Genomic DNA, 101,810 nt, shown 5'->3' on the forward strand with positions numbered 1-101,810 from the left:
TGGACCTTGTAGGGTGGTGGGTAGCTCATGATCCAAGAAGATTAGTAGGGACCCCTCATGAAAAAGGCCAAAAATAAATATTTTTCTTATATCCTCATCGTCCCTCACCTTTAATCATTTATAACCCCTCCATTATTTGTTAAATTATTTTGGTACTACACCTTTTCAAATTAAAATTTTGTGTTCATCAATTGTACATTTCATGTCCTTCTAAATGTTTCAATCCACTACTGTCCTTTTGGTTTACTTCTCAAAAATTTGTTGAGATTATGTTGTTTGTATGTAGGCTTTAACCAATTGTACTACTTCCATTTAATATAATATTGGAATGTAAAAGTACTTCTAATAATAATCTTTTTCTTTTTCTTTTTCCTTTTTTCTATCATAACAATTAAAAAGAAAACACATTTAACTCTAACAAACTTTCAAGTCAAAAGTTAATAATTTTGAAATTTTGTGCTAAAAAAACTAGAGTTAGGTGGCTTGTTAAAGCCTAAGAGAAGTACTTTTCTTCTTTCAAGTGCTTCAATGAGTTTAAATATAATTTTTTTTTCCAAATTTTGCATGTTAATTTTTAAAATGTATGCAAATGTGAAAATAATTAGAGAATTTTTTATATGGAAATAAAAATAATAATTAGAGATTGATATAGTATATACGAAGAACTACACATTACGTACTTGAAAAGATAATCAAATATTATATGTCATTTTATTTTTAAGAAAATGGTTAAAAGCAAATAAGTTTATTCATAATATTAATTTTTAATCATCGAATTTTGAATTTTATTTCAATTTAGTCTTTAATTGTTACATACTTCAAAATCCAGGCTCTTAAAATCTATTGTTTCCACTAAATAGTATTTTTCTCTTCAGTACCAATGTCTATTGCATAATTTAAAAAGAACTATTTTTTCCATCACTATTAAAATTAATTTTAAAATTTCACTTTATAATCATTTTCAATCCATTAATAAACATTAACATAAATACTAATATTGAAAATGAAAATTTATTGAAAAATGAAGACTAAGGGTCGTACCCCACTCCACATTTGACCCACGAATTAACCCTAATTCAAATATTAAGGTTATTTACAAAATAACCCTAATCTCCAACACTTTTCACTCCTCCCAAATCTTGATTGAACTGTTCATGTCCATTCTCTCTCCCTCGTCACTATGTTCACTACTCCCCTTCTCTCCTTTTCATACTCCTCCCTTCTCCGAAGCTATTATCCTTCCCTCTCCCTTCATTTTCCCTTCTCTGAATCCCTCAATCTCCCTCATTACTCCTTTTGTGTCGATTTGCTTCTTCGAATACCCTTCGTTTCTGTCTTCCTCCTCGATTTGTAGTGTCAAAATTTTCTCTCTCCCTCTCCCTCTCCCTCTCCTACTTCCTTCTTTGTTTTGGTTTGTCAAGTCCTTGTGTTGATTCCCTTCTCTAAAACCCTCCATCTTCGTCTCCCTCCTTTGTTTTGTAGCGTCGAAACGTCCTGTCTCCCTTCTCCAAAACCAATCGTCTCTGTCTCCCTCATCGACGCATCTTTTCATACTTCCTTCACCTTCTTTCTGTGTCAATTCGACTTTTCACCCTCTTGCATGTTCGATTTCTTTGGATTTTAGGGTTTTGTCATTTTTTCCTTTGCCGCTCTTTAAATCTCCTTGTCCTAGTCCCTTCTCCTTGTCGCTCGAACTTTCCCTTACCACTCATACTTCCCCCTTGCCACTCATACTTCCCACTTGCCACTCCAATGGAAACCCTAAAATGACATAATATCTTTTTCAATCCATTCAGTTGATGTTGACACCATGGTATATCCAATAGCTTTTGGTTTGGAGAATGGTAAGGTTTCGGGTTTGTGTGAGCAAGGTTGGGGGAAGAGAGCATGGTAGGGATGCTTACCTCTTCACTTCTCAGTTTGTATTGCTTGTCAAAGATGAGGTTCATAATTTCTGAAAACTTTTATATTACTCATTTTTTTTCCTGTTTTGTGATTTCTGTATCATTCTTCATTGATGCCAATGATGAGTTCAAACATAATGTTTGTTGAAGGAATAAAATGTTTATGTCATTTTTCCGTTTAATTTTGTGATATGTGATTCATATTACTTTGAGTTAAGTCTTTGTTCTATTTAAATTTCTGATTTTTTTTATCTGTGATTCGTATTACTTTGATTCATGATTTGTATTCTATGATCTATTATTCATATTACTTTTAGTTATGTCTTTCTAATTCTATGATATGGGATCGATTATTACTTAAACTTGGTCTCTTATTTTTTTCCTCATGATATGTGACCCGCACTATTGTCTTTTATTTGTATATCTTATCTTTCTAATTTTTTATCATGATCTGTGACCCAATGTAGTTATTACTTATTCTATCTTTATAGGCATTGACCTTTTCTTATTTGCCATTGTCTTTGGTTTCTACCATTACCATATCCCTTATCTCTGTATAGAGTCTTTATTAGTCCATCTTTGACTGTCATATCCCTTCTTTTTAGGATTCTTTTATGCTCTATTGTTTTCTATACTTCCTTTAGGCAACTATTATATACTTCTTCTATGCTCAACTATTTCCCGTACTTCCTTTAGGCAATTGTTATATACATCCTTTATGCTTTACTGTCTTAGAGACTTCCTTTAGGCAACTGTTATATACTTCTTCTATGCTGTACTGTTTTCTATACTTCATTTAGGCAACATATTTACTTTTTATTTTTGGTAGTTCATTGTCAATATCAACATGTTTCTTTACCCATGTATTATATATAGTCCTATTTGAACTAAATCTTCATTCAAGTTTATCCAATCATTGTAAATCGTTCATTCTTTGGTATGTTACTTTATCCATTGTCTACCTTTGACATTTTAATTGTTTTGCATTCCAAGATTTTCTTTTCATTTTTCCTTTTTATTTTTCTTAATTCACTCTTTTATCTTTTCTGTCCTCTTTGTTTACTATTTTTGTTATATACTACTCTCTATAACAAACGAAATTAAAGTATCAAAATCTCTTAAGTTTGATAAGAAGTAGGTCACAAGTTAGAACTACAATAGGTTTTTTTTCTTTTTTATGTTAAATTTTATGTGATTTGTGGATTTGAAATAAGCAATTTTGGTTGGAAAAATAGTCATATTAATAAAGTTAGAAAATGTAGTAAATTGACTCAGTTTGACTAAATTTTTTTTGTAAGTTTAGGATCCTTGTAATCATGGTATTGCCCCTCCAAAATTCACGCTTGACAAATTTTAGATGTTATCAAGTTGGGAGATACTTAACTTGGAACATTGAGTTCAAAGTTGAATAAGTAAGAGTAGGTTCAAAATCCCTCCTCAAATAATCCACAACGTTTGAGTTATAAAATAGAGTCCAAATAGTTAAAAGCTAAATTATTTTTATAAAATATTTTTATATCTTTTAAAAAATGGTAAAATATTACTCGTCAAGCTTAAAAAACATTTCAAAACTAGTTTTTAATCAAATTTTGAGTAGAAATAAAAAATACAACCAAGGTAGGAAATTATACTCCAATGATAGTTTTTAAATATTTATAAAAGTTTATTACAAACGTTTAAAAGAATCAATATATTTTTTAAACAAATATGATAAAGTTCAAGAAATTTTTTTAATAATCTAATCATTTGTTAATGATATGATAATAAAATTTTTCTTTTAAACAAAATCAATATTGTTGAATAAGAAATTTTGGAACCGATTACAAATTGCTACATCATTTTCTAAAATGATTATATTTGGGATTAACTAAAAATTGACATGTGTCCCAAATTAAATTTAAAGACAAATTGGACAATTCTAATGATGTCACATGTCTTTATCATGATAATTAGAATTAAATATTATTTACTTGGGCTAAAATTCAATTGAGCTAAAAAATAAGCTTAATTTAGCCCAAAATTCAATATGACCCAAATCCATGTGATTGAGCCATGGGTATGGTCCATGGACCTGACCATGCCCAACTCCATAAAAACCCACCAGGGAACTCTATAAATAGAGGAGTTCTCTTCATTTGTGGAAGAAATTTTTTACTTCAGAAGGTCTAGAGAGAATTCTTTCAAAAGCTAGAAGACTCTCAACTCCCGAAGTCGACCACTCTCGAAGATTGAAGCTCCTTTCTCGAAGATTGAAGCTCCTTTGAAGATACAAGCTTTTTTCCAAGACTCTAACTTCAAGAAAATCACGTGCTTCGCTTCTTCAAATCAAGCGTAAGCATCCGATTGAGAGAGAATCAGATGATCAAATTTTAGAGATCGAAGCACATCGTATCAAATCAACATAAATACAACATCAACACAAGTTCAACTCTATGAATCAAATTTCTCCGAAAATCTCATGTGAACAAATAGGCACGCCCAGTGGGATCTCTCTACCTCTCATCTCTCTCTCGTCATCCAATCTACAAGAAAATCAATGGCATCAAAGAAGGCTACATCTAAATCTTCTGTTGCAAGCGACGCTTACACATGACCCATCACCCACTTTCGTTCTAAGGGAATCACTTAAAAGCAGGATCAAGGTTCTGACGTCGCTTAGAGCATTTTTAAGCAATTGATGGAGTCTCCTAAAGCTGAGATTGTCCTTAAAGAAAATCCTTTGTATGATAATTCTAATTTTGCCTCTAGCAAGTCAAAGAAGGAAGCACACCCTTACGTGATGTATGTCATGATGGCTGATATAACGGTCGAGGCTGCCATGGTAGAGATGGAGAGGAAAGTTAACTTCCTGATGAAGATTGTGGAGGAATGAGACTGAAATCACAGCTTTGAGAGAGCAGATGCGGACTCGTGAAACTGCTGAGTCAAGTCAAACTCCTGTTGTCAAAGCTACTGATAAAGGGAAGAATGTGGTGCAGGAAAACCAATCACAACAATAATCAGTCTCTGTTGCTTCTCTCTTAGTTCAACAGCTACAGGATATGATCGCGAATTCCATTAGAGCTCAGTATGGAGGACCGCAGCAAACTTCTTTCATGTACTCTAAGCCGTACACCAAGAGAATCGATAACTTCAAAATGTCGCTTGAGTACCAACCTCCAAAATTCTAGCAATTCGATGGAAAGAGCAACCCAAAGCACCATATCACCCACTTCGTCGAAACATGTGAGAATGCAGGATCAAGAGGAGATCAGCTTGTCAGGCAGGTCGTTCAAAGCTTGAAAGGAAATTCTTTCGAGTGGTACACCAATCTAGAGTCGGAAGTCATTGACAGCTGGGAATAGTTAGAAAAGGAGTTCCTCAACCATTTCTATAGCACCGGACGTATAAGAAAGAGACGAAGGGTGTTCAAAAGGTAATGAAGAGCACTGAAGGAATCTATGGTCGTAAACGCGACTCCACTAAAGTTCTCTAAAAGAAAGAAAGGGAGAACTGAAAAGAAGGATGATGGAAGCGAGAGACGACGTCTGAATTTAAAAGAAAGATAGGAAAAAGTTTACCTATTTCTTGATTCAGATATTGCTGATATGCTAGAGCAACTACTGGAGAAGCAGCTGATCCAGCTGTCGGAATGTAAGCGACCTGAGCAAGCAAGAAAGGTGGATGATCTCAACTACTGCAAGTATCATCGGGTCATCGGTCACCTAGTAGAGAAATGTTTTGTGTTGAAAGAGCTAATTCTAAGATTAGCTCGTAAGAAAAAGATTGAGCTAGACCTAGAGGAGGTAGCTCAAACAAACCATGTTGCAGTAACGATAATGTCAGAGGCTCTTTCGCCAAGATTAATTTTTGAGCAAAGGGAAAGCTTGGTCCAGTTCGGGACCTTCGAGCCTACAATGGTTCAATTCCATCAGGAAGTTGCACCTGAGGATTCTCAAGAAAAAGAAAGATCGATCGAAGAAGACGATGAAGGGTGGATCGTTGTGACCCGTCGAAAGAAAAGAAAGTCGACTTCAACCCAAAAAGAGTCTCGCTTCTACAGAAATTATAGAAGAGGAAATAAGGCTCAAAAGAATAAGAAAAAGAAGAAGACTCGAAAGCCTAAGCTCGTGCACGAGGAAGACAAGGATTTACCTCGACCTCAGCCTTTAGTAACCTTGGCAGACTTCTTTCCAACAAAATTCCTTTGTGATCATCAGGATGAAAACCCAGGAGCTGTTGCATGTCATGCTATTGACACAACGGAGGAAGAAAGCATCCTGCCAAGATCACTAGAGGAGGGAGTGTCAAAAGACCTATCGAGGTTCAATGTGGATGATTTTATCACTTCCTCAAGAAACCAAAACCATCCTTATTAATGTATTGTTGAATTCAGCAGCATCAAGTTCGAGTGCTCCAACTGCAACATGCGAGAGTACTCCTTATTGCATGTCTATAGACTTCTCAGATGAGTATTTGCTGTTGGGATCTAAACTTCATAATAGACCTTTGTATGTTTCTGGATATGTTCGAGAACAGAGAGTCGACTGAATTCTCATCGATAATGGATCAGTTGTCAACATAATGTCAAAGTCGACTATGAGGCAATTAGACATCTTAATGGATGAACTCTCAAATAGTAAACTGGTAATTCAAGGTTTCAACCAAGGCAGCGAAAGAGTAATAGGTATGATACACTTAGAACTCATAATTGGTGACCTAAAGGCTAGTGCATTGTTTCATGTTATAGACTCGAGGACCACTTATAAGTTGTTGCTCGGTCATCCTTGGATTCATGGAAATGGAGTAGTAACTTCGACACTGCATCAGTGCTTTAAATTTTATTAAGACGATGTAAAGAAGGTTGAGGCCGACTCTAACCCATTCTTAGAGGCTTAGTCTCACTTTATAGATGCAAAGTTTTATTTGAAGAATGACAATAGCCTAGAAGTCGTGCCTGTAGAAATTCCTCTTGTAAATAGAGAAGATAATTTACACCTGAAATTACTTGCAAGCAGGAAACCACATAAAAGTCCATGAACCTTTAACTCGGGAAAGGGTGAAATATCAACGAGCACCACAAAAAATATGATCTTGATAGATGAAAAGACTTAAAACCTACCGATTTTGTGCTCTGTTCCTTTGTCGAGACGCAAGAAAGGTGAATCACCATTTGTAGAGTCCCAACAAGGCTTGAAAGTTGGTGACATTGAAGTCTTAAAAGAAAGCTTCACTACACCGCTTACCAAAATAACTAAGCAAGAAATAAAGATAGACCTAACAGAAGCAAGCTTGCCTCAAAGGCAGACGAAAGACGGGTTCGACCCTAAGGCTTACAAATTGATATGGCGTAAACAGGTTATAACTTCACAACTCACATCGAGTTTAAAAGCTTGAAAATTCACGAACAATCTGAGCTCTCCTCAATCGAAAAGAAGCTGTTATGGGAAGGACATGTTATACCCGTGTCAAGAAAAGGACTCGGATACAAGTTGCCAGAGCCAATCCGTATAACTAGAAAGGGAAAGGAAAAAGTGGTTGAAAGCAATCATATAATTGTAGAGGAGGTTGATAGTATGGAAGAAAAAGAAGGTGGCAGTTAGAGAACCTCAACATTTGACCAAATTAGACCGCATATTGCATGCGCCCCAATATTTGAAAGACTAAGCATGACAGAGACAGAAAGAAAAGGTCACCAATCAACATCTAGCCTTAACCAACGATCGACTCTTTAAAGGCTAATTACAACCTTTAAAAATGAGAAAGGCACATGTCAGGCCTTGACGGCTACAAGACCATCAGCCTTTGAAAGGCTAAGCGTGACTACAAAGAAAAATGTACAAATACCCCGTGCTCCAATTTTTAATTGTATTAGGGATGGAAGCCCACATGTCAAGGCTGGTTCTAGCATATATACAAAGAAGAAGGAACTAACATCTCGTGTGTCAGCTTGGTACCAAATTAAGCATACAAACGTTAAGAATTACCATGATAAGGAACTTCCTTGTGAGGTAAAGGGAGAGAGAAATTCGTAGCAATGTTCCTTCCCAAATGAAAAGAAAAACTTTTGTTACTCTCAATACAAGTCAAGGTTCCTTGAGGGTGAAAAGACATAATGTTATATTAACTAATCCTGAAAAGAAAGACTCAGAACAAGGAGAAGGTGAAACCTTATGTCATCACATCACCATTCTTAAGAAATTAGAGATTGAAACCCCTGAATAAGACGCGAAAGATGCTCCATAGAGTTTAGAGGATGGTGGCCAATCTACCATAGATGAGCTGAAAGAGGTAAACCTTGGTACAATGAAGGAACTGCGCCTAACTTTCATTAGTGCATCTCTCTCTAGTGAAGAGGAGGGTAAGTACATGAGTTTACTCACAGAGTATAAAGACATGTTTGCTTGGTCATACAAGGAGATGCTAGGACTTGACTAAAAGTAGCAGTCCACCATCTCGCAATTAAACCAGGGTATCGACCGATTAAGCAAGTGCAACGACGTCTTTTACCAGAGTTTATTCTCAAGTTGAGGTTGACGTCAACAAGTTGATTGAAGAAGGATTCATTCGCAAAGTCAAATATCCAACATGGATAGCAAACATTATCCCTGTTAGAAAAAAGAACGTGCAGCTTCGCGTTTGTGTAGACTTTCATGACTTGAATAATGCATGCCCTAAAGATGATTTTCCTTTACCCATCACAAAAATCATGGTTGATATAACTACTGGACATGAGGCACTGTCCTTTATGGATGGGTCGTTCAGATATAACCAAATATGAAAGTGTTTGATGATATGCTACATAAGTATGTTGAGTGTTATGTTGATGACCTCGTGGTCAAATCCAAGAGACGGCAAGACCATTTGAAGGATCTAAAAGTTGTGTTCGACTGCTGTCAAAATATCAGCTGAGGATGAACCCTCTCAAATGCGCGTTCGGTGTGACTTCAGGAAAGTTTCTCAACTTCATTGTAAGGCACCGAGGGATTGAGATTGACCAGTCCAAGATTGATGTCATTTAGAAGATGCCAAGGCCAATGAGTTTGCATGACCTAAGAAGTCTTCAGAGACGATTGACTTACATTCGAAGGTTCATTTCCAACCTGGCCAATCGCTGTCAACCTTTTCAAAAGTTGATGAGAAAAGGAGAAAATTTTGTGTGGGATGAGGCTTGTTAGAATGCTTTTGATAGTATAAAGAAATACTTGCTTAATTCCCCAGTATTAGGAGCTCAAGTACTTGGCAAGCCAGTAATACTGTACATTACTGCATAGGAAAGGTCTCTAGGCACATTGTTGGCGCAAGAGGAGGAGAAGGGAAAGGAACGTGCTCTTTACTATCTAAGCAGAACCTTAGTTGGGGCCGAAGTTAACTATTCTCTCATTGAGAAAATGTGTCTTGCACTTTTCTTTGCTATTGATAAGTTGAGGCATTATATGCAGGCGTTCACAGTTCATCTAGTAGCAAAGACGGATCCTATAAAGTATGTTCTATCTAGGCCAATTATCTCTGGATGCTTAGCCAAATGGACGGTTCTACTCCAGCAATATGACATTGTCTATATTCTCCAAAAGGCGATAAAAGGGCAAACATTGGCAGACTTTCTAACAGACCACCCAATTCCTTCAGATTAAAAATTATGTGAAGACTTGCTAGACAATGAAGTTTTCTTCATGGAAGTTATGGAACCTTGGACTATGTATTTTGATGGCGCAGCGCGAAGAAGTGGCGCGGGGCAGGCATCGTCCTCATTTATCCTGAGAAACATATGTTACCTTATAATTTTGCACTTGTTGAACTGTGCTCAAACAATGTGGCTCAATATCAGGCCTTGATAATTGGCCTTCAAATGGCATTGGACATCGGAGTATCATTAATAGAAATTTATGGTGATTCAAAGTTGATAATTGATCAGCTCTCGCTTCAGTATGATATGAAACATTAAGACTTGAAGCCATACTTCGCTTATGCTCAATAATTGATGGAAATGTTTGACAGTGTGATGCTGAAACATGTCCCTAAAACAGAAAATAAGAGAGCAGACGCATTGGCAAATTTGACCACTGCCTTGACAATGTCGGATGACGTAGCTCTGAATATACCACTTTGTCAACAAAGGATTATGCCTCCAATTTTCTCTGAATGTCAAGAAGCGAACGTAACAACATCCCATTTGATTGACGAAGAAAATTGACGTCAACCTATCATAGAGTATCTTGAACATGGAATGCTTCCAAAGGACTCTCGTCATAAAACTGAGGTACGAAGAAAGGCTGCACATTTCATTTATTTCAAGGAAACCTTATATCGTCGTTCTCTTGAAGAGATCTTCCTTTGATGTCTTGGAAAGGAAGAGTCGATAAAAGCTCTAAAGGAAGTACATGCAGGCATCTGTGGAGCACATCAATCGGGACCAAAGCTTCAATTTCAGTTGAGAAGAATGAGCTATTATTGGCATAAGATGGTTCAAGATTCAATGGACTATGCAAAGAAGTGTGAAGCTTGTCAATACCATGCAAACTTCATACATCAACCTCCAAAGCCTCTACATTCAACTGTGGCATCTTGGCCGTTCGAGGCTTGGGAACTTGATCTGGTTGGCCCTATGACACCAAAATCATCAGCAGGACATTCTTATATCCTTGCAGCAACAGATTATTTCTCAAAGTGGGTTGAGACCATTCCCTTGAGAGAGGCCAAGAAAGAAAACGTGGCAAACTTTATTCGTACCCATATTATCTATCGATATGGTATTCCTCACCGAATCGTGACAAATAATGGAAGGCAATTCTCCAATAGCATGAAAGACAAATTATGTGAAAAATTCAAGTTCAAGCAATACAAGTCATTCTATGTACAACGCAACTGTGAATGGCCTAGTGAAGCATTCAATAAAACTTTGTGCAATCTTCTAAAGAAAATTGTCTCCAAGTTAAAGAGGGATTGGCAAGAAAGAATCGGTGAAGCATTGTGGGCTTATTGAACCACTCATCGCACTCCTACAGGGGTACACCATATTCGCTTGTTTATGGTGTAGAGGTTGTCCTTCCCTTCGAAAGAGAAATTCCATCGTTAAGAATGGCAGTGCAAGAGGGGTTGACTATCGATGACAATGTCAAGTTACGTCTTCAAGAGTTAGAAGCGCTTGATGAAGAACGATTAGAAGATCAGCAAGCATTGGAATGTTACCAAACAAGAATGTCTAAAGCTTGTGATAAGCACGTTAAACCTCGCTCCTTTCAGGTTGGTGATCTAGTACTTACTGTAAGAAGACTGATCATTACAACGAGGCATATGGGAAATAAGTTCACACCTAAATGGGATGGACCTTACATTGTCAAAGAAGTTTACACAAATGGCGCACACAAGATTGTTGATTGAGGTGGATTAAAAATTGGCCCAATCAACGGCAAGTTTCTCAAAAAATTTTATGCTTAATGTCCTTGTCCAGTAAAAAAAAATCAATTGAATTACATTATGGCTTGATCCCTATATTATAAAGGGTATGTAGGTTGCTTAAGAAAAACTTTAAGTTCAGTCACACGTAAAAAAAGTCATGTTTCATTCTCATCTCATATGTAAGAATTGCCAAATAAATGTGAATGTAGCCACACTAGAATAAAAAAAACAAAATTTTCTTTTGCATTATCATTCAACAATTTTTTTTTACATTTACAAGGATTGCAATAAAATAAAAGGGGGCAAAGGGTGCATAAATCAAAGCTTCCACTTGAAGTTCTTAAATTCTTCTCGTGCAGCTTCCATGCTCTTGCGTACTGTAGCCAGGGCCTCAATCGCTTCTTCAGTAATAGTAGGGGTGCTTTCAAGAGTGTTAACTTCATCCTGGAGCTTGGAAACTTCTAGTTCTTGCTGGTCTATGGTGTCTACTTTCTTACAAGATAAAATCAAAATTTGTTCAGACTCAACATTTATGCTCTGAAGTCTCCTCTTCAGTTTCTTCTTTACTAAAGATAACTGCATGGTTTTTTTCTGAATAACGTTGGTATCCCCTCATAGTTGTTCCATCAAAGTTAGAGCTTCCTTGATGGCAGATGTCTTTTCATCTAATTGACGAGCTTTATCTGTTGACAACAATTGTGTAGAATATGAAGATTGCACATTTTTGAATTTGTCTACCCTCTTAAGAGAGCTATTTAGATACTCTTCAAGAGGAGTCAAGCCATCTGCATGGATCTTCTCAATCTTCGAGTGAACCGTTGCTATTTCTGGCCTAAGTCTTGGGATAGATTCAAAAGGAGTTCACATGATCTTATCTTGAATATCCTCCCACATACATAAGGCTATTTTCTTGAAGAAGTTTGAAGCCACATTTTCACCAACCCACTAAGGAAGCTTAGGGTTTCTCGTAGTCTGTCTATTAGAAGTGTCTAAAGGCGATTTAAAAAACTTAAGGGAAGCATGTGTCAAGCTGACCTTCTATAAGGGTGCTTTAAGGCAGACATTTCCTTTGGATGGAGGACTCCCAATGTCATCTTACCTCGACGAATCTCCTCGAGAAGAGCAAATGGACGTAAGGACTATTCAGCTGGTTTAGAGACAAAAGTCTTCGAGGTACCAACTTCCTCAATGGTCGAATCAACTGCATGAGGTCCCATCAAAGATTCATCGTTGCTTAGATCTATAAGGCCTTCAAGATGATCGTTCAAAGGTGACTGTAGAAGTAAACAATTAATAAGTCATTTCTGAAAAAGATGAACAAAAAAAAATTAAGAAAGGAAAATGTGCAAACCAATGGTGGAACATCAGGGACTTCCAAAGCACTTGAGTCCCTTCCATCGGGATCATCACTTGATACCTTTTCTTTCTTCAAAACTCTCTTCCAATGACGATCACTTTTGCTGCTATCGCTCTCATGTTTATGCTCCTTTATCTCCTCCTCGAGAGTAGCAGCCATCGCCTCAACCAAGCGAATTTTTTTACCACCCAGGTTGATCCATCGGTTCTTAGGTAGTTTGGGCTGTGAAGGGGGAGGAATGACACTACTCACCAAATGATGTCTGCTATCCTTAAAATAGGCCCATACCTCGTGGCCCACCAGTTTGTAAATTGCTACATCACATGCTTGCAAGGCTCTAACGAACAGACGGGCAAGTATAACTCAGATAAAGTGTTACGCCTCGTACATATTCTCTATTGATCCACTATTGAACAATTGGTTTAAGATCCAACCTATAAACCAGAATCCTTCTCGGGCCAATGAGAAGGTGGGGCCTCTTGTTCAAGACTTGGATTCAGTCCTTAAGGGAACAACCTATCTACTATCCCAGAAGTGGGAAGAACTGAATTCCATCTTGCACCCTGTGTCCCTAGCTATCCACTCGGTCTTACCCCTGAAATGGAAGACTTATTGGGTCAGGGATGTTGAGCTGCCCTCACCTATGCAGATTTAAGGATACTACCGAATGAACAGAAGTTCATAGTTATCTCGGGATTAAGATCAAGTTACTTAGGCCATCATAAATGAAATAGTCAGTTTATAGTTTACAGTGTTATAACTAAAAGTGACTACTTCGTGGTTCTAGTCTTATGCAAACCATTTACATAGGATGCCCCCACTCCTATGTCTCTACATGAACGATTCAGGATTACATCGTTTGTACTAACTACGGAACGGGCCGCATCCATAGTGTTTATCCAAAATGAGGCGCTCAACCTTATTCATACACTATACACCATTTGGGCTATTAACTTCAACTTAATCCATGTTTATGTCTCCCCATAAAGTTCAAGTTTATATGACAAACTAGTAAATAGCCTCAGAACCTTAAAAAATGTTGGTTTTAAGATTATAGCATTCGATAATAAATTTCATTGAATCAAATAACAAAGTATGAGTTTTAGGACACAAATTCCAACAAACTCCCACTTGGACTAAAACTCCAAGTAAGTTAGAATTTTATAATGAGAGAAAAATATATATACATGAGTACAATAAACATATATATAAACTAGGGCATAATCCCAATAAGTCTCCCACTTATCCTAGTTTACAAACCGCGTAGATCTAAACCATGTAGGTGGCTCTTAAACACTTTAGCCGTGAGAGTTTTTGTAAACGGATCAGCCATGTTTTTCTTAGAGGAGATTTTTGTTACTAAACGTCTCCTCAATGTACGATTTCCCTGATAAGATAGTAATTTTATTCAATGTGCTTTCCACGTTTATGACTTCTAGGTTCTCGTGAGTTTGCAACTGCACCACTGTTGTCACAATACAAGGTGATTGGCAGATGCATATTTGGAATGACTTCCAAATCTGTTAAGAACTTTTTAAGCCATACTGCTTATTTTTTTGCTTCACAGGCAGCTACATATTCAACTTCCATAGTGGAGTCGGCAATACAAGATTGTTTTATGCTTCTCCATACTACTGCTCCTCCGTTCAAAGTGAAAATCGATCTTGATGTAGACTTTCTAGCAACTTTATCAGTTTGAAAATTGGAGTCAGTGTATCCAGTAAGGATCAGACCCTTAGAACCATACACAAGAATGTAGTCTTTTGTTCTTCTAAGATATTTTAGAATATTCTTAACGGCTGTCCAATGATCACGTCCAAGATTAGACTGATATCTACTAACAATCCCCATTGAATAGCAAATGTCAGGTCTAGTACATAACATTGCATACATCAGGCTTCTAACAGTAGAAGTATAGGGAATGTTACTCATATCCTCAACTTCTTAAGGTGTCTTTGGACATTGTTCTTTTGACAAATGAATTCCATATTTGTACGGCAGCAGACCCTTTTTGGAATTCTGCATCTTATATCTTGACAACATTTTGTCTATATAAGATGTTTAAAACATGGTTAGAGTTTTGTTCTTTCGGTTCCGAACTATTTGGATACCAAGAACATATTGTGCATTTCCCAAATCTTTTATTTGGAATTGCGTAGCTAACCATTCCTTAATATCAGTTAGATGACCTATATCATTCCCAATTAGTAGAATGTCATCTACATACAGAACTAAGAATGCTACAGTAGAATTGATGATCCTTTTGTAGACACAAGGTTCATCAACATTCTGTTCAAAATTATAAGATTTGATCGCAATATCAAACCTTATATTCCAGGATCTAGAAGCTTGTTTTAATCCATAAATAGATTTTTGAAGCTTACAAACTTTTTGTTCTTGATCCTTTTGAATATATCCCTTTGGTTGGACCATATAAATACTCTCTTCAAGATTACCATTCAAAAAGGCTATCTTGACATCCATCTGCCAAATTTCATAATCATAAAAAGTGGCAATGGACAAGAGTATTTGTATTGACTTTATCATGACAACAGGAGAGAAAGTTTCTTCATAATCTATTTCCTCCTTTTGTGTGTAACCTTTTGCCACTAGTCGAGCTTTGAAAGTCTGTACTTTACCAGCTTGGTCTCGTTTTCTCTTATAGATCCATTTACAACCAATAGGTCTTACCTCACTTGGTTGATCTACTAGAGTCCAGACTGAATTTGAATACATAGATTCCATTTCGAGGTCCATGGCTTTGATCAATTGATCACTGTCCACATCATTCATTGCTTGTTTATAGGTTAATGGATCCTTTATGGCATCATCAGGTATAATGATTTGAGCTTCACTTAAACCAAAATAGCGATTAGGCTGTCGTACAACCCTCCCACTACGACGAGGTTCTCCCAACTCTTGAGAAGGATGTGTTTGACCAATATTCCTAGTTTTATCTACTACTTTAGTAGATGAACTAGGTCTATTTGTAGTATTCTTGGAAATTTCTTCTAATACTAGTTTACTGCGAGTTTGATGATTTCTTATGTGGTCTTCCTCTAAGAACGTAGCATTTGTCGATACAAATACTTTATTTTCTTGAGAATCATTAAATAAACCACCTCTTGATTCTTTTGAATAACCTACAAAAAGGCATTTTGAACGATGTTCCAATTTTTTAGGGTTTTGCACCAACACGTGTACTGGACATCTCCAAATCCTAAAGTGACATAAACTTTCTTTATGCCCTTTCCATAGCTCATAAGGTGTTTCAGAAACACTTTTAGAGAGAACGTTGTTCAAAATATAGATAGTTGTCTCTAAAGCATATCCTCAAAAAGAATCTGGCAACTGATCAAAACTCTCATAGAGCGAACCATGTCTAACAAGGTTCGGTTTCTTCTTTCTGATACACATTTCTGCTGAGGCGTATTAGGTGCAGAGAGTTGTGATTGGATTTCATGTTCTATCAAATAGTCTTGGAATCACAAATCCATATACTCTCCACCTCGATCTGATCGAAGTGTCTTTATTGTTCTACCTGATTCATTTTCAACTTCAGCCTTTTATTTTTTGAACTTTTCAAAAGAATCAGACTTGTTCTGAATTAGGTAAACATGACCATACCTAGAATAATCATCAATAAAGCTGATGAATATTTGTATCCTCCTCGAGCCTTGACATTCATTGGTCCACAAAGGTCTGAACGTACGAGCTCTAAAGGGGTTTTGGCTCTAAGATCTTTTCCAATAAAAAATCTTTTGGTCATCTTTCCTTCAAGACAGGAATCACATGGAGGTAAAGAGTTATCTTCTAGCTGATTTAGAAGTCCACTCTTAACCAATCTTCCAATCCTATTGAGATTTATGTGACCAAGTCTTAAGTGCCATAAGAAGGCATTAGAAGAAACTTTTTATCTTTTATTCTGAGTTTCAGCTGTTCTAAACATCTCCGTGTTCAGGACAAAATTTGCTCGTGTTGGTCTTAACTTATATAAGTTGTTTTCAAGTATAGCAGAACAAATGTGAATATCTTTTCTTAAAATGAACGCTTCATTAATTTCAAAATATATTTTATACATATGTTCTATTAAACAAGAGATAGATATCAAATTCCTCTTCATTTGAGGTGCATACAAGATGTTATTGAGTAAGATATATCTATCATTAAAAAACAACTTCAAATCTCCCACTGCTTTGGCTGAGACCATTTCTCTAGTTCCAACTTTGAGAGTGATCTCGCCCTTAGAGAGTCTTTTCCAAGAACTAGTTTCCTGAAATGAGAAACAAATATGATTAGTAGCTCCTGAATCTAATATCTATGTAGAATTTTCATTTTCCACTAAACATGTTTCATGAACAAGTAAATCATATTTACCTTTTGCTTATTTCTCTGCTTTTTTCTGAGCAAGGTATTTTGGGCAGTTTCTCAGCTAGTGCCCAATTTCACCACAGTGGTAACATTTATTTTTTTATGTAGTCTTCTTACCCTTGGTCTGCTTGGGAGTCTTCCCCTTTCCCTTCTTTTCAATCTTTCTAATAGATTTTGAGGGCCCAACTTTGGATTTAAAGGACGATCCTCTTTTAAATTTTCCTTTTGTAGTAGCAACATTTGCTTCTACTTCTTTTCCCTTACCCTTGGTAAGATTCTAAAAACGCTGAAGCTTATTCAGAAGGATTGTCAGGTTAAATTCTATCTTATTCAGGGACGCATTTGTTTGGAATGGTATGAAGCTCTTCGGAAGAGACGCTAAGATAAAACTAACTTGATTAGCCTCATCGATGACACCTCCATTTACTTCAGCAATATTGAAGTGCATCATCATGTCCAGGACATGTTCTCTAACAGAGGTCCCCGCCTTCATACGCTTAATGTAAATGTATTTGATTGTCTCGTGTCTTAGGGACCATTCTAGTTGCCCAAACATTCCTTTTACTGATTCCATAATCTCTGTAGTCGTGGCTAAGGATTCATGTTTCTTTGCTAAAACATATGACATGCTAGCAAGAATGTAGACACAGACTTTCTCATTTGCTTTTATCCATCAATCATATCTACTATCCCAGAAGTGGGTAGAAGTGAATTCCATCTTGCACCCTATGTCCCTAGCTATCCACTCGGTCTAACCTCTGAAATGGGAGGCTTATTGGGCTAGCGATGTTGACTCAGGATTAAGATCAAGTTACCTAGGCCATCATAAATGAAAGTCAGTATATAGTTTACGGTGTTATAACTAAAAGTGACTACTTCATGGTTCCAGTCTTATGCAAACCATTTACATAGGATGCCCACACTCCTATGTCTCTACATGAACGATTCAGGATTACATTGTTTGTACTAACTACGGAGCGGGCCGCATCCATAGTGTTTATCCAGAATAAGGCGCCCAACCTTAGTTATACACTATAGATAATTTGGGCTATTAACTTGAACTTAATCCATGTTTATGTCTCCACATAAAGTTCAAGTTTATACGACAAACTAGTAAATAGCCTTGGGACCTTAAAAATTATTGGTTTTAAGATTATAGCATTCAATAATAAATTTCATTGAATCAAATAACAAAGTATGAGTTTTAGGACGCAAGTTCCAACATGTCTATCATGAACAAACCCTAAGAAGCAGCAGGGCATCATGATAGAGTTGCATCGTCTATCATGAACAAACCCTAAAAAGCAGCAGGGCATCATGATAAAGTTGCATCGTCTATCATTAACAAATCCCAGAAGCTAACAGACAAAGAAGCAGGACGTCGAAGAGACTGTAACCTCATATATACTTACGTGGGACCTTCAAAGCCTTGCAAAAAAAAAAACCTTAATCTTTGATAGAGCTTCAAGTTGGTGCAACAAATTAACAGCTACTAAACTTGAAGATAAAAAAAGAATTAAGTTAAAAGTTAAAAAAAAGAAAAGGAGAAAAGAAGAAAAAAGAACGAGGGAGGAGAGAAGTTTTTTTTCTCTCTCATACATTTGTTCTGCTTGATGAGATCAAGGTATAGGTTTATTTATAAGGCTAACAAGTCAAATTACTAAGAGAATTGAGAATGATTAAATAATAAAATAAAATTAAAATTGAATTATCTTATGTTATTTTATTTTGGAATCAAATCTCATATTTCACTTTTGAGATATATAAACATATTTTAATAATTTCTTTTTTTTTCATTCAATTATCTTATCTTATTTTACTTTGGAATAAAATATTAGATTTCACTTTTGAGATATTTAAACATATTTTAATTTTTAAATTTTTTTAAATAAACTTAAAATTCAATTATCTTATGTTATTTTATTTTGAAATAAAATCTCGAATTCCACTTTTTGATAACTAAACATATTAAAATATTTCAAAATTTAGATTTTACCCCCAAATTAAAATTAAAATTTAGATTTTACCCCATTTTTATCTCAAATTTAAATTAGAGTCATAAATCTAGCTTTATCCTAAGATTGAGATCTCGTATTTATCTCAAAATTAAAATTTGTCATTCCAAATTCTTGTGCATCTATGGACAAATTAGGATATGCTAGAAACCTCATCTTCGTCTCAATTTAAAATATAGTTCCAAATTTTATAAAAAGAAATCATCAAATTTTTATCCTCAAATCAAAGTAAGTTGAGGATAAAACCTTAAACTTTTCTCAAATTAAGGATGGACAATATTCCAACCTTTATTTCAAATTTAAATCAAACTCATGTATTAGATTCATAGTTTGATTAATTCGATATGTCAAATTGAGCAAAAAAATGTTCGTATTTAGACTTTAAATTTATCTTTTCGAGATTCACCCACCCATACATGTGCATAAATCTCGAAAAGGTGCATTTGTTAAATAAGAAACTTTGGAACCAATTACAAATTGTCAGGTCATTTCCTAAAATAATTGTATTTGAGATTAACTAAAAATCAGCATGTGTCCCAAATTAAATTTAAATACAAATTGGACAATTCTAATGATGTCATATGTCTTTATCATGAGAATTAGATCAAATTAATTATTTTGGTTCAATTAAATATTATTTACTTGAGCTAAAATTCAATTGAGCCAAAAATGAGCTTAATTTATCCCAAAATTAAATATGACCCAAATCTATGTGATTGAGCCCACGGGTATGATCTATGGACCAGACCAGGCCCAAGTTCATAAAAACCCCACCAGGAAACTCTATAAATAGAGGAGTTCTCTTCATTTGTGGGAGAAAATTTTTTACTCCAGAAGGTCTAGAGAGAATTCTCCCAAAAGCTAGAAGACTAAGTCGACCACTCTCGAAGATTGAAACTCCTTTGAAGATACAAGCTTTCTTCTAAGACTCCAACTTTAAAAACATCATGTGCTCTGCTTCCTCAAATCAAGTATAAGCATCCAGCCGAGAGAGAATCAAAGGATCAAATTCTAGAGATCGAACCACATTGCATCAAATCAACATGAATACAACATCAACACAAGTTCAACTCCAGGAATCAAATTTCTCCGAAAATCTCATGTGAAAAAATATCATTTGAAAAGAAATAAGATTAATGGTTATTTTTTCTTTAAAAAATAGAGATATCCACACATAATGGATCATTCTACCAAACAGTGCCTATTGTATTCCTTCCACAATATTCATGAATTTTATCTTTCCTTAATTACTGCTCAATTGTGTTTTTGTTATCTTATATTTGTTTAAATTAAATTAGCTTCACAATATTCATTCATTTTATGATTACTTACATTTTAAACAAGAGGTTTTTTAAAAATTATAACAAACCGACAAAATATTTACGCTGTATAGAACAATTTTGAAAACGAAAAAAGCCACAAGCCCACAATGTAAAATACCAAAATTCTCTAATCAACACGCGATAAATCAGCTACTCAGGCGGGATATACGATTGTGTGGATTTTGATACACGATCTCGGGCATACCATACCCCGAGAAGAAAAACAATCCTTTAGTTATTAGATCTCAGGCCTTAGTGGCATCGAGATAGCCCGGGATGAAAGAATTCTGCCTTTATTTTATTCGATATCAGGCTAAAATGCTTCAAGATGTTCAGGATGAAAGACTTCTACCTTTAGTTATCTAATCTTGGGCATACAATGCATCGAGATGGCTTGAGATGAAAGACAAAAGTGTAGATCTACACGATCATGTACTTCATTTTAAACGATTGTTTCAAATTTAAACAATTGTGTAGATCATGATACACGATCTCGGGTCTTAGTTGCACCGAGATGTCCTGAGATGAAAGAATTCTACATTTAATTCATTCCATCTCAGGTACACAATACCCCAAGATGTCCTAGAAAGAAAGAATTCTCCCTTTAGTTATTGGATCTTGGGCCTTAGTGGCACTGAATGGCCCGGGATCAAATAATTCTACCTTTATTTTATTTAATCTCGGACATACATTACCTTGAGATACCTCGGGATGAAAAACTTCTGCATTTAGCTATTTGATCTTGGACCTTAATTGCACCGAGATGACCCGAAATTAATAAATCGCAAAGAAGATATAAATCGCAAGGGCATATATGGAAATTTATGAAAAAATGATCGCATGTCATGAACTTTTCTTATTTTGTAATAAGAGTCGTAAATATTTTAGATTTTGTTACATTTATGTAAATTAACTTTTAAACAAAGAGATTATGAGTTAATTTCGGTGATTAAGTATATTGAGACAAAGTTTATCGCAATATGATTAATAAAATTAGATTCAATTTTGCTTTCATCATTATTATTATCCATCTTTTTATTATTTTCATATCTTATCAAATTTTAGATTTCAATCTTATTTTTCCCAAAAGAAAGGAAAAAAAACTCTTTCTTTTTTAATTGTTCTTCTTATGTTTTTAATTCAGTTTTAAAAAATCACATTTGGTAGAAGTAGACGTTCAGTTTTTGACTAAAATCAACAACTATTAATTACACTTGCTCCTAAAAACAAAGGAGGTTTGTTATAAATGATGGAAAAAAATGGAACTATTCCATAACAACAAACAAGTTTTTTATTTGTTTGTCGTTTTGTGATCTACCTTTCATGAACAGATCATCAATACTCATCACGAAATGGATCCATAAGAGCTAGTCACGATACTAACAATATTTACAACTTCACAATGTTAGTTACTTATGAAATTAGAGTTATTACTAAATGACCACAAGAGGATAGAACATACATCATTTAACAGTAAACATCGTATTAAACAACTAGCGTACTTTCAACTAATCCATGAGTCCAACCTATGTAGTCGTCAAAGTACAAGAATGGATAGTAGATGTTTCGTCATTCTATGCCATTTACTTAGGACGACTGCTGGATTAGTCGAAACAGAAGTTATAGATGTTGAGGAGATAGTTACCATGTTTCTGCACATATTAGCGCATGATGTGAAGAATTGAATGATTCAAAGAGAATTCGTACGGTTTGGTGAGGCTATTTCTAGACATTTCAACATCGTCTTCTTGGCAATTTTATGCTTGCATGATGTGTAACGCCCCAAAGTAAGTAATCTTTAAGTTTAAGTATTCTAAGTTTAATTTGACAATTTGTAATTTCGAGTGTTATTTGGTTAATTGGTTGAATTATTTGATTTGTTATTTGGAAGAAATTTGGTTAATTATATAAATGATTGTATAATTAATTGATTTTGAAGTTGGATTAATGATATATTTTGTAAGGAAAAATATTTATTTTGGGAAAGATAAAAGTGAATTGATTGGAGTGAGGGAGAATATTTGATTTTAAAAGAGGGGATTTGTTGGGTTTTAAATGAGGTGAGAGAAGATTTTGATAGGTTTAATTAGGGAAAGAAGGAAAAGAAAGAGGATAGTTTAAAATATAATAATAATAATATTATTATTATTATTGTTTAAATGTGGCATGGGGAGTTGTGCCATTTTCTTCCTTGGAAAAAAAAGGAGAAAGAAAAGAGAAAGGAAAAACCCTAACCCTAGCTCCTACATTCGTCGCCGCCGTCACCGCCTCCACCTCCGTCCGCCGCTCTCCTCTGTCGTCAGCCGTTGCCCTACCCGATACACAAGATCCACGTCGTGCAGCCACAACCCGAGTCGATCCTCCGTCTTCGACCGTCTCCTACTACACTGTTTCACCCCGCAGTCGTCGACGAGCCTCATCGGTTGTCAATCGCCGGCCAAGTCGAACACTCGAGCACCGTAAGTCAATTCGTCTACCATCACATTGTCCCCGTCAACCGTCGTATCGCTTTCGTTAGCCATCGCCTCTTTCCGTCAATCGAGCGTTGTTGACAGTCGAGTCGTCGCGAGTCGTCTCTGTCAGCGCGAGCCGTCGTCGTCAGCAATCCACGCACGTGAAGTCTGGACCCCGCGCACGCACTTGTGCGAAGCTGCCGAGCCAGCGTCCGAGCTGCGCAACCCCAGTCGAGCCACCCCTGCGCGTGTGAGCCGCCTACCAGAGTCGATTTTCTCTGCCTTAGTCGAGCCGATCCTTGTCTTCCAAGCCGTTTTTGAGCCACCTAGCTTATTCTTTGGTTTTTTCACCTATTTTAGTAAGTCTCGATTGAGTTTTGGATTAGTGCTCGACAAATATTGAATTTGGACTCTAGTTAATGAAATTTTGATTGTGGATTAAATTGGTTAGATTTAACTGGAAATAGAGTTGGGAATTTGTCCAACTAAGTGTAAATCGAATTTGGCCTCGATTTTTGGGTAAGTTAAACCAACTGGACTTTTGGATCCTTAATCATCTGCGAGTTAATTATTAAACTTAGTATTTTAGCTTACTATTTAGGATTATTCCTTGGAAGCTTGACCTTGTTGTTAGGATTACCTTCGGTTTTAACTAATCTCCAGGTAAGAGATTCTACTACTAGACCCTCGAAATGAATTTAAGTGACCGTATGTACTTATAGTTATACATTTGGTTACACATTAGTGATAGCTAAAATGTATAACTGGATGCTATTGATAATGACTGTCATTGTATGGGTGATTGATGATGATAGCTGTTAACATATTTATTACTGGTAGTATAATGATGATGACGACTGTGTTATGTCTTTAATGACAATGTTTGATTAGAAATGTTATGACCGATACTTATTCCATGTTTATGATGATGTATGTTATGTTACATGCTATGGTTTGGTTGTGCTGTTAACTTTAGCTATTAGAGTCGTACCCGCATGGGTGTCCTTCAGGATCACCACTTTTTATGACTATGTAGTTCGACGGGGCCACCAGTCCAGTATGACATAGACATAGACATGATTATGAGTGATTCGACGGGATCACCCACAGCCCGATTGTCTTAGTGTTTCCTTCGAATACACTAAAGACCAGTTGTCCTAAGTGTTCCTTTGGGTTCACCGAAGACCAGATATGTTCCTACAGGATCACAGATTGCACGTGTTCGGGAACGTGCCAGATTCAGGGTACCACCTTACAGGACTCTAATAGGAACTTAACAGACACCTAACGGGACTAGTAGTGGGTCCCTTATTGAGTACATTTTTATACTCACTCTTTCTTGTTTAATTTTACAGGCAAAGGTAGAGTTAAGGGTAGAGGGAAACTGACGAATGACAAGAAGTGACCGTGGCGAGCCATAGGGATTGTTTTTGCTTCCGCCTTATGTCATTTGATTAGATGCATTTCTTTTATTTTATTCATTTTTCTTTGAAACTAGATAGGGCCCGAGTTAGGATTTTATTTAATTTTGTCCTTACATACATTCGTTTATGATTTTAATGAGTATTTGAGGTTTTGTTTTATTTACTATTTTTAATTTAAGAAATTTTATTTATTTTTTAATTAGTAATGACTTCGGTTTAGTATAAGGAGTTGGGTCATTACATGATGAGTTGTTGAAAAAACCTCAGCCAGTACCAAAGTCATGCACAGATCCATGATGGAAATGGTTTAAGGTAAGTACCAATTGTATGGATGTTAGTTGCACGTGTCTACATATGCATATGAATAATTATATTTTTACTATACTGCAAAATTGTTTAGGTGCTTTAGATGGCACATCCATCGAGGTAAATGTTAGTGGAACTGATCGTCCAAGGTATAGGATACGGAAAGGCAAAGTTGTGACAAACGTACTAGCTATTTAGCAAAATGAAGGCGATTTTATGTTTGTTTTATCTGGGTGGAAAGGATCAGCGACCGATTCTTGAGTCCTTAGAGATACAATATCAAGGCCTAATGGACTAAAGGTTCTGAAAGATAAATAGCTAGACATATTTTGTCTACATACTGTTTATATTCGTACAATGAGATTTGAAATAGTCGAGTTCTGAAAAGTGTACTACTACCTATATGATGTTGGGTACCCAAATCCTGAAAGGGTTTCTTGGTCCCATATAGAGAAGAAAGATATCATCTTTCAGAGTAGCGTGGTAGAGGTAATGCACCAAGAACAGCACGAGAGTTCTTCAACATGAAACATTCTTACACACGAAATGTCATGGAAAGAGCATTTGCATTGTTAAAGGGTCGATGGCCAGTTCTAAGAGGAAAGTCAAACTATCGATCCAAATCCAATGTCAAACTATAATGATTCGTTATCTTCTACACAATCCTATCAATAGAGAGATAACTAACAATGAAATCCCCAACCATTTGGATGAAGGTGATGCAACCTACACTACAACTGGAGGTGGCAAGATTAATTACATTGAGACCTAAAACGAATGGAGTCAATAGAGGGATGAATTGACTCATCAGATGTTCAGTGAATGGGAGTTACGTAATCAATAGTGCCCTTATAGTTATTTAACTATTGTAAACGCATAGGGTATTTTGTCATTTGTTTTGAATTACTACTTTTTTGTGGAATGTCTAAACTAGTAATGCAATACATGTTTGTTCATGTCATGATGTCCACTAAAAGCTAAATTTGACTGCATACAATTTATTATGTTAGATACTGACACCTCTTGTTTCATTTTATTAAATTGTGTATGTATATACGTTAGAATGACAAATTTTTCAAGAGCACCCAAACACACATGGACTAAAGAGGAAGAAGTGAAACTGGTAGAGTGCTTGGTGGAATTGGTTTCATCTAGAGGATGAATATCATCAAATAATGGGACCTTTTAACCTGGGTACTTGGTACAACTGCAACAGATGATGGCAGAAAAATTGACCAGCACTAATATCTCAGGATCGTCGACTATAGATTGTTGTGTGAAATCCTAGAAAAAAAAACCAAGCAATTGCAAAAATGAGAGGGCCATTGTGTAGTTTAGATGGAACAAAGAATATTAATGTATTATCACAAAACGAGAGTTCATTAGAGAATTTGCGTATAATTTCATAGGAAGTGACCCTCACTTCCACATCCACGAAGGTAAATCTATCAAGAGTACTCATGTAGCTAGGTACCACACTTGATATCAAGTATAGAATTCATTAAGAACAAAGTTCAGCCTTTTCATACAATTCTTGTCATATTACTTGTGATCAGTTATTACTCATTAAACTTGTTTCTTGGGATCTCTAGTCTTTCAAGTTGGGTTTACCTCACAAGTAATTCAGTTTTCAATAGGCTTGAGTCTCATTCTTTCTGTGGTTTTAAAAATCTTCTTTCTTGCTAGTACTTTCATCAAAGAATTAGCTAAGTTGTTATCAGACCATACATAATCCACTATCACTGAACCAGTAGTGAGAAATTCTCTAATGGTACTATGCTTACAATGTATCTGTCATCTCTTAACATTGTAATAACGGTTCTGAACTTTTGTGATAACTGCAGTACTATCATAATGGATTAGTATGGTTGGTACCGATCTTTCCCACGTGGGAATATCTGATAGCAAGCTTCGAAGTCAGCTTGCTTCTTCATTAGCAATAGCTAGTGCAATTATCTCTGACTCCATCGTTAACTGAGTTAAGATTATTTATTTCTTGGATTTCCAAACAACAGCTAGCTCCCTCCTACTATATTAAAAATATAGCCATTTGTAGCCTTTGAGTCATCTGAGAGGGAGTTCCAATCAGCATCGCGGTAAATTTCAAGTACAACATAAAACTTTTGATAATGTGATCATAGGTTTTGAGTTTTCTTAAGATATTTCATTACTCTTTATACAACATTCCAATGTTCTAGACTAAGTCAGCTAGTAAACCTACAGTAGAAGCTATGTCTAGTCTAGTGCAGTCAGCAGCATATCTCAGACTTTCTATGATGTTCATATATTCGAACTAATTAACACTGTCGCCAATGTTTTTGAAGAACTTAATACTAGAATCATAGGGTGTACAAGCTGGTTTTCTTTCAAAATAGTTGTACTTCTTTAGGATCTTTTCTATGTAATGAGATAGTTCTAAGAAAATTATATTTTCAGTTCTAGTAATTTTGATGCCTAGGATTACATTAGCTTCTCCTAATCCTTTCATGTAAAAGTTTGCACTAAGCATTGATTTTACATCGTTTATGATGGGCAGTTTGACCCAAAAATTAATATGCATCTATATATAAGCATATGATAGTACATAACCTATCTTCAAGTTTATAGTAGATACGTTTGTCACTCTTATTTACTTTGAATATCCTTCGGACATGATTAGGTTGTAAAACTTTTTGTGTCATTGATTAAGAGCTTGTTTTAGGCCATAGAGGAATTTATCTAATTTACAAACTTTAGATTCTTGATCATGAACTATGAAACCTTCAGGTTGTTCCATATAGATCCTTTCTTCTAAATCACTATTTAGAAAGGCACTCTTAACATATATATATGATATATTAAGAGATTGTTCAAGGAAGCTATAAAAATCAACATTCTAATTGAGGTGATTCTAGTAACTGATCCATCGAGTTTGAGTTTCTTCCTCAAAACCCATTTACAACCTATAGCTTTGCAGTTAGAGGGTAGGTCAACTACGTGCCAAGTCCTATTAGATTCATGAGAGTCCATTTCATCATTGTTAACTTCTTGCCATAACCTGACAATGGAATCTACTGAGGATAAGGCTTTTGTTAGACTTTTTGATCTTCTACATTGTACATTTTGAAGTCTTCTCCAAAGTCTTTTGTGGTTCACACTCTCTTGCTTCTTCTAGGTTCATGATCTACTTTCTAATCTTGGGTTTGGATCCTAACTGAAGGTAGACCAATTGAACTTGAGCTCCACTAGTTTGACTATTTAAGCCCCCACTATTTCTAGATTTAAAAGGAAATCTATCCTCGAAAAAATCTACATTGTTTGATTCTATGATTACCTTATTTTCTAAGTTATATAACCTATAGGCTTTACTGTTTTCAGCGTATCCTATGAAGACACATTCGTAGGCTCTATTGGCTAGTTTTCTTCTTTTAGGATTAGGTATTCTAACATAGGTTTGACAATTCCAAGTTCTAAGATAAGATAGGTTTTGTGTTTTATTCTTAAGGACTTCATATAGTGAAGTTTTACTATTTGATTTAGGAATCCTATTAAGGACATAATTAACAGTATTTATTATTTCACCCCACTAAGATGGTGTTGTTCCTGAATCAAGCAAGATAGCAACTACTAACTTAGTTAGAGTTCTATTTTTTCTTTCAGCTTTTCCATTCATTTCAAGAGAATAAGGTGCAGTTGTTTCGTGCATTATTCCTTTTGAGTTATAAAACTCATTGAAAGCAACTGAATCATATTCAGTTCCTCCATCACTACGAAGTCTCTTAATTCTTTTGTTAAACTGATTCTTTATTTCAGTTACAAACACCTTGAATATGTCAAAGGGGCATCACTTTTATTTTTAAGCAGGTACATAAAAGTAAAGTCAGAACAATCATCTATAAAGGTTATAAAATGTCTTTTACTGTTACTTGTTAACATGTCATTAAATTTACATAAATCATAATGAATTAATTCTAGAGGTTCAGTAATCCTAGTTACAGATTTATGCGAAGTTTTAGTTATCTTAGCTTGACTACAACATGCACATTTTCAAATTCATGCAAAGATAACTTAGGAATAAAATTCAATCTACTCGTGTTGCTAATTAATCTTTTATTAACATGACAAAGTTTAGCATGCCAAATATTAAAAATAGACTACATGTAAGCAGAAGACATTTTCTTATTCATTTTAAAATTTTACTTAAATATGTCATCAGTTGCATAACCCTTTCCCACAAATACATTATTTTTTGTTAAAGTAAAGAGATTTGATCCTATTATTTGCATGAAGCCGACTTTTTTGAGAAGATATCCTGAGACCAGATTCTTTCGAATTTCATAAGCTTCCTTCAGCACAAGTGTTTTTCCAGATGTAAATTTCAGTTCTTCTTCTCCAATGCGGCCACCTTAGTTGTGTGATGATCTCTTAGAAGAATACTCTTATCCTTAGTCTCATTATAATTTCTAAATAAGCTAAGGTCGTGACAGACATAGTGAGATGTATCGATGTCTAGCCACCAACCTTCAAACCCCCCAATTACATTAACCTCTGTGATCATAGTGACTAAATCATCTTCTACTAAGTTCGCCTACGCAACAAGACAATTCTTGTTTCTATAATGTCTAGCTAAGTGTCTAGGCTTATTACACTTATAACAAACAATTTGTATCATACTTCTGGATTGGGGATTCTAAGTGTTCTTCTGTTTGTTGAAACCTCGTTTCATTTTGCTCCCTTTCAACTTCAGGTTTGGTTTCAGAATTGAGGTAGACTGCTTTCTAAAAATTGCATTCACGTCCTCCTTTTGATCTTATCTTCTCGCTTCCTCTTCTATCCTTAAACGCGTGATGAGGCTTTCCAGCGAGAACTCCTTTGTTTTACACCTTAGAGTTTCTTGAAGTCTTTCAACAAAGGAGGTAACTTATCAATAATAACAGAAACCTGAAATTGATCATCAAGTGGCATACCTTCGCTAATAATTTCATATCAATCTTATATATCTCGTGTGATTGAGCCTCCACAGATATGTCATCAGTCATTTGATACTGGAAGTATCAGCTTATCGCATACTTCTTGGATCTAGCTTCCTCAATATCATATTTCTTCTGTAACGTGTCTCAGACCTTTTTTGCGATTGACATAGTGTTGTAATAATCATACAACTCATCAGTAAGACCATTTAGAAATAAGTTTCTTATAGATGAAGTTTGTTTATGTCCATGCGGTAAGACTATTGATTTACTCATCTGTTGGATTGGTTTTTGGTACTTCTGGTTTTTTAGTGGAACATGTGGTGGCAACCTTCTTCAACGTAAGAAAGAACAATATTTTTTTTCTTCCACCTCTTAAAGTGTGCTCCTTCAACGTTGAGTTTAGAAGACATCAAATCACCTTGAAATGGTCCGACCATTGCAATAAAATGGAAACATCTTAAAATTGTTGTTGCAAATTACCTAGGAGGAGTGATGCGTTGAGAAGCGCTTTAACGCATAGACATATTGTCTAGATAGAACACGTGCTTCCTTGTCTTGTATCTCACGTAATGTGTTGGTATCTCACCTAGTCAGAACACCTTCTCTAGTCAGCTCGTATATTGGTTAAATCGCCAAATGATCACCTCGCCAACTGGTCAAAATGTCAACTGATCAACTCGCCTACTGGTCAAAACGCCTAGTGATCACCTCGCCTGCCGCCTAGTCAAAATGTGTACTACAAAACAGAAACAAGTTAGAAGAAAGTCTGAGTTGCAGATCTCGCGGCTCTGCTCTTTTGGTGCAAATAGATTTGTGTTGCCTCGTCATCCCTAGGATAAAACAACCATGTTCTTCAATTAGTATTGCACTAAAACTAACCAGAATCTCAACACTCAAATAGACACATTGATGCTCGGTATACTAAAAATGAGAGAACTTTTAAGAGAAAGAAATCGTTGGGTTGTTGTTCTGTGTTAGTAAGAAGAAAAGAATGAGACCCATATACATAGTAAGCGGGGAGAGTGGCTCCAATGGTCATAATAATAATGACAAAAGAAAAATTGCTGATTTAATTTTCATTCAATTTGAAACGGTTTCGGTTTTGAAATTTTAATTTACAAAACGTTTATACATAAAAAACGGTTTTGAAAATCAAAAATAGTTTTAGCTAAAATATAATATATTATTATTGCTCTCCTTGCCATGCCCAACCAACGTCGGCGCGCGAGAAGATATCGGCAAACTTACTTTTGCATATCCCCTCTCCCCTTCCAAAACTTGGGTGTCCTTAGGGCCCAAATCCATGAATGAATGTATGAGTTTATAAAGGAGACTTCCACATTGCTATGTGCTATCTAAGAAAACTAGGAATGCATGATTAGAATAAAATAATAATAAATATTTGCTAAGTCAAAATTTTCATTTAACATATAGACTATAATACTCTACGGTCTAAATACATATTATTATAACCCACTTTGCGCCATAAACACCCTCTAAAAGTATAAATATTGAAACATAAAAATGAAATCAAACAAAACTCAAAAGTTAAAAGACTAGCTAGAGAATTGTTTGTTAACTACTTCTTGCCCATCCTTCTTTTTCGTGTTTGATTTGGTGTTAACTATTTCTTACTTGTATTAAAATAATTAGCATAAAAAACACAAACTATTATAAATTAACTAAACTAACATAGTTTGCATGCCAAATAAAAATTATAATAGCCGAACTTAACTCTAAATAAATGTTAAGAGATAAAATAGAAACTAGTCTAAAAAATTGAAAATTAAAATGTATTTTTCTTTCCAAAGAAAATCTTAGGTAAGTTAATTAAAAAGAAAAATTACTTTAAAAAATGAATCATAAAAAGAAAATAAAAATAATTTTTATAAATAGATAATAAAGGAAGAAAGAAAATATCGTTATCGTAATGAAGGCAAAGTTCATCAACAATAATGCTCGTAAACATATAAATATATATGTGTGTGTGTGTAAGTATCTATCATGTACAAAAGTGTTTGGAAAAAAGTGATGAAATTGTTGGGTTTTGATGTGAGTTTGAAGAGAAAAATTGATGAGAGTGTCATTTTCCCAAAAATAATTATCGCTAGAAAACAATATCTACAAAATGGGCTTCTCTCTTATAAATCTATGGTCATGAAAGGTGCAGTGAACATGTTTTATTTCTCTACCTCTATCATTTACAATTCCTATTATCCTAATTCATCTTCTACTATTTATATTTTTTTTTCTAACAAAATTTGTTTAGTATATAAGTTTTATTTGATTAATTCCATAACCGGAGATAAAGAGTTGAACATTTTTGTAGACCTAAGTAGGGGGAAATTAAACCAATAAATTTTGTGATTTATTACATTTAAAGTTAAAGATATATAGTTTTATTAAAGATAGATGGTAAAAAGGGGCATGTGAAGACTACTAAGACTATATAGTGGTATATGTTGCTTTCGATGTGGGACTTTGACACATAATCAAATGTCCTTTTACACTAATATCTCTAAAATAATTAAAACTCCTCAATTCCTTCCCCCTTCTTCCCTAACATTTTCACATTTCTTTTCCCTTCCCTTCCCTTCCCCTCAATATATTACCTATCATTTTTTATATTAAAATGAAAAAAAAAAAAAGAAATATATCCTATCGTTAGAGTGGATTATTTTTGATGTCGCTATCTTAACCGACATTTCTAAGATTTGACAATTCATAGTCAAATATATGATACACTCTAAAACTTACCTTGTATATCATACATTTAACATTTTACCACGTAGGTAGATGGTTGAAATCTAGTAACTTTTAACAAAGACTTAAGGATTGGATATAATGGTAAATATTTGTTAGAGGACAAGCTGTTGGGCTATAAATCAAAAGAAGAATCAACATCCTTATATTATAGTATATAGTAAAGTGGAGTATAGTGTATGGACAAATTTCCATTAACATCCCCTCACTTTTTCTTAATAATAAGAAAAACCTTGAAAATTGCAGGGCTCCAACTTCTGATTTGTAAGTATTAAGAAAAAGACTCTCCTAAAAGACTTTAAACTATCAATATCACATTTTTCTTTTTCTTTTTTTGTTTTCCCTAAATAAAAAGTAAGAGGTGGGGTATACATTTGAACTTCATTTTTTCAATACCTTAATTATTAATTTTTCTGTGTTTTACTAAAATTATTAAATTGGGTAATATACTTCCTTTGGGCCGGGGCTTTGGGTATTATGGGATCAACACTAATTGGTTCCGTTTGAATTCTTGTTTAGTTTTATCTATCCCAAATTTTCAAATATTTACGGTTCCAACTCTCTATCTTTTAAATATTTTAAACTTATCATTCCTTTCTTTTTCTCTTCCTCTCTATTTTTTATTTTCCTCCTTTTTTTTTTATTTGGTTATTCAAATCGTATACTAAATATAAAAAACTTGAAAAAAAATATCGAAAATCTAAACGATCGAGTACAAAAAATAGTCAAAATTAAACCTCATGTACATAAAAAAATAAACGAAAATGTAGACAATATCTTGTATCAAAAAAAATTTTAAAAAAATTATTTCCCAAATCTAAATGATAGTATACCAAATCTTGAAAAAAATCGTTTAGATTTGGCTATCCAAATTTAAACGACCAAATATAAACGAGTAACCAAATCTAAACGATCATGTAACAAATTAAATAAACGAGAATTGAAAAAATAAATCGTTAAATTTTGTTATCCAAATTTACACAATAGTATATCAAACAATAGCCAAATCTAAATGATTGTATACCAAATATATTAGGCACGTTGTTGACAACGTGTTAACAGGGTACTTTTTGTATTTTTCATTGTGCACCTGTGAACTTTTTCCATTTTCGTAATTATTTTATATAGTATGAATATTTTGCCGCTTTATTATATTTTCTTTTAAAGATCCCTTTATCTATCAAATTTATTTATGTACGTCCTATCTCTTCTAATTTATAGTTGAACAACACAAGGTAAGAATTCAAACTCGTTGGTTAGAATTTTTTTTAAATAATATATTTTTTAAAATATATGTAAAAAATAGGGTAGGAAGAAAAAAATATGGTAATTTGGGCGCTCTGTACACGACTTTGCTTGAGCTGGCACGTGGATCCCACACCTTTTTCTTTTTTTCATTATTATATATACATATATATTAAATTTAATATTCAAATTTCCCGTTTCCAATTTCTAAAAATATTTTTACTTATTAAATATCTTTCCAAATTTTAAATTTCAATTTTCAAAAATATATTTCTTTATTTAATATCTTTCTAAATTTTAAATTTTAATCTCCAATTTTCTAAAAAAGATACATATATTAACAAAATATGTTATTAAAAAATATATTAGATAAACACTTGCACTCCATTGATATTAACAAAATAATTTATTGCCATAACTCTTTTCATTTTGATTCTAAAAGAAAATGAGATATTGTACAATAGAATTAGATATTTTGATTCAAAAAAATTAGACATTCTAATTTCTATACAATAGAATTATTCTTACAACTTTTTTCATTTTGATTATAAAAAAGATTATATATTTTATTAATATCGATGGATTGTAAATATTTATTTAATATATTTTCTACTATCATGTTTTATTAATATATATCTTTTTTAAAAGAATTGGAGATTAAAATTTGGAATTTGAAAAAAAAAATTGGAGATTGAAATTTAAAGATTTAAATATTTAATATATATTAAATAATGTAAAAAAAAAAAGTGTGGGGTCCACGTGCAATTTTATTGAAATCGTGTATTCCGTAAGCAAAGTCGTGTACCCCTTACATGATTTCGCCCAAACTTACCATATTTTTGTCAATATTTTTCTTCGTACTCTATTTTTGACATAAAAACATATTATTTAAAAAAAAAAGAACATTCCATTGATTAAACCATTGGTTTTTAATTTTAATTTTTTTAAAAATAAAAAGCGTATTAACAACTCTAAATTTGGTTTGTTATCTAATTTCTAAATTAAAATTTGAGATTAAAGGTTGTTTATTGAGATGCCACTTACAATTGCTATTTACTATCAATGTCAGTCAAGTCTTACTTTAAAATGAGATTCCACGTCAAATCAATGACCTATATTTCATCATATTAGCAGTTGTTCCATGATTAATTGAAATATATATATATATATTTTTTTTAAATGATAAGATAGATTCTTGTATGTGTTTATTTGTTATATTTTGTAAATATTTTGATTAATTTTACTATATTTTAAAAATATAATTTAAATTCAAACATATGTTTTAGTAATGTGTTTTCCTTTGAATGTTAGAGTCGAGGGAAGATTCTCACCTAAAACTTTTTAAATTAGCAAAAGTATGTAAAAAATAATGAGTTTTTTCAAATATATAACAAACCAATAAAATATTTATACTATATAAAACAATTTTAAAAACGAAAAAACTCCACGGGGTCACAATATGAAATACCAAAAATATCTCAATCAACATGTAATTAATCGGTCACACGCGCACGTGAGTAATTTTCTTATAAACGATCATGTGTACTACAGTTTAAATGAATGATTTACAATCATTTAGGTCATAATACACGATCGTGTAGCTCTTTTTAATAATGAGAAAAAAACTTCAATTTTGTTGTGTAGCTCATTTTAACAATAAAAAAAAGTTCCAATTTTAAACGATTGTATTAACTATGATACGTGATCGTTTATATCATATCCACATGATCGTATAGTTTTTTTTAAAATGAACGGAAAAGGGTTTCAAATCTAAACGATCGTGTTGATCATGCTATACAATTGTGTTAACTATGGTAAGCGATTATTTATATCATATTCATACGATCGTATGATTCTTTTTAAACGATGAGAAAAGGGTTTCAAATATAAACAATTGTATCGACCATGCTTAACGATCAAATTGACTATGGTAAGTGATCGTTTAGATCATATCAATACGATCGTGCAATTTTTTTAAACGATGGAAAAAGAACTTCAAATTTAAACGATCTTATTAATATTGACCATAGTAAACGATCATGTTAATAATAGTAAACAATCGTTTAGATAATGTAAAAATGATATTTAAACGATTTTGATATTCTCTAATATGAGAAAGACGAAATAGTTTGAGAGATGTGATGTAGCTTCAAAGAATCTTGTCGAAAATAATGAAATAAGAAATTTAAATGGAATAATAAATTATTTAAAAATAGAAGAAATAAATCATTTAAAAATAGAAGAAATAAAATCTGAAATAGGAGAAGAATAAATTTGAAAGAGAAAACGAGTAAATTGCAAGAAAAAGAAAAAAAAAAAGTGATGAATTGATGTGAAATTTGTAAAAATATTACACCGAACTCATTGACTTTTACTTTTTATTAGTTCATGTGTTTTTGTTCCACTTATCTAAATTAATCTAAAAAGAACATATAGGTTTTTAATCTTTTTCGCATCTCCGGTGGTACTCAATTTTCACTTGTTGGAAAATTAAATTTAGCAAAAAGCAACCTAAAAATTGGTGTAAACTCACCCATTTCAATTATATAACAACCTTTTAAAATTTAAAAATAATTTTGTTTTTAACAAAAACTTGTGTGGAGGGAACATTTTTTTTTTTTCACTTTTGGTTTTAAGGAAATTACATTCACAATTTAGAAATAAATTTTGTATTTTTTATCATTTAAAAAAAAAAAAAAAAAAACCTAAACATAAAGAAAGAGATAGTAAGAAGGCCACTCGCGGTTTCCGCGCGTGTAAGTCGGTCTCGGCCACCACTTCTGCGTTTCACAGTGAACAATGGAAGTCCGAAGTAGGAAGTAAGGAGCTAAACCATGAGCTTCGTCAATCCATTCAACAACTTTTCGAATTCATCTTTAATTCACTCTACCATTTCTTTAATTTCTTTGCATATTCCAACGAACCCCTAAATATATATATATTTTTTTTTAATTTTTCCCCACTATGATCGTCAACCATAAACCCTAGTTTTTTCTATTGTTTGGTTTTCGATTCAACATCCTCCAGCTGCATCGATCCTGCTTTGAACTTGTAAGCAATCATGATTTTTACGGATTTTTCTGTACCCCTAGTTCTAGTTCCATTTGATTTTCTTCTCTTTTTGACATTCTCGAAAATCTTGGGTTTTATCATCGTGGCAGATTACATGAATGGCTTCAGTGCTGCAAGGTGGTGGTGATGCGGGAGGGAATCCCAGAAAGACGGATAATGACAAGTTTAATGCCGGAAAGCAACAGAAACTGAGTAAAATTCCTAAACACGTAGCTCGTAATTCCCTTCAGACTCCCACTGTCGCGGCCACCAATGGCGGTGCTAATCCGTCTTCTCCTTCTCATAATCCGATCGATGCTTTGGTCACGTCTAGGTTTCATTCGGGTCAAAATCACTGCAGTGAACCGGTTAATGCCGAGGAAGTGCCTGTATATACGAGGTTTGAGAACCGAGTTAGGATTAATTTGAATTCAAGATCGAGGTCTGGGATTAAAGAACTTACAACGAAGCTGAAGGGTGAGCTCGATCAGGTTAGGAGCCTCGTGAAGAAGTTTGAAACTCAGGAGTTGCAGCTTAGTGGTTATGGTGGTGATGTTGGACATAGTCAATCACAGTTTTCAGCTAATAATTTGGTAGAGAGGGTGGGTACTGTTAGTACAATTAAGGTTAATTCCGAGGTGGGTTCTGCAGATGTGCCTGCTTCGAGGCTTGTTCGATGTGTTTCAGTGGCAGAAAACTTTGGGGAGTTTGCAGAGAAAGAGGTGAGCAAACATAAAACTTCAAAATATGCTTCTACAGAGGAGTTTCCGATGTCAGACTGTAATTTGAATGGAGGTAAGATTGGTCCAGTGCTTAAAAGCTGTAATAATTTGTTGGAAAGATTGATGAAACATAAATTTGGTTGGGTATTTAATGTGCCTGTTGATGCAAAGCGTTTGGGGCTTCATGATTATCATAAGATCATAACGAAGCCAATGGATTTGGGTACCATAAAGATGAGACTAAATAAGAATTGGTACAAATCATCAAGAGAGTTTGCTGAGGATGTGAGACTAACATTTAGCAATGCCATTACATATAATCCAAAAGGGGAGGATGTTCATATAATGGCTGAGCAGTTGTCTAAGATATTCGAAGAGAAGTGGAAGGCAATTGAAGGTAAACAAATTGCTGGTAAGGGATTTCAGGTGGATGATGGCTCAGTTTTACCGACACCCACCTATAGGAAATCTCCAGCTCTTGCCACTCGTCCAGTGGAATCAAGAACTTTCAGTAGATCGGATTCTACGACGAAGCATCTGCCTACCCCCAATCCCAAACAGACCCCCACAGATGTTGCTACTCCTGATAAGAAACCAAAAGCAAAGAATCACGAAATCAGAGATATGACTTATGAAGAAAAACAGAAACTGAGCACGGACCTTCAGGATTTACCATCAGATAAGTTGAATAATGTTGTCAGGATTATCAAGAAAAGAAACCAGGGACTCTTCCAAAACGACGATGAAATTGAGTTGGATATTGGCAGTGTGGATTCTGAAACCCTCTGGGAACTTGAGAGGTTTGTAGCAAATTACAAAAAAAGTTTGATCAAGAATAAGAGAAAAGCTGATGCCAATCTTCAATCTGGAGAAAAATTGTCTCACTACTCGATCAATGATACTGTAAGGCTTGCATTAAATTAGTTACAGTTTCAACTTCTTTCTTACGATAAAAGGTCAGCAGGGTAATATATTGTAATGATGCAGGATCTTCTTGCAGTGGCTAAAGCTGGAGGAAAACATGTAGGTCGCAATGCAGGTGAAGTTATTGAAATTTTTTGTAACGTTTCTTTAATGCTTTTCATTCTAAGAATAACTAGACTTTAGATAACATAGAAAAGGAATAAATAAATAAATAACAAAAGGAAAGCATAGCAAAACAATAAACCACTTGATACTAGGTTATTGTCTGGTTTAATATAAAGTTGTTGGCAACCCATCTGCACCATGTTGACGAAAGCTTTGTAGAATGTATAATTGTTAGGGTCATTCCAAATTACCAATTTTCTGTGCATGTGAATAAATTCGTGGCTTTAGCAGTGACTTGTAAAGCTAAATGATTATATAATCTATGAACTATTTTCTAAAACTTCATCCATTTGCTTCTTTGTTGTACCAGACTCTGAAAATGATAGTTTCTCGGCATGTGGGGATGGAAATCAGTCTTCTTCAGGTTGAATTGACTAAGGTAAGGTAAGAAGTCAAAGTCTAGTAGTTAACCCAGTTGCTTGCTTTGAATTCTTGTTGGCTTGGGAGTTCCACATATGAAGGATATTTTGTCATATGTGATTTTTGGCTGAATCAACAAGCTTAAAACTGGCTAACGGTTGGTGTGATAGATATGGGGAGTTTTTGTGGTACTCTTTGTTCTTTCCCAATATTTAACGACTTGCAAACTAAGAAAATGTCTAGAGAGTTGGTAGTTATTTTCTGGGGCGTCCTCATTTTTTTTCAGTTTATTCATTAATCTTCCAGTGATCAATGCATGATTCCTTTTTCTAACCGATTTTACTGAAATAATCCTGTACGAACAATCATATGTTTTGTTCTTTTTGCCATTTTATTTGAAGATATTTTCCTTCTAGGCCTCTAACCTAATGGTTGTGTCCGTGCTTGCATTTTACCCCAAGATATTGTACCCTGATATCCAATTCCATTATTTATGGTCCTTACTATTTTGTTGCATTTCCCTTTTTCATCATGATAAATTTTCTTGTAGCTTTTCTCAAAGAACCTCAAAACCTTTACCCTTCTTTCTTACGCAAAATTACAAAAAAAGAAAGAAAAAAATCCTTGTACTTTTCCCTTTTTGTAAATAAAGATCCCTGTTCTTTCAAAAGCTATGATATTATCCGGCCATTTGTAAATGTTTCAAATCCACTCTCGTACAATCCGTTAGAATTTACGTATGATAGTGTTCTTGTCCCAACTCCCATTTTCCATTCCAGCTCACTGATGCAACGTTCGAGGCCTCAATTTTTATTTTCTTCTAACAATCTAACAGGTTCATATTTCTACTACAAGGGTAATATTTGAATTAAGTGGCTACGTTTAAAGGGTTTTTTTTTTCCTAATGCAGTGTCGTTTTACTACTAGTTTTTAATCGAGGCTTGCAATTCACCAAAAGAGTAACAAGTCATGTTGCGAAGGAAAGCATTTTCTTATGATAGATGAAACTAAATGTGAAATCCGAAATTGATGAGCTTCTTTCTCTGGAACAGGATGAAATAGTTTGGTGACTTAAGAGCAATCTCACTTCCCAAGCAAATTCAGGTTCAGAGGGAAGAGATCAAAAGTAGTGTTTGATAATTTTAGATGATGGATTCAGAAATCTCATTCATGGTTTCCTTTGCAAATTAATCAAATAGCCATTTCCTTCCCTCATTTCCTCTTTTGACAATTTGTAACTCCATATTTTTGTAAAATAAATTTTAGAAGATGGCATAAGGCATAAGTCAATTAATTCCCCCTTCACATTCTAGGATTGATCATGTTCCCAAACTTGTTTAAATCCTTGTAACATTTTTATGTTGCAAATAACATTTGTATATATCAAAGCATCCACTTCCCCAAAGATTCGAATTTATGTTTACACTTTGGAAATGAATGTTATGGATGGAACTCAACCCTGAGAAATTTAACATTTTTCTTAGGTGGAGTATGAGAATTTGAACCTTCAAACAATGAAACAAACAAAGAAACCATTCGAGGACAAAGGCATCTCCACAAAATACAATGAAGGCCTAGACAGCCAAAACCTTGAAATTAAACTACACAAAGTACATCATTCAAATATTTTACAAATGCTTAACTATGTGTAGTGAGAGCTGCCTTGCCCTACCATACCAATTGGATTTGTGAAAACTTGTGAAACTCACCAGCCCACAAATTTTATAATATATTGTACAACACAAATAAATAATATGCTTAAAAATTACAACACAATCCACTACGAATATAGAAACAAATTTTCCTTAAACCCCTTCAGAACTCAACTGAATACATAGCCATTTATTTTTCTCCAGAATTCAAACGAAGATACTTTTTGCTGATGATTATATAATAGGGAGCAAATTGCAAATGAACCGCTAGTATGGCAACCCAAAAAAAAATGTTAAAACCTATTTAGGACCCTCTAAGTGTTATATAGCACTTCTTTCACATAAAAGTCATTACAAGAGTTGAAAACCGAACAAACTTCAAATCAACCCCATAATAAACCAATAAATCAAGCACTGTTCCACTCCAAATGGTTGGACGATTCTCAATATTAAAAATTGAAGATTCTAATGAAGTATCACGGATACAAGGCTAACCAACCACAAATCCCTCAAAAACATGCCATGGGGAATTATTGATAAAATTTATACGAGAGAAAATGATCTACCCTAACAAAAAACAGTAAAGCCGATTGCGCGTAAGCAGCATCATCAGTTACAATTGGGTTGGGAAAAGCAAAAATGGATTGAGTTTTATGGTAATGCGGGCAGCAGATATACCTGTCCCGACTGTAAATAATACAAACGTCTTCTAATTTGCATTTGCAAACTGGATTCCTTTCTCGATGGAAGCTTTGAGCTCGGGCTTGAGCTTTTCCAAACCTTCTTTCTCAAAGTCTGAGAGAGGACCCAAATCCAAAACAGACTCTACTCCATTCTTTCCAAGCTTCACCTGTTAGTAAAGGAAAATCGAAGTGAAACAAAATTCATGCTGCAGGAGGATTTCAATTATAAAGAAACACCAACAGTTCAGCTTCAGATGTTGCATGTCTACAGTCAAACAATATTGTCCAAGGAAAAAGTAGTCAAAAAAGAACATGACCAACCTTTGAAGCAAAGAATGGAAGTTCAGTGACGGTTGATTGAACAAACGAACATTCCACAACATCGGGAACTCCATTCAATCCCTTAAGACAAGCATCGGCAAAAAGCGCTCCAGCATACCTGCCAGATACAGTAAAACGTAAGAAGTATACTCACATAACTGACATGGCAAGGAAAATAAGAACAGACTACGAGGAAAGATAAACTGGTCAACTTCCACACCCATATGGCCATATTCAACGGACCAAAGGTTAGTTTGAAAAACACATAATATGTAATTGCAGAGAATTATGGAGAAGCAAAGAAATGAGTTTCTAATGCTAGTGCAAAGAACTCAAAGAAAAGAATTGTTCACCGAGTAATATTCACATCATGACGGTATGACAAGAACACAGCTCAAAAGCCCCAGCTATAAAGTTGAGAAAATAAACTTCTGATAAATAATAATCCAGCAGCAAGAAGAAAAAGTCTTACGCCATGGATAATGTAGCAGAACCCTTTCCTGCCTTTGCTTCCACTACTTCCGTTCCTCCGTCTTGTGTTCGCTTGGTGAGAGCAACAATAGTGTCATCTGTCAAATTAGCTTTGGGGGTAGCCTGTGACAATCATAGATACCGTTTAAAATCAGACACCTCTATTTCATAACATCCGATGCAATCCACTATATGTCTAGTAATTGTAAAACAGAAAGAAAGCTGAATTAGAACAAAGGAAAAGTACCTGAGAAAATAGGGGAAGGATGGTAATGCCAGCATGGCCACCAATAACAGGAACATTAACCTCTGTAACAGTATTACAATAGTCAGGCAATAACGTTCGACATTTCTCCAATGTGCACAAAAGTAATTAGCAAACTTCTTTTCATCACTGTAGTGCAAATTACAGAGAGCATGGAATTATACCGGCTACTGGAACATTTGCTTTCCCAGCGTAGAAGGTCTTAGCTCTGACAACATCAAGAGTTGTAACACCAAACAACTTCTTCTCATCATACGTATTAGCTTTCTTGAAAACCTCAGCAGCAATTGGGACAGTTGAGTTAACGGGGTTACTGATCATGTTAACAAGTGCCTGCAAAACCGTATTTTGGTTACAAAATGAACCCAGACAACAACTTATTCTTTTCTAAAAAATGGATCTCGGAACGAGGGATGTGGATTACAGACGTTGGGGCAGTACTTCGCAATGGCGGTGCAAAGTGATTTAACAATGCCAGCATTAATGTTGAAGAGATCATCACGGGTCATGCCCGGCTTTCTTGGAACACCAGCAGGAATGATGACAACATCAGATCCCTCCAAAGCTTTTCCGAGTTGCTCCTCACCCACGTAGCCAGTAACCTACAAGTTGCAAAAGGAATAAGAATAAGCATGCAATGAACCCTAATTTATATAGAAAACGCAAAAAAAAAAAAAAAAAAAAATGAAATGAACAAATTAGCTCAAAATTGATTGAACACCAAACAGATAGAACAAAAGATAACTCCAGAAACATGTAGATACGCGAGTTTCAAGAATCACAAGACAAATAGACTTAAATTTGTTATTTGGAGCAGAAAACAAGACATGCACATCCAAAGACAAAATAGCATAAAAATTGATATCAACCAGATCGATTCCATTTCTAACAGTAGCACCGATGGATGAAAACTCGTAGCCGTGAAAAAAAAGTGAAAAAGTTACAAGATTTACCTCGGATCTAGTGTTAACATGACCGACATCGGCAGCAACACCAGGGGTACCGGCAATATCGTAGAGAGCAAGCTTAGAGACAAGTGGGTTAAGCTTCATCAGAAGCGCCAATGGCTGCCCAATCCCACCGGCAGCACCGAGAACGGCGACTTTCCTTTCCGGGACGGATTCAGTGGCAAAGGTACGGGTCAACAGACGGTTAGAGGATGAGGATCTGGAAACGGCGGAACGAACGGATCTGAGAATAGAGGCCTTCATTGTTGAACGTTAGAAAGAAGAGCGACGAAGGCGATGAAGAAAGGGTTTTTGTGGAAATGAAGGGATCTTCTTCTTCTTCTTCAGATCGTAGCTTTGTGGTTTTGATTTTATTCTCAACCCCAAGGGGTCTAATGGTAATTTTAATTTTCTTTTCCTTTTCGGTTTCATTTTGTTTTGTGATTTATTTATTTATTTTGATTATGTTTTGAAGCTGAAAAAACCAAATCTCTCCTCCAAAGTTCAAATCCACATATCTCAATTAATAATAAAATGAAGTTAGAGATTGAATAGCTTTTTTGTTTTTTTATGTTTGTAGTTAAAAGGTGAATGATATATATACATAATACACATATCTTTTCCAACTTCAATTTCCCACCTCAATTGGCAATTGTTGTACCAAATGAATATTGTGCATTGTCCAATTACATATTTATTTCCTCCAAACAAAACAGGCGGACACATTGGAGTTATCATCCTTAAGAAAAACAATTACAATGTCTTTTGCATTCTTTACTCAACCAAAATTATATATGGTGAAATATTCAAAGTTCTTCTCTAATTCACAATAATTAGTAATTGCTAATTGCATCGCTAATTTCAAACATTAACACAATTTACGGTCTCTTTTACAACAAATTTCCACTTCTAAGTCAATAACTTATACTTTAAACCTTTAATTTTATCAAGTTTAGAGTTATGTTTTTACATTTTATTTAATATATCTATTCGAAAAAAATCGTAAATTAAAAGAAAATAAAGTTAAAGAACTTAATCTCATAAATAGAACAAAAAAACTACAAAATTTACGGCTCTAACAAAATCAAAAAGCTCTCAAAACCGGCTATTTTTCAAAAATTCTATGCTTGACCTTGTCGTTTTTTAATTTCGCGTTCTTCACTTTCTCTTTCTTCCTCTTATTCTATTGTTATTCTTTTATATTTTTTTTAAAATCATGGTCATGGTTCTACCATTACTATTATTCTTTTTCATTATAGTTTTGCTATTAATATCTTTGTTTTCAATCAATCATCAATCTTGTGTTATTTTTTTTTTCAAAGTGTTATTTGGTTCGAAAGTGTGTACCAAACATTAAAAATCTTAGCACACGATTTTAAACAAAAATCATTTAGATCTTGATACACGACCGTGTACAAATATCTAAACGATATTGGTACAACATCATATACCAAATATAACTTTCGGTACATGATCTTCAAGATCGTTTAAATTTGGTATGCAATCAAGTATCATTTCCTACATGATCTGTGTCATAATCATTTAGAAAAAGAACTACATGCACGCGTATGACCAATCAATCGCATGTTGACCGAGACATTTTTTATATTTCCCATTTATAAGTTTATAAACTTTTTTCGTTTTCAAAATTGTTTAAATATTTTATCGGTTTATTATATTTGTTAAAAAGAACTCTTAAATAAATGCATAATCAATCAACAACTCCAACATTCATACATTACAACTCAAATCAAATCAATATCTACTATTTGCATTATGAGACGCTCTATCATAAATATTAATCTATATCTGTCAATGGTACCCAATCATGGATAGATTATGACATTTTCTTATAGCTGCAACTATTATCAAAAGTTGTCATTCAAACTAATTAGGTTAAAAATATAATTTTAGTGTATCTACTTCCAAAAGTTCCTTTTTTTTAGTACAAATACCAATTTTAATATCTATACTTTTGACAAATATTAAATTTAATCAAAATGGGTTAGAAAATAATAATAGCTTTTGCTCAATGAGAATATGTTTCCAAATTTTACCCTTGAACAATGTAAAAAGAGGGGAAGAAAAAACATTGGATAAGTTCATAGCTGATAAAAATATTGCAAAACTAAAAATGACATCAACTGTAACAATTCAATTTAGTAACAATTCAATCTTTGTATTTCCAATTTTTACTCTAACTTGATTATATAACAATTTGTTACATCCCATCCTTTTTCAAGTAATCATAAGTAGATCAATACATTTTTATTAGAGATTAACTGTGATTATAAATTACATAGTCATATAATAGAAAATAATAATTTTAATTAAAATTTGCATCGTATAATTATAAATTCAAAAACTAAATTTTATAAATTAAAAAAAAATGCAGGGACCAAGTCTAAAATATATGTACCAAAAACGATCAACAATCTTTCTTTTCTTTTTTAAAATGACAAGAAACAAGTATTAACAGAACTTTCTAGAGTATGAAAAGTGAACTCAAGCACATGAAAATGCAAAATAAATTTACAATCATGGTAGGCAAAAATAAACTTTTTTCTTTGCTCTTATCAGCAAGGAAGATGATGCCCTTTCCATGAGGCCAACTTGTCATCTTTTTATAGGAATGTGTGCAACTTTAACATGTTACAAGCTCTAGATTATCCCTAGCACTTTATGGAACATTCCTATTTTTTCATAGAATAAAAACTCCAGTCTCAATCGACATCCAACCCCAAAAATAAAAATAAATAATCAGGCAGACTGTTTCATAGGTTCCAATTGCAGAATCTGTCTTTTTATCGATGAATTTACACTAAGACAATATATAAATACCCGAAAATAAATTATACCAAATCCAAAAATAAGGCATACTGACCACTTCCAAAACTGAATGGTCATCATTTTTGGCATCTGGTAAGTAGAGAATAGCCATCATTGCAAATGAACACTCACTGCTAAACTAATGCACAACTCTTATGAAATCTGCTGCAGAGAAATCCAAGGATCAGAGAGATTTTAACCCAAGCAAAAGCTGAAAAACCATATATATTCTATACTCTTAGGGAATAAAGTGAATCACCTATAAAGAAATTTTGGAAAGTATGATTCCTTCACAAAAAAGTGAAAAATGGGGTCGAAATCGAACTCATTCAAGCAACAGGAAAATCTTGGTAAACGCTTTGAGTTCTTCCAATCCAGTCCAAAACATCAGCACAATCTTGACGTCTAACAAAATACCTATGAGTTGGCGATTGGGGATTGGGGGGGTGTTGAAGAAGGTATAATTAGCTCATTTCTGGATTTGATATAATTCCCAATTAATTTACTATAAGTAGTACCTATTTCTCGTTTGATAACTCTTCATCTCAGAAGCTTTTCGGCGACTGGAAACATCACTTTCCATTCTAAGTGAATCTGGAACAGAGATATTTCCACTTCCATTGTGGTAAGCATCATAAATAAAGTTGAGTGCGTTTTCCTGCAGGTGTTTTTGTCTCACATTGATCAACATAACTTGACAATATCACTATATATTTGTGGATATAAACATGTATGTACAGTAATTTAAACACCATTATCAGCCCAACTCATAAAGTATGCACCCTCCACCAAAAGGTCCTTAATCCCCCATGTTCATAATTTAAATCACTCTTGATGCATTGTTATAATGGACTGTCCTTACAATTCAATCAATAACATGATTATTATGGATTATCCATGTAAGATTCAAATACTCCCGTGCTCAATAGACAGCGAGTCACCAAACTATTAAGGCTTTGCTTTACACATGCATATTTTCTAAAAAGAAAGCATCAATGGTTCAGTAATGGGTTGAATGCATGCTAACTATTGGATGATACTACTCAAACGATATCTTGAAGAAGATTCATACAAGAAGAAAGCAGCATGTCACCAACTTTGAAGTAAATCAGTGAGACTGAACTTGACATAAACGGACTGTAAAATGAACAACCATGCTGAAGGGAAAATTTTCAATAACTAGAGTCAAGAAATACTAGTTTCCTTTCTTCGTATAAGATACTTTCTCAACAACTTCAAAGTCATCATGGGTTCATAGACGCACTAGAGGAATTAGAGGTATAAAATGGTATAAAATCCCTGAGATAAATAGAATAGTTACATGGTAAAGATAAGCAATACGTACTAGTGTTACTAGCTCATAGAAATTTACAATGACTAGTATCAGATACAGATGCATTGTAAAAGTCAATTAAAGCAGAAAACAGAAACAAGAATAACCAAAACATTGGCGATCAGCTTTTAGATTAGAGAACAAAGATTGTGAACTGGCAGTGATATATGGAGAAGAATAAAACTGGCAGCACTACTTTTCCAAGTGTGAAATTTATGTAGTTTGAACAGGGAAAAATATATACAACCAACACTCAAAATGCCATACCAGGGGTTTGGATGCATCAAGCCAGTGATATATTCGCTCATTCCGGAACCAAGTCAATTGCCTTTTTGCAAAATTTCTGCACGGTGATTTTTCAGTTTTTGATTTGAAGTCCAACAAAACGCAAAAGCATAAGGAATATATTAGAAAGATAAGGGCCAAGGAAAGTATTTAGCACCATAAGTATGGTTTTCTACTCAAAGAATTTCCCCCACAAGGAATCCGACACATACCATTGGGCAAGGCAATAAAATAAAAAGCTAATCCTAGTACTACATTCTTAGATCAAACAGCCTGTAACTGCATACAAAATTCTCAACAGAAATCATACCCAGGAGTAATCTGGTCATAAAACGATTCCGAGAGCAATGGACTCAACCTCTGTTCTGCCGTTTTTATCATTCCAATCAAATTTATTTCTAGGGTTAACAGGATATTGTTTATATCAACTCCCATGTGTTTTGGAAGGTCTAAACCCTGTTGGAAGGTCTAAACCCTCGGAAATATACTGTAGGCCAAAACTCTAAATGTATCCCCTGATTAGTGTTGTATTTGCACGAAACAGGATATTGTTTATATCAACTCCCATGTGTTTTGGAAACAAAAGAGCGTTCTAATCCACCTCATTACATGGTCTTTTAATTTGAAAATAATCATGCAATTCTATTTTTTCTCTCTTTTTTTCAAAAATAAATCATACAATTTAATGGGAACACAATTGGAAACTTCAATTGAACCTGATCAACTGTCCACTGCACAAATGTCCTCGAAATCTAGCACAAATTAGATACAAAGCTTTCCCAAAACTAAAACCCTTTTTGCGAGCACATGCAGTGGAAATTACCTAGATGCTTTCTGAAATTCAGAGAGGAAGGCATAGAACTCTTCTGGAGAACTCCTTCCACCTTGCTGCCTACACCTTAATAGGTACTCCATAGCCTGAAGTTCATGATTCACAATAAATTAGTGAATGTAATCCGGCCTATACTGAAGAGTGAAATTTATATATTTTTTTAAAATCAACAGTAAAATAAATTGTAAAAACGGTAACAGTTGCACAATGTAATTCGGCATTGCATTTTATCAAGTACTCATAGGAGATAAGAAAAAAAAGTTATAGAGATCATTAAAGAAAATTATGACAGGCTTTTGTTAGGATTAGTGGGCTTGACCTAAGGAAAGATTTACCCTGATTGTCTTTCCTTTTTTACCATTAGCTTGTTGTCTATTTAATTTTTCCCTCTGTATCTTTTGTGAATAAGAGCAGAAAGTTAGATTGTGGTTTTTCTCCCAGTACTTGGGTCTCATGAAACGCAGTGTCTATTTTTACAACTTTTAATATGGTATCAGAGCTGGGCAAAGATGAAACCCTAGACACTGAACTTGACGAAACCCAAACTAACCACAAGGCAGGTGCTGGAATCAACGCCATCGTCGCCACCGCCATGGAAAAACTACTCCAACAGCTTTAGAAGCTGCCGGTGAGTAGTTTCGTTTTACCCTTGGAACCAGCTGCACCGCCTAGTGGAGGGAACCAGCTGCACACTTTTGGAAGTGTCACAAGGCGGTCGTGCGGCACTTGTTCCCGCTCAAGAACTAGTCAACCAATCCGAATTCAAATAGCCGGTGGCACAATGGATCTCTTTCGCAACCTCCACCCCCTATTTGAGAAAAGGTTTTAGAAAACGGATTTAGAGGAAAAGGTTTTCGCAAATGTTTGAACGTATGTTTGAGAAAAGAGATGACAATAGAAAGCTATAAACAATAAGGGACAAGAACAACTTTATATCTTATAACTCGAGGATATGAAAGTACGATGATAAGTCTTACCTCCATATAGTACATTTTGAACAAAAAGGGAACTAGCAGGCTCGCATATGCTAATATGTGAGATGACATACTTAATAAAAATATTCGGAAAAATAAGAAGACAATAAGAGGTGTTGAAGTGGTCATGCGGCCACGGGCAGCACACCTTGGACAAGCATGACCATGACATTCTCCTCCACTTAATTAGTTGCCCAAACTCAGCTGTTTCTTGAACAACTGACTCGGGATCCTTGCGAACTCTCCACTTGACTTTTCTAACCTTGAGGCTTTTCCACTTCTCTTTGGGGAACTCCCATTTGTCGATTCGAAGCCCCTCCTTGGTTGTCGCTCCTTGGGGTCTTTCGGCGACTCCTTTCTCAACGTCCCTCAGCCATATATCAAATTCAATCATCGACTGTGGGGCGACTCATAGCTTCATATCTAAAAAATTAGTAACTTCCTTGAATCTGCCAACTAAAGAAACTACGAACTATGGTGTGATTCTGGGTTCAAAAACAGCAATTAAGGGAAAAGGAATATGTGGGAAGGTGGAATTGTTCGATGGGGATTGGAAGGTAGTAGATAGTTTCCTACCTTTGGAGCTCGAGGGAGTTGATATATCCTAGGAATGCAGTGGCTCATTCCTTAGGTGTGACAAAAAGTTGACTCGCGAAATTTGAGCATGACTTTCCAGCACGAAGGGAAGAAGATAGCTATAAGGGGGGATCCAAGCCTCACAAAAACCCAGGTCAACTTGAAAAACATGATGAAATACTGGGGCATAGAGGACCAAGGATTCTTGATTGAATGCAGAGCTATGGAAGGGAGTCTGTCGATTGAAGAAATGTATGATGAAATAATGCCGACGATAAATGAATCCATTCCAGCCCCTATTAAATAAGTATGAAGATGTTTTTAATTGGTTAGAAGAGCTTCCACCAAAATGGGGAATAGAACATCATATACATTTGAAGAAAGGCAACAACCCTGTGAATGTCCGACCTTATAGATATGCACATCATCAGTAATAGAAGAGTTGTTTGATGAGCTAAATGGTGCAAATATGTTTTCAAAAATTGATTTGAAGGCCGGTTACCACCAAATAAGAATGAATGCAAGAGATATCGAGAAGACGGCCTTCGGAACTCATGAAGGTCATTACGAATTCCTAGTTTTGCCCTTTAACAAAGACTTAGAAGAACATTTGCAACATCTTGAAACTGTTGAAAGTGTAACGTGAAAATGAATTATATGCAAACATGGGGAAGTGTAACTTTGCAAAGACAAGAGTGGGGTACTTGAGGCATATCATCTCAGGCAAAGGAATTGAAGTAGACCCATAAAAGATAAGAGCAATTGAGGAATGGCCCGTACCTACCAATGTACGAGAGGTGAGAGGATTCTTAGGCCTAACTGATTACCACTGAAGGTTTGTACAGAATTATGGTTGTGTTCCAGCTCCTCTTACGCAATTACTGAAGTTAGGAGCTTTTAAATGGAACGAAAAAGCACAACTAGCCTTTAACAAGCTGAAAATGGCTATGATGACACTACCTGTTTTAGCTATGCCCGATTTTAACCTACCTTTTGAAATTGAGACAGACACCTCAGGATATGGATTTGGGGCAGTGTTAGTACAAGCAAAGAGGCCAATAGCATACTTTAGCCACACACTCTCAAGGAGGGACCAAGCCAAACCTGTTTACAAGAGGGAACTTATAGCAGTAGTGCTGGCAGTGCAAAGATGGAGACCCTATCTTCTGGGTAGAAAATTTATAGTGAAAACTGACCAACGATGGTTGAAATTTTTGTTGGAGCAACATGTGATACAACCTCTACCAGAAGTGGATAGCCAAACTCCTAGGCTACTCATTTGAGGTATTATATAAACCAGGACTTGAGAATAAGGTAGCGGATGCTTTATCCAAGGTACCTCCAGAAGCCCATCTAAGCCATATCTCAACCCCTGCTTTATTGGATATAGCCATCATTCAAGCTGAAATGGAGAAAGATCAGCAATTGCAGGAAATCAAAACTAAATTAGCAGAACAGAGGAATGAAGCTTCTGTTTTTTCATTACAGCAAGGTATATTGAAGTATAAGGGAAGACAGTTCTATCAAAGACGTCAACATTGATACCTACTATACTGTACCTATTGAGACTCGGTATTTGGGGGCATTTCGGTTTCCTAAAAACATATAAGCAATTGACTGGAGAGTTGTATCGGGAAGGCATGAAGAATGATGTGAAGAAATATTGTGAGGAGTGTTTGATCTGTCAAAGAAACAAGACCTTAGCTTTATCACCGGCGGGATTACTAATGCCTCTGGAAATTCTTGATGCTATATAGAATGATATTTCCATGAATTTCATAGAAGGACTACTGAAGGCTAGGCTGGGAGGTGATCATGGTGGTGGTTGATCGTATGAGCAAGTATGCACATTTCATAGCTCTAAAGCACCCTTATACTGCAAGATCCATTGCTGAAGTGTTTGTGAAGGAGATAGTCAAACTACACCCACGCTCTATTGTTTCAAACCGTGATAGGGTGTTTATTAGTCATTTCTAGAATGAGATGTTTAGATAGGCAGGAACGAAATTGCATCGTAGCTCGACCTACCATCCACAATCAGACGGACAAACAGAGGTGGTGAACAGGGTTGTTGAATCATACTTAAGGTGTTATTGTGGAGAAAAACCAAAATAATGGATTAATTGGCTACATTAGGCAGAGTATTGGTACAACACAACTTATCACAGCTCCATTGGAATAACACCCTTCCAGGTGGTTTATGGACGTTTACCTCCCCCTCTGATGTATTATGGAGACATGGAAATTCCGAATTCCACACTTGAGCAACAATTAAAAGAAAGAGACCTAGCATTGGAGACATTGAAAGAACACCTCAAGCTGGCACAAGACAAGATGAAGAAGTGTGCTGATCTGAAAAGAAGAGAACTGAATTCCAAGCTGGAGAGATGGTCTTTTTGAAGATCAAACCCTACCGGCAAATGTCCTTGAGGAAAAGAAGGAATGAGAAGTTATCTCCTAAATACTTTGGGCCCTATAAAATTCTGGAGAAAAACAGGAAAGTTGCATACAAGTTGGAGTTGCCACCTCCAACATCAATACATCCCGTATTCCATGTATCGCAATTGAAGAAGGCTTTGGGGGATCATACTACGGTGAATCAGTTGACACCATATATGAATGAGAACTATGAATGGCTGACACAACTAGAAGAGACATTCGGTTAATGAAAGAATCCAGCAACCAGGGAATGGGAAGTCCTGATCAGTTGGAAAGGGCTGCCTCCACATGAGGCCACATGGGAAGACTGCAATGATTTTAATCAACAGTTTCCGGACTTCCACCTTGATGACAAGGTGGATTTGGGGAGAGAAAGTATTGTTAGACCTCCAATTATATTCAAATATAGTAGAAGAGATAAAAACGTAAATACATGTGCGAATGAGGAAGGAAACCAAAGGGAAGGGGACCACATTGGGGGACCCACAGTTAGAGAAATGGATTGAAATAAGTAGTGCAGGGAGGAAAGAGGGCAGGCGTTTCTTGAGTAAAAATTCCGTGAATTCCTGAAGAGATAGGAAGGCAGAAAGGGTGGGGAATGTTATCGTTCTTGTTTTGAGTATTTTCTGGGTTTGTTTATCTGATTCATTTGTTTGTTGTTCAATAATTGATCTCCTCAATTCTTCTCTATTTGTGTAATCATTTGATCAATATCAATATATAAGAACACTACTCCGGTGTTCTATCAGCATCCCTCTCCTCACCCTCTTCTTCAACCTCCCATCACTGTGCTGCAATTTTCCTTTTTTTGCTGTCCCTGTTGTTGCTAATCAAGAACAAAGATGAATTTAGCCATCACCATACATTTTAATCATCATAGACAACATTTCCTTTTTCGTTTTTTCTTTTGTTTCCTAGAACCTTCATTTCCCCCCTAAAATTCCTGTTTTTTTCCTTTTTCCAACCAATATCATCACTTACATATCCTCATTTTGTTGTCAATAGAGTGAGAAATGGCAAAAGTTTAGAAGGTAATCACTATGCGTAAGCGTAAAAGTCCTCGGAAATTTGCCTGGATGTTTCTTTCTCATCCACTCCTACAAACAAAACCTTCAACTTCAAAGCTTCAAAATTTAGGTAGCCCAAACAACCTCGTCATCTAATAATCATCAACAAAAACAAAAATAGAACAAAACCCACTCTGAAAATCCAATCTTTAATCAAAATCCACCCCCCCCCCCCCCCAAAAAAAAAAAATAGAAACAAAATCTTTACAGAAACTATTCCATCATTCTTTTTCTTGGATTTACGAAGAAGAGAGAAGAGTTAGAAGAAGGAACAAAAAATAAAGAGAAGAATGAAGAAGAAAAAAGATGGGAATTTTGGGGGAAAATATGAGGGTTCCATGAAACAAAAAGGCTAGAAATGAAAAAGGAAATATTGCGTACAATTCTAAATAAAATATAAGGTGATGGTTAAATTCATCTTTGTTCTTCATTAGCAACAACAAGGATAACAAAAAACAAATTTGCCTAATGATGCCACAACGAAAAAACAATAATATTATAATAACTTATCCAAATCAATTTGTTGATTAATTATATTTAACTGCCACATCATTTTTTCGTTAATCAACTAATAGTCAATGTGACTTGAGGGACCATTTAGAACTATTTCTCAAACCTCGGGGACCTAAGTGTTCATTTTAAAACTTCAAGAACCAAATAGACATCAACTTCAAACCTCAGGGACCAAAAGTGCATTGCCCTTATTATTATTATAAAATGGAATGAACAACTTTCATTGTGAAAAGAAGAGAGAGAGAGAGAGAATTCAAGAACATACAAAAGAAAAAGAGGCATCCCTCTAAAAAAGGGACTCCAATTATGTAAAATAAGACCCATAGAACAATTACGAAAAGTCTTTGAAATCAAAATCCACAGGGAGACACAAAAGCAAATGAGGGACCAAACTTCACTAGGACCCCTGTCCACTCCTCTAAAACCCTACTATTTCGCTCACCCTACAAAACTCCTAAGACCGCACACACCCCGACAAGCCATAAAAATTGGCCCTTCTCCCCATGAGATAGATTGAAGAGGAACTCCTCGACCATAACACTAATGTCCCTGTGACGAGAATACAAGATACCAAATATCTCGAAGAATAAGTCTTAAACAAAACTCGCAAACCCACAACGCCAAATAATATGGTCCAAATCTTCCTCGGGCTTCCGAACAAAGAAAAAAAAAGAAAGGACCAACAAGCAATGAAAACTTCCTCACAAGCCGAGAGGTCATGTTTAGTATGGCCATGTAAAACTACTGGACGAGTAAAGAATCACATTTTTCTAGGGATCTTAGTCGTCCAAAAATCAATGTTCTTAAAGGGAAAGGATCAACCAGATTACAAAATTAGACTTACACGAGAACCCTCCAAAGAATTGGAACTCCAGACCCTTACATCCCTTCTCCCATTCCTAAAGGAGTGAACCTTGGTCAAATAAAGAAGAAGTGGTGGAACCCAAAAGAAAGGCCAAAGTAAAGCGCTGATATTAGAAAGCCTCTCCACACAATATTCGAAAATAAAGAATGAAACAATTCACCACACAATATCCAAATATAAAGAATGAAATAATATGACGATGTCCAGGATGTACTTGTCTATAACCAATAGCTTTAGTGGCAGAATTTGAATTTGGAAGAAGCCCACTATTAAGAAGCCATGTCGCCTCGGATAAAATCCCATCACTGCCTGCAGAAGATGAAAAGCAATGACGTTTAGTATCATAATCTGATCAAATTTACTAATAAGTAAACCTTGAAAGATTGTATCACCTAGCAGAGAAGTAGAAAACCATGCACAATATTACAAGTCTCCAATTGAAATAACTACCAGCTATAACTTAACAGAAAGTATACTGTTATAGTTATTTAAACTTTAATTGTACACCCACCTAAAATCATATCTTCGCAGCGGAAGTCAATTGACTTATACAAATTAAGCCTTGGGCTAGAGAGGAAGAAACAAATGAATTCATAGTCCAACTCTTTCGTGCTAATTTCCACACTAGAATAGTCATGAGGGTCAACTGAATGGTCGGCGCCCTGAAAGCTGCTGGCTGCACCAGAACCATGTTCTTGTCTGAAAGTATCATATGGAACTTGAAATGCAGACTGAGGTGAACCACTTGCCTGCAAAGGAATGATATAAGGTTATACCATATATATTTATCATTACTTTCTAATTGGCAAAATATAAAAAATAAAATCATTCAAGAGAATCTGGATAGAAGTTAGAACAAACATTTCCAGAAATCAGAGAGTAAAAGTGTAGTGAAAATGTACACATTACAATTCAGAACCATTTTATTTCATCTAGGGATTTTCACCAGAGATCTTTATTTGCATTGGTTCTTTGTAAGTAGACATTCATAGAAGTGAATCATGAATCATTGGGAGAAAATCATCTTTTTTGCTCATCATCTTGCTTTAAAGTTTAGACTACTGGCGAAGGCTATGAGAAGCATTATGGTTATCTACTGCATAAATATGGAGGAGGTTGTCTGAAACCCACATATTGGAGGAAGAGGAAGCTTCTTATGAAAAAAACAGATTTCTTTACTGAATTGAGTGGCATTTAGTCGAAAGAAATAGGAAAGGCTGTTTGGGTCTTGAGCAGTCTTGAGGGAATTAAAAGTTTTTCAACTTTTCAAAACTACCAAAAACAGAAGAATGAGAGAGAGAGAGTATCAAATAAACAGCAAAAGTGAGAAATTACCTTGATAATCTCATAGCTACGCCGCAATCTGTACCAATCATTAATAGCTAAATGCTGCGCTCTAGGATCACCAGCTTTAACGACCAATTGCACAGCTGCATCCCAGTCTTCATTTCTCTGCAAGTCTGCTAACTCAGAACAAACTTCGGCAGCAATGTCTGGAGAGGCCTTTGGAACATTGGGTTTTCCATACATGAACCTTCATTTGATCCCACACCCATAAATCATAATAAAAGTTAATTTACAAATGTTTTTCCATTTGATACTATAGCAAAGCGTTGAGCAACATATTCTGCAAAATAATTCAACCATCATTAAGCTCATATGACATCTGGGAGGAAAAGTTATTATATTTGCTCAACAATGTCAAGGATACATTTTTTTTCCGTTAGCCTAATCAGCCATTCTCATCATATGCTCTATGGTTTTCTTAGTTTCAAATTGGCACTCTTATTGTAATCACTTTTAGGTGCTTGAGGTTTCCCCTTATTTCATTTTATCAATGAAATGTTTCTTATCTAAAAAACCATATGCTCTATCGTTCTTTCCCAGAGTCGAGAACCCATATTCAAAAAGCATTTAGTCAGCATTACAAGCAAGAAAAAGACACAGGCACCACTAACATTGACATTCGTGCTTCCATTGATTAACTGAGGATGCAAAATTCAAGCTAGTCCTATTTAAAATAATAATTACCAACAGAGAAAAGAATCTTCAAATAATTTTCCAAAGGAAGGCTATGATGGTACACACCATCTTAAATACAATCCTGTCCCACCACAAACTATCGGAACACGGCCATTATCAAGGATACATCTTGTCGCTTGCCTTGCATCTTCAAAAAACCGACCAACAGAATATTCTGGACAATTTTAACAATAAGTTCAAACGTTCTTGCACACAACAAATATATACTATTGCATTCAATGTCTAAATTATATATCATTACAAAGTGAATATGGAAAATTAGTTGGTGTTAAACTCACAGATGAAAGATCTACTGAGAAGCATACCGTCAGATGGACGTAGAATGTCAATCAGATGGTGTGGGACCTCCTAAAATACAGAAAGAATGAATTCTTGATCAAATGAAGTATGAAGAGTGTATTCAATCAACTTGACTACAGAATTTAAAAAATATATATCTACTAGTTAAAACAGTAACTTAACAATATTAATTATTCATATATGTGATCTCACTCGGCCATAACAAAAATAATTTTATCGTAACCCAAAAATGTAAAACATGCTTCAAGAGACAGATTATATGTGAAACTAATCAAGATGCACTTATCAATATCAGAAATATGTACGTACATATATATCTGTATGGTTAGCTTTTTTATTGAGACTATGCGATCAATTATTTTCAATATTCTTATGTTGTTCCAATTATTTTGAGTAGGGAAGATGTTGAAATGTCACGCCGAGTTGAAATGAAAACTTGTAAGATCTGATTCTGATTACAGCTGACTTTATATTTGATTACTCATCATTGATTTGACGTAATTTCTACTTTTATGTCAATCACACACTTTCTTCTTTTCTGTCAGCTTATCATTCCAGAACTCCTAAGCGTCTTTAAAATAGAGGCTAGATTATGATTCCTCAAGCTTCAGTTACTAAGTAATAGCAAAATTTTAGAGCACGTAAGATATAAGACACCTTTCTATCCCTTGCCGATGGCTTAGCAGATCCAATATCAAGACCCTGGTATACCTAAAATTAGCCAGAATGAATAATATTAGCATTCAAGAAACTGGTTCATTACTGATACAAAGAGAAGAACATTGAAACTCCAAGTAAAATTAGAAATAATGTTAGCGATGGACCCCTTATGAGATACCCAATACACAGGCCAAGGAAATTTTTTAACGCTAAAAGAAATGTACTTGCTTACTCAAAGCATTAGAGGTAAGAAGGCATTGGTTTCTCTACTTTCCAAAAGTTTATTAGTGCCAAAAGTAATTTCATTATATAGATGCTAGAAAGTTTGAAATTCCCATACATTGACGTTTCGTGCTTTTATTCACATGAAAATGCAAAGATAATCATACGTCTGACAGTTCATCATCCTAACATTTGGCTAGAAGAACCCAAAAATTAGATAATTATCCATCTAAAAACCAATAGGCATTAAAGGACTAAACCGTGTAGCTTATACAGATTGTGATTTATTCTAATTTCTCAACGTGGCATCCTCAACACCAAACAACTATTAGAAAAAACATCAACAACAGTTGTAGATAAGCTAAATTAAAGTACAGTTCCAGTTTCGTTTTGATTCTCCTCCCATTTTCTATGCACCATACAAGGACAGACATTGTCGATTGACCTGCACAGAGTCGGCGCTGATAATTTCACCATTGAGACGCTTAGCAAGCTCCATAGCAAGCCTACTCTTCCCAGAACCAGTTGGACCAGATATAACAATCACCTTCGACTTCCTTTCCTTATTGGGGGTGGGTGCAGCAGAGCAAAAGGTCGCAAAAAGACGCCGGCAGCGAGTTCTCCGGTATGAAATTGATTGGAGAAGAGGCCTCTCGGGCGCAAAGGGAGAGCGCAAACAACAAGTATGAAGGCTGCGGATTCCATTATCCAACATTCTCGAAGCTCGAAGAGCAGCTTTGGACTTTGCGGCCAACATATCTTAGTATGCTCTTGTTCATCATCCAAAGGAGCTTTTTTCATAGGTTTTTTTTCAAAAAAAATAATAATAAATAAATAAATAAAGGAAATCCAACTATTTAACGGTATATTTCGTCCATTTAACGATTTTTTTTAGTTTTTTCAAAAATTAAAAAAAAAAAAAAAAGAAGAAGAAGAATAAAACTATATACACCTGCGTATAAAAAATAACTTTTTAAATATGACATTAATTCACAAACTATAGCAAAAATCTTCGATTCTAAAGTTTTCTCTGTATTTTATAAATAGTCTCAAAATGTATTTCTTTTCCAAAAAGAAATCCAATCCAAACAAAATTCATTCTAATTTATTTTTATAGAAACCGTAAATATTCGGTCGATATTTTCATTTATTTATTTTTTCAAAATAAATATTGGGATGTTTTTAAAAATATAACATTATCCCAAAATATTTGAACAATTTCAAAAGCAAAAGTCTATTGGATTTGACTATTGTTTGGTCGTTTACATTTGGATTTCAAGATTCTTTAATAAATTATACCATTTATTTTTTCAATATTTTTTTTGATATTCATGTATGATCATTTTAGATTTGACAATCTAAACCATCTTTTTCGAAATATTTAACACAAATTATAATTTTTGTCGGTACTCATCTAAATTATACGATTAGTGTATAATAAAATTGTGGTTTGATTTGATCTAATAAATGTATTCCAATAAATTAATAAAACTTGTTAAATTTAATACAGATAAAAATGATTGCTGACTAGTATGACTATTAAAGAAAGTGGATATTATTGGATAAAATAAATATGAAGTGGATGCCATTTTTTAAGGTAATGATTAATGAAATTGAAAATCTGAAGAGTAAAGTTAACTCAAAATAAAGTTCTCCAAACAAAAGTTATGACTCATAACTGAAAAATGACACAAATCTGATGTTCATTTTAAGAAGCTTGACATTTTACCTAACAAAAAGAGTACCAAACAACATTAAAACCAAACTAACAACAGAACTTAACTGACTTTCAACCATTTTAACGATTCCATTAGTTTCACCAAAATCTAAAATGTCATGAAAATGTCAACGAAATCAAATAAGAAAGAAGAAACATAGTACAGTTCAAAGTAATTGATATTTATTGGTTCTTTCTTTAGAGATCTACGGTGCAAATCTGCTTATCCTATTTGTTTGAGGGAAAAAAGGTTTCAGATTGACCATGAGAACAGTTCATAGCTTTGCAAAGCATGAAACTACCACCTACATTCCACCAACTGGTGGTTGCACAAAAAAGAAAGGATACTTCAAACTAAAGATATGAACAATAATTCAGTAACTTCCCAATAAACACAATGTCAAACAATAGTAAAGAAAATCAATTCATCACCCACAAAGCAAAATGTTGAAGCAACTCTCCTTGGATCGGCAAGTTCATTCTGTCTTTCCGGTAGCATTGGCCGCTCTTCTCATAATAGGACTCGCTCGGTTAGTTTTAGATGATCTAAAGAGTCATGGAAGCTTTGTCTTTAAGATGTATGGTCGACCAAGAAGTGAAAAGCATCGACTACCGATTGTTGTCTCTGCAAAAGACCTCATAGATGAAAACTGCAATTTGTTTGAAGGGAAATGGGAATGGGACAATGCATCATACCCTCTTTATGAAGAAGAGACATGTCCATTTTTGGTTAAACAAGTTACTTGCCAAAAGAATGGTAGACCTGATTCTTTCTATAAGAAATGGAGATGGCAACCCAATTCTTGCAATTTGCCTAGGTATTGCAATGTGCTTCCTTATTTCGACCCAACTCACAGTCATAATAAACAAACCATCTACATTGCCAATTTAAACACTCCTTTCAAAAGCTTGTACCAGTAGAGATTTTAATCTCTAACCTTTAAACTGAGATGATAATTACATATGTGTGTGTGTGTATATACATATGTATCAAACTATATGATTAATCTGATCTTGGTGTATAAATTGTCAGGTTTGATGCATTGAAAGTGTTGGATATTTTGAGAGACAAAAGAATAATGTTTGTTGGAGATTCAATACAGAGAGGGCAGTTTGAATCAATGGTTTGTTTGGTTCAATCAGCCATTCCCAAAGGAAAGAAATCCCTTGAAAGAGTTCCTCCTAGGAAGATCTTCAAAGTTGAGGTACCTAAAACTTTTTGGAAAATCCATACCTCTACACATCATAAATTCCCAACTATATTATAGTAAAATAATACTACATCAATTTGAATATTTACATTTTTCGGATTTTTCGGATTTGTCGAATCAGGATTACAATGTATCAATAGAATACTACTGGGCACCATTTATAGTTGAATCTATATCTGATCATGCAACCAACCATACTGTGTTGAAAAGAATGGTGAAGCTCGACTCCATAGCCAACCATGGCAACCACTGGAAAGGGGTTGATGTTTTGGTGTTTGAGAGCTATGTTTGGTGGAGATATAAACCCCTTATCAATGCCACGTAAGTACTCTTTTTCTAATTTTCCTTTCTGGCTAGTTTCCTAAACTTTGATTCATGTACTTATTTAGTTTCTTAACTTGATTCAAACTGCCCTCTCTGTCAACTTGGTTGTACTTCAACTTTCAACTTGTGAACGTAGCATTCTTGTTGAAGAACTATCATTTGATTTAGCAACAAATAAAAACGAATAATAAAAGAAAAGTAGTACAATCAAGTTTCTATCCTTCAAATCAACTACGCAAACTCTAATTTGTCTACGGTTAATTATGTCCGACGTCACGTCACATGTCCAATCAATCAATATTTGTCTTTCTTGAAACTTTAGTATTTTTAACAAAAGCAGCTAGAGAAAAAACGACTATTTGAAAGTGATTTTCACAATTTCAAAATCACTCACGTAAATTCTTGAAGTCGTATGATGCAACTTTTGTCTTTTTAGTGGAAGTCCTTAACTAATATACTTCATTCAAAAGCATATTATTGATTGTGAGCTTTTCTTTTTTCTTTTAAGGTATGGATCTGGAGAGGATGTAAGAGAGTATAATGTGAGCACTGCATACAGATTGGCAATGGAAACATGGGCAAATTGGCTTGAATCCAACATCAACCCTAATTCTCAGAAGGTTTTCTTCATGACAATGTCTCCAACACATTTGTGGTGAGTTCCATTCTACATATTTTTCTTTCATTTTTCAACAAGTCGTGACTCATTGCAACTTAAATTTCTTCCAATCAATCCAATATAACGGTAGTAAAAACAAGGCTCTCAAGTTCTGTTCTGACAGTAAATGGAGAAAAAAAAAAAAAAGCAATCATCTAAATGCTACCAAGTTTGAATGAAAAATGACCTTTTAGTTTCCTCAGCTTTAAAATTGTAACAAAGATTACAAAATGTGCTCAACCGAATTCTAAATGTCTTCTCATTTGTAAATTTGTTGTATGTAGAATTCAAAAAACTTAAAGTTGATAGCTTAGGTTCTGAATACAAGACCACTTGCTCTTACACCGCCTTAAATCTTCACTAATAAATTCAACCGTTAACGTCCGGTTAGATCCCATTTATTTATTTTCTTGACAGCAGTTTAAGCAGTAGAATAGGCATTAAAGTTGAATTTTAAAAGACCAAAAACCAAAAAACAAAAAAGCTATGAAATGGAACCGTTAATATTCGAACGAGGAAGCTTCAAGGAATCAAATTGTTGAACTAAATGGTGTATACCTCAAAGTTCCATCCATTGAAGCTTAATAAGAAAGGTGGCAAATTATCTGTTGTAGGAGCTGGGAATGGAGGCCAGGAACTGATGAGAACTGCTTCAATGAGTCTCAACCAATTCATCATCCACATTGGGGCACTGGGTCAAGCACTGAGATAATGGAAATAATTCATGATGTTATACAGGATCTTAAAGTAAATGTAACTTTATTAAACATTACACAGCTATCTGAGTTTCGAAAGGATGCTCATACATCGATTTACGGGGAGCGTCGAGGCAAGCTTTTGACGAAAGAACAGAGATCTGATCCAAAAATTTTTGCAGATTGCATACATTGGTGTTTACCAGGAGTTCCTGATACGTGGAATGAAATTCTGTATGCTTATTTGTTAAGAAACCATCAAAGTCTTTAGTAGGCTTTGACCCGAACATCAAATGGCAAGTCTCTTGCGATAATTAGGAACTTGAGCATAGAATAGCTCGAAGGATAAGACATCGTGACTTCTTCGAGACCATAGGTTTACTTTCTTTAAAAAGGATTGATTTTCACCCTTTATTCGTGATGTAATGTTCTAAAAGACACCCTTGTTGGCAAGGAGAAAATTTCAATAAAATTTCCAAACTCTACTTCCTCTTAAAGGCCAAAGGTAGGAATAGAAAGGAGGAAGTTTTGATGATGAAAATTAAGGATGTGTTTACTTAATTTGTTAATTCTTTTCTTGAATCACAGTTGCATTAACTATAAGCTGTGGTCAGTTGAGATTAGCTAGTCAAGTTGAGTTTAGCTCAATGGCAACTGGAACATACATCCCTTTTACAACAAAAAGAATATAATAAAACCATTATTTTATTTATGTTTTTGAAAGTTTGAAAATGAAAAGTCAAAAACTTAAAATTAGATCTAATTGTTTCCAAAATAACGTTTCTCTCAAAAACTAGAAACAAGAAATAAAAACGAAAAACGTTGCTGACAACACCAAACTAGTGAGGTCATGAGAAGTTAGCAGTATATATGTAGATCAGGAATATCAAAACTGGAATCAAATAAAAGAGCAATAAACCAATCCAAACAATTTTGTTCTATAAAGACTAGGAGAAAAAAAAAACATATCCAATTACCCTGACCCCCCCACGTAGCGGTCGAGCAACTTCATTCTAAAATGAAAAACAAGAACTTCAAACAAAAATATCCTAAAGCATCAATTCAAATGCAAAAATAAGCCTAAAACCAATTTGATGGAAAAAGTTTTTAAGAAAACTGGACTTGTTTTGATTCAAAGAAGCTCCCATTCAGAGTCACTTGATTGAATTGTTTGATCAGAATCCTTCAAAAGCATTGTACGTGGAGCAGCCAAGCTTGCTCCCTGGCAGCACTTTGTTGCATTATGTCCTTCCAAAATAACTAGCTTTTTGTACTCCATTGCTAACCTCTTTTTGGGAAACAAAGCATTCAATATTGTTCTCTGCATCATAATTATAAGAAGAAAAAAAACATGTAAAAATGGATGTTAACAACGTTTTATTATCCTAGTATAACAACTAGTTATGGTGTATGTCTGATCAAAAAGTTCGAAGTTCGAATCTCCAATGTCTAAAAATGATTGAACATAAATTTTGACATTAAAAAACATCGAACGTTAAACACATGAGCCATGGTTAAATCTTCAAAGTAAGAGTATTAAAATAATATATTTTACTTTAAGAATAAATATATTTAAATAAATGCATCTGGGTTGGTTTTCATATCTATACTTATATCTCTTTTTTTATAATAAGACTTGTATATGCTAATTCAAAAATAGTTCGGTGGGTAAAACATATATTAATCCTAGAGGTCGATGATTTGATTTATTACACTACAATTGTTGAATGGAAAAGACAAAAGCAATAACAAGACTTATAGCTCGTATTATGTTGCATCCGTTGTATTGTCAATACGTAAAAATTTTGGCCAATCATAGGTGATTTTAAATAATTTTCAAGAACATCATAAGTAATTTATATAGGAAACAAAATACCTTAAATGAAGGTTGGTTTGGGGGTTCAGTAGAGACATCATCATGGGGAATAGTACTATAATCCACAATGACACAGTTATCTTCAAGCACCACTTGATGAGATAAATCGTTTGCTTCCTTGTTGAAGTCAGCAGATTCATAGTCTTCCAATGACCCTACAAAAGCTCATCGCAAGTCAGTCAATACAACCAAGACATCAGTGGCAATACTTTAGATTGATGAACCAATACAGTTGAATGAAAAAGAAGATGTTAGAAGAAGGAAAGAAGAACATGAACCAAACGAGTCGATTGATGAGGAAAAATTAGAACAGTAGTTTCCACCTGAGTCAATGTGAGAAGTAATACGATCATAATTCCCTTTGATTATTTCATTCTCATCATTATGAAGTGCAGCATAATAGACGGCAAAAGCTTTATTTGGCAACATATTGCTCCCAATTTCATTGCAACTTATTTCTGATGATGAAGCCACGTGAATAGGATCTTCCATATAAGATGTAGTTGAAAATACTTCAGTAGCAGAATCCCCAAAACCACTTTCTGACTGATTTTGTTCAAAAGCATCATATTCAATATCAGTTGGCATTGACATATCAATTGGATTATGATCAGCGAAATAATGTTCTTCATCAATTCCCAACAATGCTTTGAAATAAGAAATAAATGATTCTTCTTCCTCCTCCTCCTCCTTCTCCTCCTCCTCCTCCTCCTCCTCCTCCTCCTCCTCCTCCTCCTCCTCCTCCTCCTCCTCCTCCTCCTCCTCTTCTTCTTCTTTCTCTTCTTCTTCCTCTTCACTGATATAATTTGGATCCATAATTGGAAAAACTATAACTTCAGCAACTTTAGAATATAACTTCATAACATTTTCTCCCACATTTTGCACCTTCCTCGCAATGTATTTGATTGATTCCTAGATTCAAATAGAAATTTATAATGTGAAGAGGGTCAGATCCCAATTATATCACTAACAAACTCCAATAATTAACAATAACAATAGCCTTCCGAGAAAACTATCTCTATCTCGAGCTTAAAACCACACTCTCTAACTTAGTTCCGTTTATAGCCATTCCAATCTAAAATAATTCGGTACTTATGAGCTTGATATCAAAAACCAAATGATAAAACCATAAATCTTCAAAATAAGTACAATAATTTCAAACACAATTAACAGCCTTTATAAACATTTTTTTCACTCATAAACATTTGTTTAAACATTTGAAAATTCAATCCAAACATGTAATCATTTAAACCCTCCATTATCAATTCTTTTTTCTCATCTATAATAGAATCATTCAGCATTCATGCAATTGGAAAAAAAAGTATGAGTGTTGGTCTACATAGTTCAAAACTTCATCTGCATCTTGGGGGAGGGAGGGAAAGCTTCCAGAAATATTATTGAACCAAGACATAGCTGCAGGATTTGAATTCATCCGCACCTATCAAACAAATTATACATGTATATATATATATATTTTTTTATTTCTAAGAAGTGAGAATCAAATTACCATTAAAAGTAGTTGAGTTCCTTGGAATGCATAACTTTTTCTGATATTAGAAAATATAATCACACTTTAACTAAGTTTAATTTAAACTAACTAAAATAATAATAATACTCAAACAATATTTCTTAGAATATTGTGGACCATGAAAATTAAAAAAAAAAAAAAAAAAAACTTATAATAAGATTCTGTGACATTAAAAAATAAAAATCTCTGCAAATTTAAATTAATGAATTTTTTAAGAGAATTTGATATGATATTTTATGCACCATATTTGGTCAACAAATCAAACTTTCAAATTATATGACTAATTAAATTTAGAATTAAACAAAGTGAGAAAATTTAAAGAGATTATTACTATTATTATTATTTTGTTGTAACGAAATTATAGGGCTGTAAATTATTTATTATTATTAAAGATATCAAAATAAATATAAAAATAAAAACTCATAAAATTAAAAATGCTAAAAATTAATTTTGTTTGAGAAAATAAAATGTTATTATATGTTTACAATTTTAAATCATAGATTAGTTTGATAAAAAAAAAACAGTATACTTCATATTAGTAACAAAGAAAATTTTAATTTAGTTAATTTTTTTTTAAAAAAACATGATAATCTTTTTATTAGTGAATCCAAAATAAGTACTCTATAAATTATTTAAAAAAAATAAGTATTACATCTTAACAACCTTTATTTTTACTTTTATAATATATGGTCTGATGTGAGAATCTGATATGCTTATTATGAATGTTGAGAATCTAATCATTTTTAGATAAATTAATAATAATTAGATATCATTTTTCAAAAAAAAATATTGATAGATTTCATAAAATAAAAATAGATAAAATATTTCATATTTATTTGTCGTCAATCTAGAATGTTGCCTTCGTAGATCTTAAAAAATATGTTTGAAATATTTTTTGAATTATCTATATTTTTTTGAATTATATATATTTTTTTGAATTTTGGACGAAATTTTCTAATTTAAAACATTAGATAAGAGTCTGTATCAATATAACGTATATTTTTTTTTTCAGTTATCAATTTTTTGTTTAGAGATAGGCTAATCATTTATTTTTTAAAATTAAAATATCAACAATATTTTTTTAACTTAATTTTCAAACAAAAATTTCAAACAAATTTTAGAAACAATTTAGATAATTATCATTGTTGTATGAAGTTTGGCATTGGATCAGAGTAACAATATATGTCTATATTTTTCCAAAAATAAATTAATGACTAGCAAATGAATAATTACCAACAAAATAAAATGAAAGGTTCTTTAAGAACCAAAATAATTAACGGAAAAATTGGCTATACATATCCTGTTTTTGGGTCAAGGTAAGGCCAGGCCAGACTGTAATATGGAATGTGTTTGAATTGGGAATTCAATCCTAAGATAACCGAATTCAATCCTAACATAACCAACCTATTCATCTTTTAGAACTCTAGATTTTAAGGTTTTAAGAGAAGGATATCGATTTTTTCTCATTTATAAGGCATTCAAGGAATTGAGAAAAAGTAAGTGTTTTGGTGTACATAGTTCAAAACTTCATCTACATCTTGGCCCATCAAAGAAAGTTAGTCTGCAATTTTATGAATAAATTCTAATTATCATTTACTCTGCAAACATTTACTAAATTATACACATATATATAAATACATACATACGTATATGTACAGATACATATATACATATACATACATACATATACATTTTTTATTTTCTAGTTAAGAACATATGAAATGAAAATCAAATTACCATTAAAGGCGTTCTCCAGAAAATTATGTTGAGTTCCTTTAAAAGGACTAAATTACTTCTTTCTAATATTAGAAACTTATAATCACTCATTAACTAATTTTAATTAAAACTATCCAAAATAAAAAAATAAATAATAATAATAACAACAACAAAACAATATTTATAAACCTATTTCTAAGAATAGTGTGGACCATGAAAATAATAATAAAAAAACAAAAATAAATAGATTCTCTTCAAATTTAAATTAATGAATTTTTTTAAGAGAATTTGATATGTTCTTTTACACACCATAATTAAATTTAGAACTAAACAAAGTTAGAAAATTTAGAGTGATTATTATAGTTATTGTTTTATTGTACCGAAATAATTTTTTCAATTGACCAGTAAATTAGTAGAATAAAAGTAAAGAAGAAATGGATAGGTAAGATTAGGTCATTAGGGTTTATACTCTAAATAAATAGAACCATCCACTTTTTACTATTATAATGATTAAATATATCAAAATAAATATAAAATAAAATCTCATAAAATTACAAATACTAAAATATTAATCTTGTTTGAGAAAATAAAATGTTATTATATGTTTACAATTTTAAATCAGAAATTAGTTTGTTAAAAAAATGTACAATTTATATAATGACATACAAATATTTGATTTAGTTAAGAAATTTAAAAAAATCTTATAAATATTGCATCTTAACAACCTTTATCATTTATTTTTATAATATATGTTATGAGAGAATAGGACTATAAGCTTGTTTTGGTCCAAATCAGTTAATATAGTATATAGAACTTAGTGAGCATCATCTAATGATCCATAGTGGAAAAGTACCTATTTTTGGCCTTGCCTCCCTGGTAAGGATTAGGGAGGAAGTGGGATATACAAATTAGTAGTAAGATATTTTTCAAAGAGAATTGTTAAGGGAAAAATAATATATACACATATATATCTATAGTAAAAAAAAAGTCGAATTGATTATAAAAGATTGAACAAATTTTGCTATATCTTGTAAATAGTTTTAATATTTTACTATTTTTTAAACGGTTAACTAATAAAAGTTAATTATTCTAATAGAAATTAATTATTATTTAGAATGAACTGAAACCATTTTATTATAAATTTACGATAAAAAATAAAAATGGTTTTCAAATACATAGAAATCCAATGATATCAATATCCACGTTTATATATATTTTTTGAAATCAATTTTATTATTTATAAATATATATACATGTATTATTTTACAAATCATGTTTGCTAACTGTTCATAGTTCACTTAATTAAAATTATTATAAAAATAAACATAAGACAAAAAATAACACTTTGGTCCTTGAATATTTAAAAATATTTTTATCATTTTAATTGTGATATAAAAATTATAAAAATGTAACAAATAAAAAAATTTAAAAATATTTTTATCATTTTAATTTTGATATGAAAATTATAAAAAAGTAATAAGTAAAAAAAATCAATAATAAACCAAAACTCATACTACATGTACATGCAGACTTTTTATATTTTTTAGAAAACTTCTTAAATAATAAAAACATATACTACCATTTTCAACAGATCATTCAAACTTATTTCTTTAAGAGTTAACCAAAAAAGTTATTTTAAAAACAAAGGGACTAAATTCAACCATTGTTGAAAACATAATACACTCCTAATTAAAAAACATATTTACCATTTAAAATGATACATCGATTTTGAATGAAAATTCATACAAACCATATGGAATGGGTATAGTGTAGCATAAATGTGTTTCATTTCTTTAGGGAAGAAAAATGGTTAGTTCAGATGAATTTCCTTCTGTTTTTCTTCAGAAAAAGAAATAACAAATTAGGTCTTCATGATGTTCTCAAAATCCCAAACATTGCAACATAATGATACTTAATCTTATCTGTGTCTATGAAGTACCTTTGTTCCATAAGTTTACGTAGATATTAACATTCAACAGGCAGTGACAATAATTTTATATCTTTCCCCCAAAAAAAGAGTTTATTAAATAGCAAAATGTTTCTATGAAACAAAACAAATTGAATTATATGATTCATAATTTCAAGGGGAAAAAAAAATGAAGAGACATAAGATTACAGAGAGAAGCCATGGGTGAACCGAGGAATGAGCTTCAACAACAGGTGATGCCATAGAGAAAGGAATTGTAAAATTTCAGCAGCAATTAAATTTGAAGTCTTGTTGATTGATATTAAGTCCTCCACAGTCCCAGTGGGTTGATGTCCATTCGTGTCATCTCATTTCATATTCCACCAAACACAAAACACAAGAAACGCCAAATATTATGTGAGAAACATAAATCTAATAAACACTCTTCATCAGGGGCATTTGGGATTATTTTTAAATATTTCATACAAACTAACTCCTTCACACTTGCAACCTCAAATTAAAACAATGCCAGTTTCTAACATCCATCCTACAAATTCTAGATTTCCAAAATATTTGGCACCTAAAACGCAGTCACAAAATGTGAAAGTTAACAAGTCAAGATTCTAAATGGGGTTGAACAAATATATAGAGTAAAAAGGGGGCATTGAGAAACAAATATTTTATCGTCATCCATAAAACACACCGCCAGGCACCCACCATCAACCAAGCCAACTTCGGGCTAATCAATACACGACAGAGAAATAAACAAAGCAAAAATGAAATCAGCCTTTGTCACCGTGCACACATGTATTTGGTCCAACCATCCAACTCAACTATGCACTCGAATCAACCAATACAACTAAAAGAGTAAAGTCACACAGCTGAAAAGTGAAATAGCATCTCTCTCTACAGTCAATTGCTCAACAAAACCAAACCATCAAAAGATAAGAGATACATATAAAGGGCTTCAAGTAACATTCAAATCCAAGCCTGACAAAAGTTTGTTGCTCCAACAACTTTCTTCAAAACAGAGACACATAGCAGAGCAACAATAGAAGTTGGATCCACACAGCATCGACATACAAACCAGTACCAAGTTCAGCCAACACAACCACCATGGATTTTTTTTCCTTCTTAATTCTTTCATCAATCATCCACAAACAATGATCGAAAAGTATGACAATAATAATGGAAGAGAAAGGAATAAAAATCAATTGACAACAAGAACTGCCCATTTCAAAGTTCCCAGCAGATGAGCAACGAGTCAACAACCAAGAAAATACAATATTCTTCAAACAGGTTGATACACTCAAACCAAGATAGCGGTTGATACACCCAAACCAAGATGAGCACAAGTGACTATCAAAATTCAAAATATCAAAATACAAAATTCTAAGCAATAATTGCTTGGGGGAAAAGGAGACCAGTAAATGAAAAAGATAGAGGAAAAAGATCGTCCAAGCATTTGAAAGCAAAAGAAAGCAGACAAAACTACAATAACCAGAGCAAATAATAGTACTCATAAAATACTAAACTCACTACTAGTAGAAAAGTCAAGTAGCACAAATAAGTGATTGGGTACAGTACAAAAATTATCTAACTTTCTAACTGTCTCTTTGACTACAAGTAATTATCAATAGACAACTCAAAGGTGCAGTTAAACAGCAGAGGCCACAAGCAAAGCTAATGCATTCATCAAACCAGAGTTACAGTCTGCAATCAACGCAATCACCAGAGCACATAAAGCATCTGCGCCCAACAAGCATCATAACCTGAATCAGAAACCCATTTAACTAAACTCATCACTACACACAAACAAACAAGAAAAGGTCATGCTAGGTGAAAGCAAATTATTCAAACAATATCTTAAACCAATCATCAACCCTTACTTAAAAAACTATGAATAAAAACAGAGTGGACATAAAATAAATAGTTCAAAGAGAAACACAGCAGATTTAACCAAAACTCAGACATTATAAAGGCATTTTTCTGAAACAAGAAACCAAAATTATAAAGGCACTATAGCATTGACATTGTAAAAGCCAATATTAGAAATCCGAGGGCAATCTTAGATGGCCAGAATTATAAAGGTGAAAACCAAAATTTCAAATAAACTAGACAATAGAATCAAAACTCCCTTCAGGTTTTTTTTTTATGGAAACAACCACTTTCATTGAGAAAAAAAATGGAAGAATACAAGGCCATACAAAGAAACCAGCCCACCAAAACTCCCTTTAGTTATAAACAAAATGAGATTTGGATTACAGCAAAAATAGAAACAACAACTTAAACAGTAAATAAATATATTCAACAGGTAGCTCCTTTATATTGAAACCAACATACTCAGATAAATCAATGTTTCTAAGCCACGTATTATGAGCTACGGGCATAATTAACTGTAGTACAAATGGCAGCGTTCAGAATAAGAAAGAGACATTGTGTGTAAAAGTGTGTGTTTATACATCTAATAGAGGAGAAAAAATGAGAATGGCTTCATTCCCAAAAATCCAAATGGTAGGATAAATAAGAAAAGTAAAGATGAGGGCAGGGACGGGATAAGTCAGAGAGTGAAGACCTCATTTACATGAGATAGTAAATGAATAGATGATACCTTTCTTCTTTCAGTTTCCATATCCACATGGTACATGGCTTAAAACATATATGATAATTAACACATATTGCCATTAAGTTGGGATCACTATTTTGAATGAATAAGATAAGTGCATATAAAAACCAATAATTCCTTCTATTAATGCTAATTAAGAAAAATGCTACGAAAACTATAAAAGTCAGCATCAAAGCCAATTAGATCACAGAGACTCCAGGAATAATCAACTTTTAGCTGTGAATATATATTCAATAACTAATTCCTGAGAGAATATGAAATCAGCATTCTCAAAAATCCATCTTTCCCGAGTAAGCTGACATGAGCTAATAAAGGCATAGTCAGTATAAATGGCCAAAGTGCTTTCTTACAAGAGGGGAAGCTAGGTATCGTCATTATAACAAGTCAAAAATATACATGAAAGGAAAGAGGGAAGATAAGAATGCTGTCTTATTCCAGATACAAATGATTGTATAACATGAAAAAAACAAGGGAATGGGAAAGAATAGGCAAAATTGAAGAAATAAGATTTCAATACTGAGAGTAGATGCATAAAGATAAAACCAACCCTTCCCATCCTACATGATTCTAGTACAGATTGACCCAAAGATATGTAATCAATCACAATGAAGCAACCAAAGCATCAGAATTATTTCAGCTAAAATTCAAATTATCTAGGTTTGCATCTCAATCACACGAATGTTAAACGTTCTAACAACATAATACATGAACAAGTGAAATCCTTTGCAGTAAATGGAATTCGAGCAAATAATATCCTAACAAGTATAAGTATCATCAAAAGACACAGACATTGAGAATAAGGTGAAAAGCCTAAAAACGGTGCAATGGAAAACTAACTACGAAACAAAAATTAAAGGTGGGAACTGATATCAAATTGGAAAATAAACAAGCAAAAGAATCCACATTAATAGTAACATAATGCAAAGGATTTATTAAGAAAACTGCTACTATTTAGAACGCAATAGTCACCAAAAAATCCGGACTCATATGATACGAAAGCAACAAAACTAGACCCGGATAAAAAAATACAACAAAAAAATGACGAGAAAACGCAGATTTTCAGGCAAAACATGCATTTACGTCAAGCTCGAATGCTAAAGACCACAAAACAAAAGTTAGTAACTGAACAACCGGAAGGAACTTGAAACCATCAAGCAGAGGGGGAAAAGATCGCTGCAGATCGGTTTTCCGAACAAATATGCAGAATAATAAGAATAAGGTAGGCGTGGCTAATCTAAAATCACACATCATGAAATAATTGACAGTGCAAATGAAAATGAAAATACCTCAGTAATATGGCGGCACATTGGGATACATCCCTCCAGGTGGAACACGTGGCGCTGGTGATGTTCCTGCCGGTTGATGGTGCTGATTTGGGTGCCCTGATGCTGATGACATGCTATAATGCCCACTATCCGGATAACCACCAGAAGGCATTCCAACCGAACTCTGTGGTAATCTATACAGAGATGAAGCACCCCCAGCTCCGCCCAACCCACCTCCAGAACCACCCAAACCTCCACCTACACTTCCCATACCGCCATAAATTGACCCAGGCCCCCCGTACCCACCACCATATGGTCCGCCACCGTATCCGCCGGAGCTTCCCAACGAAGATGGAGCCTGACCACCGACAGAAGATAGCCCCGGCCCCATTGACGAGTTGAGCGGATGATGAGCCAGCGGCTGAGCCCCTTGAAGCCCACTAGAAAACCCTGCATATGACCCCATGCCTCCCGGCCCACCATATTGTGCGCCTGAACCGGGCATTGCCGACGGTGGAGCCATTGGCATGCCATCACCATGCACGTTTCCTTGACCTGCCCCCTGCGTTTGATTTCCATCTGGCCCTCCGCCAGGTTTCCCTTTCTTCCCATCGTTGGCAAATTTACAACTCAACTGCCTTCCGTCAATTGTCTTGATAGGATCCACCAGAGCTGCCTGAGCACCCTCTGGCTTTTTGTACACGAATAAAGCATAACCCCTACATTTACCTGTCTGCTTATCGAACCCTAGCGGCCCCTCCTCAATTTCTCCATACAGCGAAAAGTGTGCCAACAGCTTATCGGCCGGCATATCCATCGGAACATTGGCCACATAAATTTTCCTCAACGACAAGTCCGCAGCGTTTGAATTCTGGCCGGAAATTCCCACAGCCGCCAATTGCGTCACCGTAACGCGGCCATCAATTGTCTTGCTCGGTTCCTTCAAAGCCAGTAGAGCACCATCAACATGCTTAAAAGTTACAAAGCCATAACCTTTCGATTTCCCGGTTGCCTTGTCAATAATAACAACAGCTTCTTCAAGCTCCCCATAAGAGGAAAAGAGAGAACGCAAGCCTTCTGTACTTGTATCGCAACTAAGACCCCGAATAAATAGCTTCCGCTGGGAGACATCTCGGTCGGCAATCGATCGTACTGCCTCAAGAACATCTAAGTGACGCGAAACCGCATCTTGCAGAATATCGATAAGCTGGTCGGGAGTGAAACGATCAATGATCTTGCGGGCGTCTTCGGGAGTAATTCTTGAAAAAGAATTTTCGGAGGAGTCGACACCGTTTTCGTCCATCCTCCGCTTCTTGGTGACGTCCATGGCTTATAGGAGAAAAAGAAGGGAGGTCCTTGGAAGTGTAGAGTAGAAGTAGAGGAAGAAGAAGAGGGTGAAGCTAAACCCTAATCCGAGGCTTGGAACGATGACGGAGACGAAGAGAAATAGAACGAATGGCGGGCAGTTATTCTATACCCAATGTTTTTATTTGGGCTGAGCCTAACTCAATCTCTTTTATGGGCCTATGGGCTTACACTTTGTCTTGAAAAGATTTAGTAAAATGGAATGCGGGGCAAGTTGCAAATATAATAATAGAAAATTAAAAAATAGCAAGTTATTATTCTTTTTATTTATGGTAAAACTAATTGTCTTAAATATTTTCTCACTTTTTTTTGTTCAAAATTACCCCTCCACGAAACACAATTATCTATGTACATATTTTGTGAGATCGAAAAATTAAATAAAACATCACATATCAAGTGTATTGTAAACCCACCCACTTATGATAATTATTACCTAAATAAAAAAATTATTATATTATTTGAGACATTCCTAAACATATTCAATTGATTTCAATATCCACTAATTATCCAGATTTTTACCTTCAAATTAATCAAAAATAACTTCTATTTAATATTGTTGAACATGAAATTTTGACCAATTAAATCACGTCACGTCATCACAGCAAAATTGAGATAATTATAATTTGATTGGATTTGGGTAGTCAAGTTTTCTCATATCCAAACTAGTTCAAGCCCTAAAAAAAATTGGGCCAAAGAAATAATGGACCCGAGCTTGCGCAAATAAGTGGGCCGAGTTCGAGCCCACCGAGCAAATGGATCCAAGCCCAAACCCACCGAGCAAATGGGTCTGAGCCCAAGCTCGTCAAGAAAACAGGCCCAAGCTCAAGCCCAACAAGCAGATAGGCCCAAGCCCAAACCTAACAAGCAGATGGGCCCAGGCCTAAGCCCGCCCAACAAGCAAATGAGCCCAAGCCCACCTAAAGCCCATTGAGATTCTCTATAAATAGAGACCTTCTCATTCATTTTGAGGGACCTTTGATTGAAGAGAAGAATCGAAGCTCTGAAGAATTGAAGACAATAACTTCTGAAGACTCTCAAGACGTGTAAGTTATCATCAACCTCGAAATCATCCTTCTGAAAGATCGAAGACTTGGAAGATCAAACTTTCCTTGAATTCCAGAAGATTGAAGCTCAAATTGACTTGTAGTTACAACTTCTTGAAGATCGAAAACCACGAAGTTCTAAATTTTACTTTTTTGTATCCGAGAGAAAAAATCAAAGGAGTAAATATTAGAGATTGTATCCACAATACATAAATCAATACAAAGTTCGATTCCACGAATTAAATTTCTCCTGAAATCTCGGGTGAACAATTTGGCACGCCCAGTGGGACCATCTCTACCTTTCATCTCTTTCTCTTTTTGAAGAACATCCAAATAAAATAATGACATCTTAAGGCAACACTTCCAAAGCTCTCAGCGACATTGGCAAGCGACCAAACACTCATAGCCTCTCAAGGGAGATTCAATCATTTGAAGATACGCCACCTTTTGAAGTTGCAAAGAATATTTGAGAGCAAATCTCCAAACCACCAAAAGGTGAAATTGTAATCAAAGAAAATCCTGCGATTGACGAACACTACTCGTCCTCTAAACCCTTAAGTGAGGAAATGTCTCACCCAAATATAATGTCAATTATGGTAACTGACGTGGATATAAGTGAAAATAGAATGGCGGAGCTTGAAAAGAAGGTGAACATGCTCATGAAGGTGGTTGAAGAAAGGGATTATGAGATTGCATTTCTAAAGAATCACAATGAAAGTTGTGATGCTGCTGGATCAAGTCATAAACATACTGTCAAGAATACTGACAAAGGGAAGGCAGTTATGTAAGAAAGTCAACCACAAAATTCAACCTCAATTGCATTGTTGTCTGTTCAACAATTACAGGAGATGATTGCAAACTCCATCAAAACTCAATATAGTGGACCTGCTCAAACTTTCTCTTTGTACTCCAAACCATATACGAAGAGGATCGACAATCTCAGAATGCCGAATGGATACCAACCTCCCAAGTTCCAACAGTTTGATGGAAAAGGCAACCCAAAACAACATGTTGCCCACTTCATCGAATCATGTGAAACTGCTGGTACGCGAGGAGATTTATTGGTCAAACAGTTCGTTCGAACTCTCAAAGGAAATGTCTTCGACTGGTACATCGATATGGAGCCTGAATCTATTAATAATTTGGAGCAACTTGAGAGGAACTTTCTCAACCGTTTCTACAGCACCCGACGTATCATCAGCATGATGGAGTTGACAAACACAAGACAACAAAAGGGAGAGCTAGTCATCGACTACATCAACCGATGGAGAGCTCTGAGTCTTGACTGTAAGGATCGACTCACCGAACTGTCTGCAGTGGAGATGTGCACCCAAGGCATACATTGAGGACTTCTTTATATTTTGCAGGGAATAAAACCTCGCACATTCGAAGAGTTGGCAACTCGTGCCCATGATATGGAATTGAGTATCGCCAATAGAGGAGCAAAGGATTTCTTGATTCCAAAATCGAGGAGTGACAAGAATGAACTTGCTGACACTAAAAAGATTGCAAATAGTGTCATAAAAGAGTCTATGGTTGTTCATGCAACTCCTTTGAAATCTTTCTCTAAAAGAAAAGAAACAAAAATTGAAAGAAAGCATGATGGCGATGAAAAGCGACAGTCAACTCTTAAAGAAAGACAGGAAAAGTTTATCCATTTTCTGACTCTGATGTTGCAGACATGTTAGAGCAGCTGCTAGAGAACCAACTTATTCAGTTGCCAGAATGCAAACGACTAGAACAAGTAGGAAAAGTAGATGATCCTAACTACTGCAAGTATCATCAGGTCATTAGTCACCCTGTTGAAAAGTGTTTCGTGTTGAAAGAGCTAATTCTAAAGTTGGCTCGTGAAAAGAAGATCGAGCTAGATATTAATGAAGTAGCTCAGACGAATCATGTTGCGATCGAGATGACTTCAAATGTTCCGCCATTAACACAACTTGATGATCAAAGAAAAAGCTTGATTCAATTTGGGACTTCTGCACCTATACTTGTTCTATTCCAACAAAGGATCGTGGCGATAAACTCCCAAAATAAAGAAGCGCATGGTAAAGATGATGGCGAAGGATGGATAACAATCACTCGTCAAAAAGGGAGACAACCAAATTCCATTCACAAGGAGTCGCGATTCCATCAAAAGTATGCAAAAGGAAGCATATCCCATAAAAAGAAAGGAAGAAGGAACAAGAAGATGTGGAATCCTAAGCCCATAAAAGGAAAAGATGAGGACTTCCTCCAACTTCGACGGTCGATAACTTTGGCAGAATTCCTCCCAAGAAGTTTCCTTGAGGATCATCCAAAAGAAATACTTGAAGTCACTGCATGTCATGCTGCCAGCATAGTAGAAGTCGACAACAATTATGGATCTTCTAAAGAAGTCAACAATTCAAATAAAATTAATCAAAGGACCTCTATCTTTGATCGTATCAAGCCTTCAACTACTCGATCTTCAGTTTTTCAAAGATTGAGTATGGCCACGAAAGAAGAAGAAAACCAATGTCCAACGTTTATTTACACTCGAACTTCAACTTTCAAAAGGCTTAGTATCTCCACATCGAAGAAAGATCGACCTTCAACATCTGCTTTTGATCGTCTAAAGATGACAAATGATCAACAACAAAGAGAGATGAAATCTTTGAAGGCAAAACCATTTCGTGAAGAAAATGATTACGATAAGATTCACAGTCGTGTCCCGTCACGTATGAAGAGGAAGTTGTCTGTTGACATAAATACAGAAGGTTCCTTGACTGTGAAACCAAGATTTATTATCTTCACCAATCCTACAAACGAAGGAGATGAACAAATTCTTGTTGAAAATAAAAGCTGTTAAATATGCAAAGCTCCTTATCACAAGAGCCTAAACTGCATGATGCTCCTAGCCCACAAGAGATTAAAAGGTGAATGGCAAATAATAATAATAATAATAATAAAAAAATTGAACTACGTTATGACTTGATCCCTATGTTATAAAAAGGGTACGTAGGCAGCTTAAAGTTCACTTTAAGTTTAATTGCACGTAAAAAAAAAATATTATTCTTCATTGTGATGATGTAAGCGCATAGTAAATGATGCGTAAACAGTATAAAATGAAATTCAGGAGCAGTCACACCAGAATAAGAACATTCTCATCACCATTCAACAAATTCTTGTATTTACAAGAATACAACTAAAGAAAAAAAAGAATGGGGGCAAAGGGGGCAAAGTTAAAGCCTCCACTTGAAGTTCTTAAATTCTTCGCGTGCAGCGTCCAGGCTCTTTTGAACTGTAGCTAGCGCCTCGGTGGCTTCTTTGGTGACAACAGAGATGTTTAATTGTCTACCTTCGTAAGGTGCGGTTTCGCCTCTTCTCCAAAATGTTGACCAGCGAACTCTACTCCTCTTTGATATGTTGCAGACAAGGATCTTTCCATTCGTTGCGGCCAAGAGGATCTTCATCTTCATCTTCTCACATGTATTGCACCTGAGAGATTTATCATCTTCATCTTCTTACATGTATTGCAGCCGAGAGGATCTTCATCTTCATCTTCTCCCATGTGTTGCAGTCGAGAGGATCTTCATCTTCATCATCTCAAATATGTTGCAGCCAAAAAGATCTTCGTCTCAAGTATATTGTAGCCGAGAATGTCGTCGTCTCAGATATGTTGCAACCGAGAAATTCGTCGTCTCATATATATTGCAGCCGAGGATGTCTCGCCTCAAATATGTTTCCACCGAGAAGGTCGTCCGCTCAAATATGTTGCAGTTGAGAAGATTGTCGTTCTTAAATATGTTGCAGCAGAGAAGATCATCGTCTCAAATATGTTACAACCGAGAAGATCGTCGTCTCAAATATGTTGCAGCCAAAAAGATTTTTGTCTCAAGTATATTGTAGCTGAGAAAGTCGTCATCTCATATATATTGCAGCCGAGGATGTCGTCGTCTCAAATATGTTGCCGTCGAGAAGGTCGTCCCCTCAAATATGTTGCAGCTGAGAAGATTGTCGTTCTTAAATATGTTGCAGCAGAGAAAATCATCGTCTCAAATATATTACAACCAAGAAGATCGTCGTCTCAAATATGTTGCAGCCAAAAAGATTTTTGTCTCAAGTATATTGTAGCCGAGAAAGTCGTCGTCTCATATATGTTGCAGTCGAGGATGTCGTCGTCTGTAATATGTTGCCGCCGAGAAGGTCGTCCCCTCAAATATGTTGCAGCTAAGAAGATCGTCGTTCTTAAATATGTTGCAACAAAGAAGATCATCGTCTCAAATATGTTGTAGCCAAGAATGTCGTCGTCTCATATATGTTGTAACCGAAAATGTCATCGTCTCAAATATGTTGCAGTCGAGAAGGTCGTCGTCTCAAATATGTTGTAATAGAGAATGTCTTCGTCTCAAATATGTTACAACCAAGAAGATCGTCGTCTAAAATATATGTAGCAGCCAAAAATGTCATCATTTCAAATATGTTGCAGCCAAAAAGATCGTCGTCTCAAATATGTTACAGCAAAAAAGATCATTGTCTCTAATGTGTTACAGCCGAGAGGATCATCATCTTCATCTTCTCACATGTGTTGTAATCGAGGAGATCATCATCTTCATCTTCTCACATGTGTTGCAGCCGAGAGGATCTTCATCTTCATTTTCTCACACATGTTGCACCTTAGAGGATCTTCATCTTCATCTTCATTTTCAATGTAGCGTGGCCGAGGCATTCCTCATCTTCATCTTCAATTTGGCGCGGTGCAGACAATCATCATTTTCATCTTTAATGCGTTATAGTAGAAACGATCATCATCTTCATGGACCATCATCTCTATCTTCAATACGGGCACAACAGAAATGATAACCATCTTCATCTTAAATGTGGTCATCATCCTTATCTTCAACATGACAAATTAGAAATGATCATCATCGTCATCTTTAATACGACGAAACAAAGGCGGTCATCATCTTCATCTTTAATGTGGCGCAGTCTAGGCGATCATCATCTTCAATGTGGCACAGACGATCATTCTCTTCAATGCGGCACACACGATGATCATCTTTAATGCGGCGTAGTCGATCTTCATCTTCAATGCGACACAGTTGAGTCCATCTCCTCTTGGTTGATTTCTATTAGAACTACAAGGTGTCAAACTCCAGACAATCATCATTCTGTAAAGTGAACCATCGTTCTGCAAATGAAGTTCACCAGAAGCAAGTTAGCACTGATGACATCATCTTGGAGCAAAGAATATATAAAAGCAAAGTAGACGGAGAAGGGCGTCATGATAGAGTTGCATCGTCTATCATGAACAAACCCCAGACGTCGGTAAAGCAGTAGGGCGTCATGATAGAGTTGCATCGTCTATCATGAACAAACCCCAGACGTCGATGAATATGTAGGGCGTCATGATAGAGTTGCATCGTCTATCATGAACAAACCCCAGACGTTGGTAAAGCAGTAGGGCGTCATGATAGAGTTGCATAGTCTATCATGAACAAACCCCAGGCGTCGATGAATAAGTAGGGCGTCATGATAGAGTTACATCGTCTATCATGAACAAACCCCAGGCGTCGATAAAGAAGTAGGGCATCATGATAGAGTTGCATCGTCTATCATGAACAAACCCCAGATGTCGAGGAAGCAGTAGGGCATGCATCGTCTATCATGAACAAACCCTAGATGTCGATGAAGAAACAGGGCGTCATTAAAGAAGCAGGACATCAAGGAAACTTCATATATACTTGCATGAGACTACAAAAAAAAAAAGTCAACTTTGGTATAGCTTCAAGTTGGTGCGAATCTAAAAAAAAGAGTGAAAAAAACAAGAAAAGAAAAAAAAATTATAAAAAGAAAGTAATTAAAAAAAAACTTGAAAAAAAAATGTTAGAACAAAACAGTTTAAAAGAAAAAAACAGAGAAAAGAAAACTTTTTCAAAAAAAAAAAACAAAAAAAAGTTAAAAAAAGATAGAAAGAAAAAAAATGAAAATGAAATAAAAGTAAACAAAGAAAAAAAAGTCTAAACTAAAAGAAGTGAAAATGTAAAAAAATATATGTATATTGTAAAAAAAAAAAGATGAAAACGTGAAAAAAGAGGGGAAAAGGTAATTGAAAAAGAAGAAGTAAGAAAAAAAAACGACAATGAAAAAGAAAAGAAAAAAACAATATATATATATATATAGGAAAGAAAAGAAATAGAAGAAAAAAAAAAGAAAAAAAAAAGAAATAAGAAAAGAAAAAAAAATCTCTCCAAAATTAAAAAAAAAAAAAGTTTTCTTTCTTTTCTCTCTTCTCCCTCTCCTTTCTCTTCTCCCATGTGCTCTTCCTTACCAATTGAATGAAAAAAAAAATCTGTTTTTTTCATCTATCACCTCTTCTTCCAAATCATGAAAAAAAAAAGAAGTACATCGGATTTTTTTTTCTCTCCCAAATAAAGAAAAAGAATTGGAGGATCAAACAGATATGCAATGGAAAAAAAAGTTAGAGAAGATGAATTTTTGTGAATTTTGTTTGCAAGCTTCTTCCCTATTTATAAAGGATGGAAGGTAGCAAATCAAATCTTTTCTCGACAAACTAAGTAAAAATCTTCTTAACAAATAGTTAGATTAGGTGAGATTATAGGAGAGAATTCATAACCTCCTCTATTCTGTTTCTTTATTAAATTTTTTTTAAAAAAACTCCTCTATTGATTTTTTTTAAAGATTAATTAAGAAAAAAAATAATGACATCTTTTTTTTAAAGCTTAAAAAAAAAAAAATTCAAGCCTTATCCCTCCAATATCCTCCTCATAATTAAACCTAAAAAAAAAACACCTCAAATCTTGAAAAAAAAATCCACAGATTTTCTTTTCTCATCTATTAAAAAAAATGTTTAAATTTTATCCCAAATCATAAATGGATTTGAAATGAAGTAAAAAAAATGGCAAACTTTTCAAATTTTAAGTTAGGGGGCAATTCGCTAAAAATTCAAATTAAGAGAATATGCAAAAAAAAAAAAAAAAAAAAAACTTTGACTTAAATTCATATTTTGATGAATTGGCAATATTCCAATTTTATAAATGTTAATTCTCAATTCTTCCATTAAATTCATTGGTAAAAAAAAAAAAAGTTCAATTTCATTCAAGTTTATTTTTGGCTATATTCCAAAATAAATAAATTGTGAATTATAATCAAAATTCACTACAAATTTGATATTGGATTGTATCCAAACTTCATTTTGATCAAACTTATGTCCAAACGCATAGTTTGATTAATTCGACGTATTAACTGGAGCAAAAGTCAAGAACAAGATCACTTGTATTTTTTGTTTCAGCTTATCATTTTCGAGATTCATCCACTCATACACGTGTACAAATCTCGAAAAGAGGGCATTTGTTGAACATGAAATTTTGACCAATTAAATCACGCCACGTCATCACAGCAAAATTGAGATAATTATTATTTGATTGGATTTGGGTAGTCAAGTTTTCTCATATCCAACCTAGTTCAAGCCCTAAAAAAAATTGGGCCAAAGAAATAATGGACCCGAGCTTGCGCAAATAAGTGGGCCGAGTTCGAGCCCACCGAGCAAATGGATCCAAGCCCAAACCCACCGAGCAAATGGGTCTGAGCCCAAGCCCGTCAAGAAAACATGTCCAAGCTCAAGCCCAACAAGCAGATAGGCCCAAGCCCAAACCTAACAAGCAGATGGGCCCAGGCCTAAGCCCGCCCAACAAGCAAATGGGCCCAAGCCCACCTAAAGCCCATTGAGATTCTCTATAAATAGAGACCTTCTCATTCATTTTGAGAGACCTTTGATTGAAGAGAAGAATCGAAGCTCTGAAGAATTGAAGACAAAAACTTCTGAAGACTCTCAAGACGTGCAAGTTATCATCAACCTCGAAATTATCCTTCTGAAAGATCGAAGACTTGGAAGATCAAACTTTCCTTGAATTCCAGAAGATTGAAGCTCAAATTGACTTGTAGTTACAACTTCTTGAAGATCGAAGACCATGAAGTTCTAAATTTTACTTTTTTGTATCTGAGAGAAAGAATCAAAGGAGTAAATATTAGAGATTGTATCCACAATACATAAATCAATACAAAGTTCGATTACACGAATTAAATTTCTCCTGAAATCTCGTGTGAACAAATATTTTATCTAAAGTATTATAGATTCAAAATTATATAATGCAATAATTAATTATTATGATAAAAATAAGAAACTAATGAAAAAGAGTTTCAAATATTCATTTTTCCTTTTTGAAATTATACATTAATCCCTTCAAAGATAATGTAATAATTAATTATTAACAAAAATATTAAAAAATAAACGAAAAATAATTTAAAAGATTCAAATTTTAAATGCGATTATTCACTAAAATCATGGCAAATATAATGCAAATAATTATATTTGGTGAATTAGTTAAGTCTAGATTCAAAATTTGAACGAAGAACGGATGAAAGATATTGTTTTCAAAATTTTAACATATTTATTGTCTAAATTACTTTCGAAAAATAATTAATCTTGCCTTCTTAAGATTAGATTCATAAGATTATGCCATATACATCTTCTTTCTTCGCCCTAGTCTACCATATCTTCTTAATACCTGACCGCTACATCAAATTAAAACGTGAGCGCTACCTTAAAAAAGAAAAAAAAATTTGTGGAAATAGCAAATATGAGAATAGAAAATAGAAAAATAGCAAACTGTTATTTTTTTATGATTTATGGCAAAACTAACTGCCATATTTTCCAATTTTTTTTGGCCCGAAATTACCCCAATTATCCATATACAAACACAGTGTATTTGTTGAGATAAAAAAATCAAACAAAATATTACACCCACTTATGATAATTATTAACTAAATCAAAAAATTGTTATATTGTTTTAGAGATTCCTAAACATATTCAATTGGTTTCAATATCCCATAATTATCTCGATAAAAATCTAGAAATTAACGAAAAATAACTTCAATATTCAATTTTTTATTTTTTGAATTATAGATACAAAATTATATAATGCAATAATTAATTATTAGGATAAAAATTAAGAAATTAACAAAAAAGAATTTCAAATATTTAATATTTTCCTTTCTGGAATTATACATTCAAAATTGAATCTCTCCTTGAAATCATGGCAAAGATAATACAATAATTAATTATTATGATAAACATTAAGAAATTAACGAAAAAGAATTTTAAAAATTCAATCCCAATCCTTCTCTAAAATATCAAATATAATGCAAATAATTATCTTTGGTAAATTAGTTAAGTTTAAATTCAAAATTCAACCCCTACCTAAAAGCGCCAAAATTCAACCTCCCACTCTCATAATTTTTTATTTTCTAAATTATTTACCAAAAAAACGCACATAATAAATTAAGTTTACATTCTCTTAATTTTAACATTTTTATTTTCTAAATTATTTCTGAAAAATCATTAATTTTGCATTCCTAACATTACCATGTCGGTGTATTTGTTGAGATAAAAAAAATCAAACAAAATATCACATATCACAAATACAGTGTATTTTTAAACAATAATTCTTAACTAAATAAAAAAAAAAAAATTATATTGTTTGAACAATCCCTAAAGATATGCCATTAGTTTTAACATCCCCTAATTATTAGGATACAAAATACAATGTATTAATTTTAGATTCTTAAGTTGAACTACTAAAATTATGCCAAAGATAATGTACAATTCATTAATTTTAGATATGCTGGGTGTTAAAGTTATTTAAGTTCGGAAAGGAAAAGAAAAAATGAAAAAAGATATAAATTTTATAATATTATAATTATAATTTTTTAAAACCCTAAATTCATCATCTTCTTCATCTCAGTCGTAGCCTCCCCACTCTTATCTTCTTCTTCTTCGAAATCACACGGCCGCTGCCGCCTTTGCCTCTCTTATCTCCATCGAGATCTTCGGCGACAATCTCCCTCCGTTCGTCGAAGCCGCCACTGTCACCTTAGTTCTCCATCAAGCTTCTGTTTGTCGTTAGCCCAAGCCGCCCCCCTTTCCGTCAGCCATCTCCTCTGCGTCGCGACGTTCAAATCTGATGTGAGTGGATTGTGTCTGCTCCAACCGGTGTTTGTCCACGAAGCTCCGACCGCCGTTGTCGCATCTCTACGAACCCAACCACCACCGCCACGATCTCCCATTCGCATGGAGCTTGTTGCACCATCCATCCTTTTTCATAGCACACTGTCGCAGTGGGGTGTGCTCTCCTCGTCGTTGAAGAAGCCTCCGTCCTCGAGCAGTCATGTCCCAAGAGGGTATTTGTGGATATGGGTGCATAGTTTGTATTAATTATAGGGTATTTGTGGATTTTGTTACAAATGTATTTAGAAATCACGTTTGTCAATTAGATAGGGGCATTTAAGGCATCGTTCTTCCATTTATTATTTAAAAATTTTCTGTTTTGCTATTTTTTCAATTTAAAAATAAAATTGTCATTTGGCCAAATTAAACCTCTAATTTTTCTATTCTTCTTGTCATCCCTAGTAAAATCACCTCTTTCAACGTGATTTTTCATTGAAAAATTGGAAAAAAAAAACTAGTTTAACCGGGATATTGACAGCTATTTAAATATATATATATACATACATACATACATACATATATATATATATATATATATATATATATATATATATATTTATGTTTATTAGGATTTTCTATATTCTTTGGACAATTTTAACATTATCATTAACATAAATTATATAGGTTTTTTTTTTAAAATTAAATACTATATATTTTCTTATTTTCATTGTTCATCATTATCTAATTTATAACTTCCTTAATTATTATATTAATTAATATAAAATTTTAATTCTAAAAAACATTACCTTCTATTATTTACATTTATCATCAAATAATATATCTTCTAATATGGAAATAATTTTCAAAATAGATCTTGATGAATTTCGGCAATAAATATTTCATATTATTTTTATCACCGCCTAAATCATTCAAATTTTTCCTCTGCCGCCGATAACTAGTTCTTGTTCGATTCCTGTAATTTCTGCAGTCAATTCCATTTTTTTTCAAGCAAGATCGATTCCGTCACCGATAAATCATAAGTTTCTTTCAATTCTGGTACATCCAGTTTTGTTCTTCACCGATTCCTATTTCGTCCATCACCGATGATTTCGATTTCGTTCTTCACCAATTCTCAATTTATTTCGTCCTTTCGTTCTCCTCATATACTTCCAATTAGTTGTCTTCCTTAATTCCTTATATTTTTCTTTACTCCATTACATCGTAGTTTTCCTATAACGTTTTAACCTCCGATTCCGTAATATTGGTTATAGATATATACCACTTCATATATACAATAATACATATATATTGACATACAGTCACCAAAAAATATGATATGTCTGTCATGTGATTTAGTGTATATACCCCTTCATATATACAATAATACATATATATTGACATACAATAACCGAAAAATATGATACGATTGTTTTGTGATTTAGTATATATATGTCCCTTCTTAATTACAACACAATTATTAGTTACATATATTTCTAATATTTTTTGGCAGGATGGCCAAATTTGCAGTCTATTTCGATGGTTTTTTCAATGAATTGAACAATTATGTTAGTTTTAGTATGCCCGAAATAACAGTTCATGAACACTTGTGCTATAAAGAATTGTATACTAGCCTTAGATCCAAGTTATACAGTTTTATTGATATGAACAATATTGATATATACCTTTACCTAGATCCTATAAAATATGTTAAGAAGGATTTGACTATAACGAATGATAACGATGTTAAATAAGTTTACCATATAACAACATCGAATGTTGAGCGACATATTGCCCTTATTGTTCATTCTATAGGCCCTTTAACGATTTGTTTGGGTTCATTGTCGTCAAGTTCTTTTCAAACCGAAATCCATGATGATAGGTCTTTTTTTGAAAACATAGATATGTCTAAGGTAGATTCCAACTTTTCACCAAAAATCCATGACATGTTTTTCAGTAAAATCTGTTGAAACAGTCCGTGCAAGTCGTTGCTATTAGAGATAATTTTCAATACGTTATAGTCAAATCAAACAAGAAAGTGTTAATTTTGTAGTGCGTAATTGAAGATTGCAAATGGTCGTTGTATGCTTCTGGTTGTTTTCATAGGGATATGACATTATAAGTTCTTACTAGGTTTGATTCTGAACATACATGTTCAGTAGATGTTCCACTAACAGATTATAGACATGCTAACTTTATTGTTATCAATGACCTATTAAAGAGCAAAATAAGTTTAGCTGGTTCTGAATTATTCACTCTCAAAGATATAGTTTATTACGTTTGTGCCGAACATAGTTTAAGTATATCTTACCAAAAAGCATGGCATGCACGTGAGGATGCGTTGGATGAGATTTGAGGATCTCTAGAGGACTCTTACAAGATGATACCCAAATTTGCTTACATATTGGAACTCAACAACCCAGGTATATTGTCAATATACCTGATTATATATGTAATTGTTTTTTCGTGATTTTTTTCTTACCATTAAGGTATGTATTTTTCATGTTCATAGGTTCTGTTGTTGAATACAAAGCTGATTCCAATGGTAAATTTCTATACTTCTTCATGGCATTATCTACTTCTATTTCTGGTTGGCAACATTGTCGCCTACTAATTTCTATTGATGAAACAAGTATGAAGAATAAGTATGGTAGTACTCTTTTATCTGCTTCAACACCTGATGCCAATGATAAGATATTTTCACTAGCCTTTTGTGTGGTTGATTATGAGAATGATTCATCTTTAACTTGGTTTTGCAACCAATTGAAGAGAATTATAGGTGGACGGAATGACATTGTAATAGTATCTGACAAACATAAAAGTATATGCAAAGCCATAGATGTAGTATTTCCCAACGTTCTACATCGCATGTGTCTTGTTCATTTACTTAGGAACCTGAAGTTGAAGTATAAAAGAATAGTCAATACCGTATTTCATGCATGTGGGAAGGCTTATAATATTGTAGACTTTGAACACGAGATGCGCTTATTGGAATCTTCTGCCCTTAGTATACATGAGGAGCTTCAATCCATTGATTTTTCTAAAATGGTCTTGTGAGTACTCACCATTTAGGAGATATAATGTCATGACCACTAATATATCTGAGAGTTTGAATTCTGCCATGATCAAGGTTACGGAGTTACCAATATGTTCCATGCTAGAGGTTTTTGCGAATGATGTTGCAGAGATGGTTTTTTTATTGAAGAAATGCATCAAGTTATAGATTTTATAAAAATAATTCAAGGTATATTAAGAGAATAGATTGAACGTAGTCGATCATTGAAGGTATGCTGCATTAATATATACTTACATATTCTGCACATACATCAACATATTGAATATATACATCATATAATTGTTGTGCATATATTCAATGTAGGTTAATTCGGTTAATAATATGAAATGCTAAGTCATCGATGACACCTACCAATATGTGGTGTAGTTACCTTCAAAGGTTTGTAGTTGCATCATGTGAGATATATTAGAAATATCTTGTGCGCATGCATGTGCTGTTTTCACCATGAAGCATTTGTCAATTAAGTCATATGTGTCACCTTTTTATTTGAACAACACTTTGAGTTCAATATATAGAGGACTAATAAATCCCTTAGGTGATCATCGACAACGACAAATACCTGACGATGTTATGTCGATTGTCATCCTCCCACCGAATGTAAAATGTGCAGTTGATCGACCCAAGAAGATTAGAATCCCTTCTAAATGGAGCTCAAGAGGTGCGTTAAATGTGGGCGTTGTGGATGTGTTGGTTATAACCGAAAGAGATGCAAACTTTCCTTATTGAACTAGATTTTTCTTTATTTATTTTGTTTTATAGTTCTAATTTAAATATTTAGGGGGTGTTTGGGGGAAGGAAAGGAATAAGGGAGGAAAGGAATAAGGAGAAAGGGAGATTATGAAAAGGAAAGGATTATAATAATCCTTGTTTGAGGAAGGAATAAGTGGAAGGATTATGACATATTATTTATAATCCATGTTCGGGGGAAGGAATAAGTGGGAGATTATGGTAGATTATTTATAATACTTGTTTGGGGGAAGGAATAAGTGGGAAGGAATATGACAATTTTTTTTTTAAAATTAGTACAAATGTTTTTTTAAAATGCATATTGTAAATCCAATATACAAATATTCGTATTTTATTTACCAAAATTTATTTTTTTTATCGGAAAACATGTTTCATTAGCGTTCGTAAATGCGATGTCAATTTTGAACATTTTGTACGCAAGTTTTTCGTGTCAAAAAATTAATTGATGCGTTACATGTGAAAGAAATTACATGTATTTTCTTTAAATTGATGTAGTAAGTGCAATATCGAGAAGTTGTGTATCGTTAAAATCGATTTAAAAAAGTTTATTATTTTTTTAATTCGTATAAATGTATATTTTTTAAATTCGTATTGTAAATCCAATACACAAATATTCATATTTGATTAACCAAAATTTGAAATTTTTATTCGAAAACATGTTTTATTAGCTTTTGTAAATACGATGTTAATTTTGAACGTTTTGTACGCAAGCTTTCCGTGCCAAAAAATTAATTAATGCATTACATGCGAAAGAAATTACATGTATTTTCTTTAAATTGATGTTGTAAGTACAATGTCGAAAACTACTTATTGTTAACAATCGATTTAAAAAAACGACGAGCAAAGTAATAACATTGAAACGAAATAGATATGGAAAACAAATGTTTTTCTTTTCGAATGTAGTTAAACGACGATCATCATTTATATCGTACAACTCTATTTTGAAATATAGTATTAAAATAATAAAAATATTAATAATAACAATTATAATAATAATAAATTTCTTAATTTAAAATAATAATAATAATAATAATAATAATATCACACCTTTTGAGGAAGAAAACGAATGAATTCAAGGAATAAGAGGGAATTGAGAGGAAGAAAGAGAATGATTAAGAAGGAATAAAGGAGGATTAAGTATATTCTTTTCCCTTCCCTTATTCCTTAAACCAAACATGGAAATTACTATATAGTCCTTTACTTTCCTTTTCCTTTCCTTCTCCTAAACGATACCTTAAATTGCAATATTGTTAAACTTTAAATTTCAATTCTATAATTATCCTCAAATTTTCAGAATTTTTCATATCTACCTATGTTGTTTACATTATTTTCTATAGTTTTCTATTTAAAAATTTTCCATTGAATTATTATATACGTAATATTATTGCAAATATACTTTACACAAACACTCTTAAACATTTTCCATTTATTCAACCAGATTATCTTCTTTCCATTTTAACATTTATTCAATTTTAATGTATAATACATGTTATATACATACATTACATACATACTATACTTTTCACTATGCCATTCATCCATGTTCCTTTAAACAAATTCATCATTCAATTTATAAAATCATTACAACAACATACATTTGTGTAGCTGTTTACTTTTGTAAATCAAAAAGAAATATCTAATTTTAACAATCGAAGCACTAATTTTAACATATATCCAATTTTAATGAATATAAACTGTTATATACATAGTATTATTACATATATACGATAATATAACTAATGTGACGTATGCTCCCCATTCAACAAGCTTTTCATCAAATTCATTTGATCTTCCCAAACCTGATAAATATTGCTACATCACAAACATACATTACATACATTACATACATACTATATTTTTAACCATGCCACTCATCCATGTTCCTTTAAACAGATTCATCATTGAATTTATAAAATAATTTAAACAGCGTACATTTGTGTAGCTGTTTATAAAGAAATTAACTAAACAAAACATTGTATAACACTAACCAAATCAGAAAGAAATTAACTAACAAAAACATATTTAGAACATAACCAATCAAAACATAATAAAATCATAATAACACATGTTTCTACATTCAACATTCATCACTTTATCTATTCTATTCAACTTCAATATATTAAAGTCCTCGGAAGAGTAGTTTAAAACTTGGTTCTTGAAATCATTCACTATGGAACTCTACTTTTGTTGTGAACGGAGATCTCGTTATCTTTGAAGGTAGAGTTTATATCCTCATGCTTCTCCTCACAACTTGTCGATAAGTAAATATATCTCTTCCTCGAGCCTATTATTCAAGACAATAATTAACATGTATATTGCATATATTAAGCCATACATAATCAAAACATAACAAATATATGTACAATCATTGTAGCACTCTTCCCAACTACACTTTTCTGAACCAGTGCCTTTTCCATGTTTTCTTCTACATAAAGCACATTAAACATAATTTAAATATTCTCACACTACATATAAGTTCAAACGTAAGACATATATTTACAACCATACTTACCTTCATTTTGATTTCTTCCTTTTCCATCTTATCTACTTCTTTCAGTAGAGTTATGCTATATACAATGTCATCAACACAATCATTTTGGCCACCCTGATTATCATGATAGTTAATATGTAATATACATAGCAATACAAAATTATATGATATAATACAATATTATCACATCTACTTATATTGATAACCTATATGTTGTCTTTCATTTTCATTTGCATTTTGTCCATCCTGATCATCATTAAATTGATTATATAAAATATAGAGTAATAATAGAAGTACAACCACATATATGTATATGTATAAAATACCTGTTGTGGTTCTTTTTCACTATCTTTATCTCCCGATCTAGTTTCTTCACCATTATTTCTCAGACCGTTACCTCCATCATTCCCATCATTGTCATCCCTTGTCTGTTTTTACTTTCTTCTACTGTTGCACTATCCTTCTTTTTCAACAGTTTTTTTAGTCCTTCAACCTCCATAAGCAGTTTGTCGATTTTCACATTCAAAGCTTCATTACTGGTCATAATTAATTCCTGAAATTTTAGGAAGTATTCAAGAACTACCAAATTCGTATGCTTAGCTTGTTGAAGCATTCTCCTTTCTCAAATCGTTTCGAAGTTTCCTTTGTACTTTGCCTTTCATGGAATGTGATTTGTTCCACGAAATCTTCGTTAGGAAACATGACATTGAATTGAAACTGTTACAGAAATGAAATGGCCAAAACAGTTTAGACTAAATATAGGTACATATATAATGTTCACAATATTTATACAATATACAATAATATCAACAAATCTGTTCATTGTTAAAGACCCTCTTTGCAAGGTCCTTCCATTCTGGGTGGCTGTTAACTACCCAGTTAAGCATGCACATATTTTTCTCATATATTCTTTGTGCACAAAATATTGAAGGTCCTATCAACAGTGGAATACATTCATAAACCCATACTAAAAGAGAGAAGACAAATCCAGAGAGACCAACAGCTAGGGTGGAAGGTTTTTTTTATTTATTTATTTATTTTTTTTATTGACTTCTTGATAGAATCTAATAGAACATTATAACCTATCCTGCCCCATGGATACACATCAAATTGGTTTTCATCATCCACCAATTTAATGTGGTCTAAATCTATACCCGTGGTGAATTATTTACCTAATAGAAAATTCTCGAGAAAGTATATTTTTGCCATCTTAGTTGTATCCTATTCTTCAATTTTTTTGACTCATTAAATAGAAATGAGACCAGTGACCTCAGGATAGGGTCTTCATTCTTGAAATACTTAGCCAAAAAATTTTCTTTTACCCTTGAAATATCTACTAGGGGCAATGGACCGCAATTTAAACCAATTATTGCCTCAAATTCCCTAATACCAAATTTAGCTATAGTTCCTTCGGAGTTAAACCACAGTTCATCCTCCTTCATCAATGTACATTGACGTCTTATAATGTGGTATAATAGTTGACTTTGGAATTTAAAAAATTTTAGGTCTAGGAAACTACCAAATGATGACTTTTTAAATGCTTCTAATTGTGCACTATTTAGTTTCCTTGTAATATTCCTAATGATCTCTTTTCTTGCATAAATGTTAACTTTTTGAATCCTCGACCTTTAACTCATTTGCAGGATCAATGGTGCACCCTGCAAACATAAGTTATAGGAAAATATCATGCAATTTATACTTAATATATACTACTATATCATATGGCAGTCATTATATTTCTATAACATAAACACTACCTCATAAACATCCTCTACGTTGGTTCTTTTTTGTTTCCTTTTTTTCTCGACAGTAGGTTTTTGAAACCTATCAATAATATAGTTTTTAAATAATAATAACATTTTACAGTGAAAATAAGTGCAATTTAATGTTTAAAAATATTATATAATTATATTTTATATACCTTTTTGTTTTTCGTCATTCCTCTTTTTTGCACAGCTTTTGTTTCTCTTTCCAAGATTGGTTTCTTCTTACCTTTTTTATCCTTTTTATTATGTTCCTTATTCTCTTCTCTTCCTTTAACAACTTCTAATCTCTTTCTCTTCTTCGATACCTACATTTCATATAAACAATTTAAACGTTATATTAATGTATCGTTTTCTAAAGAAAATACAACTCAATTTGATAATGCACGTACATTTTTAGTTTCACGGGTCTTCCCTTTCCCCTTTATACATCTTTGAACAATCTCCTTTTCAAAATGGGTAGATTGTCTTGCATAATACAAAAAACCATTAACGTACAAGTTAAGAATTCATTAATAGTATAATAAACCATTTTCAATCCATACTAAACATAAGTATACCTCATCAGGCTCTGACAATTCGTTAGGTGGTACATTAGATGATTTTATCTCCTTCATTCATCTTCAAACAAATATAATACAAGCCTCAACACATATCATATAATATATATAATACATTAAATTTATAATATACTCACATGTTCAGACTGTTCCCTTCGGTCATCCGTTGGCATCTTTGTCTCTAGTGTTTCAAATACCACCTCTGGTTTCACATATTTCTTCTCCTCGTACAGCACAATCTGTGAACTTATAGGCCCTCTTAATTTGTATTCATCATTGCCTAGATATACCATTTGCAGTGGTTCGTAGTTAATTGCTTCTTCATATCTTTCTTCATCCTACGAGATATATACATATTATATCTTGTTTCTCGATTTATACCATTTCAAATATACCTTTATAAACTATACCACATACCTATGTATTGTCAATCATTATTGGATTGTTCTTGTTCGATTTCATATGTTTCATCCTTGATCCTAGGCATCTCTCACTTCTACACACCATGTTTTTTTTAACTGCATATAGAAATTAATATACAATATAAACTACCATTGACCATATAATGATGGTTATAGAAAAAACAACCATGTTTGAGTGGAAACAGAGGTGAACTTAAAAAAAAAAAACAGAGCCAAACGCTTCCTTTTGTTTTTCGTACAGCCGAGGTAGAGCAAATGTCTTGCTCGAGATGACGAAGAAAAACCCTAATGTTTGCTCGAAAGTGGAGACGATGTACGACGGGGAGTGTTTTTGAAAAATAGAAGATGATTTTGTCAGATATTGTGAATTTACCATAAACGTGCTACGACCTCCCCTTTTCACGTGTTTAACGTTCCTGCAGATTTCTTTTTGAATTTTAAATGTGTGTGTAGTTATATTGATATGGATAATATTGATATGTACTTCTATTTCTTTCGGTGCATATTTGTGTCATTATTATTATATACCACTGCATATTTAAAACAATTATGTGATGTGACTTATATATGCACCTGTATATTTAAAATAATACGTAAGTAGTAACAAGTATAGCTCTATTATTTTGTCAGGTATGACCAAAATTACTAAGTATTGTGATGGTCATCTCCTTCAACTAATTGTTTCATGTTATTAATTTTCTTTCTTAAATTATGTAATATAGTATATAATATATAATGAACTTATTTTGAAGTTTATGAATTTTGGACCATTTATTTCTTTTTAGGATCCATGGTGTACCCCGCAAACGTAACATAAAAAATATCATATAGTTTACAGTATATATCATATATCATTAATCATTAAACATCATCACACAAATAATATATAATTAAGCAGCATACATGTAATATTTTATATATGTTACAATATATATTAAATATCATTAAACATTAAGCATCACACACATAATGTATCTTTAAGTAGCAAACACATTATATATCATATATGATATGGTATATATAAAAATAATATATTATATATTATTTTTTAATATATTATTAATAATAAAAATGAGTAAATTGGTAATTTAGACCCTATATTTGTGTAAAATATAAGCTAATTTAGGGCATTTCTGAAAAATTTGGGAAGTTTGGGTCCATTTTGTAATATGGTATACCATTTTAGGCCTTAGTAGTTAAAACCTTAAAAGATTATTATTTGTAGTTGTTTTAACTACTATAGCCTAAATAGGGGTGCGTCATTAAAAATTGGACCTAACGTTACCAAATTTTTCATAAATGTCCTAATGGTTTCAATTTTACACAAATGTTGAGTCCAAAAGACCAAACTATCCATCTTTATTATTAATAATATATTAAAAAAATAGAAAAATGAAATAAGGAATGTGGACCATTGCATGTGATTAAGATTTGCATTTATTAGATATCCTATGTAAATATGGTATGTGATTAACTCTATTATGGTAATATTATAATCAAAATTACCTCTTAATTATTTTTCATTTGGTGATTTTGTTTAAAAATTCTTCCCTCCGTCTGATATCTCTTTCACTTTTTGATCTCTCTTCATCCATTTTTTCTTATTCCGTTCATCTCCTTCAATTTTTTCCTGTGAGTGCATATCCGCCTCATATTATTAATTATAATAATAAATGGTACAGAGTCCATAAACTTAAAAGTTCATCAACCGCACAGTAGTATTAAATAAAAAAAGGAAAAAGAAGTTCATTATATGTTGTATACTATGTTGCACAATTTAAGAAAGAAAATTAATAACATGAAACAATTAGTCAAAAGAGATGACCGGAAAGTTCACAGTATTTTGATCGAAAACTTCAATAAAAAATTAATCCAAAATATGCACTCACTAGATAAGTTGAAGGAGATGAACGAAATAAGAAAGATAGTTTTCTAAGATAGATTGGAAAGATAGGACGGCTAAACTGATCAGTGAAAGGTGCCAGAAAGATGGAAGAAGAAGGTGGATAACTTGAAGGATGCTAATTGCTGGATAAAATTCAATAAAGATAAATTAATTAATTTTGTAAAAAAATTCAATAATTCCATTTTGCGACTACGACTGTTCGTGTGAAAATTGTTCGACAACGACTGTTATGGCCATTTTCCTTAAAGATTGGCTTCGAGTTATCAATGGAGACGACTGGTTGATTGCTTGGTGTGGAGTTTTTGCTATAAACCTCGATGGGTTTTTTAATTTTTGATGAAAATTGCATTATAATCTCTTGGATTCGTGGTGAGTTGTTGCCTGAACAAGAAGAAAAGTTGGTTAGAGAAGCATTAAAGACAAGTAATCATGCGTTGGCCGGATTGTAGAAATTCCATTAGGTGACGGTGAGAGAGAGACGTTCGGTTGAAGGAGAAGACCTATATCTGATTCGTTCATCTTTGAATTGGTTGGCTTAAGCAACTCACCAAGCCTTACGTGAGGTTGGACCGATGAAGGAGGGTTTGATTGCTGGGCCAGTGATGGATGGTCAGACTATTGTGCCTAAAAATAATGGGCCATGTGGGGAGGATAGTAAGGTTATTTAGTCATGTGGGGTGAAAACTATTGTTGGGCCTTCTTCAAATGGAGCTAATTCTTTTGGAGGAAATATGGTCGTGAGGGCTGGTCCTTCAATTGATGCAGGCAATGACGGATCAAGTAACGGTGGGCCGGTTACTTTAAATGGACTAAAACTTAACTCTTTTTCAAGTGGATCGATTCCAATTGAACCGAAGTAAATTGCTATGGAAAGACAGACGACTGTAGGAAAAGGTTCTCTTCTATACACTAGTTGAACTAAATCATCATTGGATTCTTTTTTTGGGTTGTCTAGTAAAGGTTCTCTTCTATATACTTCTCTTACAGCAATTGGGGATAAAATCGTTGTGGTTCCTTCTAAGGAGGTTATTGCTTAAGGAGTTCGGGTGTGAAAAAATTTCTTAGTAGGGCAACTAATCGATGTAAAATTGCCGTATGCTGTTATCCATCGGCTTATAGATAAAATCTGGGGGAAAATTGAAATGTCCATGATTACAATTTTGGAAAACGACCTCATTTGCTTTCAATTTAGATTTCCAAAATCTGTTGATTAAATTCTTTCACGCGGACCGTGGCATCTTGGTGGAAAACCTATGCTTCTCAGAAAATGGACTCTAGGTATTGTTCTTGAATATTTTGTTTTTAATTCAGTTCTTGTCTGGATTACGTTGGGTAGAATTCCTATGAAGTTGTGGACAGAAGCGGGCTTGGCTGTTGTTGCGAGTGTTATGAATAAACTCATAATTTTAGATTTGACCATTAAGGAGAGATGTAGTCTTTCTTATGCTTGTGTATGTGTATAAATACACGTGGATTCTCATATGCCTGCTAAAATTACTGTTAACCTCAGAGGAGCTGACTTTATTGTTACGATAAATTATGAGTGGAAACCACGCAAGTGTATTTTATGTCGTGCTTTTGGGCACTCTAGTGGGAAGTGTCCTAGAAGTGTGGAGTAGTTGCAATGGGAGGAGGATGTGAGCAAGGTCATTCATAGAAAAAAGAATGATCTGGCTAATGTGGCGTGTGAGGGTGTGGTACTAGTCATTTAAACAGTTGGAGAAAGATGAAATCAGGTGACTATGCCTAACTCTTTCGGTAGTCTCTTAGAAGTGGGTGAGGATAACAAATGGGCATTGACTGTAGTGGATAGATCACCACCGCCCTTACAGATGGATGATACAGTTGTTGCTCTGAGTGGTTTGAGTTTAGAGGATAATCCTTAGGGAGTACATGTTCTTGATAATTCTCATGATTAGTCGGTGTACTTGGAACGTGTGGGTCAAAATAACCAAGTGAAGTGTAAAGCAGTGTTTGATTTTCTGGGGTCATCCTCTGTGGGGTTCTATTGTCTCTCGGAGACTAGAGTTCATGAAAGTAACCCTGGGTCTGTTTCTAGCAGGTTTGGTAATTTTTGGGATTATTCTTGTTGTTACAGTAACAGTGGTGTTGGACGTATTTGGGTGATGTGGAAGATGAGTCTCTTTTCTTTTACTCCTCATGTAATGGATGGCCAGTTTGTTACTGGTACATTAACATATTTGTTTTCAGGTGTTTGTGTGAGGTGTTCTGTGTTTACCTTTGGTTGGGAGAATTTAGTGCTATTAGATTACATTCTAAAGTTTTTGGGGGGTCTCTTATTTAAAGTGATATGAAGGATTTCAATTTGGCTATTCTGATGTTGACTTAGTTGAGCCTTTAGTGCAGGGTAATTGGTTCACTTGGACTAGTAAGGTTCATGGCACTGGTGTGTTACGTCATCTTGATCAAATTCATTTGAATGATGATTGGTTATCTGTATGGCCTAATTTGTTGGTTAATGTTTTACTGGGGTATTTCAGATTATTCAACTATTTTGTTCTATGTTAGCTTTCAGCAAAATCGAAGAGTGGTATTGTTTCAGTTCTTCAACCATTAGGTGGAGGACCGTTCCTTTATTGATGTGGTTTCTACAATTTGGGGTCACCATGAGGATGTCTCGCTATTAGTGAGTCTCATGAGGAATCTTCTTCATCTCAAACCTGCCATTCATAAACATTTTTGTAAGCACATCTAGTGTCTTAGTGAGGAGGTGCACAATGCTAAGGAGACCATGGATAGGACTTAGAAAGAGGTAGAGCGTATTCCTATGTCGAATGTTTTGAGTCATCAAGCAGGTCTTGCAACTGAGGCCTTCTAGACGGTTATTAGATTGGAGGAAGCCTCTTTTCATCAGAAGTCTAGGATTCGATGGTTAGAGCTTGGTGATCAAAATACTGCCTTCTTTCATCGTTCTGTTTGTTCTCATATGAGCCATAATCCTTTGTTTTCTTTAGTTGATTTGGATGACTCTAGGTTAGTTTAGTTGGCAGTTAATTATTTTTGTAATAGTTTGGGTTCCCTAAAGATTGGCTATAGGGAGTTGTCTCCCTTAATTGATGACATCGTGCAGTTTAGGTAGTTTGAAGAGTGTTTTCAAGCGTTACAGGCTCCTATTTTCGGATAGCAAAAAGGCTCCTGATCCTGATGGATTCTCTGTTGGGTCCTTCAAAGGTGTCTGGCCTGTGGTTGGGGAAGCTTTTTGTGATGTTGTTTTGCATTTCTTTAAGACTTATTATCTTCCTTTGATTTGCGCTAAATGTATGATGACTTTGAAGGATTTGAAGTGGACGAAGCTAGAAGCTAGCTTCAATCGTCTCTACTTGAATGTTTGAATGCCTGAACGTGCATGATTTGAAAAAGATATAAAATGGCTACAGATATTATGTGGAGCTTTGACGGTAATAGGTGTTAATTGTGTGTTGGGAGTTTTAATAGGGTATTTATGGTTTATTAAACAATTATATTTAGGATTCAAGTTTGTCATTTAGGTAGGGACATTTAAGACATTGCTCCTACAAATTTTCTTTTCAAATTTTTCTGTTTTGCTATTTTGTCAATTTAAAAATAAATTTGCCATTTAGTGAACCTCCTATTTTACCATTGCTCTTGTCAGTAAAGGCCCAAGCATTAACATATTTTCTAGTTAATCATCCAATTCTATCAAATTGGAAATTATGTAAAGACTTACTTGATGAATAAGTATAGTATGTCGAAAGCATGGTACATTGGACCATGTTCTTTGATGGTGCGGCACAAAGAAGTGGAGCTGGTGTCAGCATTGTCTTCATCTCTTTTGAGAAGCATATGTTGCCATAGCTTCACACTTGGTGAGTAGTGTTCAAATAATGTTACTATGTATCAAGCGCTCATCATTGGCCTACGAATGAGTTCAGAATTTAGGATATAATACATAGAAGTATTTGATGATTCAAAGTTAATTAAAAATCACCTTTCATGCTAGTACGACATGAAACATCAAGAATAAAGCACTTCTTCATTTATGCTCAAAGATTGATGGGCAAGTTCGATGACATAATATTGGAGCATATATCGAGATCAAAAAATAAGAAAGTCGATGCGCCGACAGACTTAGCCATTACTTTAACGATTTCAAAAGATGTATGGATAAACATTTTCATTTGCCAAATGTGGATTATGTCATCAAAACAACTTAGACATTTTCTAAGTTGTTTTGAGATTTAAGACACTTTTTAGGTGAATTTTTTTTTTTTTTTTTTTTTTTTAGTTTGAAAGTTACACTTGAGTTGTTATAACTTGTTTTGAGAATTAAAGTGCTAGTTAGACCATTTTTAGAGATTTTGGGGTTGGTTTTGAGTTAGGAAGGTACACTTGGACATTTGTAAGTTGTTTTGAGATTTAAGTCATTTAAAAGATGATTTTTACATAGTTTGTAGTTTTATTGTCACACTTGAGTAGTTTTCACTTAATTTGAGGGTTAACGTGCTTGAGTTAGACACTTTTTAACTTGTTTTGACATTTAAAAGGCTACGCAAACCATTTTTTGAGTTAAATGCCACTTAAACACTTATTAACTTGTTTTTTGAGTTAAAATCCACTTAGACACTTGTTTTTTTAGTTAAAGCAGTGTCATTTAGACTCATTTTAGAAATTTTGTGTATGGGTATCTTTTAGGTTGTTTTGAGAGTTAAAGTGAAACATTGACACTTTTCGGGTGTTTTTAGGTCGATTTGACACTGAATTATCTCTTATACACTTAGCTATTATGTTGTCGTAATTTCTACAAGGTTCACTTTTGTCCATTTTATTTAAAGATGAATAGGATGAGATTAAACTAAAAAATAGATTTTCAAGTGATTGTATTGATGGAGTTGCTCAATTAATGGAAGTGGTTAAGTGTCATGTAAATGATGTGGGGAAAACTAGATGCCCATGAGTATT

General features: G+C 33.8%; 5 protein-coding genes and 2 long non-coding RNA genes across 13 annotated transcripts; 3 read left to right on the forward strand and 4 right to left on the reverse strand.

The window, feature by feature from the left end:
• The first annotated feature begins 1,034 nt into the window (after window positions 1–1,034).
• LOC127150140 (uncharacterized) lies at window positions 1,035–24,387 on the forward strand. Of its 2 annotated transcripts, XR_007822148.1 has the most exons (3): window positions 1,035–1,943; window positions 23,837–24,044; window positions 24,156–24,387. It is a non-coding gene; the product is annotated as an uncharacterized LOC127150140 (long non-coding RNA). The 2 variants fall into 2 exon arrangements; XR_007822147.1 differs by lacking the exon at window positions 1,035–1,943 and having other exon boundaries at window positions 19,059–24,044.
• Window positions 24,388–36,208: 11,821 nt separating this feature from the next.
• On the forward strand, window positions 36,209–40,117 carry LOC103492922 (transcription factor GTE4). 2 transcript variants are annotated; one of them, XM_008453488.3, is made up of 5 exons: window positions 36,209–36,541; window positions 36,652–38,166; window positions 38,251–38,302; window positions 38,663–38,731; window positions 39,765–40,117. In XM_008453488.3, exons 2-4 carry the CDS (start codon window positions 36,661–36,663, stop codon window positions 38,719–38,721), a joined length of 1,617 nt encoding a protein of 538 aa, XP_008451710.2. In that variant the 5' UTR covers window positions 36,209–36,541; window positions 36,652–36,660; the 3' UTR covers window positions 38,722–38,731; window positions 39,765–40,117. The 2 variants fall into 2 exon arrangements, with proteins under 2 accessions (XP_008451710.2, XP_008451711.2); XM_008453489.3 differs by having other exon boundaries at window positions 36,227–36,541; window positions 38,663–38,736.
• Window positions 40,118–40,781: 664 nt separating this feature from the next.
• On the reverse strand, window positions 40,782–43,391 carry LOC103492923 (malate dehydrogenase, mitochondrial). The gene is given in 7 exon segments (NM_001328457.1): window positions 40,782–41,214; window positions 41,369–41,486; window positions 41,841–41,962; window positions 42,087–42,148; window positions 42,269–42,437; window positions 42,533–42,706; window positions 43,058–43,391. Coding segments are annotated over 7 exon segments (1,044 nt in total). The 5' UTR covers window positions 43,316–43,391; the 3' UTR covers window positions 40,782–41,073.
• A 2,204-nt stretch (window positions 43,392–45,595) lies between these two features.
• LOC103492926 (tRNA dimethylallyltransferase 9) lies at window positions 45,596–58,800 on the reverse strand. Of its 3 annotated transcripts, none has more exons than XM_051087000.1 (12): window positions 58,435–58,800; window positions 57,765–57,809; window positions 57,113–57,155; window positions 56,853–56,961; window positions 56,100–56,298; window positions 55,276–55,513; window positions 54,979–55,073; window positions 48,322–48,416; window positions 47,481–47,556; window positions 46,399–46,538; window positions 46,140–46,297; window positions 45,596–46,042 (listed from the first exon to the last, which is right to left on the reverse strand). In XM_051087000.1, exons 1-11 carry the CDS (start codon window positions 58,744–58,746, stop codon window positions 46,210–46,212), a joined length of 1,440 nt encoding a protein of 479 aa, XP_050942957.1. In that variant the 5' UTR covers window positions 58,747–58,800; the 3' UTR covers window positions 45,596–46,042; window positions 46,140–46,209. The 3 variants fall into 3 exon arrangements, with proteins under 3 accessions (XP_050942957.1, XP_008451715.1, XP_050942956.1); XM_008453493.3 differs by having other exon boundaries at window positions 57,765–57,818; window positions 58,435–58,799; XM_051086999.1 differs by having other exon boundaries at window positions 45,596–46,045; window positions 57,765–57,818; window positions 58,435–58,799.
• Window positions 58,801–59,867: 1,067 nt separating this feature from the next.
• LOC103492925 (uncharacterized) lies at window positions 59,868–62,855 on the reverse strand. The gene is made up of 3 exons (XR_538349.2): window positions 62,706–62,855; window positions 62,458–62,602; window positions 59,868–60,331 (listed from the first exon to the last, which is right to left on the reverse strand). It is a non-coding gene; the product is annotated as an uncharacterized LOC103492925 (long non-coding RNA).
• Window positions 60,146–62,865, forward strand: LOC103492924 (protein trichome birefringence-like 31). Its single transcript, XM_008453492.3, has 5 exons — window positions 60,146–60,524; window positions 60,740–60,911; window positions 61,039–61,238; window positions 61,750–61,896; window positions 62,514–62,865. The coding sequence occupies exons 1-5, from the start codon at window positions 60,151–60,153 to the stop codon at window positions 62,863–62,865; spliced, it is 1,245 nt and encodes a 414-aa protein (XP_008451714.1). The 5' UTR covers window positions 60,146–60,150.
• Window positions 62,866–69,697: 6,832 nt separating this feature from the next.
• LOC103492928 (UBP1-associated protein 2C) lies at window positions 69,698–74,993 on the reverse strand. 3 transcript variants are annotated; one of them, XM_008453497.3, is made up of 2 exons: window positions 73,533–74,968; window positions 69,698–69,987 (listed from the first exon to the last, which is right to left on the reverse strand). In XM_008453497.3, the coding sequence occupies exon 1, from the start codon at window positions 74,836–74,838 to the stop codon at window positions 73,534–73,536; it is 1,305 nt and encodes a 434-aa protein (XP_008451719.1). In that variant the 5' UTR covers window positions 74,839–74,968; the 3' UTR covers window positions 69,698–69,987; window position 73,533. The 3 variants fall into 3 exon arrangements, with proteins under 3 accessions (XP_008451719.1, XP_008451717.1, XP_008451718.1); XM_008453495.3 differs by lacking the exon at window positions 69,698–69,987 and adding an exon at window positions 71,118–71,392 and having other exon boundaries at window positions 73,533–74,993; XM_008453496.3 differs by lacking the exon at window positions 69,698–69,987 and adding an exon at window positions 71,118–71,369 and having other exon boundaries at window positions 73,533–74,979.
• Between the last annotated feature and the right edge of the window lie 26,817 nt (window positions 74,994–101,810).

The sequence above is a fragment of the Cucumis melo genome, chromosome 7 (genome assembly GCF_025177605.1).
Source record: "Cucumis melo cultivar AY chromosome 7, USDA_Cmelo_AY_1.0, whole genome shotgun sequence".
In the NCBI taxonomy this organism is placed as follows: Eukaryota; Viridiplantae; Streptophyta; class Magnoliopsida; order Cucurbitales; family Cucurbitaceae; genus Cucumis; species Cucumis melo.

What these genes read in the sequence shown, in the direction of transcription:
- LOC103492922 (XM_008453488.3), top strand. Translation starts at nt 36,661, where the DNA reads ATGGCTTCAGTGCTGCAAGGTGGTGGTGATGCGGGAGGGAATCCCAGA. An exon ending in ACTACTCGATCAATGATACT is followed by an intron (nt 38,167 to 38,250) that starts GTAAGGCTTGCA and finishes GTAATGATGCAG; the next exon opens with GATCTTCTTGCAGTGGCTAA. An exon ending in ACATGTAGGTCGCAATGCAG is followed by an intron (nt 38,303 to 38,662) that starts GTGAAGTTATTG and finishes TTGTTGTACCAG; the next exon opens with ACTCTGAAAATGATAGTTTC.
- LOC103492926 (XM_008453493.3), bottom strand. Translation starts at nt 58,746, where the DNA reads ATGTTGGCCGCAAAGTCCAAAGCTGCTCTTCGAGCTTCGAGAATGTTG. An exon ending in TCAGCGCCGACTCTGTGCAG is followed by an intron (nt 57,819 to 58,434) that starts GTCAATCGACAA and finishes GGCTAATTTTAG; the next exon opens with GTATACCAGGGTCTTGATAT. An exon ending in GTAGCTATGAGATTATCAAG is followed by an intron (nt 55,514 to 56,099) that starts GTAATTTCTCAC and finishes ATTCCTTTGCAG; the next exon opens with GCAAGTGGTTCACCTCAGTC.
- LOC103492924 (XM_008453492.3), top strand. Translation starts at nt 60,151, where the DNA reads ATGTTGAAGCAACTCTCCTTGGATCGGCAAGTTCATTCTGTCTTTCCG. An exon ending in GGAAGATCTTCAAAGTTGAG is followed by an intron (nt 60,912 to 61,038) that starts GTACCTAAAACT and finishes TTGTCGAATCAG; the next exon opens with GATTACAATGTATCAATAGA. An exon ending in AAACCCCTTATCAATGCCAC is followed by an intron (nt 61,239 to 61,749) that starts GTAAGTACTCTT and finishes TTTTCTTTTAAG; the next exon opens with GTATGGATCTGGAGAGGATG.
- LOC103492928 (XM_008453497.3), bottom strand. Translation starts at nt 74,838, where the DNA reads ATGGACGTCACCAAGAAGCGGAGGATGGACGAAAACGGTGTCGACTCC.